The following is a 144,179-nucleotide window of genomic DNA, read 5'->3' as shown; positions in this document are numbered from 1 at the left end:
TGGGGAATGCCTTGTCCGTGATGAGTGTGAGGTCCATTTTCTTAACGTTCAGTCACGGAGCACGGCCCTGCTAGTGTCGTAGACGCACCCCCACACTCCGTAAGGTGCGCTGAAATCCCCGACGACGACCACTAGACGGCTGCCGGCCAGGTCGCCGGACTTCTTGAGTATGGTTTTATAACTGCGGTTGCCAATCCCAAGCATTGATGTAGGTGTGGAGTATAAGCACGTTGTTTCTCCGCTGGTTGCGTTGTCTCGTGTTGAGCAGAACCTCCGCCAGGATGTATTCGACCTTGCAACTCGCCAGCTTCAGGTCGTGAGACAAGTGTGTAAGCCTCCTGTGAACTAACGTGCATACTGCGCGACCTCCAGGCTGCACGAAGTCGGCCCGATAACCACAGAGGAATGCGGCAGAGACGAGGGTTTCCTGTTGTGGGGCTAGCCTGTACTTTGTTAGGTAGCGATCAAAAATATTGCTGCAACAGAGCCCTCTTATTTGAGTACCCCCTGAAGTTCCATTGCCAAATTCCGAACTCCTCTTTGGAACTATCCATGATTAGACAAATTTTCTGTGGTACTCGCTGTTCTCACAGGTGCGTGTAAAAAGTGTCCCCCCTACTCTCACGCGCCGATGTGCTCTTAGCCCTGATTATTGTCCCCAACGCATTAAGAACAACGACCTGCATCGGAGTTACGGACGTATTATTTGCGATGAACAGACGCTCGAGGGCCTCTATGCGATCGGCCAGCGCGCCTAGGCCTCTCTTCGGATCTCTTAAGGTGATTTGCATCTTTTTTAAGCCTTTCGGTAACTGCTGCACACTCTCAGTGAGAGTGGCCCGCATGCCTTTGATTTCATTAGTTTGCGAACCTGAATCTTCCTTACTTGAAACTGACTTACGCTTGGCGGCCCCTGCCGAGTCACAGGCCGGAACTGGTGCTTCTGTGGCGGTCGGCACCGATGTGTTGGCTGAAGCACTCTGATTGATTACCAATTTCTTTATCTCTCATATCGCTAGTCTTCTTTCTGGTCATTTCTTTTAAGTCCGCTTTTTCCTTCTGAAGGCGCGCTACCTCGGCGTCCCTCGCTTGCTCTGGAAGCTGGTCAGGTGGGCCCCGGGAGGGTATCGCTTCGGCGCCGCCAGCAACCACAGCACCTCACCATAGGGTCGACTTTCTCTTCCTCTGCTGGCCGTCCCATACTGGGCCGTGGAGGCAGAGCGGCTCCTGGAGCGGCTTCCGGATCTGCCCCTGGACATGTATCTGGCCCTGGACTCGGGTCTTCCCCTGCACCTGGATCTCCCCCTAGAGCTGGAACGGCGTCCGGAAGGCGGAGATGAGCTCCTGGATCTAGAGCATCGTCCGACTTGGAGTATCTTGCGAAAGTCGGAGCTTCGCCTGAAAGGTGAAATATCGATGCCGATAGCACATTAGCGCACAGCTATACGAAGCATAGATAGTAGTTCTACCGGCTCTATAAACCTGGAAACATAGCCACACTAAATAAATTAATAAGCTTGGTGTCATCCGCGCACAGGCAAACATGAACAAATCTCCCTCAATGACCCCGGAACTCGCTGTGAAATCGCTGGAGCGAGGAAGCGCTTCAACAGCATAGCGAATGTATCTTCGTGCTGCCTCTCACATAAACGCGAACTAAGCCCCGAAAACACAGCACACGGCGCACTGCGTCCTGGACGCAGATGGCTTTCAAGGGGGCGGGTGTGCCTGCCCGGGCAGCTTATTTACATTTGCTAGTAGGTACAGCGGGGCGTGGCACTTGCACAGATTATGAGAACAAAGAAAAACTGCGCAAGAAAGAACAAGACAGAGAAAGAACCACACGACACAGGCGCAGACTAACAACTGGTTAAATGCTCCAACGCCACTTTCCTACCAACAACAGAACGCATGCGCACCAACCGCAAAGACCAATGCCGCTATCATGCAGTCAAGCCTAGAAACGCCAACTCCTTGCGGTACAAATGTATGGAAGCCTCAATAACACGTTTATCCGGCCCTAATCTCGCGAATTCTAAAGCTTCGATTACTTCACGCTCTTTCTTATCACTTGCGCGCCCGACAATCTTAGTCCTACTGAAAAGTGGAGTGCAAATATTGCCGTCATGCCTGCAGGTCTTGCAATGCTTAGGAAGATGCTGTCCTCTAGGATCATCTAGCGAATTGGCATGTTCTAATAATCTAATATTATAGCAGCGGCCTTTGTCCAACGTACACATTGCCACAACTCAGCGGAATCTCATAGATGACATTCGCTCTACAAGGCAGAAACTTGTTCCTGTGGTTAGTGCTGCACTCGATTTTTTTCCTGTCAGGTCTAGCTAAATTGCACAGACTGGACAGCTTACAAGGTGCCGAAAAGAGAACCTGTATGTCGAATTTTCCCGCAACCCTCTTCAGTCCGTGCGAGACCCTGTGGACATAGGGCATAACTTCATACTTCCTCCTCTCCTGTGGATCCGCCCCACGAGGCTTTGAACTTGGTCGGAAGGACTTCAACAGGGACTCGGCAACAGCCCGGAGAAGGGCCAGCGGAAAACCGGCCGACCGAAGGCGATCAGCTTGGGCATCAAAACGCAATTCCCCTCTTGACCAGCTTCGAATGGCTCGAGTTGAAGGGTAGAAGTGCTTTTTTCGACCTAGGCATGTACGCCCAGCAGAGGTGGTGTGGTCAGGATCGTTAAAAAATAATTTTAGGTCTAAGAATTGCAAGCAAGAGTTTTCAAGAAGTTCAATAGTAAAATTAAAACTGGCAAAAGCAGACTTAAAGGATGCTAAATACAGAATTACAGAAAGCAAATACAGAAAGCAGAAAGCAAATAAAGAAGACAAAAAGCAGGTTGGTGCTGTTCCGGTGTTACACCTTGGAGGGGCGGTCGTTCCACAATAAGTTGAGAGTGTCCTCAGCAGGGGACCGCAGTTCAGCCTGGAAGTCCCTCTGTGCAAGCACGGGGCTTTGGCGACGGCGCACAGGATTGCTGACAAAGTTCAAGGCGAAGAGAAAGAACGTTGCCATTTAGAATGCGTTGATGTGATCCGTAATACTTTCAAAGGCACGAAGAAAGGAAATTCCATGGTGAGATTGGTGGCAAGCTTTTTTAGGAACTCTGATCTCGCTTTGATGACGGCCGATAAGGAAGGAGGCTTTGTGGTTTTACCCCAGAAGCTTTTTAGTGATAAGGCCATGTCCGCTGTCTTAAAGATCTTGAGGATTGTAGATCTGAATCCATCTAAAGTGAAGGCAAAGGCAGTTGCACTATTAAGTGATCTGAAACTCGATTGGCTAAAAAGTGAAGTGGTGAAGAACAAGGTCACTGTGCTCTCAGTGTTCTTCAGTGCCAAGTGCCACAAGATGGAGTGCCCTTTCAGAGCCATCGCTACGGAAACTGGTTCCTGGCAAGCCGCGGTCAGTCAGTACCTTCTGGGCAATCTGGGAAGGGTGGCACCTGAAGATCCGTACAAGGTCAGCAGCTCATACCGTGTGGCGAAAGTACTAGGGGATAACCTTTCTGCTGTTAACTCGGGCTTCTCGGTTAACATTGAAGAGCAGTTCTATTCCCTTCCCCACGAAGAAGTATTCTGTGCAGTCCGGAACTTTATTGAACGATCTGGTGCTGTGTCTTTCCAGAATGCGTGTGGTATTTCTGTAGAAGGTTTTCTAGAGTTGCTTAAGGCATATCTTTCTTCAACCAATGTGAGTTTTCAGGATAAATTTTATGTGCAAAAACGCGGCATCTGCATCGGGTCGTGTGTAGCCCCTGTTTTGTCTGAGATCCTTTTAGCCGAATTTGACCGCTCGCTAGCGGTGGTAGTTTCTGACGACCGCATCGTTCGCGTGTTCCGATACGTCGATGACTTTTTAATTCTTTTACATTTAGACTACATCGATAACTTGACACAGGTGGCATCGGAGGTTTTAGCATCCTTTCAGTCTGCTTTTGCCAGTTTTAATTTTACTATTGAACTTCCTGAAAACTCTTGCTTGCAATTCTTAGACCTAAAATTATTTTTTAACGATCCTGACCACATCTGCTGGGCGTACATGCCTAGGTCGAAAAAAGCACTTCTACCCTTCAACTCGAGCCATTCGAAGCTGGTCTAGAGGGGGATTGCGTCAACGTGCCTCAGGGCTTCGTTAATGAAGTCCTGTCCACGCAAGGTTCAGTCTAGTTTTGATGCCCAAGCTGATCGCCATCGGTCGGCCGGTTTTCCGTTGGCCCTTCTTCGGGCTGTTGCCGAGTCCCTGTTGAAGTCCTTCCGACCAAGTTGAAAGCCTGGTGGGGCGGATCCACAGGAGAGGAGGAAGTATGAAGTTATGCCCTATGTCCACAGGGTCTCGCACGGCCTGAAGAGGGTCGCGGGAAAATTCGACATACAGGTTCTGTTTTCGGCACCTTGTAAGCTGTCCAGTCTGTGCAATTTAGCTAGACCTGATAGGAAAAAAAATCGAGTGCAGCACTAACCACAGGAACAAGTTTGTGCCTTGTAGAGCGAATGTCATCTATGAGATTCGGCTGATTTGTGGCAACGTGTACGTTGGACAAACAGGCCGCTGCATTAATATTAGATTATTGGAACATGCCAATTCGCTAGATGATTCTAGAGGACAGCATCTTCCTAAGCATTGCAAGACCTGCAGGCATGACGGCAATGTTTGCACACCACTTTTCGGCAGGACTAAGATTGTCGGACACGCAAGTCATAAGAAAGAGCGCGAAGTAATCGAAGCTTTAGAAATCGCGAGATTAGGCCCGGATAAATGTGTTATAGAGGCTTCCATACATTTGTGTCGCAAGGAGTTGGCGTTTCTAGGCTTGACTACATGATAGCGGCATTGGTCTTTGCGGTTGGTGCGCATGCGTTCTGTTGTTGGTAGGAAAGTGGCGTTGGAGCATTAAACCAGTTGTTAGTCGGCGCCTGTGTCGTGTGGTTCTTTCTCTGTCTTATTCTTTCTTGCGCAGTTTTTCTTTGTTCTCATAATTTCATACCAACTAGCCCCTCACCGTACGCTGCTAGACTTGCACAGATGCCTGCCATTTAGCGCATGCACGGTTAACAGCGGCTGCGAGAGAAGAAATGTGAGCAATTTTGCTCCTTTAACATATGACTCTGCCTAGGCACTATTTGCCGCGAGGAGTTACGGAGTCGCCTTCTATCGGAAGCACCTCGCTGGCGTAGTATGAGGGATCACGCTCCCGCGCTCCTCATAGGTTTTGCTGTCAGCGCTCACCGAAAACACCACGCGCGGGCTCTCCCGGACATTTCTGTAAGTATTTTTGAAACGAGAGAAGTTTTTACTGTCTAAATAATAATCTTAGGCAAACTGAAAGCACAGAATCATTTACAGACGCTATCTCTTTACCGAATACGTAAAGTGAATGCCACTACGCGCGGTCGCCGCGATGGAGTCGCCCGAACCGGCTTCTTGCGTGAAAGGTAGGTAAACGCTGAACGGAAACTATGTGAAATATGTTCTTATAGTGTTTGCATAACTAAATAGAGCGTAATAGAATGAAGCCTCAATGCAGCGATCGCACATATTCGCGGCGACCGACTGCGCTTCAATTCAGGTTTATTTGCATCTATACATGTATAGATGACCGAAGTACAGACAAAAAGCGAAATGAATACGGCTTGACGGGGTCTGTACCCCTTACAGAAATGGCACTGTGCACAATAAAGAGAACACAAGAGAACACGTCTGCATGCTTGTCCGCGCACTGTTTCGCTTTCGCAGTGTGCGCGTTTTCGCACCGTGCCATGAGCTTTAGGCCGCAGAATAATGAGCATTTGACAGTATACAAGCAACCATTGCGGCGTGGGCGCTATCAGAGCTCTTCAAAAATAATTTCATTGTATAGACTTCGACGCCTACGAGGACTGCGATGTGCCGTCGCGACGATTCAATCTTTCTTTTTTCTTCTAAATTCTTGGACATTTCAATACTATTTCTCGAGTTGCGTCGCACTGTATATTTATCGGTGATCTCAGCGTGCGATTTCCCGCTGCTTCTTTTTTGTAATCCAGTGCGTTAATTCATAACACAAACATGACCATATGTCATACTTTTTTATAATGTGCTTCTTACCGCTCCCTTTCCCCTCCAGTGAACTTGCCAGTATATATAGCATCGACAAGTTCATAGACCAAACCGTCATGACATTAGTCGGGCAGCGGACTCGGGCGAGCATCTCAGTGCGCGTTTTCCGAAGATCGCAGAACCGGCGCCGTAGCAGAAATCTTCCTCGCACCTGTGCTTGCTGCACACCCGAGTTGTGGCCGATGACTGTTTGCCGGTTTTATGTTTCGCGAGCCAAGCTTCACGCGGCTTGTCCTGCGGCTACGTGTGAATAGGGCTGAAACCGAGCTCCGTTGCATACGTCCGGCATTGCGACATCGAGCAGTAGCCTACCATGTTGCGCGCCTTCAAAGGCAGCCACTACCTATTGTAGTGTTTTCAAGCGTTGTAAAGGAGACACTCAAAGCGGGAAAATCTCGCCACTAATTGAGGACCACCGCGTACGACGGAATTTAAACTCTCGTTTTCAGCTCGCTTCGGCGCGCCCGAAGCAGCCGACGTGGCCGCTATGTCCACGTGATCCCTAATAGCACGTCACGCCGACGGTGGCGCCAGCTTTTCCAGTGGTAGAGCTCGAGGCCAATAGAGGAGTTTATTAGCGCATGCTTGGATATACGGTTATCCCTAGACGTGCAGGCAGAAGTCGTAGGGCGCAGTAGTGCTGAACTTAGCGTCGCAAGTTGGTGGCTGAACGTAACTGATGATGGATATCGTTTCTTGGCGCAAGGGCCAGAAATGGCCAAAGAGCGCCATGACATTTGGTGATGAATGGCAATGAATATCGATGAATATGGCGGTAATCGAGTGGCTGTATATTGGCCTAAAATATTCGCTTTAAATGGTGTAAAATATGTATCTATTAAAATAATGTCAATGAAAAGTGAGTCCTATGGTTGTAAAAGAACGTTGAGAACAATAAAATAATAAAACATGTTAATTTATAGCAGCACCAGTGCCTCTGCAGAGCCCTTCAGTGCAAGGGCTACGAGGCATGTGCTCTGTAAGTGATTTCATTGCAGCTACAGCCTCTAAGCAGAGGCTGTGCTACAAATAGCCTGGCCAAATGATTGCTATGGTATTAGTTTCTTCTAAGAACTTGAGTACTGATTTAAAATTAAATAGAGGGTCATTGCCTAAAAAGAAGACTGGGTGCAGAGGTATATTATGACTGTATAAGGAAGAGAAGAACTTTTTTCTCTCCATTTCTAATAATGGGCACTGAATGAGAACATGAAGGACTGTAAGTCTACTTCCACACCTAGTGCATGTCGGAGGGTTAGTTCCAGTTAGAATATACGAGTGAGTGCTAAAGGTATTCTTAATCTACAGAGCAGTACTTCGTGGTGTCTTGCTGTTTTCTCAGATATCCAGTTCCCTATCTTTGGTTTGATTAGGTGCCGTTTGCTGGATACCTGAGTGTCCCATTGCCTTTGCCAATATTTCCGTAGTTTATATTGTAAAAATGGCTTAAGGTCTGTGTAGGGTACAGGCATATTCATGTTTGCATCACAAAAAGGTACGGATGTAGCCCTTTCGTCAGCAGCTACGTTGCCCTCTAGGCCTCTATGGCCAGGCACCCAACAAAGAACAATCATTTGGTTAGACATGTATGCTGAACATAGAAGGTTATACAGTTCATTAGGGATGGGGTTTTTGTGTTTTCGTAGACTTGATATGCAACTAACAACGCTTAATGAGTCTGTGAATATGACAGCCTTTATTATACCTGTTTGTTTTATATGTTTCACAGCAGAGAGGATCGCGTATGCCTCCGCTGTGAAAATGCTGGTGTTTGGATTTAATGCACCGGACGTTGAAAATGAAGGTCCGAGCGCTGCATAAGCTACACCATGAGTAGACATTGAAGCGTCTGTATAAAACTCTGCGCAGGAGTACTTCGCCTGGAGTTCGAGGAAGTGTGAATGTATATGCACCTCAGGCGCATGTTTTGTTATTGCGACGAAAGACATATCACATTGGATAGACTGCCATTCCCAAGGTGGTGCAAGGTTAGTGGGAGTCATTAGGACTGTTTCTCGATGTTTAATACCAGTTTCATGAGCCAGTTGTTCTAAGCGCACAGATAGAGGAGCTCGAACAGATGGGCGGTTGTGGTAAAGTCTTGCAGAAGACAAGTCAAGTACGGTTGAGTAACACGGATGTTCGTTATTCGATTTACATTTTAAAAAGTAGGAGAAGCTTAAATACGTTCTGCGCAGATGTAACGACCATTCGTTCGCCTCCACATACAGACTTTCCACAGGACTTGTCCTAAATGCGCCTGTTGCCAGCCGTATGCCTAGATTGTGGACTGGGTCGAGGATTCTGAGAGCACTATCCGATGCGGATTGGTACACCACAGCTCCATAGTCGAGGCGTGATCGTACAAGGCTCCTATATAGGCTAAGCAAACACCTCCTGTCACTGCCCCAGTTTGTTCGAGAAAGTAGCTTCAGCAGGTTCATTGTCTTCAGGCACTTCGCTTTGAGATATTTCAAATGTGGAATGAAATTAAGTTTTGTGTCCAAGATAATACCTAAAAATTTGTGTTCAAGGCTGACCGACATTCATTCTCCGTAAAGGTCAATAGTTGGTCCTGGTGATATGCCTCCCTTGTTTGAGAAGAGAACACATGTGCTTTTTTGAGGGTTAAATTTAAAGCCATTTTCTTCTGACCACTTTGAGAGTTTGTTTAGGCCGAGCTGTAGCTGTCTCTCGCAGATGCTAAGATTGCACGATCTAAAAGCTATCTGCACATCGTCCACATAAACCGAGTAAAAGAGTGTGCGAGGTATGATGGTATGTAAGGAGTTCATTTTCACAATAAAGAGTGTACAGCTCAGCACTCCACCCTGCGGTACACCTGTCTCCTGTACGAATGATCGTGACTGTACATTGCCAACTCTAACGCGAAACGTTCTGTCAGACAGGTAGCTTTCAATAATGGTCAGCAGGTTGCCACGTATACCCATTCCAGAAAGATCCCAAAGGATACCAAAGCGCCACGTAGTGTCATACGCCTTTTCCATATCAAGGAATACAGATACGACAAGCTTTTTGTGGATAAAGCCTTCACGGATGTACATTTCCATGCGGACAAGCTGGTCTGTCGTCGACCTACCTTCCCTGAAACCGCATTGGTATGGGTCTAATATTTTGTTGGTTTCAAGATAGTGGAGCAAGCGTTTATTCACCATCTTTTCAAGGAGTTTGCATAGGCAGCTTGTCAACGCTATCGGTCTATAACTATTTGCCAAAGAAGGGTCCTTACCCTGTTTCAAAATGGGAATTATAATGGCCTCTTTCCAAACAGAGGGAATCTGGCCGGAATACCATATACCATTGTAAAGAAAAAGAAGGGTTTTTTTGTGTTTCAGATGGCAAGTGCTTTAACATTTCATATATTATGCGGTCAGAGCCTGGGGCAGATTTGTTGCAGCCATTTAGTGCTGCTTGAAGCTCTGCTATGCCAAATGGTCTATTATATACCTCACATTTTGCAGTTTTTCGTACTAATGGCTGCCGTTCTATTCGTGCTTTATGTCTTTGAAATGTGTCCGAATAGTGCGATGAACTGGATACGTGTTCAAAGTGTGCGCCTAGAAAGTTCGCCTGGTCTTCCATACTATCTCCCTCTTTATTTACTAAGGGTAGCGAGTAAGGTTGTCGACCTTTTATTCTGTGCACTCTATTCCAGACCTTTATCTCATCCGTGTAAGAGTTAATTCCTGATATATAATTTTGCCAACTCTCTCTTCTAGCTTGTCGGCGCGTTCTCCTTCCCTGAGATTTGACATGCTTGAAATTAACAAGGTTTTCTGCAGTCGGAGAATCGCGGAGCAGCCCCCATGCTTTGTTCTGCTTTTTACGCGCGTTACGACATTCCTCGTTCCACCATGGAACACGGCGCTTGTTAGATGATCCCTTTGTTTCTGGGATACATTTGGTCGCGGCATCAATCAGAAAAAAAGTGAAGTATTCAACCGCGGCTTCCAGGCTTAGAGCAGAAACGTCAGCCCACGATATGACAGTAATTTTTCGGAACTGTTCCCAGTCGGCTGAATCAGTTTTCCACCGAGGAAACTGTGGGGGACATTCATTCGTCTTCGGTGTAGACAGAACTATAGGGAAATGGTCGCTCCCGTATGTATTTCTAATAACGTTCCATTTAAGATCAGGTAAAAGGATGGGAGATGCAATACTGAGGTCTATAGAGGAATAGGTCTTATGTGCAGTATTATAATATGTAGGTGCCTTACTATTCAAAAGGCATGCACCAGATGAAAAGAGAAACTGTTCAATCAGTCGACCTCGCACATCGCAATGAGAGTCACCCCATAGGTTGCTATGTGCATTAAAATCTCCTAGAACCAAATAGGGTTGGGGTAATTGATCTATTAATGCATGGAATTCATGTTTATGGAGATGATAGTGCGGGGGTATATACAGAGAGCAGACGGTAATAAGTTTGTTTAGAAGTATGGCTCGAACGGCCACTGCCTCTAGGGGCGTTTGTAGTTGTAGATGTTGACACGCTATACCTTTATCGAGTATGATGGCTACGCCGCTAGATGATGCGATGGCATCATCACGATCTTTACGAAAAATAACATAATGACAAAGAAAGTTAGTGTGTTTAGATTTAAGATGGGTTTCCTGTACACACAGCACTTTTGGGGTGAGTTGGTAAAGAAGTTCTTGAACATCATCAAGGTTTCTGAGGAGACCTCTGACGTTCCACTGCATAATTAGCGTGTCCATAATGAAGTTAATTTGGTGTTGTGTGTACGAAAATAGAAGTTATGCCTTAGATTACAGTGCTCTTTCGAGGCCCTGTAACCGGGGTTTTGTTCTTTTTGAAGCGTTCGAGGGAACCACGCCGCTCCTTAGGCGCTTGGTGTGCCTTGAGGATAGGTGTAGTGTCCATTGCCTCTGGTGAGGCGCCGGACACGTGCTCTTGCGAGCGAGAAGGTTCCCGGGAAAGTCTCGCCTTGGAGGGCAAGACCCCTGCGCCCACCAGCCCGGAGGTCGATGGGGCTCCCTGAGAGATTTGGCTGCGCCGGCTGTTGCCAGCGCTGGAAGGGGCCGGGGAGGTTGGGACAGCCTCGGCTGCGCCCACCTTCGGGGTTAGTGGCCCCGTCTGCTGGGTTGACGGAGCAGCCCTAGCTGCAACCGCCGCGGGGGCAGATGGCGTAACTGCCGACTCACGACTCGTGGGTCGGACAGCCGCCGGAGGCCGTTGTGACGCTGCCCCCTGATGCGCCACTTCGGCATAGCTGGCCTTAGGAAGGTATGCAACCCGCCTGCGTGCCTCTTTGAATGATATGTTTTCTTTTACTTTGATTGTGACTATTTCTTTTTCTTTCTTCCACGACGGGCATGACCGCGAGTATGCGGCATGCTCGCCATCACAGTTCACGCCGTGTGGAGCGTTTTCGCACGTTTCAGAGGCATGGTCACGGGAACTACATTTTGCACATGCCTGTCGGCCTCGGCAGTTCTGGGAACTGTGGCCGAAACGCTGGCATTTGAAGCAGCGGAGAGGATTTGGAACATACGGCCTGACCCGTAGCATTACATAGCCGGCCTCGAGTGTCTCAGGCAGAATGCTTGAGGAGAAAGTCAATACAAGATGCTTGGTTTTTATCTCCTTGCCGTCGCGCCTTAGCATGATTCTTTTAACATTGATCACGTTTTGCTCACTCCAGCCTTCCAACAGTTCGGCTTCTGTGAGCTCCATCAAATCGTCGTCAGAAACAACACCACGGCTGGTGTTCATAGTTGGGTGTGGGGTTACTGTTACTGGGATTTCCCCAAATGACTGAAGTTTAGGAAGATTTTCATGCTGTTTCGGATTGCGGAGTTCCAGAAGGAGATCGCCGCTAGCCATTTTCGTTGCTTTATAGCCTGTACCAAGAGTTTCAGTTAGGTGCTTAGATACGAGGAAAGGAGAAATCATTCTCATGGTCTTTTCAGGAATGTTTGAATGAATTACATGGAATCGGGGGAAGTTTGGCTGTTTGTTCCCAAGAAATTGGAAAATATCTTCGGTGCGCCCTCGTTTCGGAGGGCGATCAGGTAGTCGGGGAAAAGAAGTGGCCATTAGAAGTATGGTTTTTTCGGCAGGGGTGGCCGCCGCCCACCATGGAGCCCAACCAGGGGACGACACAGGACGGAAATATTCAGTTCTGCGCACACCAGCGGTACAGCCCCGCTATAACCAAATACATATACCCAAGACTGGATATAGTGCACAAGGTTAACCCTCGCCGCCTACGAAGCTGGAAGTAATACGAAAATAAAGAGAGGGCAGGAAAGAATAAAAGTGAGAGAAAGACGAAGATTTGAGGGAGAAAGAGAAAGGAAAAGGCAACTACCGATTTCCCCCGGGTGGGTCAGTCCGGGGGTACCGTCTATGTGAAGCAGAGGCCAAAGGGGTGTGTTGCCTCCGCCGGGGGGCCTTAAAGGTCCAAACACCCAGCATCAGCTCAACCCCCAGGATCCCCCTTTCCCCAGACACGGCTAAGCCGCGCACGGCTACAAGCGGGAGGGTCCAACCCTCGTGTGCTCGGGTCCGTGGTGTCGCAACACACCAAACGCCTGCTGACGCAGACGCCCCTGCGGGGGGCTGAACGTAACTATATTTATTCAATCGTGTTTTTTGTACTAAATGCAACAACGTGCAATTGTTTTGCATTATTCGCGGCGCCTCCAGGACACCAAAGTGGCAACGGGGACACCAAAGCAAGAACCCGGGCTGGCCCGTAGGTTGGGGCTCGCAGAGGCCTCCGTGTGCCGGCGGTCCGCTATCGCGGTCAGCCAATTTTTTATGCGAACACCCCCTGGCATGCTTCCACCTCCACAGTCCCAACGCACGGGCCGCCCTATCTCCAGCTTTGTCCCCACCGCAACCCCTTGTGTGCCCCGGAGATCCTGCGCCGCCTGCTTTATTATAATCTCAGGTGCTCTCCTGAGGTCTCCGTTTGCCGGTTATATGTGCCCTCGTGGAGCAATGCTTGTAAGAATTCCAATCTATCGTCGCATCGAAAAAAGTGACCCACAACCTATGAAACACCAGTCAGAACCTTACTCCTTCCAGGGGTGTACGGTAGCGCGATTAAAAGACGGGACAAAAGAAGGCACACAGAGACACACACAGTACTGTATGTGTCCGTGTGTGTCTTCTTTTGTCTCGTCTTTTAACCGCGCTACCGTACACCCCTTGAAGATGCATTACCAACAAGGCCGCATTGAAACCCCCGTGAACTTACTTCTTCAGACACAGCGATCACCGAATGTGGCGTCGGTGCCCACTGCCTCACCTCGCGGACAGCCAGCGGCGGAGCTTAACCGCACTCCGCAATGCCGGCATGTCTAGGGGGCAGACGCATGCAACACGCACCGAGAAACCTCCTCCGTTATTCCTTGGCAGACTCTCATATTCAAGGAGCAAATGCCGCCAGATGTTCTCTCTCGCAGCCGCCCATATTCGGGCCTGCGCAGAAACGTCGAGCGCCGCGAAAAACACCTCTAACAAAACACCTATTAGCAATTATAAAGATGCGCCGGGGAGCCACCCGGACAAGGAATCTCACCCCTCCCTATCCTCCCCCCGGTGCCTTGCACACAACCACGGCACGCGAATAAAGGCGGCACGCTTCGTCCCCACTTTCCTTCCTTGGGTACGAAAGATTGAGCCGCGGTCGCCTGCTCATCTTCGCATGCTTTCACTCGCACATACCGCATACGGCTCGCGGCGACGGTCTTTTCGGCCTTGGACTCTATACGGAACTCATGCCGACGGCAGAAAATTTACGTATGGCGTATGGCCAATGCATGGGCCATCGCAATTTTGAGAAATTCAAAAAACTTCAGTAGCTTCGGTGCACCACATCGAGGGCCCGGGTATGGATGGTTCGAAAATCCTTTTGCCGACTCGACGTCCCCACCGGATTTTCTGTGGCACGGGGCCCTTAGTGCTATCGCCTTAATATGCACACCAACCAGCAGATGTCCAAGGTGAATGGTGATTAGTGCGAAATCATTATGTGCTCCGCCCCTTTAGACGAAAATCATATTGTGTCGTTGGCGTGACCGAAAGATGGTACGAAAAGTGGCCGACAGCACAAAGAGTAATAACACTTCACAATATCCTCGCATTGAGGTCCAACTTCTCCAAAATCTTGCTGGAAACAATGTAAATGAATGCCTTCAAATGAAAATGTTTGGTCTGGGTGAGAATCGAACCTCGGGTCTGCAAGGTGCGAGGGTAGCACGCCTTCCCCTCGCCCCTCCGGCTCTACGGTTCTCATTGACTAAAGGCATGACGAGGTCGTGCGTTACTGCGCACTTGACGGTGCAGCCAATGTGGAGGAGGTTGTGCCACGTCATGTGTCTCGCAGGCAAGCGAGTGCATTGAGACACTTGGAAGGCATTACTTTTTCCTTACCGAGGCGAAGTTAGAACGTAAACGGGAACCTGCGCGGAGAAGGAACGCTGGGGAAAGGCATTTCACCAATGAGGCTCTGGGCCCTATAACCTAAAACTATTCGAATATGTTTTTATTTCAATCTCCTGACGTCACGTTCGCGTAAGCGCCGACGCAAGTATCGGGCGGTCACCCGCAGGGTTGTCTGGACAGACCAATCAAACGCTCTCATCGTTTATAGGAGGTCCTTTTTATTTGCTTTAAAAACGAATAACATTGTCTACACTGAGCTGCTTGTCTTATCTCATTGGATGATAAGAGGCGGGGAGCATGCTCAAGTGGAGAGGCATTCGATGGGGCCGAGCCAGGGCACTGAAAATCGATAACCCTATTAAGAGGGTGGCGCCAGCGTCTGCTGTTGGTCCGCTTTGCCTTACTTAGCTTGCAGTGGATCGTCGAAAATCGCGGCGGCGTGCAACGGAAGCTTAAGAATGACGCTGAGACATATCCTCAGCAAGGAAGATTTGGCAGAACGAGGTCACAAACGTGCCGAACGCGCTCGGAAATGTTACAGGGCCACGCAAAAAGGTTTATTATACGCAATTAAACCCATGTTCTAAGGCAGGTGCGAGTCGCCAGTGCCTGAGCGATCGGTGGCAGCCATCTTTTATTCCTTCCGGAACGGCGGAGCCTGCGGCTATTCAGAAGAAAATCTGGTTTTGTTCGGCATATTAATGCATCTTTAACGCGTACACGTCACTTTGACACGTGAGTTATTGTGGTTTTGTGACGTCGCGTGACAGGCAGGTGAAGTGGGTGTAGACCACAAACTTTTGACCAATAGCCGAGGGCTAATGGCGAAAACGGGTCGAATCAGAAATTTCAATTTTTCTTTTTTTTTCGACTAAATCATGCACAATCAGTGTGCACACGTCATATCAGATGCAGAGCTACCCCGGGTTTCGTGACGTCGCGTGACAGGCAGGTGAAGTGGGAGTGGTCCAACTAAGTTTTGACCAATTGTGCAGGGCTGATTGCAGAATTGAAATACAAAAGTTTGGAATAGATTTACGTAATAGTGCCCTATGATGCTTTCACATTAGCACACAAGCAGTCTTAAGTGTCTCTGCCGATTTTTTTTTCAGTCGTTCCACCTGTCCCTTTTTGCTGCTTGCAACATGAGAAGCCAATTGGGTGGTTACCTTCTTATATTCTTGTAACGGGTGCACGTTGCTGATGACGTTCCAGCCTGGCCACTGAGATGTGCTTGACTAACCTATTTCCTGCCAGCTGGGCCACTGCGTAGTCAGTATTCTAATACGTAGATAACCGGGCTGCTTTGCCGAGAGAACATGATCGAAATCAACTGTCGCACCAACTCGGTTCTCTGCGTTTGTGCCACTAGCTGCGTACCATTCTCGAATGAGCCTTTTTCACGATTACGTGGGTTACTAAAAACATGGCTCGCTGCGAGTTCTCGCTGCCCTCATGTAAAAAGCTCGCTTCCTAACACAAGGTATGTTCCACTGCATATGTGCCGCTAGTTATGTCTCATAACTAGTGCGTCATTTACATCAAGTACACACTAATCATAATGTATTGCGCTAATGGCATTACCGTCAGCAGCCATCTTATACAGATGGTTAGCCGTCGTGTTGGTGTAGTGGCTTGTCGTTGCGCTGCAATGACCGATCGCAAGTCATCCCATTCCAGCTTTGACGGCCGCATATGGATGGGGGCGAAATACAAAAAGGGTCCATTTATCTGGTGCATGGCAAAGAACCCCAGGCTGTCAAAATAATTGTCAAATAATCATATTGCGCTATTGCCAGGTACATCAACAAATGTTTCCTGCTTTTATAGGATCGACGGCTGCCGTATATTTTCTTTTTCAAAGGAAAAAACGAGTGAATGAAACGCGCTCATTCTCATGTGATGGTGGTTGTAAATCAAGGAGGATCAAAAACGCAGCTCGAGCCACGGGGAAATAAAGCGGCGTAGAACCGGCGCAGAAGTGACAAACTTGCAAGAATCATGCTACTTTTTTTCATTGAAGGTTTTCAGATTAGCTTGCACAGTCGCCCCGCAACCATGCAGTTCCTAGGGATGTTTCAGACCAAGCCAGTCCATAAACAGTTTCAGGCAAGCATTCAAGTCTGCGTGGAAGAACATAATGTCACCCCCCCCCAGCTGACAAGAACACTGCTCCCACCGCTTTCCCTTCGTCGGCATCGCAGCAGCGGAAGCGTCTAGTGTGTCTGTGTTTGTGTGGCATCTTTCGAATGTGTAGCTGAAGATTACAGCGTCCAAATGCCAAACAAGTTTTGCGTGCCGTATGTTCCGCCAGTTATGATAATTGGAAAAAGCGGCACATGTTTCCTTTTTCGAACTTCCACAGCATCGTTCACAAATGGAACCACACAATTCCAATCAAATATTTTTGTCTGATGACGTAGAATGATTAATGGAAGTTTTTACGGCCCTTTATGTTCATCGTTCATTGTCCATGCGAGCCTCCTATATAACTATGAAAAAAAAGTTTAAAGCCCTCTTCTCACGTCACGCGCTCCTTGCGAACGTGTCATGAGTGAACACTAGGCAGATGTTTGTTATCATACTTACCGTCGCACTCAGGTACATCATTCACCTATGCGCAGGTGTGGGCGCAGTATTTTCACTCGTCTTGCCTGGAATTCATCACCGCAATAATGAATTCGGAAAGGCCTCTAAGCGACAATGACACTGCTGGTGCCTGCGCCCGGTTACTGCACCAACACTAAATCCTGGGCTAAAAAATTAGCTCCTGAACAGCCGATACTTCATTTAAATTGCATGCGTATTGTAGATTACGTCATCGCATTTGTTTGAATTTTGTTATAGGTGTCCTCATCTTACATCATGCAAACGTAGTGAGGAACATATTGACACGTGTACTTCTTTATCTTTATCTGGCGACCACTTCTCACTGCCTAACAAATGTTATCGCACAGCGCAGGACGCGCCTGCATGTAAAGGAAGTTTCTGGAATTTTATCGATGGTTCCATCCACAGTCTTTCACCGGAACTTCTGTGATCTAATTTCATCTATGCGCGACGCGAATAGTGTAGAACTTTGTGGAAGACACGCGGGTCCGAGCGGTTACTCTGGCACATTCGTCGTCTGATGTATAAAAGCCGACGCGCTTGACCCGCTCATCAGATTTGCGACGATCGCCGACCGTGTTCGCCGCTATCGTTGGGCTATAAGTGTAGCCTGTTTTTGTGGGCACAGGTTCGCCCAATAAAAGTTAGTTTTGTCTTTCACTGTATTGCTACAGTGTTCTTCAGTGTCACCACCACGTGACATCTTGTGGAGGTGCTTTTCGTTCATGTACCGGACTCCCCCGACAAGCCGTCATCCAAGCCCAGATCGCAAAGGCAGGACCAACGTAGTCCCGGACCATCGAGCAAGCCGCCGTCTTCAACAGCTGCCCTCGGAGCACGGACGTCTACCTGAGAAGATCAAGAAGATTGCGGCCAAGGCAACTACTATTGGCAGCCCCAGCATCCCACATCGTACTGCAGCCGCCCAGGGAGCCTCCGACATTCCGCGGTTCAACATTCGAGGACCCGGAAACCTAGCTCGAGACGTATGAGAGGGTCGCTGTATTTAACAGCTGCAACAGCGACGACAAACTGCAACATGTCTTCGTTGCATTGCAAGACGTTGCCAGGACGTGGTTCGACAATCTAGAAGCCACCTTAATGACGTGGGACCTCTTCCGAAGCGGCTTCTCGTAAACATTTACAATAGTGGTGCGATAACGGCGAGCCCAAGCTGTACTAGAAACCAGAGCGCAGCTCCCAAATGAGACGATCGCGATCTTGACGGAGGAGATGGCCCGTTTTTTCCGGCACGACGACCCGGAAATGTCGGAGGAGAAAAAAGTCTGCTTCCTGATGCGGGGCGTCAAGCAAGAACTTTTCATCCGGACTTATTCGTAACCCACCGAAGACTGTAGCTGAGTTTCCTGCAGAGGCATCGACGATCGAGAAAACTCTGGAGATGCGCACCCGGCAATATAACCGCCAGGGGCTCACGCCGCAGTACGCCATCCAAGGACTGGATTCCGGCGACCTTCAAGAGACCATCAGGGCCATTGTGCGTTAAGAACTGTTCAAGGTCCTGTCTTCGTCGCAGCCTCAAGTGGCTTCAATCGCCGACATCGTGAAAGATTAGGTTCAGCGATCGCTTGGGGTTCCTGAGGAGCAACCTCAATTACCGCAGCCCCAGCCAGAAGCGATGACCTACGCCGCCGTCGCACACCGTCAAGGCCCCCCTCCGCGACGGCGCCAGGGCACTGTAACGCCGCAATTCCGTCGTCCGCCGCCGCTAGCACGACCACCCGTCGCCCAGCGCACCTACGCGAGGAAGGCGAACATTTGGTGAGTCACCGACAACCGCCCGCGCTGCTATCACTGCGGAGAAGCCGGCCATGTGTACCGCCGATGCCCATACCGCGACTTGGGACCGAGAGGGTTCGCCGTCAACGCGCCGCGTCCACAGCTCGGGGAGCACCCACGTGACATCGCCGATTACCTAGCCGCCACTCAGTGCAACTCTCGACGACCGTCCCGTTCACCGTCACCAAGCCGCTACCTGTCGCCGTAGTGCCGTCCAAACACTGGTCCAGCCCGGGGCGGTCAGCGAGCCTATATCCCGAAAACTAAAAGCAGCAACCGATGGAGGCGCGGTTGCTGCTCGTCGAACTGACGAAGATCCTTCGCCGCCGACGAAGACGCCGGCGAAACTACCTCGACGACATAGCGACACGCCGCCGTCCTGACGAAGTGTGAAAGCAAAAAATACGACGACGAAAGACTACCTGACGACGTACCATACCAGCCACAAGTCAACGCGACACAGCCGTGATCCGACGCCAAGACCTAACTGTAATGCAAGACAAAGGGCCACCGACCTCGACATGCTTCTCGACGGCCACGCAGTCACCGCCTTACTCGACACAGGGGCCGATTACTTCGTCATGAGTGGGCACATCGCCGCCAATTTGACAAAGGTTAAGACTGCATGGGAAGGCCCTCAAATTCGGACCGCTGGAGGACACTTGATTACGCCGACTGGTATCTCCACGGCAACAATTAGCGTTCATGACCGTACTTACCCTGCCACCTTCGTTATCCTCCAACAATGTTCACACGACTACATTCTCGGCATGGACTTCCTAAACCAACATGGTGCAGTCATCGACCTGAAGTCGAAGTCGATAACCCTGTCTGAAGACCAAGCGATGCCGCGGGAGAGCTCTCGTAGTCACCATGCCTTAAGCGTGCTCGATAGTCAAGTCAGCATCCCGCCTCCCTCCAGCATTGTCATTTCCGTCGGCACCAAAACACCTGCCGACGTAGAAGGCGTCATCGAGGGTGACCGACGTCTACTGCTTGACCGTGAAATTTGCGTCGCAAGAGGGATCGCTCCACACCACGGAGGGAAAACGGAAGTGATGCTAACCAACTTCAGCCAAGAGTTCAAGCACATCAGCAAGGGCACGACAATCGCGTACATCGAGGAAATTGTGGAAACGAGCAATGCCTTTGTCCTCTCACATTCTGCCGCATCTACCCCACCGACCACAGTCCCCGAACCAGACTCCTACGTAAATCCAAGTTTCCCCATGAGCAAGCAGCAACATCTCAGAAGTCTTCTCCCACGATACAAGGACTGCTTTTCCACTTCATCGAAGATTCGACAAACACCAGTTGCATAGCATCGCATAATAACCAAAGAGTGCGCTCAACCACTCCGCCAGAGCCCTTACCGAGTTTCGACGCGACAACGTAAAGCTATTAGGCAACAAGTCGAGGAAATGCTCCGCGACGACATCATCCAGCCGTCGAAAAGTCCGTGGGCATCTCCTGTTGTCCTTGTGAAAAAAAGGACGAAACCCTATGTTTCTGCGTCGATTATCATCGACTGAACTAGATCACGAAGAAAGACCTATACCCCATTCCACGGATAGACGACGCATTGGATCGGCTCTGCAACGCTAAGTATCTTTCGTAGATGGACCTCAAGTCTGGCTACTGGCAAATAGAAGTCGACGAGAGAAAACGCGAAACGAATGCCTTCATCACGCCAGACGGCCTCTACGAGTTCAAGGTCATGCCATTCGGACTGTCATCGGCGCCTGCAACGTTCCAGCGCATCATGGACACGATATTAGCAGGATTCAAGTGGCAGACCTGTCTTGTTTACTTGGATGACGTCGTCGTCTTCGCCGGAAATTTCGAAGATCACCTTAGGCGGCTTGCGACAGTACTAAAGGCCATCAAATCATCAGGGCTCATTCTGAAGCCAGGAAAGTGCCGCTTCGCCTACTATGAGATTCTTTTCCTAGGCCACGTCATCAGCAAATCCGGAGTACGCCCCGACTCGCAGAAAACAGCTGCCATCGCAAAGTTCCCACAGCCCATCGACAAAAACGCAGTGCGTAGACTCCTTGGCATGTGTGCGTACTACAGGCGCTTTGTCATGGACTTTTCACGCATCGCTGAGCCGCTAACGCATCTAACCAAATCTTATGACAAGTTCAAGTGGCAAACGCCGCCGGCCGATGCATTTCAAGAACTAAAACGACGCACGAAGTCACCGCCGGTACTTGCACATTTCAACAAAGACGCCGATACCGAAATCCAAACTGACGCCAGTAGCCTAGGCCTCGGTGCCGTCCTAGTCCAGAGGAAAGACGGACATGAACGGCTGATATCTTATGCTAGCCGGTCGCTGTCAATAGCGGAAGGGAATTATTCTACGACTGAAAAGGAATGCCTCGCCATCTTTTGGGCTACAGCAAAATTCCACCCTTACCTCTATGCAGGCCATTCAAAGTCGTCAGCAACCATCACGCGTTGTGTTGGCTAGCTAACATAAAGGACCCTTCAGGACGGCTGGCGAGGTGGAGCCTCTGACTGAAAGAATATGACGTCACGTTAATCTACAAATCCAGACGAAAACGCTCAGACGCCGACTGCCTATCACGCGCCCCCATCGATCCCCCGCCGGAAGACGACGAGGATGACGACGGCTTCCCCGGAATAATAGGCGCAGAAGACTTCACAAAACAGCAACGAGCAGGAGCGGAGCTTAAAGGCCTCGTCGAGTGTTTGCAAGGGAACACCGACGTAGTACCTAGAGCCTAAGGTTCACATTACAAAACAATCTGCTCGTAAAGAACTTCTCACCAGTCCGCGCCAGCTACCTTCTTGTTCCTTCAGCGCTGCGTCCAAAAGTACTGCACGCCCTACATGACGACCCAACCACTGGGCACCTCGGATTCTCCAGAACGCTGTCGAAGATACAGGAAAGATATTACTGGCCGAGTCAGACTGCCGACGTCTCCCGTTGCGTCAAGTGATGCCGACCCTGTCAGCGACGTAAGACACCACCGACAAGGCCAGCAGGATTCCTACAGCCGATCAAGCCTCCTTGCCGACCATTTCAGCAAATCGGGATGGATTTGTTGGGACCGTTTCCGGCGTCAACATTGGGAAATGAGCGGATCGTCGTGGCGACGGACTATCTCACCCGCTTCACTGAAACTAAAGGTCTACCGAAAGGCAGCGCAGCCGAAGTGGCGAAATATTTCGTCGAGAACATTCTGCTGCTACATGGTGCCCCAGAAGTCCTCATCACCGACAGAGGAACAGCGTTTACATCAGAACTCACCCAAGCCATTCTACAGTACAGCCATACGAGCCACAGGAGGACAACTGCCTACCACCCGCAGACGAATGTTCTCGCGGAGCGCTTGAACAAGACCCTCGTCGACATGCTAGTAATGTACGTCTACGTCGAGCACAAGACGTGGGACGCGGCCCTGGCTTGCGTAACCTTTGCTTACAACACGGCGGTGCAAAAAACAACACAGATCACGCCGTTTAAGCTGGTTTACGGCAGGAAACCGACGACGACCCTTGACGCCATGCTGCCGCACGTCACCGACGAAGAGAACCTTGACGTCGCGACCTATCTCCAGCGCGCCGAAGCCCGACAGCTCGCCCGCCTACGGATCAAGGACCAGCAGCGCACCGACAGCCGACACTGCAACCTCCGACGAAGCTTCGTCGAGTACCAGCCCGGTGACCGTGTTTGGGTTTGGACCCCTATACGCCGACGAGGGCTGAGCGAGAAACTATTGCGACGCCATTTCGGACCGTACAAGATCATCCGACGTATTGGCGCACTGGATTATGAGGTCGTGCCAGTCGGCATTTCTGTATCACAGCGGCGCCGCTCACGTCCTGAAATAGTCCACGTTGTGCGACTCAAGCCGCACTACCAGCGTTAATGAACTTTGGGACTTCACGTAACTGACCTTAGGACTTTGTTTCTTTTCGTTGTTTTGTTACTTTTGTTTAATAAGGGTCCTTTTGTGTTTCGCTCTCTTGCATTTGTAGCATCGGCACGGTGCTTTTCTTTAAGAGGGGGGTAATGACACGTGTACGTCTTTATCTTTATCGGGCGAGCACTTCTCACCGCCTAACAAATGCTATCGCACAGCACAGGGCGCGCTTGCATGTAAAAGAAGTTTCTGGAATGTTATCGATCTTTCCATCAGCTGTGTTTCCCCGCAACTTGTGTAATCTGATTGCATGTATGCGCGACGCGAATAGTGTAGAACTTTGTGGAAGACACGTGGTCCCAGCGGTTACTCTGGAACCTTCAGCGACTGATCTATAAAAGCCGACGCGCTTGACCCGCTGATCAGATTTTGACGATCGCCGACTGTGTTCGCCGTTCTTTAAGTGTAGCCTGTTTTGTGGGCACAAGTTCGCCCAATAAAAGTCACAGTATTGCTACTGTGGTCCTCATACGTCGCTCCACGTGACAATACCAATAATGTCAAATTTCAAACTACGATGTTCGTTCAAAGTACTTCGATTACCTTTTTAATGTAGCATGCCTATATGCTCACTGTCGTGCGTTAAGGATCGACAAGTATGGTATCTTTTACTTTTATACTAGCGCGAGAAGCGCAGCAACCCAGGGGCGCTGAAACAATCAGCCGGCAAAAAGAGGCACAGATGATGTCAAGTCACATGACGTGCAGGTAGTGCAGGCCTAAAACTTGAGACACTTTTCCTCATAATCACCCCACTGTCGTGCACATGCGCGAGTTTTCTGGTGCGGCCAACAAACTCGGAACCAACGCACATTCGACGCGTTCGCACTACAAAATGAGCTCATCAGGAGGATAGCCGATTCGAACGCCAGGTACAATCAATCGATAATTCGAAGCAGAGGCTCAGTTAAGCTTGCAAATCAGTGCTACGGGCGCCCGCATGGTAGGGGAATGCAAAACATTTGTTATAATTTGGCCGATCTTTGCGATCTACTTGCGCTCTTGCTAGCTCAGGTAACAGTGTGACCGCCGCTAAGAAGGTGTTGGTCATTGAAGCGTTCCACGAATGTTGACAATCCTTCATTCGTCTACCAAGCTTTCTCATTGACAGCTTACAACTCTCATCGAAGAATGACACTTAGTCAGGTGACTATAGCACAATACAGGAAATTGTGCGGAGCTAGGCCTTGGTGTGTGCCTGTGTTCCGCTCAGCATGTCCGGTGTAACGAACGGGTCCCTGGACGATAAGGGCAACGTTGACCCAGGAGTCTGAGGATAGGCCTGCAAAGAAGAAAGGGTCTAGGAAGAGATGCCACAAAACAAAACGTTTAATTTAATTACATCGCTGTGTACGGAGCGGGTAGCTCGGCAAGCTTCTTGTCTGTAACCAACACAAACTCTGAAACCTTGTTTGTAAGCTGGAAGTCGTTGCGAGCACAAGAAATGTCCACGGAGCCACCTCTAGGCCCTGTAATGGTTGGGGTCGGGCATGAAGTAGATGGTAGCTGGCCCATGCCGTCGTCCGACTCTTCCACGCTGAGGACGTCGTGGAAGAGAGAGACTTGTTCTCATCGAGAACCAGGAATATGGGATTGATTTACAGTATCTACATGAGAACGTTACAGTTGATCAGTCTAGCATGACTGAAAGAGTATCCACACGACGCAGCCGCGCCACGGCTGCTTATGAACGCTCTGTCATCCCTAGATCCCTAGGTGAGGGAAAACGGCCGTTCAACAGTGGACGAATTCGGAGCGTCCAACGTCATCGTAGCCGACCCACCTTTGAGGGGAGGGTTCACACTCACATACGCACAGGTTTCACTGACCACACCGAGGTGAGACGGTTTACGCAGACAGAGGTCTTGACCCCCGCAGGCGCCTCTTTGATGCCAGAGCTGACCCTGCAGACAGTGGCCGCCGCCTCTGTCCATTGACTGCCAACTTCTGGGACCCGTGAGACCGCACCGCAAAACACCTTCTTCCAAGAGTTCCACTGCTTCAAACAAACCGTGACGGTGACAGCGACTCAACAAACTTGGTCCACCGAGTGCGTCCAGACATCCCGACGCCGCTCGCTTGGGGACGCGGCGTATTGTCGTCCTTACAAAGCGGGTTGCCGCAGCAGACATGCCGGCGCCAGCGGGTTGTTGACGACGCGCATTCGTGTTTTCGCAATGCGCCGAGCTATCGCAGCAGGCCGGGCAGAGTTCGACGGTCGCTTCTCCTCTAGTTCGCAAGCCCCCGCAGGCCGTTCGTACGAGCCCTCGCTGAGGTGAAAGTGGGAGCTGACGCCCTACCTACGCACTGAAGTGAGAAGGTTAGAAGGCGCACCCCATAGACTTGCATGCAATAATTACTAGCTGGAATTCTGCCGCCAGTGTCTATGGGAACCGCAGCTGGCGTGGTTAGTCAGCATGGAAATAATGGTTACTGCACGAATTTTGCGAAAATTCATCCTTCTGGTTTCCAAAGGACAATGTAAACTCATCAATTGAAACAAAATATTCTGGTAGAAATTTTCGAGTAACCAACATGAAGGCGTCCGGCGGGAGCATTCAATCTCAGGAAGTCTGTACTACGGAAGACCCATATTGAAAGCATTACACCACGGACGCATGCATCGATAAGCGGCACAGAGCAGCCCTAGAATTTATCGCTGTCAAGCAACCGCATTCAACCGCTTGGTACGTTTCTATTGGGCCACCTCGACAGGCCGAACAGCTGCAATGAGTAGTGGTAAGGCATCTTCATAGGGTCTTCTGCATTCATATTTGTGAGTGCATCGGAATTTTTGGCAATGAAGTTCGATAGAACGTAATGTGCAAAGCTACGAAACTGTCTCAGGTCACAAGCACTAACATGAGACAAATTCACGTACTAACCCTCATTCCACCATCATCAAAATTGGCCGCGCAAGCTATGGATTTGGAAAGAACTCATACGACAAATCAACAAAAAAATTAGCTCTATCAACTTTTATTGAGTGCAAGGACATAATAAAATGGAAAGAATATAAACAAGTTAGAGATAAACTGTCGAAAGAAAAATAAAAGGAGAGAAATGATTCCTGTAGTCGTATATTTACCAATGATTGTATTTGCGCAGAATGATATAGCATGGAAAAACGAAGCACGAAATCGCAAGCCAGTCGATACGCGAACAGATTCATTGAACATTGATGGCACTTTTATAGGTGGTACAGAAATCATGAACCACTTTAACAATTACTTTGCAAAAGTAGGTTGCGTAGATCACAACATTGAAGAAACAATGCATGCAGCTTCATTACGAGAGTTTTGTTCCTAAAACCCGCCTAATTCGATGATATATGAATTAGGCGAATTAAGTACGTCATATGCCTACTTCCATCTGGAGTAAAGCAGACATAATTTCTCTGTCAACTGGAGTGTTCCAGTGAAAAATGAAGGTAGTGAGAGTAGTAGTTATTTATAAAGGAAGTGATAGCTATAATAATGGCAATTGTCAACCAGTTTCTATACTTCCTGTGCTATCGAAGGGCCTCGAAAAAGTCGTTAATGTTCGCATTGATACCTTTTCCCGAAAACATGGCTTAGTCACCGAGTGTCAGCACGGGTTCAAGAGAAGTGGCCGACTGAAAGTGCTTTGAGTAAATAAAATGACCTTATTCTAGAGAAAATTGCAAAAAGCTTAGGACTTTACGTTTAATCTTACGTTTCCGCAAAGCTTTTGAAAGGTAAACCATAAATACCTACCTCTAAAACTGAAAAAATACAGCTTCCCGGGAATAACACTTGAACTCATCCGATCTTACTTAGAAAGCCGTCAACAATTTGTTGAAATTAATGACAACAGGTCGCAAATAAAACCTTTAACAGCGGGTGTGCCACAGCGTAGCATCCTTGGTCAGATACTTTTGCAGTATTACATTAACGACATTATGCAAGTTAGTGATATGTGGAAATTTGTCGCGCATGCAGATGACTGATCTATTTTCTTACAGGCAAAGTTTTACTAGAAATAACGCCTATAACAATTTCATTTGTCACAAACTTCGAGCACAGTTTAAGGCAACTGGCCTTGTTCGCAATGAAACTAAAACAAAATGCGTTATTTTCCGCTCTCCGGGAAGTTCTACCCCACTGGCAAATAATACAACTTTGGCTTCGCATAAAATCAACATTTCGTCATCCATAATAACCCTGGGCATAATATTCAGACCGCAGATGTCCTGGAATGAACACGTTTGTTATGTTGGCGCAAAGAAACGATAAGTTGTACCATTCAAATTTAAGTGTCTCATTCATCATGCGTTTTTCCATTCACACTTGAGATACTGTTCACTGATATGAGGTAATACTACTGCGAAAAATATTCAAATGCTCGAAATACCTCTAAAGAAAGCGGTTCAGGCGATAGCAAACGTTTCTTTTCCCTAACACACGCACGATCGATTTCAACAATACAAAATAATCAGAGCGGGGGACATATACAAATTCAAAATGCGACTAAGCTATACAAACTATACGTTTGCAAAACTCGATTTATTTATAAACGTCGCAACTTTACTATAAAATAGAAGTTTATATTCATATCGTCGCCAGGCACCATGGCAGATCCCTTTTTGGCATAATAATTATGGCTGTCAATGCCTTAATCATACACCAGCTTTCCTAACTATTTCAGCCAACAAACCGTTGATGGGTAACGACTCAACAAAACGAAAATGTTGTATTTGTTCTAGTAAACTTTTATTGCAAAAAGGACTAACAGTTTCACGGAGCTTCTGATACACTCTAAGAACAGAATTCCGGCAACTCTCTTACAGGGAGTTCCTCCTTGTCACATATTTCACTCACTTTTCGAGAGTAGCTCAACCCCCTTTGAGAGAGCGTGGAATAGCTCTCCCCGACAGAGTTTTATTACTCCACTGCATGGGAGTGCTAGTACTCATCCGCAGAGAGCTAATACTCTCACTCAAGGGCAATAATACTCCCCTCAAACCGAGTGCTTCCACTCCTAGAAACCGAGTGTTTCTGCTCTGCAAACAGTGCTTAGTACTCCTAACAGACAGATTATGCTCCTTCAGAACAGAGTGCTATCACTTTTCCCAAAAGTGTGAAAGCACTGATCATGTACAGCAATGGTCACGTTAGAAGGGATTCGCCCCACTTATATGCGGGTAATATTTGATTCTTTCATAAGCAGCTCCGGCACTTATGCTTAGTGAATTGGATGTAACTTGTAGTCGCCGAGCTACTAAAAAAGAACCACTTTTTTCTTTTAAAAGGACAAAATCTTTATTAATCAGTAACAAAACAAGCTGAATAATAATATGAGAAACATACTGACACACACATAAAATTATATTGCAATGATGACCATGCACATTATAACGCATATTGTAATAAAACATGAGTATATTATCGATAGTTTTATCAGTATTACAGTGTAGATATATTCATTATTTTGAATTGGCTACATCTTTTCAAAAATGAAGTATACAACGGAATCTTGAACATAAAACAAACGTGCTGAAATTCACAAAGTGTTGACAGAGTAATGGAAGTGAAACACGTGTCATATTGCTGGCCAGCAAAGTCATTTCTAGCACAATACGCATGAACTTATGTGGCAGAGGTTACCAGGTGAGCTGCTAAGCATGGGGCTCGTAACTCAGATTAATCGTACTGTCTAGTCGGTCTAGATTTGGTTACATTTCACAAAGGGTAATTCATGTATGGGCTGCACCCTATTATTTATAAGCGTGTCTTGTCATCGTTCTTGAGAAAAATATACCACCCGGTCTAAAAGCGTTACAGAGGCCTCTCATATTTCCATTTCGTTTGGCGTCCTCACAAAGGTAGTTGGAATTGATCTGTTACTCTTTTTCACCAATAAATAAATTGAACTTACAATATTATCTAGTGTGTAGCAAAGGAATATAGAAGTGCAAGGAACATTCGCATGTATATGTTGCGCACCAAATTTCTTGTAGCCTATGGTAGTTTTTCGTTTCGCTTGGAGCAACTGGCATAATTGCATGATCAGTTAGTGTAACTCGTTGAAAATGCAATCTAACTAAAGTATCGCATGGATTCAGATGTGAACCAGAAATCAGATGTGATGAATGCGGCGCATCAAAGGCCACATAAGCGTAAGTACAGGCACGACCGTGTACGAGAAAGACAAACAAAGAAGCAAATCATAAATTGGGAAAGGCACCATCCTGTTTACGTATCCCTTTCATGCACGTGAATTTTGCATGCGGCTATGCATATACATGCACAATGAACCAACTGCCTGAAACCAAAGCTTTTCCTACGGAAGAATTAAGGTACGCTGAAGAAATTATGGCGCTTCACAAAAATCTTCGTCTCAAAACAAGTATATATGCATCTGGGAAGACTAATACTGTGCCACACTCAATACAGAAATTTTCTATGTGCAAAATGCTTTAATTTTATTCGGCCTCATAAATTTATGTCTTCTGAAGCCACCAAACTAAGGAGCTTTTGCTTGATGAACACTACATGCTCGCATTCGCCAATTGATGAAGAAACGTTCCATGCAGGTTCTCTCAGTTCTTTGCACTGAACAAATCCCTGCCTCCACTAGCATACTTGGTTGGCAAGTAGGCTGAGTCACCCTAATCGATATCTCAAATGCCTGCCAAAAGCACTCATATGACTATTTCAGAGAAGAAACCACTAATTTACGTGCGCAATATTAAATTTTCATTTCCAAGTTGCACTGAGGCCTCTAATTGGGACGTAATGTGCGCACCACTGCACACCGTTAAAGGCCTTGCTCCACGCTCCTGCTTCGGGAGCCACGACCAGTTCTGATGAACTGGTTTCGTGAGCGTGCACGTAAGCGATAATGACTTCATAAACCTAGGGTACTTCCGCTTTAAGATACCTGTGGGAAGCCATACTTCTAAAATTATGTGTAAGAATAGTTAAAATGGAACACGTGAGAATCTGTCTGCTTCATGTCTGCGTTTAAAATACAAATTGAAGGTGTTTGCCCCATTAGACTTATGTGCTGTTAATTATGTCAGCAGCTAACCAAACATGAGCTGTTGCTTTTTATAGTGAACACAGGCACCGCGCTCATTGCAAGCGTTTATTATGTCACCAAGTAAATCTGTAATGTTATTATACGGCTATTTTTTGTTACAATAATATATTCGCTGAGAAGCCAGACTAAAAGCAGTCACTTCTCACGAAACTAATCGGTTTTTGTATAATATACATTTCTAACTTTTCAATTACACTTGCTTCTAAGGTTTGTCTCAAAAGAGCATACTTAATTTTGACTTTCCCTTCAGAGGCATAAAAATATACCATATCATGATTCCCAGAGCACATGACAACTTTTATCTTGGTGTGACATACTGTATTTTGAAAGTTTTACTTACATTTCCTCAAATGGTACGTCCAAAATACCCAGAATCTAGTATTCTCGTCCAAATTCCATGGCAATGTATTTTGATTCCTTGGAGGGCGCTCCACTGCACCACGTCTCTTTACCATCATTTTGTCCTTGTAGCTGATTTCTTGCGTTATATAAAGTGCGTGCATGAAAAATATTTTGTGCCGAAATGAACACGACGAGACGGTGCGAAACATTAAGACAGTCAAGAGGTAAGGTCACTGCACTAAAAGAAAGTCTTAGCTCTTTGTCTTCCGACTGAAATGCATGCAAAGCCTCTAAATGACATCAATAGTCAATTGTTAAACTAAGTTAAATTTACAGATTTAGAAGAAAAAGAAATAACCGACAGCACCAATGTTACAATACTCCTACTAATACATAGAATACTGGTCATCGTCAGATGTCATAAGCCGGTCATTAGTCAGGTGTGTCACAAACATCACTTGTGACACCTCCTAAGCATGTCCCCAGTGCGCGCCCCGCACCATCACTGGTTGTGCTACTACTCAAGCCATAATGTGAGGATCGTAACTGTAAACATGATGCTCAGCACGGATTAAAACCTCGTCCTCCAGTTCAATGAATATAACTGGATGTGTCTATAAGAATGGGCAATAAGGCTTTTTATGGCAAGCTTACCCACATTTCAAGAGTAACAAGAAATACTTCAATGCGGCCTGCACCTAAGCTTAGTAAAAGGCATGAACTTATTTTCAATTATCAGGTACGCAAAGGAGTTCATATTTCACAGACTTGGGCATTGCTGCACTTGGAATCTAGCATATTGCATTCTTGAAAGCATGTGAAAGTAGCACTTAGACCGTAGTTATTAGTTGACTAAACCAACTCTTTGTTTTCTCTATTATTGACGACTAGTAACACAGACTTAAAGCAGTGTTTTATTTTGATACTTTATTTCTCCACTAAAAATATTAAGGCGATAAACACATTTTTGCAGTAGCAAAATGCACAGATTACGCTTGAGCCCCCACAGGGAGCATGATTTAACTGCACATATGACATAATCCTTATCCCCAGCTTATGCTAGGAAATGTATGCGCAGGCATGTCCAAAACATTAAGCATATTCAAAGCGCCCCGGCAACCGTAATTCCACACAATAGCCGTTATATTCGATTTCGATGCATATCTCGCCGCTTGATAATTCATCAAGCTCGCACACATAAGCACCCTTCCACATTCGCACCGTGTTCGAAAACCGCAACACGAGACATAAACTCCGACATATAATCACACCATTTCAATACATGAGCAAAAACAGCTCAGTCTTATTCAGCGTAAAATATGAATTCCTCATGCGTCTTCAGTAAGTGCCGGATAACGCGCCCAGCTGACCTCTCGCGGCATGCAACTGAATTTCTGCGGCAAAGATTCTAACTAGCACTTGCCCTAGCTGCACGTAACTTCAGTGCTCGCAGATTACCCATGGGCGAAAGCCACAGTCAAGCGTGCCACTTATTATAATGAAAGCAAGGCGCCACCAAAATGACGCCGTCTGGTATGTGATTCCTTATTTCAATAGCGTTCCGTACAGAGTAAACCGCTAAACTGAATAAATTCAAACGCACAAAACGCACCCTGAGCCCTCTCATAGGCTCGGAATCATGGGCTGGTAGAAAAATCATTTTACGGGTCCCCTCACCCCAGGTCTTGTTGAACATACCGTGGTTCTGCCAGGTTGTGGCAGCGTTTGCGATTTTCAACGCTCTTACGGATAAAATTTTATGGACAAGTTTCCTATGCCAGTGATAAAATTATATACAGTTATCGCGACGACTGGCTTTTTCGACTGACATCGAGAGACACGGCGTGCTTGCCTAGTCCGTTGTCAATCGCGTCGGCCATAAATACAATGTATATGTCTTTTACTACATACGTAAAACTCGTGTGGGGGCGTGTCCCACATGTCCCTTCTCCATCCGCTAGTTGCGTCCTTGGGTATGATTAATAACACTGCTGTTTCAACATGCCTGCAAGTACGTCGACATCCGCTGAAAGTGTTTTGTGCACACTGCCCGTATGCTTACCTTGTTTCTGTGTCCGGTAACAGCGTTTCTAGAGGTCGTTCGTATATTGCCTACACACAATGTGGTAAAGAGATTTCTCTATCCTAATGGCAATGGAATAAATGCGTGATCATGACTTTACACGCTAGGGAGAAGCGTAATATCATTTTCGTTGAAATAGACCCTGAAAAAAGAAATAGGGAGAAGTCGCTTAAAATGATAGTAAGAAAAGTATTACATTTACAGTAGCAGCAGCGTCTAACTGCTAATATAACCTGAGTACGTTCTATCAATATTTGTCACATTCAGGCTATACACCGTTTTGCAGTCTACGCAGAATTTAGATCATGAAAAGTACATGTAGAGTCATGCTGGCGCTTCCTATTAATAATATGTCTTGTTGTGGTGTGCACCGTGTCACCTGCAGAAATTTCATAACCGACAGAAGCCTAAATTTTTTCTTATGTAGACCTGTCGCAAGGCATCAATACCAAGAAAATATCACATGGCTTCAAATAATGCATTCAGCTTACTTTGATGTAGGCACTGAGGAGAGTAATTAGTACAGGTGTAGTTCATTATCCAACGGATAAAGTGATCTGGGACATTCGGCTCTGGTTCGCTCCCCCCCTCCTAAGCATTTTGTGCCTCATATCCTTAGTAAGAGGACGCGGCCGCGCGACACGACTACCGGCCACCGTAGACGCAGGGGTCGGGAACTCATGGCACATTGTCATTGTTCGCAATTGCACATCGCCAGCCGCAGGGGACAGCAGGTGTCAGAGCCGACCTAGCCGAAAGCCTCCGAAGAAAAATTCGGAGGACGCTTAAGCTTCGCCTTTAAGAATGGAACGCGATAACATTTAAGGATCCCTTACTGCGTCTCACGCTTCCCGGCAACCGCAGCCTATGCAACCGTAATTATTACCGAGAAAAACTCGCGGCGAACGCTATGCACTATGCGCTATGTGGCCTCTTGCATGGGCCGCAATACGGCGGAGGCAAGCACCATCTGGAAGTGTTTCAAAAAAGCTGGTGCACCGCTTCGTGGACTCCGAGATATTTACACACCGGAGTACGCATATAGCGCCCGCCGTCTCCGGTCTATGCATTGCAGAAACGCAGGAAAAGGCGTTTGTTTGAGTTATCGCGTAACATAATTGTTTTCTCGTATACTCAAATTGCAATCCGAAAGCTATCATGTCTGTAGGTTGTGTGTAGGCCTTAGTTTACGATTTTTTTACGTATTTTAGCTTGAGAAATTCAACTAGTTCAGTCGATTCTTTGCGTCACATAGAAAGCCTAGGTACGCATGGTTCGAAAATATTTTCGCCGAACTTATATCTTCACGCTGTAGCGTTCAATATTCCTCCAACTAGGAACGGTTGCTGGCAAGTGATCGCACACACCGCGATATAGGCGCACGTAAATATCGTAGGAGGATAAACTTCAGGGAACATAGGAGAGCCCCGGCGTGAGAAGGAAGGGGCGCTTGCAGATAGTCAAAGATGGTGAGTGAGCCGTTATTTGGGCCACGTTCTTGACCGGACTTACAATGTTGCCCTGAATCTGATGTACAGTATAGCGAAGTGAGTGAGACGACCTGTTAAGCTCACGCCGTTCCTTCTGCCGTAAATTGCAAAGTCATCGAAATCTTTCAGACGGAAAGCTACGAAAGGAATGTTTGAATAAATGAAAGGTGCACTCTTGCAACTTTCTCTGCCCTGATATTAGACAGTTTTATTTTCACGTACGCAAAGGCTTTGCGTACTTAGAGCTCTTACGTGTGAGCAGTGCGCCTGCGCAGAACGCAAAGGGTTTCCGTGACTCTCACGTACGTACGTGAGACTCAAGAGTTTGCGTGCGTTCTTTGCGCACGTAGAGAGCTCCGCGCGGCGGTCTCGCGAGATCTCGAACAAGCGAGAGCATCATTGCAAGGAGGCAGCCAAACACGCCGACGAGGTTCCTCCACACTTTTGTTTTTCTAAAAACGACTTGGATTTGTGGCGAGACGTAAGGGAGTGCAACCTCTTCGAGGACAACATGTGGTATAGCACTTCTAGGCATTGCGAAGCTCCGATCGGTAGAAGAACACAGGTTTACGTGTTTTGCGCGCCAATCCAACTCGACTGGTTTGGCTTTGATTTGTCTTGGATGTCAATGACTACAGCAGTGCTTATACCTGGCGATAGATGGCGATACATGGTCGCTTTTAGCGTGCGTCGCGTACATGTAACTAAAAGCGTTTCAGGTGCAGTGCGCGTATGGTACGTAGAGCTTTCACGTTTGAGTGCGTGAAGTCTCTGCGTACGTGTAACTAAAACCGTCTATTACTGCAGAAACTGAATAAGGAGGGAATGTCGCGTGAAAAAAGGAAAACAAATTTGAAAACTACTAGTGTTGAGAGATTTGTACTCACTGGGATCTTTTGTTCTGTTCGTCTGGTTCTTCTGTTTGTATCGTGAATTGAGATACTCCAGTTGCTCTGCCGTAAGAACGGAACGGCACTTCCCTGCACCGACGGCTTCCCCGTACTGCGAAACTGTTCTCGAATTTGCAGCTTTGGTCGGGCTTGTAGGGGGGGGGGGAGCGGGGGTCTCGGCGGGGGAGACAGGGCTGAGGGAAGTTGGGAGAGCGACGGAGGCAGAACGACTTGGAGGATCTGATGCGCAAGCGCCTGGTTAGGGCCCCTCTGACAAATCTTCAGATGTTAAAGGAAGTGCTCTTATTTGTATAACTGTAACTTGAAGAATAACCAACAATACACGCATCAAACGCCAGTGACTTGCTGAACGTTCGACAACGACAACGAATAAGTATTACAACAACTAGAAATAAACACATAGCCCGTTCAATAGGCACCGTGCGGCAGACCGAGCACCTATGTGAAAGCCGAAAATACATAAATTGCTATTTCAAGTCAACATATTTTTAGTAATATGTTTCATCATACTTTGAGCTATCTCAACATGTCAAATCGTTAGGAACACATTTGCACTCATAAGCAAAGCTACAGTAGCTACAGGCAGAGGAAGACGGATTCACAGATGTCAGACTTCTGAATCAAAACGCGACCCAAGTCAAGTCAAGTCAATTTATTTCAGCATTTCTTTTGTACAAACAGAAGAATGCTAGGACAAACACAAAAAGCTGCTAAGCTGCAGCTTGACTGGGTGCTTGCCCCATTACTTGGCAGAAACAAGAGACAGAAAATACATTTGAGTGAAAAAAAATATTTACAGATTTCAAATGCTCATGTAAAAGTATGGGAAAAAACACAAAGCACATCATATAAAATACTCAAAAATCTGTAGCGACTGCTCTGTTATAGTATGTCACTGAAAAATATACAATGAACAGTAGCCCACAGAACAGCAGTCTACAGAAAACGCTGAACACATGACGTAAAATAATTAGAAACCTCTCTACAAGAAAATTGAACAGAAGTGCAACATAAATATTTCAATTCGATGTAGTAGTCGAATCATACAGCCAACGAACAGTCTGTATGTATTCAAGAGCACCAGCGATTTAGTAGAAACGTTTTCCATTTTTTGCGGGTTATCTATGTCGATATTGTCTTTTCGCAGGTCACCTAAAAGTGTAGCTATGCGCGATTTTAACCTGTTTCTTCCGTGACATGTTTTTGAAAAGGGAGTCAGTCAAGTGCTTATATTTCTGAGCGTATAGTGTATGTCGGATGGTTTTGTTAAGGTGCATAAGGCAAGAAAGCTGGTTTCCTTTTGTTTGAGACTATTCTTGTATTTTAATAGTAGAGTAAAGTCATACAATAGTTGAAATGGAAGCATGCCATATTTTAGAAACAGATCCTCTGTATGCGCATAGTGTACTACATTCCCTATATGACGCAGTGCCCTTTTCTGTAGAGTACACATTTTCTGAATGTTCCTACATGAACTAGTTCCCCATATAAGAGTACAGTAGTTAATGTGAGTTGCAAAGAGAGCGTTATAAAGCAATAATTTAATCTTGTCCGTCAGTACATGACGAAGCCTAGAAAGCACACCGCACGCTCGTGACAGACTTGCACATACACGCTGTACATGAGCATCCCAGCTTAAGTGTTCGGTGTAGATAACTCCTAGTGTTTTAACCTCACTCACAACAGCTATTTTTTCACTCCCTAGGTACAGATCAAGTGAATGGTTAACTGTTCTTGACAAGGTGTGAATAAAACTGATTTTTTTTTGTATTAATTTTCAGTGAATTTGCTATACTCCAGGCGTGCATTTTTTGAAGTGTTGAGTTTGCTAAGCAAGAGAGCTCCTGAACATCGTATTCTTGGACGAATATGCTTGAGCCATCTGCAAAAATCACGAACTGCGCATTGTTACTTACTTTTACGATATCAGTTATATATAGGTTAAATAAGATGGGCCCTAATATGCTCCCCCGGGGTACCCCTGCAACAACATCTTCTAAAGAGGAAAGGCGATTCGTGATTGCTACTGCTTGTTTCCTATGCTTCAAGCATGATTGTAAAAGAGAAAGAGGCAGGCCACGAAACCCATAGTATTCTAATTTAGCAAACAAGGTTCGATGACTCATTCTATCGAAAGCCTTGGAGAAGTCCACAAAGATGCCTAGCTTTATTTCTTTTCTTCAAAACCCTGTGATGTTACTTCTTTCTGCGTTAGCAAAGCGACTTCTGTGGACATGCGCTGGAGGAAGCCGAACTGTTGCGGTGATATAAGAGAGTGTTTTTCGCAGAACGAGGCAATTCTTTTACCAATTACTTTTCCCAAACCATTAGAAAAAAATTTGGAAAACAGAAACGGGTCGTTAATTTGAAAAATCGTTTTTGTCCCCGCCCTTGTATAAAACTGTTACTTTCGCGTGCTGCATTTCTTTTTAATTTAAGAAAAAATTAAGAAAGGGTGACCGAGCCAAAGCGGCCTAGCGAGAGGTAGTTACTGCGTAAAGGAACTGATGCAGGGGCAACATAATTATTAATGGCAGTGTCTCTATTTTAATTTGTTCCACGTGCTCGTGTTTGTATTAATAGCAGGGCTCACAAGCAAATGTTACGCGCGCGGTATCAAAGATTAGAGTGCGTTTAGTAACAGAGATTGGTGCATATCGGGGAACGTCACACCACCCTCACAGTTGCTGACACGCTTTGCAGGAGATCTAGCGGAAACGCTATTAAAGCAACTGACAGATACAACCGGCTCAGCAAGGACCCGCGAGACCATAGCACGTGGTAATGCCCATTTTTTTTTCGCGAAACCTAAAGCAGCCTACCGGAATATGAATATGTTAGTCAGACACAATGTTTTAGTGCACACGCAAGTATCATAGGATAAAGAAAGTATAAATAATGCAAAAAGCGTGTGGGACAGTCATTCAGCCGCAAATAGCAGCTGGCGTTTTAAAAGCACTTCACACCAGTACATACAGCTTTCCGCCAAGCGTTTGCATCGAGCCCTGCGGGTAAATACAGATATATATGAAGGTTGTAACCGTGTTCGTACAACACAGAACGTATTTTGGAGTTGCCGTCGCAGATGTTCTGGGAAAATTCTGGCAGGCTAGTACGATGAACTTCATGAGCCTACCTAATGCGAAGATATGTTCGTAAAGAGCATTGTACGAAGCGCAACCTCTCACTCGTCGTGAAACTCTTGGCGCAAGCCGTGCGCAATGGTGCTACTGCTGGAATACGTGGTGTTTGGAGTCTTGGTCGCAGCAAACTTATCGCTGGGTCTCTACTTCTCCTTCCGGAAGAGTGGACATACCATTGGAGGGGGCACAATGAAGGATGAAATCTTCCTCGGAAATCGAGCCCTCGGTATTCTTCCTCTTGCGGTTTCGTCGGTGGCCTCCATCTACTCATCGCCAGCGCTGGTAGCCTTCCCGGCGCACTTCTACGCCTACGGCTGGCACACCACGTTATGCGCCGTGGCGCCGCTGCTATGTTTGCCTCTGGCTACACAAGTCATCGTACCAATGCTCCATGGGCTACGAATTACGTCAGTGTTTGAGGTGAGAACAACTCTAGAGAATAGCAACGAGCGTCTCCTGTAGTCACGATAGGGAACAACCTCAAAACAAAAGCTAAATCTTGAAATGCTCGACAAGCTCCTGGATAAAAAAAATGGGATCGTGAAAGCTGGGTTCTGGTCCCCGATGTCCCACTGCGATTCCTCTAGCTAACCGTCCAAGGGAAAAGTAAATTGCCAGATAATGGAATTTCCTCCACAGAGCATAAATAATATTGCTGCGGTATCCCAAGGAACTTCAGTTTCGCTTTTCGGGATGAAACCAGAAATGTCGCGGATCATTGGCCTCGGAACATTCTACTTACCAGACTAATACCAATTGTAAAATGCAAAATGCCTAGCTAAACTAGGCGCTGCGTATTCGAAAAAAAGTTTGAGGGTATTGAAAAGGGGTGTGCGAATATTTGAAGTTGCGAATGCGAATGAAATGCTACAGACTAGTTATTATTATTCGAAAAGGAGCTATTCGTTATTTTCGTAGGTTTGAAGGTAAGCAAATAATTTGCAAGAACCGAATGGTAAAGTTTGGTAACCATTGCCCGCACGCCAAAGAAAGTATTCTAATCATCAGATGCGTGACAACTGCGCAAGTTTCCGTAGCAGTGCAGCAACCAAATTGGTAACAGAAGTATTTTTTGTGGTTTCGCGGCGGTAGCCTGCATGACAACTTTTCATTGACTATTGCTTGCAACGTGGAAATTAGTGGTTTTGGCAGTCTAGTCCTGTAGTACTTTTATCTTTTACTCTACAACCTGCCATGTTTCTTTCTTTCTTTTTTTGCATATTAACGGCCTACAAGTTGTGGAAATGTGCAAACATGTCTGTTTTAAACGTGTCTACGACATACGCTTCTTTCGACACACAATTTTCTTTCCTAAGTTTTGATCGTTCTTCGGCAACTTTTTCTTATCGGTTTTGGAAAGCTAGTCATACAGCGCCATTCTTTCTAGGAAAGCCAGTTTCCAAGCTAGCTCAAAAGTTGTTGAAAAACTATTTGTGCAGTTTTTATAACATTCAATGATCTTGTTTTTAGAACGGTTCATTTGTTCATGATAGTTCATTGTTTTTTTTGCACTATGTCAGTAAAGGTATGGTACCTAATAATATCAAAATAAGTATATCTGCTTCGAAATTAGGCGGTTCCTTTAGTATACCACATTGTTTTGATAATGCATACTTAGCATTCGTATTCCATCAGTATTCGTAAATGTTGAAATTCGCCAACCTCAATTATTGAAAGCTGTGTGTTGCGCTCTTACGCTCAGTAATGTCAACATGATAAAAGACAGCGACAAAATGCGACACAAACACAGAGCAGACGTCTGTTAAGTTGGCGAGTTTGCCCCATAGTGAGAATGAACCCTGGAGTAGTGCAGTTGTCAGCTGCAGTATCTGAAGAGGTTATGTAAATTATCACCTTATGTAGCACTTTGTCACGCCTTCTGCTTTTTCCGTTCTCACTTATAAAATTAGTAAGTTTCCACATGCATTAAGAATCTTTAAAGATGTATTTCTTCTTTTCGAACTGGCTGCTGAAATTGCCACGTAACAAGTGTAACTGACGAGAACAAATATACAACGGTGATGTCGGTAATAAACAAAGACATACAGGTTATTAAGATAGAATGCGTGTAACAATATACATTTAGGCTGGATGTTAATATCGAATGTCCTCTTCCCAGGAAGCGTCGCATATTACGTGAAAAAATCTGCCCTGTATGTAGTGGCATTTTCTAGACGTAAGAAAGCCTGCGATGCAGCAGCACATCTGTGCAACTGAGAGTATGGAAAGCAATGTCATTTGTTAATAAAGAAAATGAAAGCGCTGCACATATGGCAAGCCTTTGTCAACAAAAATAGAGGTACTGAAATTAGGTGTACTGCGACGGGAAATGGAAGAAGGGGGTGGCGGGTGAAGGCGGCCAACGAGTAGCGGTCGCACAGGTTAGATGTCTACCTAAGAGTAGCTACCACGAGCCTGTACCGATAACAATACCGTTTAGGCACAGACCTCTCTGCTTCGCTACAGTCACGCTCATCGCACAAAGAAGTGCAAATGTTATCGCTTTACACAAGGCACAAGAAGATAATCATAGTACATCTTCATGCGTAGCACATTCACAACTTCGCGGTTGCTATGGCAGCATGCACGTATGCGACGTGAGTGGCTCCATGAGGTAATGAACGGAGGATGTCTTGTGCAGATGACGATAGCGGCCATAGTATTTATCAGCAAGTATAGTATATCGTGGAGAGTATCGTAAGCTAAAGGAAACAGTCAGGGGTAGAAGTGAGAAAACAAATGTCCGGTGCACGGGGTTGCTGTTCTCGAGCAGTTTCTGAAAGCGCATACTTCTAGATTCTTTGAAAGGATTGTGTCCAAGGTATTAAGAGGTTTTTGCGCGTATAGAAGAAATTATTGGAGAAATGCAGCAGTGATTTCCGGTGCACTATTGCTGGCATAGGTGGCGAAAGAAGGGCCTGCTCCCCATTCGAATGGTCAGACGGGGACGTGCGTTTGCAGCGTTATGCGATGCCGTTGGCTTGGGGGTGGTATTTTGTAGTAATAATGTGTATGATTGGGCATTCGTCGATTAGAGCCTTCACACCATCGCAATCGAAGCTGCAGTATTTATCGCGCAGGAGTTCGTGAGGGGCACTATGGTGGATAACGAAATACCGTAACATGAACGATACAAGGTCAGGAGCAGTAGCTCGTTGAAGCTCTGACAGAGCTCGGTAACTTCGACGATTTTGCGAGCACTCTTTGATATGAGCATTTGTACTGCGTCGTGTTCAACTCTTTTTCGTATGTTGTGGATCTTCTCTTCGCGGCACAAATACCGGGCGGCACCCACTCATGCTCCTCGGGTACGACGTCCACAAAATGCCCATTTGCCTAACAACACGCCGCCGTGGGAAATCACAGCTCTCACCGATGGCAGGCCACTTCCTCTCAATATAGACCCTACTCCTCGAATGCGGTGCCTTGCATATCCCAAGAGGCATGCTAAAGCTACCAGTTCACTTCCCTTGACTGAACGCATCGTATACACGGACGCTGCACTGCCTGCAGACGACGCTGGTAACACCTGTTATGCCACTGCATGGTACGACCAGACAAATGAAAATCAGAAGCGCCACCATCATATATCAGCAGAAGCAATGTCCAGCATGCGCGCTGAGCTAATGACCATCCTAGATTATTTGGCGTGGGCCCTCGCAACTTCGTCTCAAACTGACCCTGTTCACCATCATGTGTACACAGACTCCCAGGCTGCCCATCGGGCATGTGCTAATGTTATAACACAGATCCCGTACTGCAGAACATCCCGCACCAGGCACGCCTGCTCCGCGGATGCGGTCACGATGTTACCATCCACTGGGTCCGTGCGCACTGCGGCATCCTCGGAAACGAGAAGGCTCATAGACTGGCACGCGCTCATCTCTCTACCGCGTTAGCCAGAACCTCCGATACTCTTTATCCTCTCCGAGCTACCACACCTGAGGTAGCAGACCCGATGGCAGACAAGCATGCGACCAAACAACGACGTGCCGCCTACCTCACAGCAGTGGGCTATCCACTATACCGTCGCTTCCACCGAAGGTATTCACACGGCGGGAGTCAGTCTTGCTTCGTAGAATTCAGACAGGCACCCTCCTTACTCCTCAGTTGAACCGTTTCCACAGGTGTGGCACACCACCACCCGTAAGTGGCTTCTGTTCCATGTGCACATGTCATGCTTATCTCAACCACCTTTGTTGGGAGTGCCCCCTCTACATCCCACCAAGGCTTCGTGCCCTGGCCACCATACAGTGGGGACCCTGGCCTTCTCTCCGGACTTGCGCTTGCCCGGATACCACGTCTCCGGAACATGCCATCGAACTCTGGCGAACACTGCTGTTGTTCTTCCAGGAACCGGCGGCACCACCCGTCCGCGATCGGCTCCGTGACAGCCACAAGCGTCATGCGGCCCCCACTTAGCTGCCTCCAGGACGTTCTTTAACAAAACGGAGGCAGCCTTACCCTTCCCCTTTTGCAATAATACCCCTTTCCTTTCCACTGCACCGTCTTCGGCGCATTTTAATGTGGAATAAACGTGGTTTCATTCATTCATTTATTCATTCATTCTCTTTAACGGGCCTTGAAGTGTTCACACGTCTGTGAGGATTGGCGATATCTTAAATACAATCATTAAAATTCACGCCAACCAGCTGGGATGGAGTACGCAAGCGTCGCTACTTGCGAAGCGTTCTACTACTGGGCGACCGAAAACTTCGGTTAAGCTGGGCTGAAAGACGGGCAATGAAATAAAGCATGCTTCATGGTTAAATGTACCACACCTTGGCATCACCCGACAGATAAAAAAGTGTGCTCTTCAACTCGGTATAGTCTTCCACTTGTACGGGCACTCAAAGGAGGAAATTCAATCTTCGATTTCTTTGACAAGGGTGCCAGTGAAAACGAAGATGTATAGCTGACGCAAAGAATCCGCACATACAAGATGCTGTCGGAGGAGTGGTACTTGTGTCGTCAGTAATGGCGAGAGGCGGCGTGCGGCTGCGGAGCTCTGGGGTGCACGAGACGTTGATCACAATAAGAATAAGGTTTACTGCCATGGGACGCGTGCATAGGAGTAGCGGTCGCAGATGTTCAGCCGAGAGGAGCAACCACAGGCTTATGTGGATGCTGATGGCTCGTATGTGCAGGATACTCTTTGTCGTTACAACGCTGTTTTATCAAACTTGCACGGAAATTTATGAAAATAAGGTTTCAAAATAATGGCACATTCATTGCTAGACCTCATTATTGTGACCCGTGTGTGGGAATGACGCTGATAGTGCCCCAGGGCAAGTGTATTTAATGAAGACTACTGCTGCTTCAAATTACACTGCGGGACCTTTAGGCTAAGCTGCCATGGTAGCTCAGGGGATATGATTATCTATGGCGAAGCCCGAAATCTCGGCTTCCGGGCCCCAGCGGTCCGTTCTCCATGAGGCTGCAATGCAATAGCAGTTGCCGCAGAGTCCATCTCACGATGAATGTCGACGCTAACAAAACAAGCGTTTACGAAGTGTCGCGATACACGCGCAGTGCCGCCGCTTAAACGCGTCTTGTGTGGGACGTGCGCATAACAGGGCTCCTTCTCGCGCTGCTCTCTGGACACGCTGCCCCACCTGGCGGCCCCTCCGGCCCTCCGCGCGTGATGCGTGTGAGAATACATAAGCGCGAAATTTTGTCATAATATATCTGACTCAAGGTTGACTCCTCCCAGAACCGGAAATATGTTATTTTTGAGCAGCGCTGACACGTTTTCAGGTACCTATTGACCCAGGTGGGCCTCAAAGAGTATCATTGACAAGCGGCACATACCAACACACCCAAGTTCGCATCCAAGAGGTTCATTGAGGAGCGAACATAAACAGTGAGGCAAGTTTGTCACGCGGTTGGTTTCGAGCCTATTTCCCTCAGCGTAGCAACTCGAAGGCCTGCGCATTAGACAACCCCGTTACCCAACTTAGCGTGAAAACGATGAGAGATATACATAGACAGCTGGATGCGTACCAGAGAGTGTGTGAAGTATACTAAGCGTGGTAATCTCTTAAACATAGTCGTGTGATCTGATTTGTTTGCTTATCAAGTAACCCTAGATGGTCGCAGTGTGCTCTGTGGCCTCCTGCAACGGTCCTAGCCTGTATCTTCCTTTGGCCCGTTAAACGGCAACATACTAAAATAAATGATTAAGGTTCACCATTATAGATATTTAAAGCGGGAAGTTCTGCACCCTGCGTTAAACGGCGTTCGCGTTAACAAACTATTTATCTGGAACGTGCTTCTCGTGGACCTGCGCAAATAATAATGTTGATATTATAAGTGACGACTAATGACCTCAACTCGAAATGCACATGTAAGTTTACGAACTCTAATACTGTAACCGCTTGCTCGTACCTAAGGCTGCAGACGTTAATGATACCGAAGGCCGCAATGTCCGCTTTATGTACAGTGGAGAGCTTTTCTCCGGCGAACAATGAGCCGCAAACATTCGATCTATCTGTTAGTCCACCTGCAACAAGATGTGTTATTCCACATCAGAACCAAATCAACACTGACCTTCTCGCCTTAAGATTGGCATTTCTTTCTGAGTATCCGGTAGCTGCAGGGCCGGCATTCTCTCGCACCCATATTCCGAGATTCTCTAACCTCTCCTAGATTTCATGAGGCCCAAGCCGGACGTGTCGGGCGTCTAGCACACTTGGCACAGGGCCAGAACGATGTTGCCCGTAGACACCGCACACGTCCAGTGCTAGTCTCAAAATTAGAAAAATGAAGAGAGATGCTGACTCTCCCGAAATTGAGAGTAGGTGTAAGCATGGAAGGACTACCGGAAAATCAAACTGGATGGAGATGATACAAGTCACAATCTTAAAATGGGTATAGGGCATGTTCACAAGGGCCCACCCTACCACACCAAACCGCAACGCTTCACATCGCACCACGCCATGCTGTGCATTGGTCCATATGGGCGCAGTAGTCTGCCGCCATACAAAGAGGCTTATCGCAAGTCTCGTCTCGGTCATACAAACATTCGCGGTCCGTCGGACGTTGCGGACTTGGACGCTGGCGGACGCGGCGCAGAATTCACAGACTGCTGGCGTTGAAAAATAGCGCCAAAAATGACAATCTAGTGTGTAGCACCCTGTATCTGCTTTTTAAATGTCGCTATTGGAAAGGACAGATAAACTTCAGCTTACTAGAAGTTACAGCTTGAGTGATATTGTGAACAAACATTAGGAAGCACTCGGAAGCAGTATTTCTTGTAACTTGTTTGAAAAGTAACTAGCGTATGAAATACGCTCTTAAATGGTTGCCCGAATACTATCGCTGGTTTTAGAAACTTGCCCGGGTCTTCGCGTTTGAGTGCCCGAGTAATGACTCTGGCGTTTTGCTCAAGCTCAGTTGTAGGTCACCGACAACAGGAGCTAAAACCATTTCATGTTTAAGAAATTCTGGGGTTTTCACGTGTCAACACCATGTTGTGATTATGAGCCACGCCGTAATGGGGGACTCCAGATCAATCTCTACCGCCTTGTAGTTCTTTAAAATGTAACACGCAAAATGGTACATGGGTGTTTCTGAAGTTTGCCGCCCCCGAAACGCGGCTGTCGGGGCTTGCATTTGATCTCCGGACCTTGTGCTTAGAAGCACAACATCATAGCCACTAAGCAACCACGGCGGATTCCAGCGCTTGTCTCGTGAAATCACGTGAAACTGAAAGTAAACCCAACAATCATCGCCCGAGGATACTGTCCCCGATGACCGCCGAGCAATTGCGGTTAATCTATCGAATTTTGTCATTGTGCTTACTGAGCACTCGACTTATGAATATTTATCTTATAAGCAAATGGTCAATAGAAATGTTGCTCCCACAATACTACAAGCCTTTTGTGTGAGATTAGAATATATTGCTGCCGCGGTTGGTTTCTCATCCCGCAGAACAGCAACAGACTTGAGCAGCTGGAACTGTGCATAGTTCACGAACGAAGTCGACATTGACATTACTCAAGTTTAAATTATAGGGCCTAAGTAGGATGGTAATGTACAATATCAGATGTATTCTATAAAGCTGTGACGATAAAATTCAGTTGATAGACAATGTAGATCAACATGAATAAGACCACCATTCATGAGGTGATGCCAAAAACGCTTCGTGGCGACAATAAATTTGATGCATGTCTAATGCTTGATAATTTATTTTACATAATTATGCAATATCTACTCTGCCGTTCGCAGCCGCATATTTTCCCGTCAAGTACCACAAGATTTACAAGTACGATGGCAACTGTTGTTCTATATAACATTTCGCAGCGCTGCCGGTAATATCGGTCCAGTTTCATTGCCTAGAATCCAGCGTGAAATGAACGAATCACTTTGACAGTCTCGCGTGCTTTTAGACAACGCTGCAGGTAATGCCTTCTAGAAGTTAGTTTTCATGTGGCTCTAACATATGCAAGTGTGCCTTAATTTGTTTTAATTCTACATGCTTGAAAACAATACCCTTTTTATGCAGTACATTCGTTGGCGCTTCAACAGAGCCATTTCTCTGACGGCGTGCGTCATCTACATTTTTCTGACGGTAAGTAGATAAAATTATTTTGTTTGGGCAAAAAGTACATTTAGAGGTAAGAAAAAGCGAAAATAAGTTTTCTCGTCAGTTTTTTACGCGGTTATACTCCAGATTACACGTGATTTAACCCTAGGCCGTATGCAACGGCTATATTGTGTGCATATTTTTTACCTACTATTCTCTCTTATTCTTCAATTTGTGTTATACAGGCGTTTCGTAGGGCGGAAGAATCCGCGCCACCACGTTCTCATTTAGCAAGGAATTTATGTTGCCTTTAATAGAATGATAAGTCCGCACGTCACTTTACCAACTTTTATTTCAATGATGAGCTCTCGTCGCCCCCCAGTTCCAAACACCACATGCATATAGGCGAGTAGCATAAAAATTCAAGTTGGATGCCAGCTTGAAAAACGTTCGCTGGAAGAAGGTCGCTCACGCTCGCAAAGCCTAATGCCATGTACATCAAGTACTGATTCGAATGCTCAGCCAAATCTCTAGTGCAAAATGAAATCAAATATTACCTGCACACTGTATTTGTTTGCTAATTTTTCGCCATTCTTTTTCCAGCAAAGCATTGGCGCTATTTCTATTTTAGCAGCATCAGTGATGCTCGTCACAGGTACGTATCAATTATTGTCACAAATGAATTGGAGTTTTGGAGGTCCATGATTGGAGGATATAGCGCAAGAGAAAATACAAACCGAAATATTGTACGTTCAGTATCAGCGTCGTTACACTAAACAGATATCGTGATGCTGGAAAACTACATGCTACAATAACAACTACAATACAACTACAATAAGGGTAGAAGGAATGGCTGGATGGCTGCAAAACTTTAATAAGGTCCTGAGGTACGCGACCCAGTGCGCTGCGGGCCGCTCCCAAGGAAGAAATAAGATATAATGAGGTGGAACTGCAAAGAATAATAGTACCGAAACGTTCACAGATTTTATGGAACATATCTCAAAGGTCATAGACAGGCATGTGAACATAATGGTATTCTAGTACAAATGGAAAATGTAGTGGAGAGGCCACGTCGCATAGTACAGCTGCACGCCCTTGCGAGAAATAAAAGAAAAACAATTCCAAAATTCCACTGCAGCTGTGCCAATATCCGACATCCTGGCGAATACCGAGTATGTCTGAAACTTATATACAGTCATTTCCGCTCAAGTGAAACGTGCCGGTTGCATTTACGCATTTCAGTCAAGTCGACATTCGTGTAATTTTCGTGAATACCGAGAAAATTTAAAGGTAATAAACAGACGCGTGAAAAACTTTCGCGTTGGCCAAACCTCAGCTCAAACATAAGTTATGCACGTGATGCTTTACGTTTGAATATAAAAATCGTAAATTAAGCGCTAGTTTATTGTCATACGCGTAGATACATTGCGGGAAGAATGACTCTCATAGCGGAATTCAGTTCTATATCTTGCGCCATGCGACTGACTTTAGCCCTTGCACTCCGCACATCTTCAGTCCCCTAGCCTGTAACTGATTCGAATAGCTGCAGTTTACTCAATGTGCTTGCAGCCTCGACACCGAGACGCCATTTGTTAGGTTCAAGGATTCGTTGTTACATGGTAGTTGGAAGGCACGCAGTAGTGGAGAGGTAGATTAGTATTTGAACCCTGTAGGATTCCTCACAGGAATCGAAGCCATGAACGAATGCAATCCCACTTCCCCTTTTGGATTTTGCGGTTTACCTCGTGAAAGACACGGCGCGTTCTCCGCATCAAAAAGCCGTGATTAAACAAGCCATAACCGCTGAGCCGCCGCAATGAGTCATTGCCTCTTTTACAGGCACACGTGATATGGAAGAAATCCTTAAAACGAAGTGTAATACTGACGAAGCCGTGCGCTTAAGCACATGCTAGTCTGAACAACGAGAGCGAGAAGAGAGGTAAAAAAGCTGCGAATTTTTATTTTGCAAAGTAGTAACCAAGCTTTTATTTTAGTTGCGATAGCCATTCCATCACTACTCTAGGGAAGTTTTCGCTGTCACCGTGATCTTCTGGTTATAGACATGCAAAATTGAATTGAAATGAATACCAGAAATGTGGTTTATGGCAACGGGACGTGGGCGAGCGGTTAGCAGTCGGAGATGCCCAGCCAAGCACAGCAGCCACGAGCTCATGCAGGCGGCGATGCTGCTTAGGCACCAGCCACTCGTTTTTTTTCTACAATCCCTCTTCCCCCCTTCTGCACTAAAAGAGGCCGTCCTGGCGGCTTAGGGCGAAGGCAGAACAAGTGGTTCATAGAATGGCCAAATGCGATGAGCATTGACACGTTCGTACGCACGATAGCACTTGTCTGTTGAGGGCGTGTGTGGGTCCATGATGTAATTAACTGAGCACGTTTGCTCCAGCTCACGGTAGGGCCAATGATATTTAGCGACAACTTCAGTGGAGAGGCCGGGCGTGCTCGCGAATTGGCTAAGCCAGACCAAAGAGTAAGGTGAAAAAGTGCATGGAGAACGGTCCTCAGGTAGGCAGGCGGGATTCCTGCTGCCACTGGCTCTTCGGTAGAAAAGGAGAGGCAAGCTGGCGGCACTCCTCGACCCGTCGAGGAGCTTCGGAGTGCGCGGTACTTTCCCATGCATCAGGCTTGTAAGAAATCATCGTATCAAACGTCTCAGAAGGTTCTCGTTCATATAGAAGAAAGCAGCTGGAAAATCCAGTAGTATTTGATGGCACGCTATTGTAAGCATATGTTACGAAAGAAAGAAGGTGGTCTGAATTAGAATATTCAGACGCGAGGCACCTTGACCGCATATATCCGAAGGCGCAGTTCAAGCACTCTGTCATTTGGTTGGTTTGCGGATGGTGCGCTATGCATGTACGGTGGACGATTGGGCTTTCATGGAGTAGGGCGTTAAAAGCATCGCAAAGGAATGACTCAGGATTTTGCGAGGGGCACCGTGGTGGAGAACTAAGTGCCGTAATATCAAAATTGTATAGTCACATGCGGTGGCAGACGGTAGAGGGGCTGTTTCGGCATAGCGGGGCAAGCGATCCACAGCGAGGATAATCCACCGGTTACTAGCTGGAGATGATGGAAGTGGACCGCATGTGTTGATGTCAAAACAATCAAAGGGTCGACTTGGGCACGGAAGGGGCTTTGGCGGATTGCGTTGTCTGGGAGCTGGTTTCCGGAGTTGGAGCTGAGCACGAGTGTGAATGAACTTTCGCACATAGTTATACATTCCTAGCCAATAAAATTGCAGGCGCAGTCGAGCGTAGGTCTTGGAGAGGCCGGAATGTGCGTATTGGGAGTCTGCGTGAAAAGCGATGCATATATAGACACGAAGGCGGCGGGATACGACAAGCAGCCTCTTACGACCATCAGAGAAATGCTTCAGACGGTAAGGACTATGACGAATGACGAAGTGGTCAGCCTGGTGGCGAAGAGCGCAGAACAGTGAAGGGGTGGAAGGGTGAGAAAGGAAGCTGATTAAAGCACTAACCCAAAAATTTTTGTGCCAGTCCGAAGCCATGTTCCGTAGTGCAGATGGGTAAAGTGTGGGCTCAAGGATGGAGATGCAACCACTGTCAGCCGATACCGGTGAGAGTAAAAGGGTCTCGACATCTGCGTATTTACTGCCGGACCACTAAAAAACGCGAATATCGTACTCCAGTAGCTTCAGGGTCCAGCGGGCTAATCGGCCAGAAAGATCTTTGAGGGTGGGCTACCAACAAAGGGCATGATGGTCAGTTGAAAGGGAGGCCGTACAGATAAGGCCTGAATTTAGCTTGAGCCAAGATGACGGCAAGTCATTTCCTCTGTAAGCAAGTTATTCGACTCTGATTTAGTGAGAGGGTGGCTCACGTAGGCCACGACATATTTCTGGAACCGTGATTTCCGTTGCGCAAGCGCAGTATCCTCTCTGACGCCGCTGGCATCGGTGTGGACCTCGATGGGGCCTGCTCCTAGTGCAGCTCTCTGAATTGGCTCTGTAACTACATCCACACGACAACTGCCTCCTAAGTACTACGCATGTCCTACATGGCTTTAAGAGGCAACATTAGGGAAATTATTGTGCCACCTCAGCGGCTCTGACTTTTTGCGGCTGAGCACCTGGTCGTGGGTTCAATTCCCAGCTACCCCAATCTAGGCTCAATTGCAGCAAACGCTCTCGCACTTAGTTTAGGTTCAAGTTGAAAATAAATGCGAGATGGTCCAAACTAATCCGTTGGCCTCTACAAAAACGTTGCACGCAATGAACTAGGCACTTTCGCGACATTAAATATCATAATTGCAGATTACTCTACTAAAACTCACCGGCTGCACGTTGCTCGCCGTAAATGGACCGCTGCCCTGACAAGTGCAATATATTCGCCCAACGGACTTCGTCTAAGCAACAGGTGGTGTTAGACTTCTGTTCAGGAAAATGGAAAATCAAAACAGAACCCCCTGGCAACAATGTACTTGTGCGAAGAGAGATTCTGTACTTTCAAGAATCCAGTTTCTTTCTGCGTCAACAATTACTGGTATCGGTAAAAATAGTGTCTCCCAAAACTGTTCCACCTCTAGCTAAGAGTGCGTGCTGAACATACAACCATGCACTGTTTGCATGGTAGTCTGCGTTCTTCGAGAACGCCGCACACCGACATTTATGTTTTGTTTGTATTTATTTTCGCCAAAACTACCTTTTGCAGTGTTCAACGCTCCCTTGCTATGGTGCAACATTGCCATTGGACTTTCCGGAACAATCTACACGGCACTGGTATGAAAATCGTATTGTCCTTCTTGGTCTGTTTGGATGGTCACGTACGGATCGGTTGTACTGCACAAGAAATATAATCATTTAGGATTCTTAAAGTTAGCCAACAGCGTGCTATGCCAATGCTTACTGTGAATAGTTTTTGAGCTTCTGCATTCAAATAATACATTGAGGTATCGTTTTATAACACTAACGCAAGTTGTCAAACATTTAGACCCCGACAATTCGCACTTACGCAAACTACTTAGCCCCACTCTTGATTACGATCACTGTTTCATATAATGCTAAAGCACATCGAGTTATATAATAAATAAACAGTACCTCAGCTTACTAGCCCATCGCCTTCTCAGAGCATTTGAATGTCTATCGCTGTCCCTATCATGCACATACATATACATCAATACGCTCTTTCTCTAGCGTTGACAATCGCGGCAACCTGCGACTTTCTTATTTACTTGTTTTTATGGTGTTGCGATTATAGCAATATTTTGACTGAGTTGCTATTCCAAGCACGGTATTTTCTTTTCTTTTCGAGCATAATCCGACATTCCACTATGGCAGACCTCCTTGCCTTTTTCTCTTCGAATGTGGTATAGTGTAGCAAGTCTACCTAGTGATGCATCCATGCTCAGTAACCTGCCCCCACCAAACAACCACAGTTGCCTACTGGGCATGGCATCGCACTACTGAGCTTTAGGTTTGATCGCGGCTGGGGCAGCCGCACTTAAGGTTCATTCCAACCGGCGACCGACAGCAGTCACGCGACCAAGTTGGTCGCAGATGGTCGCTATTCTGAAAAGCGACTGTTTTGGGCCAGTCTCTCGCTGCTCGAATTTTCAGTCGCACGACCATGGTCGCAAAACTGCTACACCAATCATCGGCGCGCCGAAAGTTCTATTAGCGTGCGGTTTCATCCTGTGTCCTCCTGCGTCGCACCAAAGTGTACTTCTTGCGTATGGCAGGCTACAGGCATGTAATTGGTCTCGTTACTAAGGATGCTGGGGCGCAGTCACTCCTTCAACATGTCGAATGTAGGACGTCAAATGTAGCGAAAATTATGCACTGGTTTCCGCGCAACGCAAACTTTAAATTACAGCTTACTCTCAATATCACTCCTCATCGTGCGCGCGGAGTTCCGGCAGGGGGCGGCTTGCACCATGGGCGCACCCACTAGCGTCACTTTTCCTTCGGTGGCTTTCGCGCTGCCACAGCTGACACCACGCACGGCACGACACATCAATACAGCGACGACGTCTTCCTCTTCTCTCAAGTCGAAATCCATGGGTCTTGCCGGAGTTGGAATTTTTTCGTCATCATTGATCGGCTTCCCGACTTCACTCCAATATTCCTCGCGGAATTCCTAGTTTCTGACCCAGCGTTGCGTAAGCTGCAATCTTCCAGGACAACCGCGGTAATATTCGCAGACTCTTTCTATCTGTGCACCTCTCTTACTGGTCCCGGCGAGTCGCATATACTAAAAACTTTGTGCTCACTGGCTACAAGTCGTTTGCAGAGTTTACGATTAATATGGGTACCTGGGCACACAGGCATATTTATGAATGAAGCTGCAGACAGCTTGGCCAAGGCTTCTATCAGCGGCCCGGTGCTTACCTTTCTTCCAACGACGGGTTCTATCACGTCTGCTAGGTTTAGAATAATACATCCTTTAACATCAAAATCAAATCTTAAATCATCCTTGGAACTACACCACTTGCAATTCCCTTGGAGCCGGAAATTTTGCAAAACAAGACAAACGGAAGTGACAATAACGAGACTGCGTTGCCGAGTCCCTTTCCTAAATTTACACATGCACCGATCTGGTGTGGCAATACCCCCCTTTGGGCCATTTTTGCAATTCAATACAGACGATCGAACATTATTTACTGGAATGCTGGCCTTACTCTCCCCTTATAAAAAGGAGATTGAAAATTAAAGTACGATAGCTCGGCCTGCCATTGAACACTCCGGTACTGCTGTCTTTCGGAACGTCTGCGCTTGGGCGCTCACGTAGAATGTATGCATCGCGTTAGAAAAATTCATTTTCGAATCAAAGTGATTTCACTGTTGACCATATTATTCACTTCATTCCTCCTTTATTGCCTCATTCATATTTCCTCTGTTTGCTCTTCATTGAATGACAGTGCTAAGAAGTCGTTCTGAACTTTCCTCGCTTCAATTTATGCAACATAATCATGGATTTATAAATTTATTGCCTGACCACTTATGTAAAGTGTGCCCTACTGTTGGCCAATGCCCGTGAGTGGGCATGCACCAAAATCAGCAAGGTCATCATCATCATCATCATCTCTTGCCGGAACGCGAAACCAGCGAAATGTGCTTGAACTGCGTAGATCCCTCGAGTTCTCGCTGAGAACGATAACCACGGGCAATGCGACTTGCAGGTCGCACTCGGCCGGGCTTGCCGCTGGAGCCGTCGCCTTCAGTTACTTTTTGGTCGCCAGTTGCAAATGGTCGCGCGACCTCCTTAGGTTGGCCGTGTAATTGAGCCTTCTGATGGGAACAGGACGGGAAACCACTCGTCTACTTAACATACAGGGTGTTTCGAGTAACTTGAACCAAGCACTTAAAAAAAGCCGTTAACCGCAGCTGAATGGCAACAACAACATGTGGTTTGCCTTGGTGTGGCGTTCTTTAGATAATCTTTTTTGTATTTCGCTTACTTATGTAATTAACATAGTGAAATATCTAAAACGTTTAATACTCTCTCTAGATCCAAGTGCGTTTCATTGTTTTGTAGAGCAGGTTCCAATTTTTTCGTCGCAAGGTACATCCCGCATCACGATTTTTTTCAGCTTTAAGGAAAGCCCGCAAAAAATAAAATAAAACGACGCAAAAAAAATTAAATATGGCGTTTTGCGTGCCAAAACCACTTTCTGAATATGAGGCACGCCGTAGTGGAGGGCTTCGGAAGCTTCGACCACCTGTTGTTCTTTAACGTGTGCCTAAATCTAAGTACACGGGTGTTTTCGTATTGCTCCCCCACCGAAATGCGGCCAGCGTGGTCGGGATTCGATGTCGCGACCTCGTGCTCAGCAGCCCAACACCATAGCGACTGAGCAACCATAAAACCACGCGACTGTGCGATCTCTTTTTTCATGTATATATATATATATATATATATATATATATATATATATATATATATATTATATATGCGTGTGTGTGTGTGTGTGTGTGTCTGTGTGTGTGTGTGTGTGTGTGTGTGTGTGTGTGTAATCATACCATAAGAAGCCAACAAACAAAGAGACCAAGGTCACCATAAGGGAAATCTTTTGTACTTCTGCCAATTGAATTACAGAACTGATAGAATAATGGCAATTAAAGTTGATGAAAAAAAAACCAACTTGCCTCAGCTTGGCAACGACCCCAGGTCTTCACTTTACCCATGCGGTGCTACCAATTGAGCAACCGCGGTGTCGTACTCCGGTCCACTTTTCAGGGTATATATGTTTTACTACCAAAACTAAGCCTGGGCGTATTAGCCAGCGCCACCGCTCATAAATTTTGTCGGCGGATGGGGAACGTCCTTACTGCCGCAGGCATCACGGGTACGGAATCTGTGTGGGCGAAGGCAGCTGCTCCATAAACCAGCAGGCGTTACTTGAAGGCATCAATGTCGCCGCATTCTAGACCCGGATATATATATATATAATTTTCATTCTTTTCCCGTCAACTCTTTCTATCGATTATTGCGCGTTGTTTTTTACGCTGTTTGGCAAACACGTGATCATTATAAACATTTCTTGTTCTCACATCTTTTAGCATATATATATATATATATATATATATATATATATATATATATATATATATATATATAGGGGTTTTCTTCAAAGTTCAGCACGCTGGACCCGACGTAAAATACGCAGGAAAGAGACGACGAACTTTTTGGGAGATTTCTTTTTCTTACTTAACGTTTTCGGCTGGTGGACCAGCCTTCGTCAGAGTACTCTGTACTCTGACGAAGGCTGGTCCACCAGCCGAAAACGTTAAGTAAGAAAAAGAAATCTCCCAAAAAGTTCGTCGTCTCTTTCCTGCGTATATATATATATATATATATATCTGTTTTCTCTTGTCATTTGTTCAATGACGCCTCCCTTACTCAATGCTCCCCTTGGGTACTTTCAAATAAATATAGAGATAGCGAGAGAGAGAGAGAGACAGAAACGGGGCAGAGATATAATGTTGAATGAGATTGTGTTTACTCTGCATAAGATATGGCCGGTGCATCCAGTATCTAGCTAGGTGTGAGACTGCGCCAGTTGGTATTCCATGATGATAAAACTAGCGCAAGAAGGGACACAGAACGCGCTTGTTCTTGTCGCCTTTCTTGTCTTCTGTGTCCCCTTTTGCGCGGGTTACATAAGCATCTTGTATGGCTGAACATTAGGCTCGCCCCACTGTGTCATCTCTTTCGTTTTGTTGGTGATCGTCTTTGTCGCTCTCGTGGAACCGCGAAATAACTCTCGGTGGCGAAAGCACCCACCTGGCGCCAGCTAGGTGACGGGTTATGGCTTCAGATGGTATGGCTTCAGACAACTGACGTGGTCGGCATGAGATGGCGCGGACGACGAGGAACCATCGGCTGGAGCTATTTCATAGGGGACATCACTCAGTTTTCGACGACGTGGTAAGGGCCAGAATACCGGGAGAGCAGTTTTTCCGGTACGCCCACACACTGTGAAGGAGTCCAAAGGAGGAAGAGGTCGCCGGCAAAGAACTAGACATCACGATCACGGTTATCATAAAGAAACTTGTCTCGCCTTCAACTCAAAAAGGTGACGGTGGACAATCTGGCGTGCCTGGGCGGCTATATCTGTGGCGCTGTGAGGGTACTCAGGCATGGGCTCGAGACCTTTTGACAGGAGCGTGTCAGAAAACCGTTGTCGGACCTCGTCCAAAGAGGCGATAGAAGGGGAAATAGAGAGCGGTGTCGTGACGTGACAAGTTGTACACGAGCGTATCAAATGGGGGGGGGGGGGGCGGCGTCCCCGTCGCGATGTTCTCAGGAGACATATATCGAGAGTCCTTCTGTAAGTGTTCGGTTCAGGCGTTCAGTGAGGCCGTTCGTTTGAGGGTGGTATGCTGTCGTTAAGAGGAAGCTTTAGCTCAAGTGCTCCTATCTAAATACATGTAAAAGGAGAATTCGTTTTTCTCGGCAACCACTGCACCAAATTTGACGAGGTTTGTTGCATTTAAAAGACAAACTTAAAATCTAGCGACTGGTGGTTTCGAAGTTTTAAATTAGATCATCAATCTTTTATTAAAAATTGGCAAAAATCGAAAATTTTCAAAAAACGAGACTATCAAGTTCACAACTCTGTAACATAACCACTAAATATGATAATACAATTCTCTGAATTGCATCTAATAGTACATCTAAAGCAGACAAAATTGATATGTTACACATGAATATAAAAAAAAATTAATCATAGAGAAATACAACTTTTGCAAAACCGTTGTAACCAACGTAACAAATTCACGTAAGATGTAAAATGACATATTGAACTTGTCCGCTTTGAATGATCTAATGGATGCCGTTTACAGAACCGCGATATCGGTTCTTGATGCAGAGCTATGAATTTATAAACTTCGTGCTTCTAATTTTTTCAAACGGTCAAATATTTGAAAATCGTTTCAAGAAACTTCAAGCCCTAAATCGAAACTCCGCTTCCAACAGTCACTAGAATTTAACTTTCTCTTTCAAATGCGATAAATTTCATCAAAATCGGTCAAGGGGTTACCTCATAAAAACGTTTTTGCGTTTTGCATGTATTTGAATAGGCCGCGTCGGAGTTGGGCCCGAGCTAAAGCTTCCTCTTAACTTGTGTTTCGTGGCGCCAGAGCGAAGTAGATCCTCGATAACGCTAGACATAATGACCTCTGTCTGTAAGAAACTGGCGAGGAGCTTCATGGTGTAAGACAACGTGTTGGAGCTGGAAATCTATGAAGTCAGTAGCGAAACTGCGCTGGATGGCTCTTGTGACGGCGTAGCCGGTTGCGTCGACGGAGTGCCTCGACAAGCAATCTGCATCTTGGTGTAGCCAGCGGACTTGTAAATCACTGTGTAGGTGAATTCTTGAAGACGTAGTGCCCAGCGACCAAGACGACTCGTTGAATCTTTAGGTGTCGCGAGCCAACAGTGAGGGTGATGATGGTCCGTGGTAGCAATCAAAGGGCGACCTTACAAGTACGGCGGGAATATTCTCACTGCCCATACCAGTGCGAGGCACTCGCGCTCTGTAATGGAGTGATTGCGTTCAGCGGATGAAAGCAGGCAACTGGCGTACGCTTAACTCTGCATGCCCACGTTGACACTGGCATAAAACAGCGCCAATTCCATAACCACTAGCATCAGTACAGACCTCTGTTGGGGCAGATGGGTCGAACTGAGCAAGAATTGGCGCGGTAGTGAGCAGGGTGATAAGGAATTTGAAAGCGGCAGCTTGGTCAGGACTCGGTAAAAACGGGCGCCTATATTCAGAAGTTTAGTCAGTGGCCGAGCAACGTACGTAATATTTCTCATACATCGACGGAAATACGAGCATGAGCCTACAAAGCTGCGGAGGTCCTTGGCACAGGTCGGCACAGTAAAATCGAGAACAGCATGAACTTTTGCGGGATCGGGGCGGAGACCAGATGAGTCGACGAGATGACCGAGGATAGTAATTTGGCGGCAACCAAAGTGGCACTTCGAATAATTTAACTGTAGACCCGCTGAACGGAAGACGAAAAGCATAGACGAAAGGCATAAGAGGTGTGTCGCGAAGGTAGGCGAGAACACGATGTCATCGTCGAGGTAACAAAGGCATATAGACCACTTAAAGCTCTGCAAGAGCGTGTCCGCCATGCGCTCGAAGGTGGCTGGGACATTGAACAAGCTGAACGGCATCACTCGCAACTGATAAATACCATCTCGCGTAACAGATGCAGTCATGTCGTGGTCCATGTCGTCGACAGCAATATGTCACTAACTGATCGCAGGTCTATCGATGAAAAATACGTCGCACCGTTTAGGCAACCCAACGCGTCGTCTATGCGTGGTTGTGAATAGACGTCCTTCTTTGTTGTCTTGCTTGGTTGTCGGTAATTTATACAGAATCTCCAGGTGTTGTCCTTCTTTTTCACCAAGACTACAGGAGAAGCCCATAAGCTCGATAATATATTAATGAATGCCCTTGGTAAGCATCTTATCAATTTCCCGTTGTATCATTCATCGCTCGGCATCTAACGTGCGATAGGGCCGTCTTAGAATATGCGGCGCATCGCCGATTTATATACGAGGCTGCACAAAGTAGTTTTTTCCCAAATACCGAGCGTCAATTTCAAAAATGTCGGACTAAGGTTTGAGCAGCTGACGAAGATCGCCTGTTAGTGGGGGAGTAAGGTCCAAGGTTATCATCATGGTAATGTTAGTGTGAGCTGGAGGCGACGTTGCGGGATGAGCATTGAAGGCAGCGGGAGATTTACTGGAAGAGCGATGAGGCGAGAGGGGAGAAGGTTGGCATTCGTGCGACGGTGACACTATGGCGAGAGCAGGGCCTTTGGAAAGTACCTGAGCGCATAAACTGAAGTTCAGGAGTGGGAGATAAGTACTGTGAGGCAAAATGGTCAAAACGGTGGGAGGAAACGATACGCCGTGCGAAAGTAAGGCATTAACAACGCGAGTGACGACATAGTCACCATGCGGTATACAGGGGTCGGGCACAGCAGTAATGCACGCCTGTGCCTGGGGTGGTAGCCAAACGAAGTCGGTACAACAGAGCTGGATTGGCACTGCGTCGGGAAGGTCGGTAACATCAGGGAAATTAAGCTGGACTACACTACCAAAGCAGTAATCTATAGCTGTGTGAGCAGATAAGAAATTCAAGCCAACGATCACGTCCTGATGGCAATGGTCAGGTACATGAAACAAAACAGATGTGTGGCATCCGCCGACGCTGGTGCGAGCGGCACACATTCCCGGCAAAGTGGCAGTTTACCCAACAGCGCTGGATTCGACAGCTGTGAGCAGTTTCTTGAGCCGCTTCCTGGAGATCAGCGCTCATGACTGAGATGTGTGCACTGGTGTCGATCGGTAAAGTTACAAGTACGGCACCAACTTCCACGGCGATAAGGTTCTGATCTGCCTGCAAGGCGAGGCGAGGATTTGCATGTCGGTGGTCCAATGCAGAGTCACATCCGGGAGCTGCATCCATCAGTTTTTCGGGAATGAGCGTACAGAAGGGTGCAGCTATCTAAAATGACGGGGCACGGGCGAGCTGGACTGACTATCGTGCGGTGACAGCGAACCACTCGACCGTCTGGAGGACGTAGATGGGCCGCCATTGCGGTATGTTGGGTCATTCGGGGCATCAAATGACGGGCGCTGGTTGTCATTGTGGCGGTAGCAAAACTTGGAGCGTGAAAAGGAGGGCTGGCGATAAGGGAAATAAGGGGAAATGCGTCTCAAGCCCCTGCAATGGAAGTATATGTGTTTGTCGTCAGGTGTTCCCCTTCGGTCGAATCTCGATAGCGCCGAAACATCAATGGAAGGCGTTGAAGGGGGATAGTAGGCTAGCCGAAGGGCGTGTGATTGAGCACACGGGTTTAATTCCTACGTCTTCCTGTTCTTCGCGGACAACTGCGTGGATGAGGGAGATCGTCGAACTGAGTATCCTCCGAAGGAGGTACGAAAGAAAATGGAGACGCAGCCCCGATTTGGGCCGCACAATTCGGACAACGCTATCCGTAGCGGACGACTGAAGGGCGTCTCCACACGACCACTGTGAAGCGGTTGTGTGAAGACGCCCTGTGTCTTTGGAAGCCGCACGAACTGTCGGGCAATGCGATGGCTCTTTACGTCTCCGAAACGCCTGCACTAATGTTTAATTTCGTCAACTGTCGATCAGTCTTTAAAAACGAGCAAGAGCGAAGCATCATCGACGATGCCTTACAGAATATGCTTCCCTTTGTGAGTATCGGTTGAACTGGAATCGGCGCGGCAATGAGCTGAGGCATCAAAAATGTACGCAGCGTACGACTCCGCAGCTGTCTGAGCCCGACAGGATAGGTCTTTCGTAGCGGCGAAGCTCTTCCCCTTGTGTGCGATTCCAGGTGCATCCTGGTCTCTGGAGGGAGAAGGCAAGATTTGTGAGCCCTGTCGCTTGTGTGCAGCGACGCGTTTGTATATGTGGCATTCTTCGACGTCGGTGGTGCCAGTTCCATTACCAGAGAAGGTACCAGGGTCATGCGGATGAGACACGACGACTGACAGTTCCGCCATCGCTGATGCTGACGGCCCGGGTGTGCCGGGTGCCAACGCCGCGCTTGACCCAGGTGCCTAGTATTGCAGGATGGCCGAGGGCAAGCCTATTGCATAGTTATGTCTTTTGCAGTACCCAGCATCTCCATCAAAATTGAAACGGGCCGAGGTATAAGGGTAAATGGTACTGTGTTTACTCTGCCGAAGATATGGCCCGTGCAGCCAGTGTGGCGAAACCTTAGGCTAGCCCCATTACCGGCTCTTTTTTGTCTTGTTGGCGCTCCTCTTCTTTGTCGCAATCGTGGCACCATGGCAATATAATAGATATTATAATACCGAGACCGATCAAGTTGTCCAGCGCTGTTTATTCCAAAAAAGGCAACGCCCCAGCTCACGCGCGAAGAAGTAGAAAAACAGGGAAGATGATGATGGCTATGTACAAATGAAAACGATGAAGTACGTTATTAGTGCTTACACTAACTTCCCCCCGTCATGGAAGCGGCCAGCCTGGCCGCAGATTAGAGATTATCTTAACGGGGGTGAAGGGCTTCATTCGCAAGGCGTGAACAATTTCGGCATTCCGGCGGCGCCGGTCAGTGACGGAGTGCACTGGGCGGACGATATAGTTCACTGCAGATGTTTCCGGCGCAACGGTGTATGGGCCAATGTAGCGTGGAAGGAACTTGTCACAGAGGCCTGGGGTGCGGACTGGAGTCCAAAGCAGGACTTGGTCTCCAGGGTGAAAACGTAGGTCACGGCGTATGTTGTCGCAGTAACGCTTGCGCTCAGCTTGGGTAGCTTCTGTACTTTGCCGGGCGAGTTGACGGCAATGTGCAACTCGGGCAGCAAAATCTTCTGGAAGCGACGCATTAGGCGAAGAAGGTGCGAAAAAGAGTTCTATGTCGAATATGGTGGAAGGAGATCGTCCATACACAAGGAAGAAAGGGCAGTAGCCAGTAGTCCGTTGAATAGCAGTATCATATGCGAATGTCACAAAAGGAAGAATTTTATCCCAGTCAGTGTGGTCTGGACGGATGTACATGGAAATCATGTCAGACAGCGTACGGTGGAAGCGCTCGGTATGGCCATTGGTTTGCGGATGATAAGTAGAAGTAGATTTGTGGATGGTATTAGTGGCCCGAAGAACTTCCTCGAGAACTTGTGAAATGAAAGCCTTGCCACGGTCACTGAGAAGAACGCGAGGAGCCCCGTGGCGCAAGATGATGGCGCGCAAGAAAAAGTCGGCGACCTCAGAAGCGGTGCCGCACCGCAGAGGGGCAGACTCAGCATATCTTGCTAAATGGTTGACCGAAGTGACAATCCAAAGGTCACCGGAGGGTGTCAACAGCAAGGGACCATATAAATCAATGCCAACAAATTCAAAAGGTGCATCCGGGCAAGGGAGAGGTTGTAGTAAACCGGCAGGCGGGGATGTCGAGCGTTTGCGGTGCTGACATCACGCACAAGAGGCAATGTATTTGGCCACCATTGTGGATAGGCCAGGCCAGAAGCAGCGGGTCTTTATGTGGTCGTAAGTGTTGTGGAAGCCTAAGTGGCCAGCCGATACGTCGTCGTGAAGTGCCTCTAATACCCGCAAACGAAGGCAGCGAGGTAGAACTAGCACTCACCGGTGACCTGTTGGGTGGTAAACGTAGCGGTGTAGCACGCCACCTTGAAGGCGGAATTGTCGAAGTTGGCGTCGCAAGCGGCTGTTGGGTGGTTCGGCGAACCCACTAAGGCGAACCATGAGAGCTCGACAGTAGGAGTCGGCCCGCTGAAGCGAGACAAAATCAGAGCGTGATGAAAGCGTATCATGGTCCAGGGGCGTTATCGAGAGCTGGTGTGAGGCAGGCGCAGCATCGGAGTGACTTGCTGGGCAAGACGACAGCGCGTTGCCGGGAGAGAGCGAGAGTGGACAGTGAGACAATGCGTCTGCATCGTGATGAATTTTTCCAGACTTGTACGTTATAGTGAAGTCATATTCCTGCAAGTGGAGTATCCAGCGTCCTAAGCGCCCTGACATGTTTTTCATTGATGACAGCCAACACAGAGCGTGATGGTCGGTAACGATGGTGAAAGTGGCGGCCGTAAAGGTATGGGCGAAATTTCTGAATCGACCAAACGGTAGCCAGACACTCTTTCTCTGTAATGGTGTAGTTCCACTCAGCTGGAGAAAGTGTTCGGCTGGCATATGCTGATTGTGTTGTTCATATAGGAGGTTGTGGCCAAGTACTGCACCAGGGTTGCCAATACTGCTCTGGTGAGGGAGTGCGTTACCGGTTATGGTCACTGGGATCAGGCCACACTCCAGGCCTGTTTATGCAATTTTATCAACACGTGGATTTTTTTTAATCCGGTGGAAAATTGCCGGCACCGGGATTCGAACCACGGACCTCTTGCACGCGAGGCGGGTGTTCTACCTCTACGCCACCGCTGATGATGATGATGATTATTATTACGTTGCAGAAGTACTGCGCCAATACCTTGTGCGCTTGCGTCAGTATGGAGTATGGTGGGAGCTCGATTATCGAAGTGGCGAAGCACTGGTCCGGAAGTAAGATGCCGCTTAAGAGCTTCAAAAGCCGACTCGCAGTCGCTAGTCCACGTGAAAGAGGCACCGGTAACCGGTAGCTTGTGTAGAGGCACTGCTATTGCTGCGAAGTTGCGTATAAATCTACGAAAATATGACGCTAAGACGAGGAAACTACCTACATCTTTCTGTTGCTGGGGGCGAGGAAACTTAAGAACAGCACTTATCTTTTCGGGGTCAGGCTGGATGCCATCTTTTGAGACGACGTGACCCAATACTTTTATCGTCTTGCTTGCAAATTTCCAAGCACTACGTCCTGCGTCCTGGTCACGAAGACGTTGTAGCTGTAACATCCAGTCAGATCGCCGACGGAGACGCCCTAGTCGCCCCTTCTTCCCGCTGTACTTCTCGCGGAATTCTCATTGCCACCTGTCTCGTCCGATTTTCACGAGGCCGCGCACTTCTGTCTGCTTGCACGACGACCCCAGATCCTGTGATGCTGCCAAAAGGGATGACAGTGGCAACCCACGCCTACACTCAACCTATCTCTATAGTCACACTTTGTCCTTCTTCATCGCCAGCACCAACCTCAGGTTTGGGTGATTCTTTCCCTCCTCCAGCCGTTCTTGGTTTTGACCGAACAGCCGCGCAGTCCGAAGCCTTAATGGCGGTCTTGGCAAAGCACAAAGCCTGTTTCGATAGCTGTTCCCCTGTGTTGAGCCAAACTCCTGCGGCTACACACCGCATCGAAACCGATGGTTCCGCCATAATACTACGACGCCCCTATCGTGTATCGCCGTCCGAACGAAAGGCCATTGAACAACAGGTTGCTGACATGCTTGCGCGGAAGATAATAAGACTTTCATCTAGCCCACGGGCTTCTCCCGTGGTCCTGGTAAACAAAATAGATGGCTCCGTTCGCTTTTGCGTCGATTATCGAGCGCTCAATAAGATCACATGCAAGGACGTATATCCAATACCTCGAATTGACGACGCTTTGGACACACTACAAGGGGCAGAGTATTTCTCCAGCCTTGATCTTCGGTCATGATATTGGCAAATTCCGATGAACGAGACTAACAAAGAAAAGACCGCATTCGCTACACCGGATGGCCTTTATGAATTTAACGTGATGCCTTTTGGCCTTTGTAATGCTCCTGCCACATTTGAGCGCATGATAAACAACGTACTTCGTGGTCTAAAATGGAAGACATGCCTCTGTTATCTGGGCGGTATTGTAATCTTTTCGTCTTACTTCAGCCAACATCTTCATCGATAAGACGAAGTACGTTAATAGTACTTACAATATATATATATATATATATATATATATATATATAACATAAATGCATTGCCGCGACCATAACGAGAACGAAGATACACCTGCCGCATCCTAGCTCATAACCACAAGCGTCAAACAAGGCACCGCCAGGCAACGCTGCACCCGACGTGCCCACTCCACGTGTTGACTTACCGCCAGCTCATGCTCGAGAATCGTATGGAGGGCACGTGACAGGAGGTGAAAAATAAGAGGGCGACGTTCAAAGAATCGAATCTCGAGGGCCAATTTCTTGTTTTATTGAGGATTGAGTCCATTGAGTGGACGGGCACAAGTTCGTCCAGAAAAAATCTATTTTTCTTAGAAACGGCTGGCGTAACTGTTGGTTACAATATATTATTATTACAGGTGAAGCATGCAGGAGCGGATTCTCTCCAGGACCATCTTGTGTCCGCCTTTTCTGCATCTTGAAGAAGTATGTATGCAGCTTGCAGTAGCGATGAAAGGCTGGAGTCAACAGCGAAGCTTCTGATCACCTAGCTTTCACGGGGCTTGCCTTGGTTATTTGTAGGTTTTGCTTAGCTATGCTAATTTTGGCTAAGTTGTTGGCAGGTTTGGCTAAGTAGTTTCTAGGTTTCGCGAGGTTATCGTACGCTTGGCTAAGTTCATGGTAGACAAGTTGATGTCGAACCAGTCATTCACAGACAGCTGTGCCCAAGCTCTCTGCCCAGAAATTTGCGCTGGAATCGGTCGTTCGCACCACCTTATGTCGCGGCGCGCTTCGTCCTGGTCCCGGACCAGGACGAATTTTTGTTCAACTATGAGGCTTTTCTTTCGAGGAACCCGTATGGGTTTCCTTTGTAGCAATTGCTACGAACGGGTGGATGTCTGATTTGCCCTTTATTCATTCACTGCTGGTTGTTGTAAGATTTTACGCATGATTACAAAATGTGACGTTTTATGAGTCAATTGCACAAAGATACCTTAGAGAAAAATATTTTCCCAGTAAGAAACCCGTGATAACTAGAGGTATATGGTGCCGCTTCTCACTTCTATAGTGAGGGATCTAGCTAAAATACTCTGACGTAAATGCTTAGAGCTGCTTGAGCACATCCTACGTTCTAGAGTATAACATAATATTAAGTCTATTTGATCGTACCAATCCTATTTGAACAACTTTATGCGCATGAGTACATTTCGTGCACATTAAATCTTTTACATATAAATCACACAAGTATGTTCTGATCATTACACTTATAAATTCAGTGCTCATGGACCGAATTCGTTCAGTGGACCGACTGAATTCGTTCAGTGGACCGTAATGCAGCCTTTTGTACGCCTCTGGCGGAGGATCAGTATGCGATGCGTAAACTTGTTTTCACAGCGAACACATAAATTGAGAAGCTGGAATTTAGGCATCCTTCCTGTTTGGTATCAAGTTGTGATCAAGCAGCGGGGTTTAACCCCCATGTGCCGGAAATCATCCTAAACGTTTTTCTTTTTCAAGAATGTTTCTTTTTCAAATAAAATAAACTGTGCGTCACCTCCGTCGACCATATGGCGCAAACATGAAATTTGTGACCCCATAAAACTGTAGCAAGATGAACACTTCAAAAGACATCGCGCCTAATAGTAAGCGTCAACAACTTGCTTCTCGATGATTTGGAAACAGCCTGTCACACCTAAGAAATATTGACGCTTCACCACGTCACAGCTGGCACGTCACCTTTTGTCGTTGTCAAGTGCGTACGGCCAAGTGAACTTTGTTTAGCCTTCCTGTAGGTATTCCCTTCACAGGTATCTGCCACTACTCTGGGAAAACGGGCGCTTTAACCGAGCCCTGTCTGTCGAAGAAATCCCAAGGTTTCGGAGAACACTTGGCTCTTGTTAAAACTCGACCGGAATGGGAAAATCGAAAAACAGCACCGATTATATCTTTCGTCTGTGTTCTCGCCGAACCTTTTGTAATCAGATTATATGCGACACGCGAATAGTGTTGCACATTCTAGAATGTGTAAGAACACCAGCGAATATGAATAATGGAAATTAAAGTGGATGAATAAACAACTTGCCGCAGGTGGTAACCGTACCCACAAACTTCGCATTTCGCGTGCGATACTCTACCAATTGAGCTACCGCTGCACCGTGTTCCCATCCACTTTCTTGGGTACTTGTGTCCTAGTAGAACCCTGGGAGTGTTAGCCAGCGCCACCACTCACAGACCTTGGCGGCGAACGTGGAACGTCCTTTTTGCAGCAGGCGTCACGAGAAAGCGATCTGCTTGGGTGAAGGCAACTGGTCAATAAGCCCACATATGCTACCTGAAGGCATCAATGTTGCCGGATTCGAGACCCTCGTTAAGTACTCAACGAGAAGAAAGGGGGTTAACCGAAGGGCCCGATTTTCATTAGTCATAGCATAAGAAGCCAACAAACACTAACACCAAGGACAACTATATATATATATATATATATATATATATATATATATATAAGAAGATGTTCTCCCGGTTCGATAAGTATGTAGTTCAGAAAGAAGGCGCACATTTACAAAACGACGCATACTAACGTGCTCACTTTTCGGCCATGGCACAGTCTGCATGACGAAGGACGGCCCTACTCTGATAAAGTGCCTACTCTTCACCAGCGAAGTTATCCTGACGAAGGCGACGCCACTACCGAATTGTTAGCAAGCAAATATGCCTTTTTCGTGAATGTGCTACTTTTTTCTTATCAACAATATATATATATATATATATATATATATATATATATATATATATATATATAATTGAGCACAAGACAGATATATCATTACAGTTCTCAGCGAACAGCACAGTTCTTCGGTAATTCCATAAATGACGGCTCCTCTAACCACTAAGCCAATGAAACAATTCCGTCTACGGATACTTCGGTAATGTTTGTCGGAGAGGAGTGACGCCTTGTGCTGTACAAGAGAGAGACGCAGACGCAGTTCCTGTTCAGTAGGTGGGGGACCATTATGCATTGGATAAAGCGACTGGCGTCGTGGATATGGCGAGCCCTTATCATGGGCAGAAGCATTGGCGGTGAATGAAGTCCGATATGATTCAGGACGTGACGATAAGAAAGGAACTGAAGTGACGTCCAGGTTGGTAAGCTCAGGGAAGGCGTATGCGACGTGGACTGAAGTGCGCCACGTGACTAGGGATTTCACAATTGGATGTCACCAGGGATGTCACGGTTGATTGTCGGATGCGTGCCATGGCCCACTTTTGGCTCGTGACTTGGCGGGAAACGCGAGAGGAACTGGATAGCTGACAGTGATGACGAGAACGTCGACGGCATGGTCTGTGCTAGACCTTCAGTGTAGCCGCGAGGTGCCAGCACCGGTGGCGGTGCGCGCTGGGACTGAATAGCCTCAGACATTCGCTCCTGTAATATCTGTCGCAGATGAGGAGTCAAAGATGCGCCAAGTGTTTGGAACGGCGTTCAGTAACACAACGGCCAAGCAAGTTCGGAACGAATGAACTCACTTGATCTCGCAAAGCGGGAGCCTTGGTCAGGAGACGCTGTCTGCGGTGCTCATCGTAACAGATAAAATGGTCAGCGACTTCAACTAGGGTTTGTGGGGTTTTCTTTAGAGTAGTATGTGATAGATGTCGTCTTTGATGCCCTTACGATTTGGCGGATCTGATAGGATTCGTTCACTGGCGCATTAAACGCTAGCTAATATTGACGACGTCATTTTCGTTGTTTAAGTTCTCACTGGGCTGTTGGCAACAGTTGCGCAAGCCCTCTTCTGTGCGAAGCTTTCGCACCCGAAAGCAACAGAACATTTGCGTGAAGCTCACCTTGAAGTCGAACTAGGCGGCCATAGCCAGAGTCGTCCTTGCAGAACCACACGTTTGCGGCGCCCGAGATGTAGAAGATCGCGTTGTTCCTCTTATGAGCATCGTCCCATATTTTTTAGCTCACTTACGCCTTCGTAGGATGAGAGCCATTCTTGAACGTCGTTTTCGTCGGAGCCTTTCAAGATTGCTGGATCCTGTTGACGTAGCAAGTCGGGACATAGATGGGAGAGTGAGCCTTGCGGTGGTTGACTCAAATTGTGATGTGCTTCAACTTCTAACAACGGAGTTCCAGACTTTCAAGTGCGCCACTTTCACGCACGTATGTGCGCACGAAGCCTGTGCTTCCGGGCTTCGCGTCATCTGAACTTAAGAGAACTGAAAAAAAAAAGACCGGAATTAGAGAAACAGCAAAACATACGGGCTGTTCTTCCAAAGACGACGCCTAAGCTCTTGCGGTACACATTCAGGCATATTATTGAGGATACTCGCGAAGTGCAACCCTAATAGGCGGCGCATGTGGCACACACTTCACGGTTCATATTAAAGGGATCTTTCTCTGAATGCACGGCCAGGTTAACTGCGGCTCCTGCTGGCACAATTGGTATCGCGACTGATGTATATATATATATATATATATATATATATATATATATATATATATATATATATATATATGTATATATATATATATGTGTGTGTGTGTGTGTGTGTGTGTGTGTGTGTGTGTGTGTGTGTGTGTGTGTGTGTGTGTAGGAGGGTATATGTTTGCGTAATGCAACAACTAGTTCAGAGTTTGTACAATTTCGCTAAGGTTCACCGCCAAATTACTGCCACAAGGGCGCGCCTCTCTGCTACGTAAGACAAAGAATAATTCCAACATGAAGTTGAACATATACCTTATAATATATTACAAGATATCATGTAATAGATATAATCTTGCGAAAGATTACAGGTTGGATGAGATGACCATAAATGAATACTGACTCTAATAAAGCATTCGATAACGTTTCTCATTCTCACATAATGATGAAACTTAGCTGACTTAACATACATGGTAAAATTGTTAATTGGGTCTCAAGTTTTTTAACCAATCGTTAGCAAATTGTTTCCGTAAATGATCTGCTTTCCGCTTTAGCACAATTTAAATCTGGCGTTCCTCAGGGATCCGTACTTGGCCCAATCTTATTCTTAATTTACATTAATGACATCAGTAACAACCTAACCTCTACAGTTCGGTTGCTCGCAGATGACTGCGTTCTTTACAGACAAATTATCACCTCTGACGATACTAATATTTTACAGGCCGACCTAAACAAAATTTCACTTTGGTACGAGGAATGGGAAACGGAAATTAATGTTTCTAAAACAAGAACAATGACAATTGCCAGAGCCAGTAACCTTCTCTTAAATTCATTTTCATGAACAACATATGCATAGAGAATGTGCCTACATTAAAATACTTGGGCGTCCATTTAACTTGCAACCTTGCATGGAATGATCACATTGATGGAATAATTTCGAAAGCAAATGAAAGACTTGGATTCATCAGACGAAATTTATATTTGGCAAATCAGTCAACTAAATTATTAGCTTATACAGCTTTAGTTCGCTCAAATATTGATTACGCTTCCATAATATGGAATCCAAGTAAGACTTGCCTAATAAACAAGCTTGAATCTTTACAAAAGAAAGCAGCAGTTTTCATCACTAAAACCTACTCTAGAACATCCAGCATCACGGCTATCAAAGAGTCCCTCCAATTACCCTTTCTAGAAACACGACGACTGTTAGCACTGCTTTCCCACTTCCACAAGTTCTATCATACCCCGTCATTCTTTACAGCATCCTATATCATACCCCCACAAAAAATTTTCCCCCGCCTCGACCATCCCTTCAATGTGCGTCCCATGTTTGCGCGTAAGAATCCCTTTCGAAAATCACTGCTCTTTCTTGCTATTTATCACTGGAACAAGCTGGCAAAGGAAATTGCTTCTATACATCATCATGACTCATTTGGAAGTAATTTGAAGCACAGTTTTGCGCACGTTGAGTAAAAACAGAATTGTGTGCCTTTGACGCATTGTAAGTGTATCTACATGGTTTGTACTGAGTGCTTTTTTATCATATATGCATTTCTTTCTTTCCCTATTTTTTTCTTTTTTATATTTAATTGTTGTTGCATGCGGTGATCTTTTACCAGGGTGTTCTATATTGGCTTTCCCCCTAATTATGTTTGAAATATCCTGTTGTTACCCCACCCCCTATGTAATGCCCGTAAGGGCCTTTAGGGTATCTGAATAAAAAAAAGAATGATACGCCTCACCATTAGATGTAAAGGCTTTAGTCAATCACTTCACAAAAGCACCACTTCACATATGTTGGTACATATGGACTAGATCGGCCTAATTAATGTGATTAAGATTACCTGCCTACTTCCGGCACGTTGAGCAGTGAACCTGCCGTATGTGTCGTAATGGTCTTCATATTATTGCCGTGACCGTTCTAACGTGCCATTCGCCACTCAGAACGAGTGGCGATATCTTGTCGACCCTAAAAGAGAACAAGAGGAAACATGTAATGAATGAGAATGCGTTCTAATTTGCCTTGTAACTGCGTTGTATGTAACCTAATGGACGTATCGTGAGCGCGCAGGTTTTCGCCTTCATCGTCCCTAGCCTATGCTTAAGTTAGAGTAAATTATTTTTTTGTGTGCATAAAGCAGCTTTGTATATGTATATGCGTCGGCCGCCGGGCATCAACACGCTGTCACATGCTTTCTTTTTCGATCGCGCCATGTAAGTTCAAAGTTAGTCTAATGACGGGTCACTGCGAAAGGGGACCGATGTGCGCCTACGAACTGCGTTCCCAACGAGGAGCGCCGTACGGTATTTGACAATTATCGAGGCCGTGAACACGCCAGGGTCATCCCGTCCATTGGCAAGGCGATTCGTCCGCTCTCTGCGGATTGTGCCACCGCTATGAATAGGTCTGCGTAGATACAGTAGCCCTAACCTTAGTCGTCGACTGCCGACGCTGCTCCGATTAGGCCTAACAGGCTAGGAGCGCTGCCAATGCTCTAACCGCGACAAACTTTCGCCGTTGGTTTATGTGATAACGGGCCGCAACGGTCGCGGTAAGCGTCTCGCTAATATTTCCTTACGGGTGGCTCATAACTGATCGGTCGCGAGATCGCGCGTACTGGTTAGATTGACGGCCCTTGAAGCGGTGTTCGGGTGTGCGGTCAACCAACCGGCAAATACCCCCATCACGCGTGAGACACTCCTCTGTGTGCTCGCGTCCGGGTAGAAAGCTTCGAACTGCGCGAATATGCATCTGTGGACACTGAACTCGCGTTAAAATCAGCGTGTCTTCCGGTGGCTAATCGACCTAGTAGTCGCACCTGCTTCCGTGCTTTCCACACACGCTGCTTTTACAGTGATGGCGTATATGCCTAGCCGATCCGTCCGTATATCTGTCGCCTGTACGTCTAATACTCCTCCGGCGTGACCCCTTGTGCATGAGCAAAAAGAAGAAGAAAGAGGTAAGCGCGCGATTCGCTGCGCTAGTAGGGAGGTCATTGCTCTCCGCCGCAGACGTACCTGCGCAGCAGTTTCTCTCCGGCCCTGAAATTGGTCGTGCGTATTGGTCGTGCGTATTGCTGAAGAGCAGGCAGCTTTCGATCAGTTACGCCGCGAGCAGAACCGGAAGCGAGTTCGTCCACGCCGTGCTGCTGCTGCAGACTGCGCTCAAGAACAGGCTCGTGCAGCAACTGCGTGTCTCAGCTGAAACTGCGTGCAGAAACAGCGGCGCAAGCAGAAACTGCGTACCGAGGATCCGGCAGTCTACCAAGGCGTCGTTTATTGAACCGTAGCGAATAACGCATGATAAACACCGGAGCCAACCATTTCAGTTTCGCTGGTCAACCATCTGTACGGAGTGCTTGGGTGGCGATTTTCCTTTTCCGTCCGTTCGTGTATCACTGCTATCGTTCCGGTTGACGTGGTCATACCTTGTACCGATAAAGTGCGCACGCCATGGGCGCGCGCAAAGGCGCCGACCACGGCCAGGCCATTCACAGAAGGTGCCAGTATTCGAAAAAAATCTAACATCCGAAACACTGAATATTGGACATACGATGTGCCAATCGAATTATTCGAACGTTCACTAATCGATTCGCAATAGAATATTCGAGTGATTACAAGCCCTAGTTTTAATGTCACGGCTTTGTAGCATTCGTACTTCCAGTGAAATCGCGCTGCATATTCTCCATCCTCTTTCAAATAAACGTCTGTGTAAAGTCGGCGCTTGTATGCCTTGCCTTTTCCATTCGTGTCTCGTTTTTGGCGCTGTTACTCAGTCATCGCGAGTGCCTTAATATGCATAGAAGGAAATATCGGCTACTAGCGTGCTCTTCAGTGATGCGTCCCGTACTACGTGAAGCCTGCAGTGTACATCCGTTGCAGTGATCATGAACGGTTCTAGCTAGCAATTGTTTAAAGAGGCCTTCAAGCCAGTATCCGACAAGATAGTAACAAAATGCGACAGTATTCACCCTAGACGAATTGGAAGGGCGCCACAGCCATCAGTTGTGGTCGTAGGTTCTCTTCTATGCAGCGACGAGATGTCTTCCATTCTTATATTTATTCTTTCTTTATTGAGAACGGAGTTATAATCGTAGCTATTACCGTCATCGGGAAGTATATTAGCTCAATAAGAACAAAGTGGTGCTCTGCGCTTTCCTGGCTTCCTTGTCAGATGCTTTAGCATGTACGCTGTGGGCTTTCTGAATTTCGGTTATTGTAGGTTTGCTAGAACTTGTGCAGGTATTTGTACCTGAAGAATTACAATGAGAGTGCGTTCTTATTAATCGTTCCTTGTCCTTGCGCGGATTTTACGCTTTAGTTTAACAACAGTTTTATACCCTGTTTCTCTAAAATGTGAGGATATTGATTGCATAGTCTTTGTGTGAGTGTATTGTATGTTAGATATGGAAAACGTGGCAATATTCAACGAAAAACGGGATCTTTATTATCAGATAAAATATATAATATACTTCACATTTGAAATTGTACCTGCTAACGTGCTATGTGATTTCTTTAGGGAGGCCTTCGTGGAGTGGTTTGGACGGATTGCATGCAGTTTATTATTATCTTGGTCGCCCCTACTGCACTGTTTGTGAAGATCATGGTGGACTCGCTGTCCGCGAACTCAACGGTGCAGCCACTGAGTGATATGGACATCGGGATGTACATGGGAGAGTAAGTAGGGATTTTCAAATCAAAAGGAAATAGTCTTTCCTTTTTTTTACTACATATAAGAATTTCAGTAAATCCATGAACACAAACATTGCAATTAGCATTGTTTGTTTTATTTACTAATATTTGATGCCTAATAGTTATACAAGACCTTTCAATTTATGTTTAGCCTACGTTTAGGCTATCATTGAACAACTAAATTTCCATGGATTTTCGAGAGTGCAAGAACACGATTTGTAAAACGTAAGTAATGACTCCGAGTATACTAGTAGAAGCAGGAGGCAGGTTCACCCTTTAAGATAGGATGAAAGAAAGCAAACACAGCAGCATCACTTGTTAAACCGACAAGCATAAACCAACTTGTCCAGGAGCATGTTCTTGTAATATACATACAAAATTATTCACCGCACATTCCGAACTTTGTATAGAATGACTGCTTGGTAATACGTTACGTGGCGTGGCATAAAGTACAGAAAACGCAAATGTGTGTTCCAGCAAATTTCATTGTCCATGTGCCTCTACTTTACTCCCCGTTATCGCACAAGGACGGTGTCTATCGTCCGATGTTTCTGCTCCTGAAGGTAGAGAGGGTACTAACGTACAGCTGTCACTCACGTGGCATAAAGTATAACATAAGGAAGGAAAACTGAACGCTGACCAAAATTGAGTTTTCTAAAACTTGTAAAACTAGTCTGTGAACAAGGCTTCCGTGTGAAAGCTGACACCTTAAAGAACTTTCAGACAACCCCCTTTTGGTCGGCGTTCTTTTTTTTCTTTCTATTATGCCGCTACTTCCCGACCAGATGAGATTTCGTCAAACTCTTGATTTAAATAGATCAGGAAAATCGAATTGAGGTGCTATAATGACGCAGCTGTTAATAATGCGCTTTCGACTGCTTTTCAGGCATGCATGCTACGAAAAGTGTAAATGGCGTACGCTCAAGCATTTTTTTAAATTTTCCCACATGTTGGCACGTATGCAATTAGTGGTATAAAAATGAACTACACCGCATAACCAACGTTCTTCATTCGAGGCGATACGGATTTACCAAAAGATTTTCCAGATGCGTCTTGGCCTCATCCACACAATTTCTTTTAACTTGCGGATATATTTGCAGAATATCAACTCTCCCGCCTGCAATGTTTAAATTTATTCAGACTTTTTCAACAAACGGCATTGTACTCACAGTACCTTTACTTTTCCATGCAACTTTGCTTCTATGTACCTGGTTCGCTTTTGCGGGTGCCACCTCATAGTGACGCTAAGTAACAATGTAGCGAAACTACGAAAAAGAAGCGTGCAATTTTTGTGCGAACCTGTGCCCACAAAAACAGGCTACACTCGCAGCAAAGCGATAGTGACTAACACAGTCGGGGCTCGTCGAAATCTGATCAGCGGGACAAGCGCATCGGCTTTATACACGAGTCATCGAAGGCTCCAGACTAAACGCTGGTACCTGCGTGTCTTCTGAAAGGTACTACCAATTAAAGTCGCGCAAACGTGCGATTCGATTACACAAGGTTTGGTGACAATAGACAGCGGATAGGACCATCGATAACATATGAGAAACTTCCGATAAGCACAAGGGCGTCTTACGCTAAGCGATAACATGTGTTAAACAGTGAAACGCAGTCTCGCGCTAAACAAGTACACGTGTCAATACTCCCTTTGAAAAAGCATTGTCCTGATCCTACAAACACGAAAGCGAAAACAATAACTTGAAAAAAAATAAAACATTATTACTCAAATAACAAAGAAACTAAGTTACTAAGTTCGTCATCGGGCGTACAAACGCCTTAAGATGCTCCACGTGATCGCTTCAGGTGGTGCGTGGCGCCGCTGTGATTGCAAAATGCTATCTGGCACGGCCTCATTTTTCACTATGCCAAGGCGTCGGATGATCTCTTAAGGTCCCCAAGTAGCGGCGTAACAGCTTCTCCCTAAGTCTTTGTCGGTGTATCGAAGTCAAGACCCACACACAGTCACGGGCCGTCGCGTCGAGTCGTCAAAGCTTGTGGTGTCGGCTGTCGGTCCTCTGCTGGTTCTTGATGCGCAGGCGGGTGAGTTGTCGGGCTTCTTCGACGCGCTGGGGCTAGGCGGCGACATCGATACTCTCTTCATCAGTGCCGTGCGACACCATGTCGTCGAGTGTCATCGTCGGATTCCTTCCATCAACCACTTTGAACCACGTGATCTGTGTTGTTTCTTGCACGGCCGTCTTATGGGCGAAGGTTACGAAGGAAAGGACGGCATCCCGCATATTGTGTTCGACGTCGGCATACATTGCAAGCATGTCGGCGATGTTGTTGTCCAGCCGCTCCACAAGACCATTCATCTGCGGATGGTAGGCAGTTGTCCTCCTGTGGCTTGTCTGGCTGTATTGCAATATGGTTTGGTTCAACTCTGCGGAGAAGGCTGTTCATCTGTCGGGGATCAGGACTTCTAGGGTACCATGTCGCTGCAGTATGTTCTGGACACAGAGTTGAGCGACTTTGGCCGCACTACTTTTAGGCGGAGCTTTCATTTCCGCGTAGCGGGTAACGGAGACGGTAGCCACGACGATCCACTTCTTTCAGATGTAGATGTTGGATAGGCCCTAACAAATTCATCTCGAACTGAGGAAGCGGTCGGTAAGGAAGTTAAATCAGTTGTAGTAATCCCGTAACCTTTGTCGGTGGTGTCTTGGGTCTGGCAGTCTCGACATGTCTTGACTTAACGAGTGATGACGGCGGTCAAGCACGGCCAATAGTACTTCTCTTGTATTCTTGCGAGCATACCGGGAAACCTGAGGAGTCCGGCTGTCTTCTCATCGTACAAGGCGTGCAGGACTTCTGACTGGATGGCTGCGGGCACAACAACGCGCAGGCTGGCGAAAGGTCTTCACCAGGAGGTCCTTTCGAAAGAAAAATGAAGCCAATCCGCCCGTAAATACCCTTGAGAGAGCGTCGGTTTTGCCTTGAGACTATTCAGCAAGGCTTGTGAGCTTCGGGGCTGCTCGCTGCTGCTCGGTAAAGTGGTTTGCACTTATTGTACCTTAACAGGCGTCCTCGTTTTAGTCATCACGGGGCGGCGGGTCCACAGAAGTAAGAGACAGGCAGTCTACATCAGTGTGTTTTCGTCGAGAGTTGTAGATTACAGCGATGTCTTATCCTTGCAGTGAGGCTGCACCGCGCAAGGCCTTCAAAAGGGTCCTTCAAATTCGCTAGCCAACACAAAGCGTAATGGTCGCTTACGACTTTCAACGGCCTGCCACATGCATAACGGCTCAATTTGGGTGAAGCCTAAATTGTGTCGCGGCACTGCCTTTTCGTCACAGAATAATTGTTTACCGCATTTGACCGCGACCGGCTAGCGCAAGCTATCACCCGTTCAAGCGTTCTACTGGATTAGGACGGTACTGCGGCTTAGGCTGCTGGCGTCAGTGGGGGTTTCTATATCAGCGTGCTCCGCTAAGCGCTCAAGTTCAGGAGGTGACTGCATGCGTTGTTTTTGTTCTTCAAATACATCGGCCAGCGGCGTTTTCCCCTTGAACTCGACATCGGATATAGTTAGGAGTGTCAGCATCTAGGCGATGCGTGAAAAGATCTTGACAAAGCACCTGTAGTAGGCATACATGCCCAGGAACCTTCTTGTCGATAGGATGCTGGAAGTTTGAGGTGGCAGCTGTCTTCTGCGGGTTGTGGTTGACTCCAGATTTGCTGATGACGTAGCCCAGGAACAGAAACTCATCGTATGCGAAGCGGCTCTTTTCCGACATCATAGTGAGCACGGATGATTTGATGGAGTCAAGCACTGTTGCAAGCCGCCTAAGGTGTTGTCGAAATTTCTGGCGTAGACGACGACGTCATCTAAGTAAAGAAGACATGTCTTGTATTTCATTCCAGCAAACACCGTGTCCATCGCGCGCTGGAACGTTGCAGGCGCTGAGCACAGTCCGAATTGTATGGCCTTCAACTCCCAGCGGCCGTCTGGCGCGACGAACGCGGAGTTTTTACGATCCCTGTCATCGACTTGTATTTGCCAGCAGCCAGTCTTGAGATCCATCGACGAGTATTCGTCATTGCAGAGCTGATACAATGCGCAGCCTATCTGTGGGAGAGGGTTACGTCCTTTTTCCTGATATTGTTCAGTCGACAATAATCGACGCAGAAACGTATGGTTCTGTCTCTTTCTTCACCTAGACTACAGGAGATGCGCACGGACGTTTCGACGGCTGGCCGAGGTCGTCGCGTAGCATTTCGTCGACGTTGTCTCATAGGTGACTCAAACTCGGTAAGGCCTCTTGTGGTTGAACGCACGGTTCGGTTACTATGTGATGCTTTGCAACTGGAGTTTGTCCAATCCTCGATGACACCGAAAGGCAGTCTTTTTCTTCTCGGAGAAGACCTTTAGCTACTGCTGTTTACTTAAAAGGAGACTTGAATTTATGTGGAAGCCTTGTTCGGGAACTGTGGTCGGCGGGGTAGGTGCGGTAGAATCCGAGAGGAGAAACGTATTGCTAGTTTCGACAGTTGCTTTGATGTATGCGATCTTCGTGGCCTTGTTAATGTGCTTGAACTCCTGACTGAAGTTTGTCAACATCACTCTCGATTTCCCTCCGCTCAGTCGAGTGACCACTCTTGCGATGCAAATTTCACGCTCAAGCAGTAGACTTTGGTTGCCCTCGATGGCGCCTTCTAGGTCTGCGGGTGTTCCGCTGCCGAGGAAAACGATAATGCTGGAGCGAAGCGGGAATGTGACTTGGTCCTCAAGTACACTTAAGGGATGTTTACTGGAAGGCCTCTCCGTCGGTATGGCATGGCCTTTGGACAGCGTTGTTGACTTCAACCTCAGGTCAACGATTGCGCCATGCAGGTTCAGGAAGTCCATGCTGAAACTACGTCTCGCGAGCACAGTTGGAGGACAACGAAGTCGCAGAGTAGGCCCAGCCGTGAACTGCAATGCTTGCCGTGCAGATTGCCGTCGGCGTTATGAGGTGTCCATAAGGTCTCTAAATTTGAGGGCCGTCCCATGCAGTCTTAAACTTGGCGGCAAATAATCTACTGATGACGGGGTAGTCGGCTGCAGTGCCTACAAGCGTGGTGACCTTGTGGCCATCGAGAAGCACGGCGGTTCTTTGTCTTCCATTGCAGTTATGTCTTGGCGTCGGATCACGGTCGCGTTGAAATCTGTCTGATACGTGTCGTCATGACGTTGCCTTTCGTAGGCGCATTCTTGGCGTCCACGCTTCGTTGGGATGGCGGCATGTCGAGCCTGCGTCGTTGAGAAAGATCGTGAAGCGTGGTCGTCGGTGGCGGAGGATCTCCGTCATTTCGACATACAGCAACATCACCTCCGTCGGTCGTTGCTTTAACTTTTTCGGATAGAGGCTCACGTACCGGCCCCGGGCTGCGCCAGTGTATGGTCGGCGCAGCGGTGACAGATAGCATCCTGGTGACAGTGAACGCGAAAGTCGCTGGGCTCTCCGCTGCGTTGCGGCGATTTAGTCGGCGATGTCACGAGGCAGCTGACCAAGCTGCCGACGTGGTGCATTGAAGGCGAACCCTGGTGCACCCATCTTGATAGGCATCGGTGGTAAGCACGGCCCGATATTCCGCATCGATAGTAGAGCAAACGGGGGTTAGGCGCGGTGTCTGTCTTCCTTAGGAATGCTGCCCGTAGCAACAGGTTGGCGTGCTGGCAGCGGTCGACGACGGAACTGCGGCGTTACCGGGCACTGGCACGGGCACAGTGGGACAACGTGATGACTGGCTACTGGCTACGAAAAATTTTTTTAAGGGCGTAGAACCTTTTCGTTTGAGCAAGGGCCCATGTGAAAGAAAACGTGCTTAAGCAATTCGGTGAGTGGGCGAGCGGTTTCAGCGACATTCTTCAAAAACAGACGTAAATACGAGGATAAGCTAACAAAGCTTCTTACGTCTGTGGCGGAACACTGAACAGAAAAGTTCTGAGCAGCGCGAACGTTGTCAGGGCCGGGTTGAACGCCAGCGGCACTAACGAAATGGCCAAGAACTGTAAGTTGGTGACTTCCAAAGGGACACTTCGACGAGTTCAATTGCAGGCTGGGGCGTCGGAAAGCAGCAAGAACAGTCTATAGGCGCATTAGATGACTCGCAAAAGTTGGTGAAAGGACTATGTGATCGTCTAGGGGCCGTATTCTGATACGTTCGCCTTTCGCGATAGGCACGTTCAATAAATCAAGCGACTCCTTATCTGTGACATCAGCGTGCACTACCAACACGAGCATTCGAATGCGTCACGTCGCATGAGAGAGCGCACCGTGTGAGTGCGCAGCGACTCGGGTGTGTTGTTTTTGAGTGTAGTGGCCACAGTACGGGTTCTGCGCACTGACTACGGTTGGTTACTGCCGCTTTAGGTAAAATAAAGAGCATAAAGAAGCGTGATATGTTTTATTTTAAATGAATCTACAAATATCGCCGTGGAACAACGCGTGTAAGACGCCAGCAAATTGGGTACTATAAGCTACTTCCTATCTTATATCTAGTACACTCCACCACCAACCGAGCTGCAAAAGACGCTAAAGGATGTGTTCCGTTATTCCATATATGTCGAGAGCACCCATCTACACCACGAGGTTAAAATGGCGAAGGCAGGGACTACTAGATGGCATTGCTTATTTTCTGGTTTTGCTAGGACCGCCAATCAGGGCGCCTCGTTGGCGGACGCGTGGCCAAGGCTATAGTTTTGCGGAAGGCGAACGTTGCAGAATATGGGCCCAGATAACAAAGACATGTGGACCATTTCTAGCCGTGAAGTAAGGAGTCCATAATTCTTTTGAAAGTAGCCGGAGGATTACAAAGGCAAAACGGCATAACCTTCAATTGCTAGAGGTCGTCAGGTGTTACGAAGGCAATTTTCTCACAACCCATGCCATGTACCGAGATTTGACAATAGCCTGATTGGAGGTCTATCGATGAAAATTACTTGGCTCCGTGGAGCAGTCCAAGGCGTCATCTATACACGGCAAGGTGTAGACATCCCTGCGTGACATTGCTGAGGTGTCTGTAATCTACGCAAAACGCGAACTGCCGTCATCCTGACAGTGACCCACGGACATCAGGATAGCTCGATGACGCCTTTAGTAAATGTCTTATCGACTTCTCGCTGTATCACGTGTCATTCAGTATGTGAAACACGGTATAGCCGATGGGGTATCGGATTGGCGTCTGCGGTGTAAATATAATGGGTGCCCACCGATGTCTGGGCTAAAAGGCGGCCGTCAAGGTCAAAAATTTCGCGGTAAGTCCCCAAGAGACGGCGAGGTCAGCAGCTTGGGCCGAAAGACGATCACATGCAGTCATCTTGTTAAGTTCGTCTGTGAGATTCAGTGAATCGGAGGTTCCTGTAGACAGCGACGAAATCCCGACGTCAAGAGGTGATATCTCGAAATTGATCACCGGCGAGATGTCGCCCAAGGACATTCATCTGGGAAGAATTTCAGTCGAGCAGTTAAAATTAAGGAGATGGAGTGAAATTTGATTACCTGTAACAGTGAGCACCGGTATGGGGAACGGCCAAATTTCTTTCAAGCAATATGTCAGTGATGGGACGTAGTATATAGACGCCGTGAGGAACAGTTGGGACATGCGGATGTCTTCCGGAGAGGCAAACCGTGGTTGTGTGATTGGTGGGCTATAGAAGCCATGGGGCAGTTCAAGCTGAATGACACTAGACGAGCGATCAAAGAGGTCTGACTTGGACGATAAAAAGTCTAAGCCGAGTGTAAAGTAATAATGGCATTGTTCGAAAACGGTAAACAAAGCAATCGTTAGGCGCCCCGCCCTGCCAGTCTGAGCGGTGCATATACCAAGCATGGAAGGTGTTCCTCCGTCGGCGACGCGGAGATTGCGTGGTGCACCGGCTGTGAGAATTTTGTTCAGATGTCGGTGCACTTGGGCACTCATCACGGATATGTGCGCGCCAGCGTCAATGAGTGCTGGGACGCTGACACCATTGACTAAAATGCCCATCAAGTTCTGCTTGGACGTCCAAGTGATCAGATGATTTTGCGGCCGAGTCGTCAATACTGAGTCACCTCCGGGAGGATCATCGCTCAGTTTTCCGGACACGAGCGTCGGGGCTGCCTCAGGGAGTGACGAGCCTGTGGTGACTGGAACGATGGCCGACGAGCTGGTGGCGAAGGGGACTGGTGACGAGGGATAGACGACGAGGTACTCTTCCAAGAAGCATGAGCATCATTGCTTGGCTGTTGTGGGGCCAATGGATATTCGTGACGACGTTCGATCTGTTCGGGGCGATAATAACTGGTGAATGGTGGTCGCAGACAGGAGTAGACAGTACGGTTGTTGCAATAGTGAGCGATGTGGCCAATATGGCGGCATACAAAACAGATTGGCCGATCATCTGTGGTTCACCACTCGAGTAGAATAAGGTAGCGTGTAGGATACCGCTGACCAGGCGATTGAGCTGGAGCCTGCGACAGCTGTGAAGCAGCAACCGCACATACCGAATGAACTACGAGATTCGCCACGTCTTCGCGGACGATTGCTGGCGCAACTGGAGCTGTACGCCACTTCTTCGGCTTGCTGGGGCAAGAAAAAGGGGCTGCAGGTGCGATAGGTTCAAGTTCTCGCCACACTATGCGCATCAGGTCATCCGATAATGATGGTCGCTGGACTCTTAGCTTATCGTCACTAGAATATGTCCCGGCTGTGTTCAGCAGAGGCGCAAACCGCGTTGGAATGTGGTGGTTCTTGGCCTGATCAAAGCGTGGACACTCTTTGATGATGTCCTGTACCGTTTGACAATTTTTGCACATGAGCAGGTTGAAAGCATCGTCAGCCATCCCCTTCAGTACACGCCCAGCCTTCACTGGCCTAGGCATATCGCTGTCGGCCTTACGGCACACAGCAAGCACAGCTGGATGTAAGAGACGTGTGGTTCTATAGAGATCTAGGCGCGAGTCGCTATATCTATCTTAGGGATCCTTTTCCGCCCGGTGGGACGGCTAAACAAGTTCCTCAGCTTCTGTTTGCAATTGTCCCAGTCGTTAAGCTCTTCCTCGTGGTTGTCATATCATACCTTTGCCGTGCCTTATAGGTAGAAAACCAAGTTAACCAACATAATCGTCGGATCCCATTTGTTGTGGCCACTTCCACGTTTGTAAGTGGCGCTCCGGTCTTCAATGTCATTGCCGGTGCCGGTACCGCAGAACGAACCCGGATGCCGCGGAGGAGCCAGCACAACCGATGGACAGGTAGGCGTTGATCTGGGCGGCGCCATCTCGGGTCCTGCTTTGTCCATCATGTTGTCCAGCTTTTTTTTCTCGCGGTTACGCCGCACCTATCACCAATTTGTTACGTTGCAGAAATCACATATAAAATGTATTTACAATATTTACAAGACAGACAAAGACGCATAGAAAGATGGCTGTTGAGAGCGATTCCATCCCTACACGTCTAATCGTCTTCTGACAGGCACCACTCTTGGTTGCTCCGTAACATTATGTCTTCTACCTGCGTGGCTTGCGGCTGAAAAACTCAGGCATTTCGGTCGGGAAGCGCACTTATATGTAAATTACAAAAGTCGTCGGGGATCGCACTGCGGGAATACACTATGGGTGCACTAAAAGCGGACAATTTGAATTGGGAAAAAGGAGCCCCTCTCAAGGCACGATCCACTCCCCTTCCCTTTCGACGTAACCATACGAAACCTGCACCTATTACTGGAAATGATCCCGCATATCAAGCATTCCATCTATACTGATGTTATCACCATCTCGACCAACGCCGGTTGGGATGGTGAAATAACGGATGCACTACATGTGGCAGCGGGCACCGTACAAACTTTTGAGCAAAAATGTGGTCTGGGCCGCTCACCTAAAAATTCAATTTTCTTGTCGTCCGAAACAAATCTACTAAGCCCGCGAAAGAAAGGGAAGTCACATACCTTATCTTAGTCAATATGGAAGACGGCCCAGTGCCACGCATAATGACAATAAGAGTCATGGGTCGGCTTATTCAGCATAATAGTCATAGCTCACAGGCTATTGCCCGGCTACAGACGAGAGCACGCCAAATCTGTGGCCTGTTCAGGCGAGTAAGGACACGTCATAGAGGTATGAAATAGACCAAATATTTCTCGCTCAAAACATGATTTTCTAGTCAGTGTCATCGTGTACTCATTCTGATATTACCACCTGCGCCGTTCCGACAATGAAAATGTCAACAGTGTGATCGGCAAGGCCACTAAAGCAGTCCTCGGGCTCCCTAGGTATCCGAACACTGAAACATTACTTCACCTAAGACGTGCAATACCCTAAACAAACTCACGTAGACCCATAAAATGGCCCAACGTCATCGACTCTCCCGCATCGCAATTTGCAGGGTAATCCTGGCCAAGCTCGGGCGTAATCGCATTATGAATTCGGAAATATGAACCAGATTACCCGGTACGGTCACACGCCAGTTCGCGATAAAAGCGCTACTCAGGAATAAGCTTCCTGAGAGAGATGATAAGAGGCGGTCTGCCAGAGCCAATGCCTTTCGAGAAAGGTACCAAAAGAACCAGCACGCAGCGTATGTCCATGCGACAAAGCAAAATATCCAAAGTTACATACTGAGTGTGATGAGCAGAAAGTGGCGTATCCTTAATGTCGCGAGCATACACTGCATAACGCCGTCCACCGTGGAAGCGGAAAAGACTGTCATTGCTTTGGCCATCACAATTCCTTCCATGTAAACTGTCATATGCAACTCCAAAAAGGCGGTTGCTAACTTCTCATGAGGCAGCATAGGCATCTGTGCGGCGCGAGATTCCAACAGAATTTCACAAACGAAAAGACTATAGAACTCGTATAGGCCTTTGCCCATTCGAGGAATGAAGGGAATGAGGAGGCGCACTGGGTAACCCGTAGTGTAATGAACCATGTGTGCCCATTAGACTCATATCTCATGGATGAAGCACCGACGACATACCACAAAATAAGCTATTCCAGTGCAAATGGCGGATCTATCTGCCTCCACTGGCAAGCCTCACACGAGCATCACGCGAACACAAGCCTTGATCTTACATCGAATCCCAACTTTTCTTTCCCCGGCCTCCGTAGGCTGGCCTTAATTACCAACGGCCAATGAAACGCAATGTGTCAGAACTTAAGATATCCAACCTTGGCTACCCAAAATCACACTCTTTGGGGATGCGGAGGTTCATTTCCTCCTCGGTCGCTCCCGCCAGCTCCCTCGCAACAAACGTGGGAAGAGCTGCCGAGAAAGCCAGATCAAAGACGACAGCAAGCCCTCGTTACCTGTAACGAAATGGTCGCTCCTTGTGAGGGGCCATCCTATAGTACTCTGGCCGGCCAGACCTTGCCTGAGCAAAGTTTTAATGATGTTGTTACCGCCACCTTTGTGGATCACAAGAAAGAAACGGCGGTACGGAAGACCCAATTAAAAACCCCTTTCTGAATGTAAATAGTGCCATTCCTTACCAGGAAAGTGGACCTGAGGTAGAAAGATAAGAGGTCAAGCAGCCCGCATGGGCATATACCTGCCGTCTTTTGAAAATGTAAAACTCAAAAATTATGAATTCTTTTTTCCATACCCTTCACTCTATCTTTGTGAGGTAGGTAATAATACTGGTATTTTATTGCAACCGAGAAAGCGTTTATGCTGCTGTACGACTGCCTAAGAAATTCTATGACCAGTCCTGAATTCCGAATTATGAACGGTTTGTCTACGGTGAAAGGTTTGACTTTTCCTGTAAGAACTGTCTTAGATGATTTTGCAAGGATCCCATTCCTGAGGCAAGTAAGCTGAACGGTATCTCGTCTTTGTGGGTTTTGGGAAAGTGCTTGTCCCGTCTTCTTGCATTTCGTCGCCGTGTTTTTTCGCGCTGTTTAGTGCTGGTGTACATAACTAATTAGCCCAGGTGGCCACCTTGCTTCGTTTTCTTATGTCCCTCACTGATGGGGGTGCCAACAGAGGCGCATGGACGCCCCTTTGTTCGCCGAGCCTTAATATTAGCCACAGCTTGGGGTGGTGTGGGCAATTGAGGCAGGGGGTTATGTTTGCGCCGCGGTGTTCTTTTCTTATTCGTAGCGGTGCGCAGGTCATAGATGTAAACAGCGGTGGGGTAGCTTTTGGAATTGTTTATATTGCTTGTCAAGTTCTTTATGTATCTTCCCTCCAATAAGAGCTTTTTCCGGAGGTTTGTTTCTGTCTGTATAGTGTGACCTACGAGGAATAAAGCAGTAAATGACCCAAGAAAACAAGTTACCATGGCTAGAGAAACTGCCCTATAATCAATGAGCTTGAAGATCTGCTAACCGCCACAATCCGGCATCAATTCCTTACGGAGTTGTTCCCGAATCGTCGAAATTTAATGCAGCCGCTGCTTATTTAGAGGAGCTATTAATTTTTTACTTATATAACCTAAAATAGACATCATTTTGTCAGATTTTCTGGTTTCTAAAACAGAGCTTTAGGTTTTATGCTCACAATAAATCAATTTTCTTAACACTGCATTGCGCAGCTTTACTATTGCAGTACTTTTAGACCGTAATTTGTTGGTTGTTCTATAAACATAAGGATTGTTCTTAGAAAACAAATAGAAGCTAACAACAAAACGTGCCTCTCTTTTCTGTAATGCCATTGACGCTTTCTCATGCGTGCTTGCGTTGCGCGATTCGTTAGAATTACGAGGGAATTTTCATGTCTATGCAACCTGCCCAATGAAGCTTAAGCCACAACATGACATTACTGCCATTATGTACTAGCCAGAAAAATTCCGACGTCGCTCCTTTCTACAGTTTCAGGTTTGACTTGACCAGCGACGAAAACGTTTGGTCCTGCATAGTGGGATCCTCAGCATTGGGAATATATCGACTATGTCTTGACCAAATGGTTGTACAGCGGATGATGGCATCTCCATCAGTGACACAAGCTCGAAGGTATGCAATTCTTTTGATGGAATGACAAGGTGTTTTCTTTCTTCAATTTTTTTCAACTGAACTCTCGGCTTTAGCTCGTTCTGCCTCTGAATTACACTTGACACTGTGGTGTTCATCCCTTATTTCTTCATATGAATTCCATGTTCTCATTGCAAACAGCAAATCGTCCATTTCTGTTTGGAGAATGTTTAAATATTTTGCTTAAGATGAACTAACGTCGATTTAGCACTCTATAGTGTGTTCGCATGCATTCCAAGCACAAGATGCTGACACGTATACAGAAACAACCGTTCTGATCTGATTCTCTACTACGTCCTTGCTCACGCGAAAGTTAGGTGAAATATTGTTATGTGGGTTACACATATTCCCTCTTAAATGCTGCTAAGAATTCAGGGCTGGAAAAATAAAGACTTTTCTATTACCTTCTGCCCCTTCTGAGTTTAGCGCAAAATACTTTATCACTGCATCGCCTGTCCATTCGGTGCGACATAACCAACCAATCAAAACATCAAATGAACGAGAGCGAGGTTTTGCCAAAATTCCACAACTGCCGTTTCCGATACCACGAGGGATATTTAAATCAGTAAGATCTAAACTGCAGAACTACCTAAATAGAACTCTATGTTATAAAAGATCTCTAACCCCCACAAGGCCCGCCGGATGATGCACGCGACAGCAGAATAGACAATCTCCGGGGTGACTCAACAGTTCACCCCGATATCACCGGGACCAGCACAGCTAACAATTTCCCTGTCTTCATCACTGCCCTGATTTACTTAATAGGAAGCCAAGGAAGCAGACGACGCCAATAACGCTAAAGAATTCACAGATTTATCCGCTTTGTTAAACTATTTCTGCTATGGGGAGCGCATATGCCTTGCCCTAAGGATATATAAATAATGCTTGTTGTTTCACCACATAAAACCATAAACAACAGAGCTGGCAGCCGGTACATGTACAGGTGTAGCACGGATGATACATACGACCCTGTTGCTGTCATGAGTGCTACACGTTATATTAGTGGTCTCTGTGTATGAGATTGTCGGCAAGGCCGCATCATTAACATCATCATCATCAGCAGCAGCAGCAGAAGATGTTGCTTTCAGCTAAATATAAGAGGGTTCCTCAAGAAATCTATTGAAAAAGAAATATCATCAGCTGCATAGTATTTTTGATAGCTCGTTGGAGCTAGAAACTTGCAACAAATGCTCCGTTAACTGCTGCGGATACAAACCAAACCAGGCGCAATATTTTGGCTAGATTTCTACGTGGCTGCCAATGTTGAAGAAAGAAAGTGCTTTTTCGGCGTAATAAAAAAAAATGTGCTTACTCGGCTCGCTTTTTTTCAATCACAAGGTTTTTTTTTTTGCTCAGAAAGTATGTATATAGCGGAGAATCCATTAAAAAGGTGTGCCTTCCTGGCTCAGTAACTCGTTCTAGAAGTGCTAGCTTTACTTCCTGCAATTGATGTTGAGTTTCAGTCACCGTCATTTGTTGTTTCGAACATCATGACTGCCGAAACTTAAGATCAGCAAACATAGATGAAAATGTTGTTACAAGAAAAGATGTATAGTTGCACAAGTCAAAAGTTTGAACTACCACTACGCCGTAACTTACACTTTACCAAGCAATATATTTGTATAGCGCAGTGATATGTACCACTGAAGACTAATTTGTTGCCGTGCAAACCAAAAGCAAGGCCATGGTTCTTGAACCTCGCTGTAGAATCGTCCGACAAAGGAAATGCTGAACTTCTTGTTTTTTTATTCACTTTGTGAATGTGCAGAACCGTCATGTCTGGTGCTCTGTTACTTCTTCTACCATACGCTTCGTGCACTTTATTGGGTATCGCGATGACAATATGGTACAGAGGATGTGATCCAATGCTGTCAGGTGCCATAAAGAGGATTGACCAGGTAAGCGTTTTATTGCAGCAGTTTATCTTGAAGCACTTATATGCTATACGGCTATAGATATATCATTTCAAATGGCAACGCTAGCAAATTCTTGAGGACAAATAATCTCAACAAAGTGTGTTTTACATGTTTTTTTCGGCACTGTGGTCATTTCTACCAAACGATACCGCTGAAATCGTTCAATTTCACTTATGATAAACTTTACTGCGACAGCACGTAATTGATCCGAATGGGGTTTGCCTTGTGCGTCCGTTCATTTATTTACACGGTCTATAGCTGCCGTCATCATTGACTTTTGTTTTTTTTCTGATCAGCCCGCTTCCTCATCCCCAGCTTCCACACCGCAATAGCACGAATAAACAAATTCTATGACGGCCTCCGCTTGAATTGATACCTATGTCACTGCAGGCACGTACATTTCAGTGTCGACACACTGCGCACTTTGCTTGGATCGAAGTTCCTCATTTATTCCTTAGAAAAAAGAACAGTAGCTCATCTACAAGAAATAAAGTTTAGGTACGCACACAGTTATCCCTCAAGCAGGCAAACACATGTGCCTGACAAAAACATTCGCTCTGGCTGAGGCTCTTGAGTCGCTTACGCACTAGCTACATATGCCACACTTTCCAAAGGTATCTTGTTGGTCGTGGAGTTTCTTAAGGCCCATCGTACATCCTGCTTTTCCTGAGAATATGAGACCAACTATTATTAACATAACACATGGCAAATTTTCGGGATTTTCGAAAGCCGGAAAACGAATCAACATGGGTGTTACATCAATACCTTTCTTCTGGGTTCTTAAAAGGACATGCTATGAAGCAAAGGAGAAGAATGCGGGTTAACTGAGGGTGCCCGATTTTTGTTTGTCATGTCACAAGAAGCCAACATTCGTAACAAGGACAACATAGGGAAAATCAGGGAAAATTACTTGTGCCTAATAAATTATATAAAGAAACGATAAATTAGTGGAAATGAATGTGTATGAAAAAACAACTTGCGGCAGGTGGGGAACGATCCCACAACCTTCGTGTTTCGTGCATGATGCTCTACCAATTGAAATAAAGCGTTGCCGTTTCCCCATCCATTTTCTTGGGTATTTATGTTTTTAGTAGAACCCTGGGAGTGTTAGCCAGCGCAACCACTCGCAGTCCTTCGCGGCGGATGTGGAACAGAATTTCTGCTGCAGGCTTCACGAGAATGGGATCTCGTTGGGTGAAGGCAACCGGTCAGTGAACCCACACATGCTACCTGAAGGCATCAATGTTGCCGAATTCGGGACCTTCGTCTGTGTCATAAACGAGAAGAAAAGGGATTAACCGAGGGGCCCGATTTTAGTAGTCATATCATAAGAAGCCAACAAACACTGACACCAAGGACAACACAGAACAAAACCTGTGCTTGAGAAATAAAATAAAGAAACGATAAATTAGTTGAATCGAAAGTGGATGAAAAAACAACTTGCCGCAAGTGGGGAACGATCCCACAGCCTTCGCATGCAAAGCACAAGTAATTTCCCCTAGGTTGTCCTTGGTGTCAGTGTTAGTTGGCTTCTTATGATATGCTATGAAGCAATGTTTTATAGTATCTTCACATGAACTAAGCGGAAATTTGTTCAACATCGCACCTAACAGCCTCTTGCCTAGTACGATGTCTTAAATGGGAGCGTTGCTGTGTGCACTATTAAAGAGCGATTGAGTGCCCGGCATCAAGTAAAATCGGCGTACGCGTTTTAATATACCCATATCGAGAACAGAAAGCGATCTATTGCTGAAGGCGGCACTTCAATATATATCTACTCCACACTGAAACAAACTTTTAGAAAACGGAATGTGTCAACAAGCTCTCTAAGAAAACCCGCAATACACGTCTGACGCTATACAGACGTCGATGTTACAACCAGGTAGGGAACATATTGGACAAAACGAAGCTGCAAGATCTCACGCAGAAATAATAGGCGGCAGACAAGCTGTCTGATAAGAATGTGGATCCGGCATAGACAACACAGTTCAAGAGCGAGAAAGAGATTGTATCATTGTTTCACAACGGGAGTTCCCAATGAAGGTGGGAGAACACGAAGTAGTGCCTGTAACTTCAGCATCAAGCCATACAACACTCGTAACATGTAGGCAATACAGGGTACTAGAAACGTATAGCAGACTCCAGCGTTCGACGAAAAACGGAGAGTTGTCTTTCTAGTGTGCTACAAGGACTTCTGCCATAGAATGAGGCCTATCTATTCTAAAATTACGAACGAGGCACTCTAGGTATCGCAGTTCGTCTTTCCACTGAACTCCAGCATGAAAGGAAGGCGTGGTGTAACATACGGTAACTCCGAAATCCGAATCATTTGTCATAATTGCCATTGCGTGCTAGGATTACAATTTTCCACTACTTCTTATGTGGTCGCACGAGGGCAGCGCTGAGCAATTACTGCAATGTGCTGTGCTCCACAGGCACTCTCGGAGCAGCGGCTGCTGTGCGTGTATATTGGAGGCTAGAATGACCAATACCTTAGCGAAAGGGGGCGACAGGGCATCGAATAAAATTCTTCTCGACAGCTTCGCGTGGAAGCGGCGTAAAAATGCCCATTGTAATACTCGCTAAAACAGCGTCAGTGGCATGGATGATTTGTGCCGGTCAATGATGACGATCAACCTAAAACATGGTACATACCCATAAGAGATCCTGAGATCATGTGGCTCATGTAAAACACATGTAAAACACCGACGGCCTCAATTCCAGCATCGAAGCAATAGCGCTATCTGGCTCAGAGGACTCACAGCCGCCGAGTACCCGATATACCCGCAGCAAGTTTTGGCCTCAGAGTCCCCAAACCGGACATTCAAAACCACTCACTTAGACGGAAAAGCAAGAAGCCTTTATCACGGCAACTGCTTCGTTACCGGTGGCCTAAGTAATGGTTTAGACAAAAATTACCTTTAAGAAATAGCGTAAAGAAACTCTGGTATTTAAAAATAATCTCAACGCCCACGGTGCCGACACGTTAGTCAGTTAGGTGATGGAACGCCACCTGTTTATTGAAAACAGGAAGTATGACTGTTTTACATTAATTTTCAAAACATAGTACACTGACCCCAAAGATATGTCAGCATAATAGCACACAAAAAAAAACGAATATAAGCATTATGTACCCATATTGTTGGAAGCAAATATATATTATATAGTAAAACGTGGATCTGGGGCCCTATAATACAAAACAATTCTTATGTGTTTTTATTCCAGTCTCCTGACGTCACATTTACGTAACCACCGACGCAAGTATCGGGCGGTAGCACACACTGTTCTTTCAAAAGTCCAACCAAATGAGTTCCTGGTTAAAAGGAGGACACTTATTCTGCTTTGACAGCGAATATCATTGTACACATTGAGCAGTTATTTTTTATGTAATTGGCTGACGCGAGACGATGAGCATGTTCGAGTGGAGAAGGTTTCGATGCGGCCAAGCCAGCGGAGTGAAAGCAGATAACCGATTGAGATGGGCGGTGCCAGCGTCGGCGACTGGTCCGTTTTCCCTTGCATAGCTTGCGGTGGCTGGCCGAAAGTCGCGGAGGCGTGCTACGGAAAGTAAAGAATGCCACTAAAACGGATCCTCAGCAAAGAAAAGTTGGCAGATCGATGCCTTATATGTGCCCAAAGGGCTCGATAATGTTACACTGACACGCAAAAATGTTTATTATATGCAAATAAATCCATGTTCCCCAGCACCTCCGACTTCCCAGTGCCAGAGCGATCGGCGGGCAGTCATCTTCTATAACTTTTGGAATGGCGCACTTCGCGGTTATTCAGAAAAAGAAAATCAGTTCTGTTCTGCATATTATTGCGCTTTTAACGCGTACACGTCACTTTGACGCGGCAAGTTTACGCGGTTGTATTAGGTCGCGTGACAGACAGGTGAAATGAACTCAGCCGAAAAAACGCTTGAATAATAGCAGAAGGCGAATGGCGATAAAGGCGTGGAATGAGACATAGTTATTTCTTTCGTATTGGTATAATCACGTATTATCAGTGTGCACATATATCAAATGCGGCGTTTTCGCCGTTTTCGTTACGTCGAGTGACAGGCAGGTGAAGTGATGCTGGTCCGAAATATTTTTGAGCAATCGTGTAGGACTGATTGCAGAATTGGAATGGAAAGTTGGGAATAGCTTTACGTTAGGGCACCCCTATTTTCAAGAAGATCTAGCATCAGCCTTTGGCCAAGCAGCTGCTTTCATGTGGTTCCACAAAACTGTATATTTGAAATAAACAATTTTAACTTACTTAGACATTGAGGCCAAAAGAGCGATAAAGTCTTTTTGTGTGTTGAGTGCTGCCCTCTGTTAAAGTTTGTAGAGGAATTAGGAGCGCTTGCAGATTTTTCTCTCTGGAAAGTGTACAACTCTCTGGCTTTGCAGGAGATTACTTGTCGTTGGTGGCGCTTGCAGTTTTGTAAACAATCGTTGAGTGCCCTGAGCTACCTGCAGAAGTCACTACAAGGTACAGCGTCAGTGCAGTGAAAGTCGTGCGCTAGACTATTTGTTTGGGGATCGAACTGCACTAAAGATATTTCGTATTGATGTAGTTCTGCGCAAAACCGCAAGGTGGAGAGAAGTAATTATTAAAGGGAAAACCAGACATCCACCCGTTACTAGCAATTGCTACAAGGGGAACCCATACGGGTTCCTCGAACGAAAAGCCTCACAGTTGAAGAAAAATTCGTCATGGTCCGGGACTCAAACCCGGGACCACCGCCCTTCCGTGGCAGCCGCTCTACCACGTGAGCTAACCAGGCGGCTAGCAGATGGCAGGGCGAAGTCGAATTTGTCGACAACATGGAGCAATAACTACGTCAAACACTTGCCTTTATTTCGTCTGGTCGACAAATTCGACTTCGCCTTGCCATCTGCTAGCCGCCCCATGGATTCCCATGAAATGAATCCCTATGGATTTCAATCGCCGGGCTCCGAGGTTGCAAAAACGTGCCGCTGTGCCGGAACGTCCATGAGAGGCGCGGCTCATTCAGAATCACTGAGTGTTGTGAAGCGCAAGCACTTTGAAAATTAGAAATGTGAGGGACGCGAGCCGAGTCAAATTTCAGGCCAGTTTCATGCGCTGCAATCGGTGGTCGCTGGATACAGTGCTTATTTGGATGGGCTATACTAACTGAACACTGCATAAACAATATCTATCACAAAATTTCTGGCATAAACTACAGGCGGATAACGGTCGACCTAAATGCAATTACCATTCAAGGAATGTAGCAAGACAGCGCATCGCCATCGCAGAAGCGCCTCACGTATGAGGCGTGTAGTGCGTCCGAACTCCTCTCTCGCTCATCCCTCTGTAAACGCAGCGACATTTAGCGGCGGTGCCTCGGCGCAGTCCACACGTGGCGCATGTCTGAACATACAGCCTGATCACACTTTCTGAATATGTAAGACGTGAGTTCAATCCCGTTTATCCCTGAATTAATTTTCTATTATTTCTTGTTTTGTCATTCAAGAGCGGCAGATACCAAGCGGTACATAGCCAATCACTCAAAATGCCGTCAGAGGTTACATGGAGACAGACAACATGCCGCGAAATGATCAAGGTCGCAAGTTCTCCTGATTACTTTAACACATGTCCGACGGTTGCTTTCAAATTCGGTTTCGTCATCAAAGCAGCCCTATGCTGTACTCATAAAACCACAAGATGCGCAGGAACACAAGTTGGTGTGAAATAGGTTCAACACGGAAAGACAGACAAACATGTCGCTAACATGGTCATGTTGCCAAAAAAGGTTAATCCCATTTAAATACACAGATAAATCCCATCAATGAGAGAAAGAGGTGGCATAGAAGAAAGAGGCGTCATTCCTGATTTTCTGCAAAGAGAATGGTTTAGCACCCAGAAGTGTTTTCCGACGCCATAAGAGAACACCATATTTTGCTTTCGTATCTCTCGCGCAAACGTACTATTAGCACCCCACAACTCCATGGCAATCAGCTACATTTAGAACGTTACAAGATACTTAAGCGTCTGTGCGGAGTCTTCATTGATGGTTAATAATTAAGTTAACATGCTGAGATGGTTATAGAGCTTTTGTATACGAAATGATTTTTCACAAATATATCGCATTGTCTATAGCATTATAGCACAGTTATCGTAAATGAGTGTCGTTTTAGATCACATTATTCGTGTTGGCATTCCTATTTAACGCTATTGACGATGATGTGATGCCGCCATTTAGCGAATTTCATATTTATATTTGTTGAAATTTCGCGACATATCTAAGCAGAAAACTCACCGCACTTGCCGTGTTTTCAGTAGGAGTTGTAATACGGATAGCCAGCATGCAGGCTTCTATAACACTTCCTAATACTTGGACTTGAAACTTCATTCCTAGAGCTATAGCCGCAATATAATGTGTTGGAACTACGAATCATCTTAAACGCTAAGATCGCCGTTTCAAACTAAATATTATTTTTTTTATTTTCAGATTATACCGCACTACATTACTACTGAACTTGTTAATATACCCGGATTTGCAGGACTGTACTTGGCTGGTGTCGTAAGTGCTGGAACAAGGTGAGGAAATAAAACAGAGGATTGTGCTATCCGATTATTGCAGCGGTGAAGGACAATGAACTTATCTAGGAGGGACAGTGAGTACATCTGCGGTTGAGGGGCAAGATAACCTGCCAAGAACATCATATTATTTGAGGGCTCGCGTAGGACGCCCCATAGTGGGAAAATATTTTATGTCTACCCTTTTAGGGCGAATACGGTGGAACCAATGCACCTGTCCAACTGATTATTGAGCAGGAGAGGAACCGTGAATTTTTCATGTAGCTTTTGTTCTTTGGTCTGTAATGCTGTGTTGTGCACTGTCCGTAACGATGTTTTATTCTCTCCGGCTTGATGCAATTTACCATGAAAGTGAGATATAAAAAAATTATGCGAATGTTATCTACAATGATTGCCAATTTAGGAGACCAGCCAAACGCTGCTAGAAAGCTATGCGCTTTATTAAATGAATAATGAACCTGAAGGCGTATATTTTTGCAATGAGGGCATTTAAGTAAAGGTGGTTGTTTCATCGCATAATTTCATAGAGCCCAGAATGGTTAGCAGGTCCATTTCTATTGGTGCCAGAGCACTCCCCAACAGCCAGCACAGATTGAGAGGGCTGGCAGACAAAAGAAACCCATTATTTAACAAAGCAACTTATAAAGACACCATAGAGAATGAAAATATCTAACTCAAGGTAGACAGAATTCGGCGAACTGTGAAGGAAGTAAGGAGCAATAATAATTATTATAACAGCGGTAAAAACGGTAAAAATTGATCGCGGCATGAAATCAGGGACAAGAACACATGCCATAAGATAAGGCAAGATGTATGAAATCAAAGATCATAAATGTAATGTCATTAGCAACTGCAATTATATTGCCACGTGTACTTATTTATCTTTCTCAGGAGACTGCTTTTCACCGAATAACAAATGTTAAACGTTATCGCTCAGCGCAGGAAGCGCCTGCATGTATCGCAAGTTTCTTGAATGATATCGATGGTTATATACGTCCTCTCCTGTCAGCGCACCTTCTGTAATCCGATTGTATGGGCAACGCGATTTCTGTAGTACTTCCTGGAAGACACGCAGACACGAGTGATTACTCTGGAATCTTCGATCACTCATGTATAGGAAACGACACGCTAAAGCCGCAGATGAAATTTCGACAATCCCCAACTGTGTTCACTGCTATCGTTCTGTTTTGAGTGTGGCCTGCTTTTGAGGGTACATGTTCCCCCAGTAAACACTCAGTTTCGTCATCCACAGTTTTGGCCCTGCGTTATTTACTGTCACTATTACGAGACATCTAATGGGGGTGTTTTGCGTGCATATACCGGTTGTCCCCGCAAAGCCCTGTTCCAAGGCCGCACCCGGAAGACAGCAGCAACGCTTCCAAAGGCCAGCGAGGTAGCCGCAGGGCTGCAACAATCGCTCCCTGAGACCGCAAATTACTCTAGAAAGACTAATGGAACCACGATATTCCTGAGACAACCAGAAAGATCCTGCCTAAGTAAACTATCAAACTGACAGCCCAATCGCCCTCCATCGTGCTTAATAACCCAGTCGACCGCCTTCTTTTCGTAGAGTTTCCTCAGTGGATCCGGAAACCTGGTTGGAGACTTTCGAAAGGATCTGAGCCTTCAACAATTGGACCTCTGAGGATAAGCTACGCCATGTGTATTTCTCAGAAGATGCTGCGAGGACATAGCTCGATAACCTGGGGAACCTGTTCCGCAGTAACTTCATGAGGATCTTCACGACGGTGGTCAGAAGGGAAACGGCCGAAGTTCTACTGGAAGACCGCATGCAGCTACCTAACGAGAAATTGCCATAATTACGGAAGAAATTAACCGTCTATCCATCCACGCTGACCCGGATATGTAGATGGAGAAGGAAGTCCAGGAGTGCAGAGTGTGGGCTAGTTGGTTTGTTGCATCAATCGAAGTCATAGCGCTGGATTGACACGGACAAGATAGAAGACAGGACACACGAAAAGCATTTAGCATTACAGAGCTCGTCCAGTGCGTCCTCTGTCCATTAAAGAGGGTCACCGTCCTTCTTCGTGACTTCTGTGAAGCGGCACTAAACGACGCAGGAACGCAGAGTCCTATTGTTCCTTTTTACCAAGGCAACAGGAGATGCCCACGGGCTCTTCAATGGCTGGATGACTTTGTCACGCTACATTTTGTCGACTTCTTGCTTTATGGCATCTCGCTCTTTTCAACACTCTGTAGAGGGCCTTGACAGAGTGGTCGGGTGGATTTCTCGGCTATTATGCGATGCTCACCAACGAGTGTTTCTCTATCCTTGATGACGATGAAAAACAGTCCCCGAATTTCTGCAGGATACCCTTGAGCTCCGCTTGCTTATCCCTGGGCAGGCTCGAATTAATATAAAAAATTGGCTCAGGAAGACTCACCTTTGTTGAAGCTTCGATGGAATAGGAGAGGAAAATGCATCGCCAACAGCTGCAACTTCCTGAATGTACGTGATCTCCGTGTCCTTCTTGCCTTGTTTTTACTCCGGGATGAAGTTCGTCGCCATGATCTGCGCTTTTCCACCGCCTAAGTCAACGATACCCCTCGCGACCTCGATTTCCTGGTCGAATTCGCTAAGATAGCTTTGACGTCATCAAATATTTCGGCCCCGGTGGAAATCATGATGCTGGGGCGAGGCGAAATGCTGACTTGGTGCTCAAGTACACTCAGGCACTCCTGTCACACCTCGCGTCGTCCCGTGGTCATAGCGCAAGTCCTGTCGTCTTTCTTGTCCGTATCAATCCAGTGCTGACTTCAATTGAGAAAAAGAAGTTCATCAACTTATGCGCGCTGTGAAGCAAGAACTTTTCGTCGGAATGATACGAAGCTCACTGAAGACCGTCAAGTAGTTTTCTCGCGAGGCCTCCAGCATCGAGAAAATATTTAAAACGGCGAAGGGCAATTGAACCACCGCAAGATCTCAACAAACTACGCCGATGTTCAATACCTGGCGCCGACAACGTGCGCGAGGCCATCGGAGTGGTCGTGTGGCAGGAGCTTGACAAGTTGTTCCCTTCATGACTGTCTCAAGTGGCTTCGATCGACGACGTCGTACGCGACGAGATCGTCGGACAGTCGCTCAGAGTCGCTGAATCCGTGCTGCCTCAGGCGGAAGCGATGACGTACGTCACCGTAGACCACCATCACGTCCCCCTCTGCACCCGGGCTCGGTACGCCGCCCTTCCGTCTCCCACCGCCGTTGCCGACAGCACGCCAACCCGACGCCCCGCGCAGCATTCCGATGAAAACTGATGTTTGGCGTGACCCCGACCCCCGACCATTCCACTATCGCTGCTGCATAGCGGGCCCCGTTTATCGTCAGTGCTTATGCAGCAAGGTGGCCTAGGAGTATTCACCGACAAAGCGCGTCGTCCACAGCTTGGCGAGCAGCCACATGACTTCACCGACTGCACCGCTGCCAAGAAGTGGGAACCCCGACGTCTTTCGTGTTCGCCATCGTCAGGACGCTACCTATCTCCGCCGAGCAAACCATGCACTGGTCCAACCCGTGGCCAGGCCATGCGCACGCGTCCGGAAAACTAAAAGCAGCAACCGATGAAGGTGCGGTTGTTGTACGTCGAAATGCCGAAGATTCACCGACGATGACACCTCAAGATCTATTTCGGCGACGCAGGAACGACACTCCAGTATCTCGACCAGGCTTCAACATTCCGACAAAGCCTAGTAGCCAAGAATATGCCGACGAAAGAAGACCTGGCGGTGTGACGTATCAGCCACAGTTCAACGCGACGCAGCCGTGATCCAACGCCAGGGCCCAACTGCAACGCAAGACAAAGAGCCACCTACCTCGACGTGCTTATCGACGGCCACAAACCTCTTGTAGGCACTGGAGCTGACAAGATCAGTGGTTTATTCATCGCCAAGCTGAAGAGATCAACACTGCATGAGACGGCCCTGAAATTCGGACAGCTGGAGGACATCTGTATACGACAAATAGAATCAGCACAACAAATAATGTTCACGACTGAACCTACCTTGTGACGTTCGTTGTCCTCCATTACTGCTCACAGGGCGTAATTCTCGGCATAGACTTCCTGCACCAAAAAGGCGCAGTTGTCCACACCACTGTCCACAGACTAAGCGATACCTCCAGAAAAGAGTTCCGGTCCGAGTGCCTGAGTGTACTTGAGCACCAAGTCAGCTTTCCGCCTCGCCCCGGCATCATAATTTCCCTCGAGGCAGAAAGAGCCGACGACTTAAAAGCCATCGTAGCGAAATCGACCATAATTACGATAAGCATTGACGATAATTAGCGGCTACGTTGACGGCTAAAGCTTAACTTCTTCAACATTCAGGCTAACACGAGAGTGGTGAGTTGATGTTAAACGTTACCTTCCGTGCATCACTGCTGTTGTCTGCGTCGTACACAGAGCACACAGTGAGAGGTGTTTGCTTTAGTCGTTGTCGTGCGCCTTATTTTATATTATTCTGAGAAGGTTGATTGTTGTTATTTCCTCACATGGCACATCGCATTGTGGCAGAAGTATTAAACTTGAATTAGATTATGAGCCTGTAGGTTCAAAAAGGAAAGTTGGATTATTAGGCAAGCTGTAGGACTCCGGATTAATTTTGACACCGTGATGTTCTTTCACGTGTCCAAAAGTGCACGTGCGATTTCCATTTCGCCACCGTCGAAATGCGGCTGCCTTGATTGGGATCAAACCTACGACTTCTAGCAAAGCCATAGCAGCACAGCTATGGCGTCGGCCACAGAAGTGTTGATTTGACGGTTGAGCGCTTCCGCAGTGTCTCCTGGACCCCACGGTGCACTTTAATTATTGCGGCTCTGCTTCTGTACGCCCTGCGTAAGCTGCCCGCTTGACATATTTGCCTGGCCTTAAATTTTTTAAATAGCGTCACCATACTGCACCACACTTTGAACTTAAGCTTAGCGTGTTTCCCCACAACCACTGTCACATAGTAGTGGGGTTTCCTCGCCTTCTCTCGTCGCCGCCCCGCGCCCCGCTCTAGTAGGGGAACTGTTTCTTCTCCTCTATCTCCTTCTTCTCCTCTCTACAGCTCCATCTATGTCCACTCTTGCCTTGCACGTTAGTAGAAAGGAAAGCGCTGCAGTTTCTGCAATGCTTCTGAGGGGAGTCACGGATAATTACAGCTGTCAAGCGGCTAATATGGCGACGGCCAGGGAGCTCCAGAGGGTATTCTGCACATTCGACGCGATGGGTTGAAAACGAGTTTCTCCCGTCGCCTTTCCTCTCTTACTCGCGCCTGTGATCTACATACACGCTCTGAAGCACCCACCCCCACCCCCCGACCCGGTGGGCGCGACAGCAGCCCACAGCAGTAGCAGCAGTGGGAAAGTCGAAGGAAGAGGCAAAGATAGCTGCGCTTTAAAAGCAACTCACCAAGAGAACGAAGATCGCATACGTTGAGGAAGTTGCAGCCGTCAGCGATGCATTTTCCTCTCTGATTCTATCGAAGCTTCAATAAGGGTTCGTCTTCCTGAACCTATTTTTGATATAAATCCGAGTCTGCCCAGGGATAAGCAAGAAGAGCTCCAGGGTCTCCTGCAGAAATTCGGGGACTGTGTTTCGTCCTCTTCAAGGATAGGGCGAACACTCGTTGCTGAGCATCGCATAATAACCGAACAATCCATCCGACCACTCCGTCAAAGCCCCCACCGAGTTTCGAAAACAAAGCAATATGCCTTAAAGCAAGACGTCGGCGAAATGCAGTGCAATGAAGTCATTCAGCCATTGAACAGCCCGTGTGCATCTCTGTGTTTTTACTTCGTTTACTGCCGCTTCACAGAAGTTGGACCGGAAGACAGGCTACTGGTGAATTGAAGTCAACAAGAGGGATCGAGAGAAAAAAAGCCTTTGTCACTCCGGATGGCCTTTATCAATTAAAGGTCATGCCATTTGGTCTTTATTCCGGCAACGTTCCAGCGCGTAATAGACATTTGTATTGGCTGGCTTGAAGTGGTAGGCCTGGCCCGTCTACTGGGACGACGTCGTCGTTTTTTTTTTGCAATTTTCCAGGTGCACTTGGGACGCCTTCAAACAGTACGAGACAATGAAGCTTTCGGGCTCTCTTTGAAACCGGGAAATTGTCACTTTGCGTACAAAGAGCTACTGGTCACATCATCAGCAAGTATTGAGTACGCCCCAGCCAGCGCAAGACAGCTGCAATCGTAAAGTTCCAGCAGCTCATTGATAAGAAGGCAATGGGTAAATTCCTCGGCATGTGTGCCTACAACAGCGCTTTGTCAAATACTTTTCACGCATCGTTGAGCCGCCAGCACATCTAGATATGAAGTCCAGTTCAAGTTGAAAACGCCGCAGGCCAACGAAGTTCAAGATCCCAAGCGATGCACGCAGTCGTTAGCGGTACTTGAGCACTTCGACGGTGATGTCACTACAGAAATTGGCACTGATGCCAGTAGGCTAGGCATCGGCGCCGTCGTAGTCCAGAGGAGAGACCGACTTGTATGGATGGTAGCTTGGCAATTATCATAAGACTGAAAAGTAATGTCTCGCCATCATATGGGCCACAGCGAATTCCGCCCTTACCTATTGTCAGGTTGTTCAAAGCCGTAGGTGACCATCACGCGTTCTTAAGGCTAGCGAATTACAAAAGCCATTCAGGACGCCAAGGATGTGATATCACGATGATATACAAATTCGGACGCAAACACTGCCTATCTGCCTATCTTACGTGTCCTTGGACCCGCCTTCCCTAGAGAATCAAGACGAGGACGCCTTTTAGGGAACAATAAGTGCACACCACTTTGCCGAGCAGCAACGAGCGGATTCGGAACTAAGAAGCCTCGTGCAGCATTTGCAGGGCGACCCCGACGTTGTCCCTAGGACATGTTGGAGAATATTGTGTTCGTTTTCCCTGCAAGGAGCCTATTCGTAAAGAAAAACTTCTCACGAATCCGACCCAACTACCTTTTCCTTGTTCCCCCATCATTGTAATCAGAGGTACGGGAAGTACCTCTGAAAACATGACGATCTGACCGCAGCGCATCTGAGGTTCTTCCGAACGCTATCAAGGATAAAGAAAAGGTATTACTGGCTGTGCGTAACCGCCGACTTTACACGTTACGTCCAGACACACCGTGATTCCCAGCGACGCAATACAACGCTGACAAGGCCAGTGGCACTACTACAGCCGATGGAGGCTCCTTGCCGCCTATTTCACCAGATCTGAATAGATCTTTTGGGACATTTTCTGACGTCAACATCCGAAAATAAGCGGCTTGTCATGGCGATGAACTAACTCAGTCACTTCCCTGAAACGAAAGCACTACAAAAAATTGTGCTGCCGAAGTGATGAAATTCCTTGTAGAGAATATCCTGTTGCGATATGGTGCCCCAGAAGGCCTCATCACAGACAGAGGAAGGGCCTTTAGAGCAGAGCTCACTGAAGCTATTCTGCAATACAGCCAGACAAGCCACTGGAGAACAACTGCCTACCACCCGCAGAAGAATGTTATTACGAAGCAGCTGAACAAGTCCCTCACCGATATGCTAGCAATATTCGTCGAGCCGAGCACAAGGCGTGCCGATACTGTGCTTCCGTACGTAAATTTCAATTACAACGCGACAGTGCAAGAAAGCACTAATTTCACGTGGTTTATGTTGGTTTGCAGAAGAAACCCGACGAGAACTCTCGACGCCATGCTGTTACACGTCACCGAGGAAGACAACCTCGATGACGCAGCCTATCTCCAGTGTGCCGAAGAAGCCCGACAGCTTGCCCTCCTCCACGTCAAAAACCAGCAAAGGACTGACAGCCGGCGCTGCAATCTTCGACGACGCTACGGGGAATAGCAGCCTGGCGACCGTGTTGCGCTTTGCACCCCGACACGCCAACGAGGACTTAGTGACAGGCTTTTACGCCGCTGTTTCGGGCTCTACAAGATAATCCGGCGTATTCTGCGCACTGCACTATGTGGTCGTGCCAGACCGCATTTAGAAATCACAGCGGCACTACTCGTCACCTGGAATATTTCATGTGGTGCGCGTTACGCCGTTCTACTCGATCTAATGACCGACGGGACTTTGTCTCTTTGTTGCTTTGTTACTTTTTCTCTACTAAGTGCGCTTTGGTTTTTCGCTCCTGTGTTTGCAGCATCGGGACGATGCTTTATAAGAGAGGATATGGAAACATGTACTTGTTCATCGTTAGCGGGAGACCACATTTCACCGGCTAACAAAATTTAAATGTTAACGCTCAGCGCAGGAAGCGCCTGCATGTTTCGAAAGTTTCTCGAATGTCATTGATGATTCTATTTGTTGTCTGCGGTCCCCAAATCTTCTGTAATATGATTGTGTGCGCGACGGGAATTGTGTAGAACTTCCTGGAGGACACAACGGCAGCGGCGATTACTCTAGAGCGTTCGATGACTCAGGTAAAAAAAACGACGCACTTAAGAGGACGCTCAGGAAGTAAGATCAGTGTTGTATACAACCAACGTGTGGCCTATTCTGCAATAAGCTGCAAATTATGTGGAATACCTATTCTGTAAATGTCATGGTCCTCCGTTTATCTATGGCCTACCCGTCGCATGGTGTGCCCATTTTTTTGCCTAATATCAACTACACTATCATTCATCCCCCATTGCTCCCTGGTCCACGCCGCTCTCTTCCTATCACTTGACATTACGCCTAGCCTTTTTCTTTCCATGAGTCTTTGCGCGATCCTTATTTGCGAGCTTCATTGTTAACCTCCAAGTTTCTGGCACATATGTTAGCCCCGGTAGAATACAATGTTGCTACATTTTTCCGTTAAACCATAGGGGTAAGCTCCTAGTCAGATTTTGGTAATCTCTACCCCTTATCAATCCGCCACATTTTTGGTCTTTTCTAAATTTGCTTCTCACGATAAGGGCCGCCTGTGAGTAATTGACCTAGAAAAACATACTCCTATAAAGACTCTAGAGGCTGACTGGCGATCCTGAATACTTATCTTACCAGGCTATTGAACATTACCTTTGTTTTTTGCATAATAATCTTCAACGCCCCTCTTACACTTTCCCGGTTACGGTCCTCAATTATTTTGCTGAACTTGTCCTTAGTGTTGCCAAGGGAGGGCAAGGGAAAAGAATCCCAGTCGAAGACCGCAAAAAAATAGGTGGGGTGGTCAAATTAGGAAATTTGCTGCCGCAAGCTGAAATTAGCTGGCACAAAAAAAAGGATAATTGATGATCGGATGGAGAGGACTTCATTACACAGTGGACCTAGAAATAGACGGTGACGATGATGATGTGTATGATGATGACATGGAGTGCCTTCACTACCGTATTTACTAAAAAGATAGAAGCGCTTCATAGTTGTATCACAAGTGTTGCAACTAATTCATGCCGTCGTTACTTTATTAATGTGTGAGACTGGGTTCATTTGCAATCCATTACGAAAACAAAGCAACAGCAGCCGTACGCTAGAAAGACGGAATGAACGAATGTGAGACAGCTTCCCTCTTTCAGCGCTTTTTGCTCATTCAGTCATTCTTTCTGTCCTCCATACACTGATGCAGTGTTTTTAAAATGTAACATGAGTGTTGCCATCCTGAAAACCTGTTTACCTTGGGATCCATTACGAGCATCGAAGTAAACACAATTAAAGCACCGAATCGAGCGAAGTACTACACACTTCCCACATGCTATTGACAACGAAAGAATAAGACTAAGAAGATCACAGAGATTTAGTGCCGCACCGACGTGTTCGAGTGATTTCTTTTCCCGCGAAATCTGAATGATACATAGTCAATATGCCATACTGTTCACTCACTACACTATGCCCAGGGCACCTATTCTCACTACGCCTTTCGAGATTCCTATGGCATTTACCTAATAACGCATACCATCTTGAATTAAGTGCGTAAGCATTTCTGTCCTTACCAAACGAAAAAGCTCTCCGTCCGTCTCGTACGACGATCCCTTTCAAGATAGCGTCCACAGCACGAATAATTCACATTTGGGCTGCTTCTCGCTTAAACGCGAACAGAGCGCCGAGAACATAGAGCACATGAAGCTGTCAGCACTCACCGCACTGAGTCCCCATCACAGATCGCTTTCAAGGTTGGTGCCCCTGCGTCTCTCTTCAACGCGAATTCCGTATCTAGAATACAGAGTACATGACGCGTTCAGCCGTCGCCACTGTCTTTCGCCATCGCAGATCGCTTGAAAGATGCAGCACTCGCGGCCGCAACATATGCAGCCACCACCGGAGTGAAGTTGATCACGGTTCACAATGGTTCGACAGCCATGGATAAAGGGCTAAACAGCCATTATTACCTATGATTGTGGGAACGTCATCAGCGCACCTGGCTCCGCCACCTGCAGTAGTTAACTTACGTCATCAATTCACCTTGCAGTGCCGTCGGCAGCAGATAATGCACCGGGCTGCGTAGAGATGAGCAAGTGGCACAATGCTTATGCATACTTGGACACCTCCCAGAGCAGTTACTGCCTCAATTGTTCTCATTTGCACTTAATATTGCCGCCTGGGCGCATGTAATCATCATAGTAATGTAAATAAATAAATATCGCGAAGGAACAGATAACCGGCCGGCCGCCAAAACGCGTCCATTACACCGATTTCATTCTGGTCTGCCTCCCTCTTCCAGATCTGTCATACATGGGCACACTGAGTTCGTTCAGCTGAATCGGAAGTACAGCGCTGCCAGCTCTAACAGGAACCCGCTTTCTTTTTGTGTAGTACACGTATAAGGCAAATTTGTATTTGCTGCGTCTTTCTCATTCACGTTCACGCGCTATACGGATGACGCGCCAAGTATTCAGGCCCAGCCTTTCCATGACCACTCAGATCAACGCCAGAGGAAGTGGTTCTACCCACCGTGGTTGCTCAGTGGATATGGTGTTGTGCTGCTGAGCACGAGGTCGCGGGCTCAAATCCCGGCCACGGCGGCAGCGTTTCGGTGGTGGCGAATGGGAAAACACCCATGTGCTTAGATTTAGGCGCAGGTTAAAGAACCCCAGCTGTTAGATTTTTCCAGGGCCCTCCACTCCGGCGTGCCTCATCATCAGAAAGTGGTGTTGGCACGTAAAACCCCATAATTTAGGAAGTGGTGGTGCTTATCATAGTGTCACGCATGCGTTAATGCCTGGTCCGCTTGCTTGAGCAGGCAGAATGAACACGTGAACGCAAGGTGCAGCACACACAACATTCATTCGATATGGAATTTCAACTGCAGTAGCCCTCGGTAACATTCAACACTTATTCACACGGACTGCGTCCTCCCTTGCCATGTTTTACGCTCACACTACCGCGTTAACCAACGTCTGTGCGGCGCTCGTTTAGGCGCTATCGTAGGGGCGCTTAGAGTACTGGTTCTGTTCGGATGGATATCGGCATCCCCGGCCTGTAATCGCTCGTTGCTGTCCGATCGACTTCAGTCGTCGCTGGTGTCCGGCGTCACCGATGCCCCGGTCGACGTGACGAAGGCACAGTCGCTGAGGAGCTGTCCCGCTACGGCAGAGCGAGACTCGTGCCGCTTGGCTCTCGTTGTGCGCGCCGGCCCAGCTTAGTTCCCTTGACGGGACGGTGACTGGCTGCAACCGGCCTCCGCGCGTCTACTTTCAGCGGCGTAAACGCTGACTTGTCCTGGCAGGTAGGTCCGGGCCAGTGGTAGTTCCGGGGACGTTGGTCATCTGCTCTCAGAGCCTGGTACTCGGGCGGGACGTCGATGCACCGCCTAAGTACTGGGGCGGGACCCAGAGTGGCGATCTCCGGCCGTCTTCTCCTGGAACGCTGCGCCCCAGCCACCACGTCCTTCTCTGCGTGCGCCCCTTCTCCAACATGGCCGCCCCACGCGCTCGCTTCACTCCCTCTTCCTCGTCTTTCTTTGTTTGCGCTTGTCAGTCCTGACACATAGACTCCAATTCGTCCCGTACGATGTCACGCAAGCCAGAATTCAAAGGAGAGCACGTATAGCTGACTGGCAAGTCGAAGCATGCCATGACAGTCCATCGCGAATTATAGCCCTCGTAACAACGCGGAAAAAATCGAAGCAGCGCGCCACGTGACCGAAGCTACGGCTTCCCTTGTTTTAAATAACAAATGGCTAGCGGTAGCAATAACCGAGGAGAACACACGAGTGTACATTTACAACTTGTTGGTAAATTGTTACGCTTGTGGGAGGCTGCTCTTGCTGCAGAATTTCCAGCGGCAAGCGTTTGAGTTTACTCATTTTCGCTTCAGCATTATCACTGGCCCCACAAAGAATTCAGTATTTTTCAATGTTGTGTATTGCGTTCAACTGCTCGTAACGCCAAGCTTTTGTTAGCTGCGAAGCAAGCGTCAAACTGTTGAGTTTAACTGTGTCTATGTTTACGTACCTACCTGCATAATATGCTTCTGGTAGTCCGATGCTCACTTGGGCCTACTGGTGCACTAGTGAAGTGCTGAAAAGGCCTGCCTCAGAACTGATAAGTCATGATTTCGGGCCATAGTGGTTCAAATGATTTTCTTTGTTATACAAAGCCCTTCTTGATGATGGAAAGTAGGATGACATTACCGGAAGACCCGCATGTGATTCGTGTAAAAAAACAGAACCAGTAAAACCGCCTTAAGCTTTCTGCTTGTCTATTTCTCGCTCTATTTGTTTATCATAACTTGACGTCATAATTTTTGCAGTGAAGCTGTTAAGGGCTACATTCCCCAGGATCGTTCCCGTGTGTCGACACAAAATTCGAGCCGTCTCCTCCGCGGTCCGCGTCAGACGCCGCCTGCGTTTCTGTCTCCTGTTTCTCGTGAATGCTGTGTAGCTCTCAATCTAAAGTAGGTATTTTGGAACAAAACAGTATACTGAAGTTGGCCGCTAAGATGACTCTATTATTACTCCGAGTTTCATTTCTCTGTCCTAATGAGTTACTTCACAGTGACGTTGAAAACGTAATAGAAATACCATCTGCTGTCAATACATGGCCGTATACGGAAGGAGTATGGTTACAGAAAACGGCTGTAACTCATGTTTTACCAAACTATCCCGAAACAAATTAGATAAACATTGGCGACATAGACAACTCTAACTTTACACCGCGTTTCATATGCTCTTCATACATATGTAATTCACAGTTAAGTTTTAAATACTGTGGAATTCCCGTCTGCCATGCGGAGGTACATGCACATGTTACTAGTTCATAAAAGAATAATAATTCGCTCCACAGTCCAACGATGTATTCGCAGTCCGTGTCCTTCAATAATAATAATAATAATAATAATAATAATAATAATAATAATAATAATAATAATAATAATAATAATAATAATAATAATAATAATAATAATAATAATAATAATAATAATAATAATAATAATAATGTTTATTGTCACAAAATATACAAAACAACACAATCAGGCCGGCCTAAGCCTCAGTTGCTTGTACGACCGTGCCAATGAATATGATAGGCAAGGCAAAGAAATATACATAAATTGATCAGAAATGAATAAAAAGAAAATAAATAAAAATGAAACGAAAGGCAAAAAATTGAAAACAAGAAGATAACATTTGGTTATCTACATATAACAAAAGTTGGAGAGGTAAATATTGCGACGCAAAGAAATATGTAAAAGACGTTAATTTTACTGTAGCCGCTTTAAGAAGTGTTTGAGCGTGCTTTTTGATATCGCGTTAAAAATTTCTTCTGGTAATTTGTTAAATATGTCAGGCACATAAGCACAGCGTCTGGCCGCGCCATACCTTGTGGCTGAACGAGGAACTACATAACGGGCATGTTTTCTAAGCTTTCTTGCGGCGGCACTTTGTTGTTTGAAAGCGGAATTCCAGAAATGATTAACGACAACTGTTTCTATAAGTAATGAATGGAAGTTCGGTAGACCAAGTTCACGGAAGATATATTTTTTTAACTTTATTTTGTATCTATACAACGTACAGATAGCAGGGGCACAGACAAAAAGCCATAAAATCGGCTTGACTAGGTCTGTGTCCCTTATTGGTTTCTTTGGCATCACGTAGCAATGCGTGCACAAGTACAAGATGAACAATAAAAATTATAAACAATATGTGGATAAATGGGACTATTTATACAAAGTTACTTCGCACTGCGGCGAAAAAAATTGACATGAATGCAGAAATAGTATTGTCATACAAGTTACGAAAAACACGAACAGGAAAACAACAAAATGCAGACATTATGAATCACTTTTCATTTACGGGTGACATTCACAGAAATGCAAAACATGTATTATTCTGCATGTTATTATTGGGGAATTGTATGCAACATATTTAAGAATGTTTTTTTTTATAACCCGGTCAACCCTGCATCTCCAACGATCAGAACAAAAGCCAAAGACTGTAATGCCGTACCTCAACACACTGTAACCTAGTGCCTGTGCTATAATATTTTTTACAGACAAGGGTGCAGTACTTTGGATATTAAACAATAGCCACGCTACTGACCTCAGTTTTGAACAAATAAGTGATAAGGGATGTTGCCACGATAAATTACTATCGAAATAGATTCCGAGATATTTCACACAATCCGCGTATGGAATAAGCGCACATTTTCAATGAACACAGTCTGACTCATGCAAGTAGAGAGGCATGTTAATATCCGTAGTCTTAAGTGGGGAGCGAAAACAAACAAGTTTTGTTTTTTGGGCATTTACAACAATTTCATTATTAGAGAACCAAACCATTCCCTTGTACACGTCATTTTGCAACATTTCAGTGGACGTTTTATAAGAAAGGTGTTTCAATAATAATACAGTGTCGTCAGCATACTGGAATACTACACATTTCGAGAATGCCAAAGGGAAGTTGTTAACAAAGATATTAAACAACAATGGTGACAAAATGGACCCCTGAGGAATTTTCCATTTGTTGGGCGTGTTGGTAAACTGAAAGTGTAATTAGCGCCAGCAAACAAGGACGGAAGGCAGACTACAACACAATGCGCTACCCTGAGGTAGCGCATTGAGGAACCCCAGCTTTTACCGACAGCTTAGAACTAAATACGCCCTTATCATCAGTAGACCACCTGAAATCTGTTGCTCAAGCAAGTTTCGAGAACTTTTTAAAAAGGCCCACAAAATCCCCAAAAATGCAGTTTACTTAACAAGATTTGATGATTCAGGGTTTCAAACGCTTTCGCTACATCTAAAGATAGCACACATGGGAAAAGATTCTGATCAAATGCCGAGAACAGTTCATCTGAAAATTCCTGAGGCAGTGCCACAGTACCACGCCCTGAAATAAACTCAAACTGTCGATCGGTCAGGATAGAAAATTTGTTAAGAAAAGAAGACATAGTGTGGAAAAGAAATTTTTCTAAGACCTGAGCAATAATCGGCAATATCGAAATAGGCAGATAGTTTTTAATGCTATCTTTCTTCCCTGACTTGTGCAGTGGTACAACTGCAGTTTTTAAACATTCTGGAATTTCGTCGCCTTCCAAAAAACCATTCAGTATATGCAGGATAATATCTGACAGCGCATTGAAATTCCTTTTGATGTTGTGTAAAGAAATACCATCTTATGCAGTGGCCATGTTAGGACGAAAACTTAAAATAATTTCTTCCAGATTATTATTATTATTATTATTATTATTATTATTATTATTATTATTATTATTATTATTATTATTATTATTATTACCACTGTATACATAGATGCATCGATTAAGCTGAAACACACTATCACTGCTCGATCTTCAGAGAGTGGAACGGCTGATGATTTTTTCAGCAATAATGCTTTGGTGAAAATTGATATAGCATGGTTCCAATATTTTGAACACATTTTACTCCTTGCATTGTTCATGAGTGGTTCCAACAAACTAAATAAAATATAGCAGGTTTATGTCAATAACATTTATTAAATGTAAGTATTGACAAAAAATACTTTCTTCACATCTAGCACAATATCATCAGCGATAAATTCACAAGCAGCAATCCTCTACGTCGACGTCATCGCTCAAGGATACAAAAAAGCAGACGAGCACGTTTCGATGATCACACGCAGTACAGGTGAAGTATAGCCCAATTTTCGTTTTTGTGTCAAATTGAGATATGCCCCATAGTAATTTATTTCGTTAAGAAAAACTTAAATGGACCTTGTTAGTGGTAGCGAATCCCAGAGCTACTCTTCTGTTATTTCATAAAGAGGCCTTTAAGCACATTTTGTGCACAGTGTAATGGCGTTTAGTGAAAGCTGAGAAGCACCAGATCAACAGCAGCCTAACAGCAACGAACCGCCCGAGCTCTCTTGCAAATCACAGCACGGGTCGTCGTCGTCGTCTCCGAGCTACTATCGGAAACAGGAGGCGCGTCCGCTTCATTACAATATTGAGAAAACCTTGCCGATCTATCGCAAAGGCTGCTGTGAACATGAGAGCAAAACAAATGTAGCTGCACTGCGTGTAGCATGGAATTTGAAATCTCGTGTAGGAACAACGAAAAATCACTTGCTCTCAATTGATTGATTGATTGATTGATTGATTTAATTATTTATTTCTTGAAAACTTGATTATTCCACCGAGCTGGAGTGCCCGCCTCTTGATCTACACGTAGGTAAGGGAGGGGGGAGGACGAAGCAGTCCCCGCGCGTCGAGGACGGTGAGTCTCCACAGCCTCAACGACCAGGCGGATTGCTCGACGCTGGTCGTCTTCAGCCTCGCTCTGGAGCAAGGCCTCCCAGGCTTCTTTACTGTCAATGTTTTCCTTGGCCCCTGGGGAGCTAGCACACTCCCATATTATACGGTCTAGCTAGTTTTGCTTACAAATTTTGCAGAGGGCGTCGTTATAGTCCCTCGTCTGTGTTAAGTAAATCCAATGTGGTGATGTATAATTGTTTGCCTGGAGGCGTCGCCAAGTGCTAGCGTCCTTCAGAGAGAGAGGCCGATGCGGAGGCGGAAAGATTCTCCTTTCAGCTTTGTAATGATCGACAATTTCCCTGTACGTGATCATGCCATCTTTTGTCGCTGGAACTGGCTGCTCTAGAGTTTCCCGGTGGTAGAGTGCTCGGGCGAGCTCGTGAGCGGCTTCGCCGCCTGGGACTTCTTCATGGGCCGGTACCCAAATAAAGGTTATGTCCCTCCTGGGGGATTTTTGAGTAGAATGTGGAGGGCTTCTTCCGAGATTCTCCCATTGTTAAAATTTTGGATAGCTAATTTGTTATCGCACAATATTACTCCTGCTTTTGTACCCGCACAAGCGAGCGCTACAGCAAGATCCTCGGTTGTACAGGCGTCCCTCGTGCACGTGGAGCACGCTACTTAACACACCCGTCGCCACCAACCACCATCGATACCGCAGCCCCGTCTCTGCCGCAAGAGGCGTCCATGTGCGCTACGTTATGCGCCGGTGTGTTTTAAAGTTTATTTACTAGAGCCTTAGCCTTGTGAGCTCTCCTCTCTTTGTTGTAGACAGGATGCATATATTTAGGTAGGGGGCGATTCGGAAGCGTTTACGCACGTCCAACGGAATGTCTTTCTTGTCAGTCGGGGCACCCCTGTCGCATTGAATTCCTACCCCTTCCACGATTTTTCTCCCTGTTTTAGACTGGCCTAATCTTTCCAACTGAGACACTCGTACTCCCTCAGTGAGTTCAACTAGCGTGTTGTGAACCCCCATATTGAGGAGGAGGTCTGTCGAGGTCGAGTCTAGGAGCCCTAGGGTTCTCTTAACGCTCTTCCTAATGATCACATCTATTTTCTCCTTTTCGTCTCGTTTAAACACAAGATACGGTGTGGCATACGTTATACGGCTGGTAATAAAGCCTTGCATGAGTCTGAGGAGGCTCTTCTCCTTGAGGACCCTGACTTTGAGTGAAATTCTCCTAAAGATCCCCGTGACCTGCGCCGCGTATCCTTCTAGCTTTATTGATTGTCGTGAGGTTGCATCCATTTCTCTGGATATGCATGCCCAGAATTCTTATTTCCTCCACCTTGGGAACCTCATTTCCGTTTACGAAAACAGTGATTGGTCTGCTGCTTCCAGCATGTCCCCTTTGATGTTTTGGCTCAATGATTAACAGCTCCGATTGCTGTGGCGAGCACGCCAAGCCTCTGCTGGCCGCATACTCTTCCACCATATTAAGACTTGCCGGAGGGGGTTAGGAGAAGACAGTGCCATAAGATTGGTACATGCATTCGCCTTTTGCCACTTCTCGTACGTGGCTGGCATGCTACAATGGACACAGGCTGATAAGAACAAGCTAAACGCTTTAATCAGATGACTTATAAAGAATGCACTAGGACTTCCCATCAGCACGGCCAATGATAGCTTATTGCGTCTAGGGCTGCATAACACACTAGAGGAGATAGCTGAGGCTCAACAGGTGGCCCACCAGGAGAGACTAATGGGGACACGACCTGGGAGGGCGCTACTTCAAGAAATTGGCGTAGAAATTACCAACCACACCAACGAAGGAGGATTATTAAAACAATTACAAGAGGGATTACGAGAATCAATAAAGACGACCCCGTTCCCTAGGAACATGCACCCGACACATAACCTCCAGAGACGGAAGGCAAGGGCGAAGGCACTCCTTCAAGACATAGATCAACATAAGCAGCAGGCGGTGTTCGTTGACGCTGCCTGGATTAAAAATAAGGATGCGCATACCTCCGTTGTTGTAGACACTCAAGGTAACATACGGGATGCCATCACCCTCTATACCAAGGACCCAACAGTAGCAGAACAAGTAGCAATCGCCTTAGCCATCCGGGCTAATCGGTGGACACGCATTTACGGCGACTCTAGAACAGCCATACGCAACTTTACCAACGGATATGTAACACGGATAGCAACAAAATTACTACAGAAGGTCAACAATGAGAGGATTGAAATCCGCTGGTTTCCTGCACATCTGGGGCTGTTGGACGGAGCTCGGAGAAACCTCAATGAGGTGGCAAATGAAGCAGCACGAGGACTTTCTAGGCATGCTCTTCAAGACCGAGCAACTTACATTTCACCTGGAGAACACAGGGATCGATTATTAACATATAATGAAATCACGAAGCATTATTATTTAAGCAGAAGGGAATACCCATTGCCATACGGTAAGCTTTGCAGAGCCCAAGCGGTCACATTACGTTTGCTATAGACAAGAACATACCCAAGTCCAGATTTTATTAACAGCATCTATCCGGAGAGGGAAACTCAAATCAACTGTAATAAGTGCAATGTCATCATTACTCTTGACCACATGATTTGGCAGTGCCCGGCGGCCTTCACAGACTGTGACAAGGAACAAGAATGGTGGCGGCAAATGCTACACAGCGAATGACTCTCTGACCAATTACGGGCAGTGCAGAAGGCCCGCGATGTGGCTGAACGGCTCGGCCTGACAGTCCCAACGTGGGAGCGGCCCGCGTCAACCTAGGGTTGACCTTCAGGACCCAATAAAGTTCTTCTTACCTTACCTTACCAGGCCGCATATGGTTAAGCACTCCTGAACCGGCTACGCTCCCGGCCAGTATCACACATGGGTGAGCTGTCTGGCCTCTATAAGGAAGTCATAGGGGACACGCCTGCAAACGCTGTACAGCCTCACCCAACACAGCGACAACCAGTCCCTATCTCGACGGAGCTGCCAGGTGTCTCGACGAACCGTTCCCCAACATGTCGCCTACAGCAGACTGCAGGCTCTCTCCTCCAAGAGAGACTTGGAGACCACATTCACATCTCCGTCGATGCATGTCATTCCGGAGATGGGATCATCCTCAGCAGCCTGCGTTGCACCGGCCCTACAAAAGAGCAAGATGCGCCGTCTCCCGGGATATGCAAGCTCTACCGCAGCAGAGCTAGCAGTACTCCACCTTGCTGTGAATCTACTAGCAGAGGAGCTACCAGCAACTCCGGCAGCCATCTTCTGCGACTCCAAGGCAGCGATGCTCTGCCTGCAAAGCCCTGACAGGGCTAGCCTTGGAGTTGCGCTGCTCTATTCAAGATTGATGGCCCTTCAGGATGCTCACTATCCCTGCATTGGCTACTCACACACGTGGGGATTGCGGGCAGTGAAGAGGCGGACACTCTTGCAAAGAGCACCCACAACTCAAGCGTCACCCTCAGCCCTGCGGTAACGGCCGCAGACTTCTCGAGACACAGGTTGTGCCGGCAAATCATCGCCTGCCACCTGGACAAACGGGTATCCCTGGGCCGGCTTCCACGGCCTCTTCCACAGCACGGCCTCCCAAGAAGGGATGCCTCGCGGCTGCTCCGACTGTGAGTTGCCACCTGTCGCCGGCACCGCCCTGGGAAAGTCCCCTCGCCAGCCTGTGCCTCCTACGATGAACCAGAGACTCTGGAGCACCTCCTGCTGGCCTGCCCTGCTCACCTGCAGCACCGCGGCCGACTTCTGCCGGTTCCACCGCCCGGGGCTCCCACGTTCACGGCAGGAAGATATCCTCTTCCCCTCTCGTAATCAGCTACCAACCTTCCTAAGTGACGTCGAGTAACGAGGCTCCTTAGGGCTCTCGGCGAGGCTATAGGAAATTTATACAAAGACGAATAGAAAGCCCGAAGTGGTGGGATTGCCGTCAGGCAATCCCACCGCCTCGGGCTTTGTGATCCGCCACAACTTCGCTTCTGCTGGGCCACCCCCTATACGGTATATCGCCAGCCTACTCCTCCAGTCGAAACCATTGGGCCCTCCCGGCCGGGCTGCTCTGATGCTGCTAGGACGACCCTCTACCTTTCTCCCTCCTACGCTCTCTCTCCTTTACTCCCATCTCCCCCACCCTGCTGGCGCTGATCCGTGCTCCCGCATGAGTTGCAGAAGATAGAGCTAGCCTTTCCTCCTTTCCCCACAAGAACGACTTCTCTCTCTCATAGTTGAAGCATTTGAAGCATTTCGGTCGCATGATATTCGCCAGGCGACGCTCTTTATTGGTGAGACCTGTCTATGAATTGTTAGAAAATTCTTACAGGTTCATAAGGACTATAAATTGTGTCATATGTCTCTTCACTGGGCACGAGCTTATGCATTGTTTAAAGTGCGTGTATTTTAATCGTAGTCCCATGATTGCTCCTTACGGGGTCTTGAAAATACTATGTTACGATATTTGCAAAAAAAGCGAACACCTCCCCATTCAGATACAGATACAATGTGTGATATTCACGAGAACAGCTTTTTTTCTTTTTTCTCTCTTTGAAATCGACATGTACAGTCCAAGCTTTAACCTCAAAATGATTGGAACCTCTGAAGTGTAAAAGTATGTGTTATTAATGGTAGCCAGATGCTTGCTACAACAGCCAGTGTCGCGCCTATAATTCTTCAAAATATCGCAATAGGAAACCTACGTCCAGCGAACACATTGCACACAGTGTTCATAGGATGCTCAAACGTAAAGTCGTTCTCATTTGAGAAAACGTTCGATTGAGTGGTGTGAACTGCAATTGCATTTCCATAGAAGGGCTTCAGAAAAGGACGGGCGAAAGTCATTCAAGTCACTGTTGAATTTGTGACCGCGCTTCGGCAGGGACCACGTCGTTGTTCGCTGCTGTCCATTTGGTATTGAGCTTCAGCGAATAAGTAGTTGACGGGGCAGTTGCCCTACATTTTTGCTGATGTAGCCTCTCGCACATACCGGATATATCAATACTGATGAAAAAAATTGATGTCATGGACAACAAGGATAGCTTATAGGTGCGTGCATATGATATATAGCTCGTATATGTCATACATGCTGACCTCTTATATTTGCCCACCTTGCGTAAATGCAAATAACATGCGCGAAGGCTTAACGGCAATATAAATTTTCGTTACCTCTAAACGCCACATTTCAGCTTTACGTAAAAAGTGGCACGACCGAAGTGCTCTCTTCTGTTGCACGACATTTCTGACTCAAGTGTTTTGATAAACTTGATTGAGTAGGAGCGGGCAATCGACGGCTTCAAAGAACCTGCATGAACTGACCACGCGCGCAATGGGGCTGTGGAGCCCGTCAGATGACGTCACACACGAGAGGGAACATGGATGCCTCCATGCCACTGCAGACTATCTGTACGAGCCCTTGGCTACGTGAAATAGCCATTTCTATGCAGCACACCAAGCGTCCGCCAAGGGCCACTGTGCGTAGATCACACTAACGCTAACATGTGGATTATGTATAGCTCGGACGCCTCATCTGCATTCGGTGCCACAATTAGCGGTAGCGTCCGAGGTGTTGGCGCAAGTCCACCAATAAGAACGCCAAAATGTTAGTTCTTATAGTCAAATACGCTGAACAATCGTGCTCATACCGCAGTGCTTGATTCAACTGCATTCATCCTCCTCCTCCGTATGTATTCGCATGACATTGAACTCTAGTGAAAGTTGCTTCATTATGTCTTCGCATGCATTAAAAAGTGGTCTCAATACCGAACCGGTTAAGCACATCTCAAACAAATTCAACACATCTCCAATCAGATGCAACCGTACAACCCCATGGCTAATGCTAGTTAAATACACGGATATTACTTTTCATAAATGAAATCTTCACTCCCGCTCTTTGATTTTATGATACTTTTTTATGCAGGGACCTTGTTAGGTTTGAGGCATATGTACTGTAATGATTGAAATAATGAACTGACAATAATTTTGGTTGCGCGTAGTCATTTATGTTGGCTCACTTGATCACGTTGCTGTTGCTTTCTTACAGAAGCCGCCAACCGACCGCACATTTATTCTCGTCTTAATGAATTACAAGGAAATCATTACTTCTCGGAATAATTATCCCAGTTGTGGGGTCTGCATCTATTCATAAATTTAAGTAAATCCGCGATGGTATTACTAATCAGTCTCGGTGGTTGAATAGACGATTCTAGTGCCTGTGATAATTTGTAGATTGCATTGGAATTTGTGAAGCTGTATTTTCAGTGTACGAGTCACAGCTGCTTGTCTTATGCCAATTTATTGCAAATTTTACAGCTGTTATTCTAGGCTTGGTAATGACCGCGTACAGCACACTGGTCATACACATGGGATCCTTAACTAGGGTAAGTAAATACTTCATTTTCCAAATGTCGGAGCAACACAATCGCTATGGGATGCAGTAAAACACGTTGTGGGGCTAGTTGGTGCATATCTTTCAATAGAATAAGCGCCAAAATTGACGGTACACAAGAAGAAATACAGACAGGACAAGGCGCTTGTCCTGTCTGTATTTCTTCTTGTGTGCCGTCAATTTTGGCGCTTATTCTAATGGAACGCTATGGGATGTAGAATGCCGTTAAAAAAATAAAGAGAACAAAGCAATTTTACAACTGAATCCAAAGCAACAGAAAGGAAGCCATTAAAACATCGCTGTATATGATCCGGCATTTCAAAATTGTGGCCACCCTTAAAACTGGTGCCATAATTATTGCTGGATTGAACAATATACTTCACTCGTGCTCTGGCCACACTCCTTCTAGCTGTTAACAAAAATACCTCGCGGCTCGTTTCACATTTCACAATGACGCACCCACGTCAGAACGTCGAGTACGGAGAGCGCATTATCCGGGAATATATTACGACAATAGAGAAAGCGTGTACAGATGAAAATTATTCAAATTAGGAAGAAGCACATTAACAGCCCACCAGAGCTCTAAACTCTGTCTCTAAATTATGCGGGTAATTTGGGTGCCTACAAAGAAACAGCTACGCGACCGCTGCACTGAATACAGCGCTAAAGCTGCCACTGATTCGCATACGTGGAGGCATCCACCCGGGCGTGCGGCTTTATTGGTAGCCACATAAAATTATACAGCACATATTCAGTCAGCTGAATTTGCTTAGCTCCGAAACAGCACGCTGGTCAGTTGTGTGTGCGTTCCGTCTGCTTGCAGCCAGATAGGAAATGGTGGATTGGTTGGCTTATTTAAACCATTCAGTGACTTTAGCAGTTCATCGAAAAATCGGCGTCCGTCTATGGCAGGCTAGCTGTTCACTAGTATAGGTTTGGCAATTCTTGCGACGGGATGCTCATGCTTCTGGGTGATGCTGAAATGAGGAAATGTGCGGAAACAGAAGAGCTACCGAAGAAAGTAATATTGCTGACCTGTAGGATGCATTGATCGACAAATGTACTGCAACTTAATTTGTCTTTCAGGCCTTCGCAATCATATACGATGTGATATATATTTAGCGATCTCTGTGGAACCACAGTACTTTTTCAATGCTTAATGATGTTTATAGAAACCATGCGAGAAGTCGCTCTTTCTTTTCTTTTTTTTTTGCCCATGCTCACGCACAACCTAGTCAATACGTAAGTTTAAATACGTGATAAATATTTATAAACAGAAACACCAGATACAGACACAAGAGAAGGCAAAATTGTGTGCTAAGTTTCAGTCTGGATATTCCATTGATTGAATGCACCGTGTATTTAGGGTTGATAAATATGGGGGACATGTGTAATCTATTCATTTTTGCTGAAATGTGACATGATTTCATCAGAAGTAAGACCTGAATTTAGGGAAACACAATTTAATTTGTAAGAAATCGGCAGTGGTTACCAAGAAATAATACTGGTCCAAAACGTCACATAGCGCTTCCTATTTCAGCTCCAAAATCCCTCTCTAAAGTCCCTATCCGCCGCGGCCCGTCGAAAATAATTGAAATCTTCTTTTCTGTCCAGTATTCAATACTTTGCCTAGTCTACATCACTGTTTTATTATATTCATTTTTATATTTTCATCTGCGATTACATGGCATTTTTTTAGTATTGCGGGTCATTTGAAACGGCTACCGTTTCTCCTGCTCTGTACGACTGGCTGCTGTGGTGTAATTCTCAATGGCCTTTGGACCTTTAACATGGAATGAGAGGAAGCTGAGTGATATTAAGATTCGCAAATTGAGAGGTTAGGCATTGAACTAACGAACCACATATACATCGGCATTTCACTCTTGTGTCCATGATTTATAACTCAACCTTTATACCATATCAATCATTGCTGTTGCTTCTTTATTCGAGACATTCTATCAGTGGAACTATCTCTTAGGAGTATGCGGTTCACGTTCATGACACGGAGGCATATACCAGGCACTCCTGTTTTTTAGAGCTTATGAAACTTCAGTAATCGCCTTTGGGATATACGATGGGATTGTGCTCGCCTAGAAATTTCTCCCTATTAAACGCACCAGACCAACTGAACCACTTATTCTATGGCTTGACGCGCGCTTGAATGTCCTCGTCTGTTGGACGCTTGAGAAACTCTATGGTTTCCATTTTAATTGTCATATCCACAAAATAATGCTGCTGGAGCCCCAGTTACATTTGGAGGAACATAAAAAGTCGCAGAACAGTGAACCCAATGAGCATATACACAGTTGTGACATATTGTTGGACGTGTGTGGCAAAAATACTCGCAATATCAATCCACATAGCGTAAGGGCACAATTGTTTGTGGAGAACCTAGTGCCACCCTTTCGACAAAGTTGATCGCACCCGCTGCACACGCTCTCTTAGACGCTTGGAGACTTGTCAATGAAGAAAGCTGAATCGACCAACTTGGCCCTACCTTAAACACTCGCGGCGCACAACTCCATGGCACTTAAGCGACACCATAAACACGAAGTTGACTTTTCCGTTGTTCTTCCGCGCTTTTCTCGCCTGGCCTCATCTTTCTTTTTCAGTTGATGCCGTCAAACTGAATTCCCCTCTTGCCACTGGTGACAACCCCTCGAAAGAATTGTTCATTGTAGTCATAAGATTTCCATTCAATGCAACATCCTTTTCGTCGCGGCTGTTGCTTAGGAGCCAGCAGTTTTGGCCCCATCGTGGCACAAATAATTTAGTTTTCAAGTTTTCCAGTAAGATCCTGTGAACGCACAACTGTCAAGCAAAGCAAATGCTTGTACTATCATTCCAACAATCGCTGAGCACAAGAGAACGCACACGATCGACCTTTTTATCTGTGTAACAGGCCGAGTCTAGAAGAATAGAAAAGCAAGTGATTTGGAACGTATTCCTTTTTGCAAAGCGCAGCAACGAATAAACACTCTGTTGCCTTTGTTAGTTTGTGCGCTTTGTAAAAATAAACGATGTGGATGGTCATTCTCATTTGCATCGTTCTTGGGCTTTTTACAACCTTTCCGCGAGCGCTTTACTTGATCGGACACAGTTCTTTCTTTAAGGACATCATTTCCATAAGCTCTTCGCTACACTTAGTGAATATCTGCAGCATTTTAGCCAATTTCACAAGAAATTAGGTATTGATTCTTTGTTCTGTCGGTTCGTCTATCTACATATCGACAAAGATTTAAAAGGAGTTGCCCAAAAAGTGCCCACGAGAAATTCTGCCTTGTCATGCAACAGTTCCGCTACAATAAAAGATCAACCTGGTCCGTTCGACTGGAGAGATAGAAAGAGAGTTGCATGGATTCTATCATCTCCACTTTTACTTTCTAACTCACCGAATAATTGTTTGGGATAGACCTCGCAAAAAATCTGCTTTTTAGCTGGATTACTCGAAGAAGCATACACGATTTACAAATAAAAAACAGAAGCAGAACCAGAAAAAAAGATTGACTTGTCACATTTCTAACTGATTTTTTGGACTGATGTTGCAATGTAGGCACTGTGGCCACTAAGTTATCAAGGTACAACAACTTGTAACAAATTTTGGAACTAGCAATATCTTCCAGAAAAGCGCCAATAAATCCAGTGGCGCTAACGGAATGTTGCACCAACTTCTAAACCAACGTCTTTTTAGGAACTGCAATACACAAACTAAGTCAACGCCAACGTATATTGATAGATATTTTGGGACCACATACTTCGATTCGGGTGTCAGCCTCAGAATTTGTTCCAGGTGGATATGCCGTACGAACTAGGACACTGTGGGGCATACCAACTTCCAAGGTCGATATGCTTTACAAAACATGCACCGTTGTGCAATTAATGTAAAGCTGCGCATCAAATTGTTCATATTTATTCGATTATTCGCTTTGGTTTTACACGCAAACGATGTCCGCCTGTTAGAGCAATGCGGTCCAGGAGCAGAGTCCGGCTACATGGTACAGTGGTTCCTCTTTAAATTTTGTTAGCGTGAAAACCAGACTGGATTAACCGTTGTTTTCTCTTGTGCCCTGATATATACTTCATGACCTGCAAGCAAGCTAAGCAATATAACATAATAATGAAAAATGGAGTGCTGTTAGTAGCGGCCTTTCTCTTAACTCGTTCCATTGGCCCGTGATACGATGTGCTAACTCTGCAATGACACAATGTCCTGTGATGATCCACTAGCTATCCTGCCGTGGATCTAGCGGTGTAAAAGCGTCGGCGTCTGGTAATTTTCTCAGTACGTCTTATGCGCGATATTCCTCAATAACATGTGCTGCCTTTTCAAACCGCTTATAACACTCTTTGCAGATACTTTTAATGGTGAACACAGCAATCACGGCGCCTTTTGTAGGATTGTGCATCTTGGCTGTGCTATTTCCTTTTGTCCATTGCAAGGTACGTAAGCAACTCGAAATACAAGTTGTTCGATCTTGCTTTAAATTTTGGACGCTACGTCATACTACTTCCATTGTGCAATGTCTTTACGGAGGTTACATTATGAAGGTCAACTGGTGCCTATGTTACAAAAGTTCAACTTAGTTCAAGTTCAAGTTACAAAGTTGCAAGTAAATTCAAGCTGAAAAAGCGATCGTTGCATAGTTACAAAGTGTACGTCGTTCTGTTTTTCTGCTCGACAGTACCAGCAATGTATCGTATTGTTCATTGTTACAGTACTTACAGCGCTTTGGACAGCGGTTGCTGAAGTTCTAGAGAACGGCGCACATTTTTACAAGGGGGCACAAAACGCTACATGTAACTTTTTTCTATATTTATTACTGAAAACATAAAATCACGACTGCAGAACCGGTAAAACGGTGTTTCTGCACCATCAACGCATTTTTAGTTTTGTTTCCTTATTATGGCAGAGTTATTCTCCCGGCCCGGGTTAATAAATCTTCCCCTGGTACGACGCGCAACTGCCATTCGAAGGAGCGTAAAGGTCTTACTCTTCGTAGGATATTGCTTGCCTCGGACGAAGCTGCCGTGCACAATGTTCTAGCTAGGGCATAAAAAGCTGCAGAAACATTTGTGTTACATAATCTGATCAGGGTTCCAATTTTTGGTCATCAGCCCTTTACCGCCACAAGGACAGTCTTTTGTGCACAAATTGCTTGGCCCATTAGAGAAGTGTATGTGAAGGCATTTTTTTTTCTTTTCGCATTAAGAGCGTGGCTTGTGATGACACAGCTGGTAATGCTTCCTGAAACATCTCATTTAGCACATTTCAGCTCTCAAAGTCTCGCCCGATTATTTTGTGCGTTGCTGTACTCGATGGACGTGAAACACAAGAAATGTTTTATGCGACCGCGTGACACAAGAGTGATATCAAAAAGAAACAAGGCTCACTGTCTCACTCGCAAACTACGTACTCCTTTGCATGTACATCACTTATGACGATGTTTCCTGCAGCCAAAATCACACGACGATTTGAATCTCGAGACCCCGCTGCGTCCACGTGCTTGAACTGGTACTTGCATTTCGACAAAGCTTATAGGTAAAGCAAAACAAGAACAATATTAATTATATAAGAATAAAGTTTGACCTGTCTGGTGGATAAACATTAACATTCCATGACGAATATGCATTGCAGCGTAATAATATAAACGCAACTGTACGCATTGCACTTGTGCAACATTGATTTACCCACTTAAATAGAGGGAAAACAGGGGGAAGGCGGGAGATTGAAATTCAAGACTATGATAAAAATGAGAACAAGGTGAGAGCGGGAGCCAACATTTCGACAAGTCCACTTGTTTAAACGTTGGCTTCCACTTTCACCTTGTTCTTATTTTGCTCATCCACTTAAATAGAGCTTGCTTTCTCATAGGTTCGAGGATGCGCCTTCGATCGGCACTTTCCTTTTCTGTAAAATTCGCCATTTTTAGTAGTCTTTCTTTCCTAAGTGCGTTTGGGCATTCTTGAAATCATAATTATTTCCATTGAACTTCCACTAAGGAACAGCCTGTGCATTATGTAAATTACCTGCCTAATGTGCACTTGCATATAACGCTTTACCCGAAGTGCCGTTAGGATATATGCTGCACTATATACTGTACTCAATTCATAAGCATATACCCAAACTTCCTGTCGGCGTTCTTTCTCTTCTCATCCAATATTCAAAAACCATATTGGAAGAGCAGCCTGGTGGGCTTCGAGCGCGTATTCATTGTAATTTAAGGATATGTCCGATGCTTGCTTAAGCATAAACTCCTATACAAGCTCTTTCGTTACATGAATGCTGCTCCGCACTTCCACAAACCATTCGCATGCAGAATGATCTTCCGGATGATATTGTCTCTGATATTAACCTTAATACATTTCGTCACAATCTTGAGGTACACTTTTCCGATAGCGCTGCAGCCTGGATTAGTCGTTTAAATTCTTAATTTGTTTATACTTTAATGTGTCTCATTTTCTTCTTTGCTTGCACTCAAACGCTCTTTGAGTGCTTATTTCTCAAACGTTTGTTGTTGTATTATGTTTCATTTTTCTTTCTTTCTTTTTGTTCACTTGCGTTGGAACCTTGTTTTGTATTTCGCAATTTACTTTGTTGCGTTGCCTTTCAATGTTCACTTGCTTCGTAGTGCTGCTCCTTAATAGCTTCCAGGGTGATTTCATTGTAATATATAAACGTGCCATACCGAATGCCCTTTGGACCTCTCAGGCATCTTTAAATAAATAAATAAAGAAGTCTTGGATATGCTGAACAATGACCGACGTTACTTTCGCGTCGCACAGAGCTTGTATAAACAACGACGTGCTGAACGCGAACGGCTACAAAGATCTTCGGTTCAAGCCAGACTTGCTAAGCGAGCGCCAGCACATTAGAATAAACGCACGGAGGCTGCGAAGGCTATTCAGCCGTGTATCGCAGGCAGGTGCGTGTATACGGGCAACAGTTGCGATGAGGCTAGCACCTTCAACACGGCCATTAATATTGGAATTGAGGCCGCGCCAGCCTCGAAATCCAGACTCTGCACACCCGAGCATGACACACCGTCCTTGTTACTTTATATTTTGCTTTTGCAAGAACAGTGCTGCGTGGGCAGGCATGATCCGCAGATGCGACAAACTGGTAGACCGAATGTATATGAGTCGAATGTATATGAGTGCTGTGCAAAGTATCTTTTTTTATGTTCACGAAAATTTCAAGGACCTCTAATTCATGAAGTGTCAACCTTGCGCTCAATTCGTTCACATTCGCTCCAAACAGTTATTCTGTTGCCCCTCCTTCACATCTCTACAGTGGACTTCTTCGTGTTTTGCCTCTTTTTCTGCTTGTATATTCGGGAACATACACGGAGATTGACCAGCAATGAGCACATACCAACTGACACATACTGAGTAGACCATGTTGTTGTCTACTCGCTAATGCAGCACTCAGGCAGCCAACCAGCAGCACCCACACAGTGGAGGAACAGGCAAAAATATTTCTATAAAACTACAATCATGTTGCGCTTGGACCTGGCCTCAAGTTCTACCATTTTTTCTTCCTTGCATCTGATCGAGCATTTCAGCCCCCGAAGGCTGCCCTCAAGCACCAGTTCTTTAGCACAGCATTCGGCAAACGACACCTCCTTCCCATCAGTAGTAGTTAGTCTTGCTTCAATCTGAGCTTGTTCACATTTTGATCTATCTATCTATCTATCTATCTATCTATCTATCTATCTATCTATCTATCTATCTATCTATCTATCTATCTATCTATCTATCTATCTATCTATCTATCTATCTATCTATCTATCTATCTATCTATCCTTTTGGCCTTGAATTTTTTTATTCAAATCAACATATTTAGTCTCATTTTTAGGTTCCATTAAAGCACAAAAAAAATGGCTGTGGCTTAGCTAAGGTTAAGCCCAGGATGCGAAGCATACTAGCCTTTATTTTAGTTGTTGAACCACTGTTTAGCCTGGTGAACTGCTGTTGCTTGGCTATATTTGGTTCGGCTAGACGAAGAAACAACTCATGCGTTACTCTGCTTCGCCTTCAAGAGTGGAACGCGACAGCGTTCCCGTCGACGCGCCAAGGGGTGTAAGACAATGGGCTACGGCGCAGCGACTACGCGCTCCTCATTGGACGCGGTGAGCGTCGAGCAACGCAGCGTTCTGCGCGGCAACGAAATGTGCGCCTGAGCAAGCGACGCACGCCTGAGCCTTAGAAACAGCTCGTTTCTAAGGCAACACCGCATTCACTAGAGGCGCTTTTGTACCGCTTTGAAGCATCGTACTCGTGGCTCAGTGGTAGCGTCTCCGTCTCGCACTCCGGAGACCCTGGTTCGATTCCCACCCAGCCCATCTTGCAAGAGTTGAGCCAAAGCCACCTAGAAACAAGCGCAGCTGCTTATATACCGCCGCGACGCCGCGAGCGACGGCGCGAGTTGGAGCCCCATTTCTCCTCTGTCGTGACGTCACGGTGTCACGTGGTCAGCCTTGAAGGCGACACCGCCGCGCCTGAGGAGCTGGGTTGAGCTCTAGTAATATGCTTCGCATAAAATGTCTGACAATTACAAACTCCGTATTGCAAAATTTGAGGGCACTTTATACGCTTTTTCATTTCGCGATAAACTGAGGCAAAGAAGTTGAGACCGAAATCACCGCGCGGAATGGCAGTGGGCCAGTGCCGTCAGCGCCTCTGCAGAGGGAGGGGCAGTATGGGAACGCTGGCATCAGGAACGCCATAGGGGCTAGCTGTGGACGACGAACGCGTGAGCAGTGGCACGCGCGCCTTAGCGCTCTTAGGCCGACTCTCAACGTTGGAACGAACACCTAAGAGCTACGCTCTAAAAAATATTATTAATAGCCGTGCAAAAGAGTAAGCTGCACAGATGTTTAAACTGAGTACCCGCAATATTTGCTGACCAATTTAAGGCATGAAAGAGGAAGGGTTCTTATAGAAGGCAGGTAAAATTCCGCACAATTTGCACACTAGAATTAACCCTAAGGCTCTTGTACAAAACAGTGCGCAAAGCAATACTTACAGACACGCCAACTGCAGTAGCTTTTATTTTAAATCCCCGCATTCCTTGAGTACTTAACAAACTTTGCGGAAGTCATCTATCGATGTTTGTAGCTAACTGTTTTCCCGTCAGCCTGAGTCATGTGTAGCCCAAGCTCTTATGGTTAGAGCATTGCTGAGTGAACAGAGTTGGGAATCGATCGTCTGATCAACTTGAGTGGCACAGTATGGGGCAATGTGTGCGCATCTGCTGCCCTTCAACGGAGCTATTTTTTGCCGACATGGGTCAATGTAGATGAAGGAGTGATTATGTACCGCTCTTCAATGAAACTGTATGACGCCGACTAGGAGCACTGAGTATATGTTAATCGGTGGCACTAGTCTTCAATGAACACCTCTTCGACGCCAGCTTCAGTCATTGGCTATATTCCAGTTTGTATGTTCCGCTCTACCATGGCCAAAGAGACCCTTGAAATTTGCCTGCCGCTGCGCGCAATTGAACATACGTCATAAGGTTCCTCAAACCCAACAACACGACATCCTAACAACCTGCGCCACAAACGCACTCTGTTTTGTGCCGCTTTTTTGAACGACTTTCACGCCAACGCTTCAGAGCTAAGACCACCAATGCACTGGGTACGTTTTCAATGAAACGCTCACCTAATTGGGTCACTCTGTATGTGCCACTGGTTGTGCGATACCGAGGGAACGATTCTCAGCATTCGCAAGTGCCGGCACGTGACGCTTCTCATCTCGGAGATCACGCGCGGACTTCAAGCCGGGCCACTACATGGTGCAGCACGTTTAGAAACAAGCACGAGAGACTAGCTCAGCTGCCGCATGGCACGTTTCTCAGCGTTCGCAACGCCCGTGCGCTGCATGCATTTCAGAGGCCTTACAGGCTTCACGGTGGCGCCGCACGATGGCGCCGAGTGCTCTTATAGAAGCGCGAAAGGCAAGTGCCCGTGGCAGCACACGCCTCATACATAATTCCTTTCGATTGTGGCAATACGTTGTGGCGCAATAATTAATTATAAAAGTATTACGGTCAACAGACATTGCTAGATGGCTGCTGCAGGATTTCTTTTCTTTCGCGTTTTTAGTTTGTTATATTGCTTTGGCATATTGACATTCAGGTGCGAACAAAAACATAGACCTTTATTTTGGGGGTCCCAAGAATCTGATAAAACGCCTGATTTACCGACAATCTGCTGTGCAACATTCGAAATGCTTTCAGGGCTAGCAAACAGGAATATTTCTTTTCTGGATTAATGAGTAGTAACAATTTCAACGCCCCGGTACTATTGGACAATTGTGTTTATTTGTGATGATTAAACTGCAGGGCGCTGGTGTGGGGACACTGTTCATGGTTGCCTATCAACTGTGGCACATGGCTGAAACTATGAAAAGAGGAACGAGAGCTGCAAGGCTTCCAGTTTCTGTCAACTACTGCCCTGGAAACCAAACTGGCACATTTTCGCCATCTAACATTACCTCAGCCATGCCAGTCCTTGAGTAAGTAAACTAGAACGACTACCCTCGGCTGGTACTTAATGAAATATCTGTAGAAGCTGTTCTAAAGAAACGAAACGTTTATTTTTTGCAGGCTAAATACACTATTTGGTAGGAAGTGATAACTGTGACTAGGCGGGGTAAAAGTCTGGCAGAATGTGGCTCCGTCTGCTTGAATACCTTTACAAAATAATTGAGCACTCATAATGTTGAAACCCTGCGACAGGCAGTGCTGTTTCAGAACAGCTGCACTAAAAATTTACTCATTCATTATAAATTTTAGGATATCTCATACTGCTCTCTATATATACATAAGTTTTCACAGGCTGTGCAGGTATAGAAATGTCGGTGATGTACAAAAAGTATGCACTCTAGGCATACTATTCCTTTTTCTGAAGCAGCAAGCCCACCGCAGGACTCAACCTAGACATTTGTGCCGCAAATATTCGACTAATTGTTTGCTGAGCCTTATAAAGACACTTTAGCTGAGAAACTTCCATAAAAGTACACGCGGATGGAGAAAATGTACATGTCGGCCACCATTTATTTAATAATTGATGTTAAAATCAACTTTATATTACAACAGCGCATAGAGTTTTCTATCTTTGTGCTTGGGTCATGATTTATTTTACAGCAATAGCTGAAAATATATTTCAAGAAAGATAGATCAAGTTTAAAACAATAAATCTAGCATAAAAATCGAGATAACGTGTTTGCGACCTGAATCTATACCAGCATCTGGAACGGACATAATTTAATTATCTGGCGTCGCTATGAATCATAGAATAGTTTATGAGTGTGCAAGGGTGAGTGGCAAATGAGCCTATATTGTGTAACATATAGTAACGCTGCATCCTTCCTAATAAGGCATCGTCATTTATTAATTTGCCACCAGGTTAAGGAACTCAGGCAACTGTACTGCATTAAGTTTGTGCGTTTCGAAATTAGTTTTTTTTACATATTTCTAGAAATTCTTGTAAATTGACCGGCCTAAATCATGCTTTTTCTGTCCAGGCAACCATATATCTTAACAAAACACTATAGTCGTCATTAAATAAATTGATCAACACTACAACATACCTTGATATGAATATGCCGCTCACCGCGAGCTTAAGTACCGTCCTAATTCTGTCAATGACGGGTTTGCAAAGCAACAGCTATGACAAAAATGAAACAAAATTGAGAGCGTTAAGGAAAGAAAAGAAAACGTTCTTACGCATTTTATTGCTGTTTTCCCGCAGATCAGAAGAAACGTTCTTCATATTTCGTCTGTCATACTTCTGGAGCAGCTTCTTCGCTCTCATCGGAACTATCGTGATTGCAGTATTTATAAGTGCGGTTACAGGTGAAAGAAATTGTTAACTTTTCTTTTCTTTCTTTGCTTTTTTTTTTCATTGTGGTGGGGTGCGTCGCTGAAGTGCAACGTTTTGGTTGCCGCAATATTAGACGACCCGCAATACAATTGTTCAGTGCCTTATGTAGCAGAAATTCTTCATGATAGTGCTGGAGGGAAAGTCGGATGTCCATAACGGAACAGCTGCGTAAGAATTATGATGTTCGCTTGAACAAGAATACTATTTTGCTGTCCATTGCTTGAAATTGTAGAAAGAATATTAAGCCATGGAGGTATATATTGTTTTTCCTGCCCTCATTAGTTATATGTAAATGAGTGTCACTTTAGTTGCTAAACAACTCGGCACGGGGTGTCGACAACGTCAATTTCTTGATGATGAAAACGTCAATTTTTTCCCCGATAACCGTATGAAGCCAGCAGACAATGAAGCCATTAAATAACTATGATCACATAGTTGTTTTAAATGACGTGCTTACTTAGCGTGAATGAAGGGTAAAATTACCACAATGTTCATAACTGTGCCCGTGCCAGCGAGGGTGTAACCCAACTCCGTATCATATTTTCGATGCTTTCAATAATTCAACTGCATCGGTAGCTCTCCCTCCGTCCGCTTTCTTCGGTATGTACATATGTTATAAGCCTGGCAATTTAGGACAGTTGAGGAAGTTAGGAGACAGACAGAATTATGGTGGCATTCATAACAAGGCAAAGTAGAGTAACCGATATAGTAGTTCGCTTTAGGAGGCAGAAATTGAGCTGGAAAGTCTCCGTAATGCATAGTGCGGATAACCGGTGGCCTGGTAGCGTTGCATATTGGGTGTGCAGAGAAGAGAAGCGTAGTAAGGGAAGTCAGAGAACCCGGTGGTGTCTTTCAGTCAATAATGTGGGTTCCAGGGTACTGATACGCAGGACCCTATGCAAGAGGAGCCTCGACGGTCACCAGTGACAGGCGGGACCTTCTATTGTAATACAGTAAACAACGTATTATAGCACTAACGAGCATGGAAATTTCAAGTTTATTAGAAAGTCACCATGAAACACGCATAGTTAACCAAATTACAGGAACACAGCAGTTAAATAGGGATAAAAAACATTTATTTCGCCGCTGAGTCATGTGCCTATTTTTACCTTACCGCCAGGAAGGTATAAAGCCAGCGACAATGCAGCTCGATACAAACGCTCGCTTCAAGTGAGGCGCAGTCCGTGACGTCACTGGAGGGCATATACTTAGGGCGTGACAGTTGCGCTATTCGGTCATTCTGTTTGTTTTTCTGCGCGGAAGTGGCCTAAAATTATTATGCTGTAAATATTATCAGCGTCGAGTGTATTGGAATTCTTCAAATCGTTATGAGCTCCTTGGACGGTATGCTTCAAGTCTCCCATTGGAACCTATCGTGAGGCTTTTTCCGTTTAAATGATTGCCGTGATTTGCGTAATTATTTGGATTATTGCTACATAAACTATAATAAATTTTAAATTTCTGCGGTAAAAGCAATCAAGAGGTAATCATTTGTTTATCTGACTTTATCCTTTTTAGGCCATTACGAAAGCGTTTCATTAATCAACTGGTTGAGGCTGGATGCACCGGACGAATGTGAAGGCGTGAAAATTTCGCTGAGTTCAGAATTCATAGAGTGAGCTCGGGTTGCCTTCAATTCTCTTCCTGAGAAATGTTCAGTAAGCACGAATACATTCGCATGGTATTCGGAAGGTATTCCAAACATGAGCCATATGGAACTGAAAAGCATATTGAAGATGGTTTGTCAAGGTAAATAACTTCCAATAGTAGTTTCTGAAACGGTTATCTTGGACATACAGAAAGCATATATGGAGCAGGCTTATGTGTGCACTTGCTGAGGGAGCTCACTTACGGCGTACATAGAGTAGCTGTAGCGCTGGACGCCACAAAGGTACTGCGGTGCTGCTGTCACACTCAATGCAGGCAAAAGAAGTGTTTGTGCCCGCAAGTGTGGTTATTGTTCTGAGAAGGCAACGGTGTCAAAAAACTGCTTCGTAAAGAACCATGCTTAAGCAGCTGAGCAGTGAAGAAAAACAGAATAAGCCGAATCTCTGGCGATTTTTGCTTGCTTTGCGCCAATTTCTTTGGAGGCCATATATATTTATATACACTGGTGCTTATTGTTCATTTATGGCACAGGTGAGTTTAAGCACGAAAAGGAGAAAAAACTATGCAATGATGCCTTAGTGCGACTTTGGCGAAAGATCAGGAGTTGCACTTCGAAAGAGGAACTTCATGTGAGTAACAAACATCTATGTCCGTATTCTTCCAATCAGCGCCACTAACCTCAGTGCTTTCTTTATTTCAGATTTCACAATTTAGCCACGAAGCAGACTCTGTATCCAAACCAGAAGGCGAAAGCCTCATGTTGCATGAACTGCATGCCTCTACTGAGAAGAAATTGCCGGCAAACTCACAGAATTCTAGATTACTTGCTGTATAGAAAGGGAAATAAAGGTTGCTCTCCCGCAAACGAAGTTAACAATTTCAATGGTCGGATAGAAAGTATGGCTTTTTTTTTACACGCCGTAATGTCACTTCTTCCAAATACCAAATATGTAGGCAGAAATTATTGCCCTTAAGCCTCTAACATGAAACTAGAAACTTGTTTGTCACGACAAAGAACATGTATACGGACGCGCTCAACACAGGAAGGGGTACATCTCAGATGAAATAGTCATTTTATCACAAAATATTTAAGGTGCAATATTAGGTTAATAAGCTGCTTTCCACCTGACTCAAAACACATGGCACGCGGCAGAGTTCTTTGTGACTGCTGTGCTGGTTAACATCAGCAATATTGCAGAAGTCGTCGGGCATTACTAAGGCGGTCTGCTGCTAATCAAAAAGTAGACTTTAGTTTTCTAATTTCTACACACTTCTGTACAAATCTTCTCATGGCTTCCTTACGGCATCAGGACAAAGAAAATGCTTTAAACTTCCCTGTCTCTTTTTTTTTTGCGGCCGTAAGTTCAGCTGTTTCATTTTCTTTACACATGCCGTAACAATTCTTTGACTGACGTTTTATCATCTCCCATACTGCATATAACTTGGAAGCGATCCCTGGTACAACGTAGGTTTACCGTCTTGTCCTACCGATGTCTAACGTTTCTTCAGTACTGGTGAGAACCGTCACATAGAGCCACCTTTCCGCCACTCATGTCACCGTAAGTGATTGAGCCATTTACGATCGCCTTGCAAAATCTAGCGTGATGTTGACCAAATCCATGCAGACACAAAGGTTCTGTCCACACCCGTGTGAGGAGAAATTTTAAGAGAAGAACAGCACGGGAACACGGCCAACACGGAGTAGAAAACGATTTTAACGCAGGTCCAGCACACCTTTTAGAACATATTATGGAAGAAGATTGGTCAAATCATATGCAATAAGACCAACACAACTAACGGAAATGCGTACAATTATGCTTACTTTCACCCTATGCTGTGTGCAAGCTTATGCAACGTTTCTTTATCCACCGGAAAGGGGGATGAAGGAACATTAACATTGGAGAATTTTTATGATTGTGCTGTGCCCCACTCACAGTCTGTGCCGACATTCTAGTCGCAAATCAGGCGGATGGACTGTGTAAGACATCTACGCAGCCGTGCCAAGAGGATGACAACCATGCATCATGCTTACCGAGGTACAAACGGTGATTACCGTTGTACGCAGAGAAACCCGGTACATATCTAGCTACATATGAGCAATATGCACCTCCTCTATCACATTGAAACATACAAAGGCTCGATTCATGTTTAAATTACTCGAGCGAAGCTTTATTCGTTGATATTTTCTTTCATTGTGAACCATCGGCGTTGTTTATAGAGGCAATATCATGAAACCGCCTGCGTGGCCGTCCTTCCTCTGCTCGCTGAGCCGCGATGTTCATGGGTCGTGTACAGGCTTTTCAGCGGGAAAGCCACGCACACCCACATCACTTGGAGGTCGCAGAGAAAAAAGATCGAGACTGCGCCATAGGGAGCTGATGGTGCATAGGCGCTGAACAAAAGTCCTGTCACGCGCTAAGGGCCGCCCCTTCGTGACGTGTCAATGGTGGATAGCATTGCACCCTTCAAACTATTTTCTCTAATGGAAGTCCAAAGCTAGTGCGCCAAACCCCGTGTAGTGCGCAAGGGAACCGGTATGTATCCTTGAACAAGAGAAAACGGATGAGTGGATGCGCCCATTTGCTAAAACTTTCCGTCCGGTAGTCCAGCGGAAGTGCAACTGTTGTCTCTTGCAGCAGCGCCGCCTAAACACGTTATTCTCGGTGGTGCAATACTACTTTATCTACCTCCACTACTGATGTTTCACCGAGTGTATGACAGGATGCAAGCATGGATAGGTATAAAAACATGAAGGGTAAGCTAACTGGAAAGTGACGATTTATATTAAGATCCAGTGGTCTTAGCAGCCTTAAGAGACCCCGTTAGAAACACGACGTCCGTACTGGACAATATTTACAAGACCCTGCGTAATCTAAATGAAGGGACAACTGAGAGCTTAATAAATTATGTGAAGAAAAGCTGGGAGACGAGCAATCTACCAGCCTCCTAAAAACACGCAGACATAACGATGATTTGGAAACCTGGCAAGACCATAATGCCACAGAACCTGGACTCGATCTCCCTCATGTCGTTCGCGCGGTGGCTCTTCGATAACTTGGTCCACAATCAGTTTTCTACCTACCTTGAAGAACAATGAGCTCAATTTCCGGCTTCACGTCTCCCTTCAGGGCATTCTACTTAAGCGGCAAGAGGGAATCGGTGATGTCAGCACCCACTACAATAATTCCATCCTGGCGGTATACGTGAACGGGCATTCGGCAACATCTCCCACGGAGTGGCCATAATAACCTACAACTAACCAACCTCGGACAAAGGACATACAACTACGCACGGGACTTCCTGATCGGTCGATCAGCAACCATAGGCCTTGCGAACCTCAGGGCACGAAGGATTCAAATAGCGCGGAAAGGAATAATACAGGGTGGCCGATCTCCCCCATGATGTTCAATGTAGCGATTAGGGGACTAGCTAAGGGATATTGACAATGTCAGCTCTCCATGCCTTTCTCGCTGTGTGTTGAGCCCTTGGCCCACGAACCCCCCTGTGTATCACATTTGGCGAGCCTGCTAGGATTGGCTTATACCATCCACAGCCAACGCTCAACACACAGCGAGAAAGGCATGGATAACTGACATTGACTATATCGCTTTTATGCCAGGATGCGCAGAGTATTTTGATGCACAAAAAACACAAGAATACATACAACACTTAAACAGGTTTAGAGCACGCTTCACGGTTCTATTCTAGTCGTCCATGTCTACGTGGCAAAGTTCTCTGTCTTAAAGTGTCCGCTCTCACCCGACGGGCGACTAACTCATGCGCAGAACCACGGCTGCCCTCACGGTACTCCGAATGCCCGCATCCGTGTCTTCTCGTGGAGCTGCCACGCCCCGGCACCGGGAAAGAGGGTGATCAAGACGCTCACCGCACAGGGCTCGGGGAGCGTGACAGGCCTGTTGGCGGCGAGCTCTGCTGGTCCTTGCCAGCGTAACAGGACCGGAAACAGTGCTAGCGGCCACGCGAACTACAGCACGGTTTGGTTTCGGCGGCGGCTCTCAGGAGGGACTGCAGGCACGGCCACCAGTGTGGACCGTTAGCCACCGGACTAGTTCCCTGCTCACCAGGAGCCTCGTACTGTTGCCCGAGCGGTCCGTTAGTCTCTCATGCTTGGACTTCCCGGCTGTGCGATCGAGACGGACCGGTAGACGACTCGATGCGCTCCTGGAACAGTTCCCACCAGGCTGTCGTCATACCGTGACCGTCCTGCCGAGCTGTGCAATACCGAAGCACATCTCGAGCTCTCCTCCCGTGCCGCGCACCACCACGCACCCACTTCGTTTACTTCGTCGCACTGCTACCGGCTATTGTAATTCTTCCCGTCCACTCGTCATACTTTCTCCTTCACTCCTGAGGCGTAAGCTTACATTCTCATATGAAATATCTGCAACCTCTAACGGGCTTCCGACAACGACATAGACGGTGAAGCTACTCAGGCTGGGAACCCACAGTACTTGGTAGCAAGTAGCAGAGGTCCGAAGAATGAGCCAGATCGAGCGACTCAAGTTGACTAACATGAGCTGGAGCACACTAAAGCGACTGGGCTACCTACATAAAGACAAATTTCGCGGCAAACAGCAGGTCACTTTACCCCTGAGAGAGAAGATCACGGTGACCACAGCTTCCTCAGCAACATGCATCCGGGACACAAGAAAAATAGTTACGCGAGAGGGCAAGCTCTACGCAACACCTATGAAGCAATGAAAATAAAAGGAGAAATTAGATAGGGTGACCACACAAAATAGAAGAACTGGGCTGCACACACTGTGAGTGTGATCAACGGCCAGGGAGAAAAGGTACCAGCAGCCTTAGAGAACTATGGAAACATTTACTGTGCGAAAGAAATGGCGATAATATTCGCCGCTGCAATTGAAAAGCCAGAACAACATGTCGCCGTCATCACGGACTCGTAAACAGCATGCAGAAACTTTCAAGCAGGCCAAATGTACAAGCAAACTCTGCATATCCTGAAGTAGCATGCACATCAAAAAATTGTCAGCTGTCCTTAGCTGTTGCCAAAAACACGTGAAGTCGAATGCCTTGTAACGCCTACTGTAATTCACCAAATCCACCTTTATCACACCAATCCACCTTAATCTTCTTGAATCCACTTTAATCCACCCTAATCCAGCGCAGTTATCCGTAATACCCCTATTGCAAAACCCAGTGCCACTGGGACCCAGTGCGCCGGATTATGGGCCCAATGGAGCGCGCTGGAGGCTGGGGCGCTGGGAAGGCGCAGCGTGCTGGGAGGCACTGGCCACTCGAGCGAAAAGCAGCTCTAGCGCGTTAAATATGCGGTGCCTGCGCGCCGCATATATATTTTTTTAATACAGAAAGCAACACTGAGCGTTGTAGTGCAATCAAAAAAAGAAAACAACGTAAAAATAAAACTGCTCCGACCAGCATTCGACCGTCTGACCTACAGATCCCAAGCCCGGCACTCAACCGCTACGCCAAGCCAGCAAACTTAATAAACGAATAATTTTCCATGTCAAAGCCGAGAAGCAGTTTGTTTCTCAATCAGGGGATCGCCCCATAATTCGTTTTAAGTTTGACATTTTAGCCTCCATAGGAGGTGATTTTCCAATAGGTAGTTTGCATAGCCCATATCTTTAATGCGAAAGCTTTTTTTTTTCCTCTCCATTCGACTTTTCGACTGTTGCTGCTACTATTATCGCTCTCTTTGAGCGCGCATGTGCATTGTAGGAACGTGACAGATTGGAAAAGGGACACGAAAAACTCATTTGGACCTTGCCATCGAAAGTCACCACTATGCCCTCTTGAGATCCCTGGTCAACGCCACCTTCTCCACGGTTCTATTTATCAGTGACTCCCCGCTAGAGTATTGCGGGAACTGCAGCGTTTACCTTTGTTTTCACGTTCAACGATACATGGGGGAGGTATAGAGAATGGTAGAGACGAAGTAGGGAGAAGACGAAAAGAATGGATAGAACTGATGCATTCACGAAACGAGTGACACTCTTCGTTCGCACCTCACATACATAGGAGGAGGCCGGGGAGGGAAAAGGTGACGTAAGAAGGTAAGGAAACGCTACTGCTGCTCGTAGCATAGAACAGCGGTAAAGGAGAAGCGGGACAAATTTATGTTCACAGTGCGTTACGGTAAGTTTCTGCGATTTCTGAAAAATAAACACCGTGCAAACAAACCTGACGCAGGGCGTGCAGGCGCAAAGCCTCACTAAAGCACCGTAGCATCTACGCGACGCTAAAATATTGGCCACCCTTCAAATCAACAGAATGCACCACCACGAATGCCTTGAGGCTGTTGCATTGCTTCAGCTCCCGAGTTCCATCCCTTCTGTGACAGCCGCATTTCCATTCAGTCGAAATACAAACACAATCGTGTACTTATATTTAGGTGCACCTTCAAGAACCCCGGGGGGTCAAAATTTATCCGCAGTCCGCGCAGTACATTGTGCCTTATGATCTGTTTGCGGTTAAAGCCAGGTGCAGCACCATAAGTGAAATAATGTTTAACACTTCTCTCATGATGCGATGGGCCATATTAGGCAGTGACAATGCTAAATTTCCCTGAGGGTATGAAAAATGCAGTGCGACAATGCCTTAGGCAAGCCCATCTCGTTGTGTGTTCTGTGTACAGCGCACACAAACAGCATTGGTGCACGCAAGGTAGGGTTTAGCAGCGACTCTCGACTCCCGTATTACACTAAACGCCAATGAAATTAAACATTCGCCGTCCACATCACAACAAAATATTGTAACTTGAATCGAACTCCAGGTAAAGCTTCCCTTACTACGTTTTTCTTTTATCCTCTGCTTGTTCGCTTGTCTCGGGTAACTGTTTCCAATAACATTTATTTTGCTTTAGTTTGCCGAACTTTTGCTACCTTACTTTTATCCTTTCCCACTTCTGCTATAGCTGTATAAGAGGGCCAAAATATGTATAAATAAACAGAGAAAATAATTACTGCAAAGGGGTTTAGGTATCCTAACAATGCTAATTGCATCATGTTGACCCGCGTACTTGGTTATCTTCAGCGGGTGACGGCGTTTCGCCACCTAACAATTGTTATCGCTCATCGGAGGACGCGCCTGCATGTATCTGAAGTTTTTCGAATGTTATCGATAGCTCTACCCATTGTGCGTCGACATCGAACCTTGTGCAATCTTATTGTAAGCGCGACGCGAATTGTGCAGCTCTTTCTGGAAGACACACACGGATACACATGGATGCACGGGCACCAGCGATTATTCCGGGAACCTTCGATGATTAATCTATAAAAGCCGAGGCGCTGGCCTCGCAGATCCGGTTTTCGACGATCGCAAACTGTGTGCGCTGCTATCGTTGTCCTTTCGGTGAAACTTGCTTTTGTGGACACAAGTTCGCCCCATAAGAAGTTAAGCTATTGACAGTTTTTCTGTTGCGCTTTCTTTTTTCACCGTCAGTACTACGTGACAATATTCTGCCAAAGAAATTATAGAACAGATTTTACCCTCAACTTTGTGGTCACATTGGCGCGCAAGAAATTAGTACGAAGGAACAAGACAATCTTTCGTAGCAGCATTACTTTTTCGTTAAGCGGATTCCTTGTAAAGTTTATTGTTCTGAGTTTTAAAAAATTACTACGTGTAGAACTATACATTATTCGTTTCTCATTACTTTACCTTATTACTTCATTCCTTCATTACTTTCACCTTAAAGCATCGAGGCAAATTTTGAGAGGTAATGTTCTTATACCAAACGCAGGTTACTTGTAAGGGACTGAGTTATTGATAAATTGCAAAATTATTCTCGAGTACATACGAAGACACTCGCAGTTTCCCGCGGAGAGCAAAATACGTAAACTCAGGTTCTCATTGTTGGGTCCTAACAATCGTTAGGTTGGATACAGCGCAAGCCTTGCTTTGAACAATGGTCCCTCTGGGTCGGGAAGCTCTCCTGCTGGTAGGAGAGTATTCTAATATACACGTTGCCACATGTTGGCAACGAAAAAGGAAAAGATTTGATTGCTTTGGGACCACGAAACGGTGCGCCTAAAAGAAATACTTTCTGCAAGGTAAGTAAGGCATGCCTTTTTCCAGGCACTTTAGCTCAAACAATTAAGGAAGGTCCAATAGCGGCAATCTGAAATTGTGCACATAAATCATGCTTAAGTAAACTATTCCTGTAACAATTAGGTACTCTTGTCTCATTGAATGATGCTTGCTTTGATGGCACCATAAGTTTATTTCATGTTTACTGTGAATACTGCACCTAGTGAAATACAAGTGCACTGCGCAAATTTACACTTCGACGGCTGCGAAAGGCTCTCAAGTTGAGGATTAATGCATGAAAAATAACGTAAATGGTAAATCGCTAAATGCCCTTATTGCACATTCATCATCGGCCTAGTGTTAAACTCTTTGATGCAGCGCCAGACCCATACGCGAGAATGGGCGGCTTTTATGAAATACCTACCTGTATTACAAAACGCCGCACCTAGAGGTTGATACTGGCAACAGAGTGGGCTCAGTGGTGCATGAGGATTAATAGCAATGGTGAAAGCGATCACAACTGAAATAAATGACGAACAAACACTGAAAGTAGCTGTTTACCAAAACAAGGCTTCGATGCGTCACTTCATTATTTTGATTCATTCGCTTATTTAAATAAATGCGCCCTTGATCTCGTCGACCGTAATTTGTCCTTGCTTGCTTTGTCTGCGCGTTTGCTACCCGCTGGTTCTCTGCAATCTCGAGTACAATATATGGTTCCCTTCCGATCAAACCTCCTTTTACGGCATGTTGAAGCTTTCTGTGTACTGAAATTTTTGAATGGTGATTACAACAACCTCTTCTTTAGGGCGCTGTACCTTAAACAGGTTACCAATTGCAACTGCATTGGCATTTTATCCAGCTTAAGAAAGACCAAGTCTTTTGCATTCTGCAAGCCATAAGCAGCGTTATCAGTCGTTTACACCATATCCGTACCAGTAACGTGAACGAATGTCACTACGTAGCCACACTCTGAATTGTGCTTCAGGCGCTAGTAAATCCTGAAGTGACTTCGAATAAAAGCAAGGTGATTATTCTATTCTCAATATCATTGGCTGTACCGCTACAGAATACAACGTAATTATAGTGGTTGAAGTCATTTTCAAAATGTAGAAGCCAAACCAAACGCGAAATATAGGTGCTGTGCAGTCTGTTAATAATGATGCGCAATGCCAAATGTGTATCTTTTTTATCAATTCGAAGCCCCGCAACAATTGATATTCAAGTTGTCAAAGAACTATGAATTACGGATCTGCACAGCACCAAACATAGAACAAATGGAAGGTGGATAGTAGATGAAATAAATACAAATGTTAGTCGCACCTTCCTCTTTGAAATCCAGGATAACCGAATACAATCGTCGCAGTACAGGCGTCTTCTTTCGCCTTTTCATGAGTAATCTTCCGGAAGCGACGAAATCGCACTTTTTTTTAAAGCCGCCTTAGGTAAATGTTATTCTGAGAAAAAAATGTTACACACATTAATAAAGTTCTTGACTGACTGACTGACACGAATAAACAAAGTAGCGTTTGCCACAATTTCTGCATGCGATGATTTAAACTTGAGTGATTACGTGGGTCGCCAACTTCCTATGAGTTGCGAACATTACAGCATTAGTGTCTAATTGAACGCTACTGAGCGGTCTTTCGGGTTTTGTGCTGCGAATAATGTACCATAGAGGTACGTGCTGCCCGAGCCGGCAAGCAGCCGCCGCCTGCGGTGCCAACACCGCATGCCACCGACGGCCTGCACGACGAGAAACCGAGGAAGCAGCTGCGGCCACCGAGGTTGGCAGGTGCGCCCACCAGCTAAACCCAGTGGGAGTGAGCGAAAGGGGGATACGGATGTGATATTATTGTGGCCGGATCACTCCAGAAAAAGGGAGAAGTAGCACGCGAAAGCACAAACACACATCAGACTTGTATTGACGTACACGACACAGATAACGGCACACACGTGACAATGCCTCATAGGCGACATGCACTATCTCTATGGATCGGTGGATTATGATTGGCCTACAGTTCCGGCGGAAGCGTGTGTCGCCTTGTCTGAGACCTCGCGGAACTGATGCTGGCCAGCGGGGTCGGACAGCAGTGTCGGCGGGCGGGTCAGACAGCCGTGTAGGTCGTCCGGGTCGGACGGCTGGGTCGGACGGCCGGGACGGACGGCTGGGTCAGACAGCCGGGTTGGACGGCCGGGTCGGACAGCCGGGTTGGACGGCCGGGTCGGACCGCGTCGCGGGGCTCAGGTGGCCGGCCGCAGTCACCGGGTCGCGTCCACAGCTGGCGGGGGAGCCCTGTCGCCGCTCACCCGAACGCTCGACCGCCCCGGTTCAGGACCGCCAGCCTCCTGGACCAGTGCCCAGCGGAAGAGCGGGGCGAGGTAACCTCCCAGCAGGCGACAGTGTTGCTTCGGGTGTGGCGTATTGGCGCGGGCGGCGATAGCTCCTCTGGGCCAGACGCCCAGCGAGGAAGCTGTTTTCCGTCGACCGCCGAACCTCGCGCACTGCTCACGCCACGGGCCACACACTCTCGCGCCACGCTTTTCGAAGCGCCACTGCCGACGCTCCCAAATTGGTGTCAATGATGATGAGGATGTTGATGATGATGGCTCTCTTGCGGGTATTCGCACAGAGTCGCTGTCATCTTCGCCACCGCACGGCGCACTGTCTTCGTATGTTTATACTTTCCACTCCCGCGTACCATATATTATGACAACGGACAACGAACCACGTGCCGGCTTCCGAGAGCGAGAGTAAGAGTGACGTGGTGTCGCGGCGATGCCCTCTCTCCTCACGAAACACCTGGCAGGCCAAAGAAAGAGCTGGTGTACCCATTCGACTGCTTTACTTCGTCGAGGCGCGCTGGTGACGTGACGTCGCAGCCAATTGGAAATTAGGTACATTTTCGTTGCTACAGACGACAGACGCAGGCTTTTTCCCTGATAGGGTCCATTTGATGTTTTCCCATCAGGATTACCTTTCCGATGGTTCGTTTCGACCCGGTTCCCCCGGCACGGAAGCCGAATACGCAAGACATTAGACCACAGGCATATGCCTAAAGAGACGTAATAGCATAGGATACATGGTAATTGCGATAGGGATGGTTTCCTAGCCTGTCTTCAAGAAGAGGTTTAGGGGAACAGCTTTACGAAGAGCCGTTGTAGAAGCCAGTGCTCCGAGACGCTTTGCGCCTTGGGCGCGTCTCATAACAATGATTCACTGCTATGCGTGTGCAACTTCTAGTTAACAACGAAGATAGAGGTTACGAAATACCTTTGTGGCCGAAATTCGCAGTGTGTATTTCATCCTACTTCGGCATTGTAGCCCATTTCTAGGAAGCTTTTCTTGTCATTCTGTGTAATTCTGAATCAAAGGTTGCCTTCCTCCGAGAGATGCACAATTCTGGCCGAGTCACCCGTTCGTCACTGAAAGCCGCAGCACGTCTCTTGTAATGCGCCATTCTGTGCTGCAGGCTCACTAAACTTCGCGTATATCGATTAATTTACCACGACATGCGATTAGGGAAATTTTTTTTACCGCCTCTACTGTATTGTGTGTCCCAGCTAGCGTTAGCCAAGCTCTTCAAATAAAATATTTAGGAAGACCATGCAATCTTCCATCGTAAAACCTGCGTGGCTCGGTCGGCAGAGGCCTGGTGACCGAGCGGCTTATGCGCTATATTTGGATCTTGTAGTGTGTTTTTAATGAAATATTTTTTGCTGACCCTATGTAAGTACGTGTGTCATGAAGCCTAACACATGCTCAGGAAGTCTCCGCTGAACACCGCTCACCACTGTTTCATACTAATGAAACAGCTTCTTATAACCCTTGTCACTGTTGAACAAAGCAATGCCTGGCATTGTGGCCTCATTTGCGTTTTGTATTACATTATCTTCCCTTGAACCAATCCTGGCAGGTTGCGAGTGTCGTGCGTCTCTTTGATTGTTGAAATACATTGTGGAAAATTGTCGCCCATCTTGATACAAATCGTAAAACGGGGCGTCAGGAGGACATTTGTAGCCGCTTGTCGAGACAGCCTTGCAAACTCAGCGGAACATAAGCGGTGTTAAGCGCAAGTTCTTGCGTCGGCAGGAAGCGGCAGATCCAACTGTACAACACCTGCGGAGCAGTCAATTTGGGCAGAGTGTTTGGAAAGGAAGTCGAGGCCGAGAATTAGGTCGTGCGGACAGTGTGCAAGGACGATAAATAGAACAACGGTATAATGGCCCCCAATGGTCACACGTGCTGTGCACATTCCAAGGACAGGTGAGGTACTCCCATCGGCGACTCGCACAGTGCCCAGTACGGCGGGTGAAAGAACCTTCTTGAGCCTTCGGCGGAGAGCAGCGCTCATAACTGAAAGCTGCGCTCCTGTATGGATGAGAGATCTATCAGGAACGCCGTCAACTTCAATGTCCAGTAGGTTTCCACATGTAGGCAGGGTAAACAGAGGATTTGTGGGCCGGGTCGGAATTGCAGCTTCACCTCCGGGAGCTGCACCGCCCAGTTTCCCGAAGCGAAGCGACCGGTTGCAGCAGGGGACGAAGAGCGGTGAACGAGGGGCGAAGGGGACCTACGACCTTGAGGAGACGGGGAGCGGCTGGATCTTGGTGGAACACTGTTGGCATTGATGTTCCTAGTCGGCGTATAGGGCGACAAAGTACGATTGTCTGGTACTTGGCGGTAGTGACTCGGAGACGACCACCGAGGAGACGACGACCAGTGGTTGCGGCAATGACGGGCGATGTGTCCAATACCGGAACAATTAAAACAGATGGGTTTATCATCCGCTGTGCGCCAGTCAGCTGGGTTGCGACGGCGTGGCGGAAAGCTTTGCG

At 46.5% G+C, this 144,179-nt stretch overlaps 1 protein-coding gene across 1 annotated transcript; it reads left to right on the top strand.

Moving 5' to 3' along the window:
• The first annotated feature begins 37,899 nt into the window (after nucleotides 1–37,899).
• Nucleotides 37,900–132,159, top strand: LOC142591258 (sodium-coupled monocarboxylate transporter 1-like). The gene is made up of 15 exons (XM_075703597.1): nucleotides 37,900–38,381; nucleotides 46,468–46,533; nucleotides 47,092–47,143; nucleotides 51,183–51,250; nucleotides 73,254–73,411; nucleotides 86,200–86,340; nucleotides 88,127–88,256; nucleotides 94,738–94,826; nucleotides 110,736–110,845; nucleotides 117,732–117,799; nucleotides 122,161–122,247; nucleotides 128,153–128,325; nucleotides 129,564–129,667; nucleotides 131,835–131,932; nucleotides 132,004–132,159. The coding sequence occupies exons 1-15, from the start codon at nucleotides 38,040–38,042 to the stop codon at nucleotides 132,136–132,138; spliced, it is 1,821 nt and encodes a 606-aa protein (XP_075559712.1). The 5' UTR covers nucleotides 37,900–38,039; the 3' UTR covers nucleotides 132,139–132,159.
• Nucleotides 132,160–144,179: the final 12,020 nt, after the last annotated feature.

The sequence above is a fragment of the Dermacentor variabilis genome, chromosome 8 (assembly GCF_050947875.1).
Source record: "Dermacentor variabilis isolate Ectoservices chromosome 8, ASM5094787v1, whole genome shotgun sequence".
NCBI classification, from domain to species: Eukaryota; Metazoa; Arthropoda; class Arachnida; order Ixodida; family Ixodidae; genus Dermacentor; species Dermacentor variabilis.
The sequence above is the reverse complement of the archived record's forward strand: the minus strand, read 5'-3'. Positions and strand labels throughout refer to the sequence as shown.

What these genes read in the sequence shown, in the direction of transcription:
- LOC142591258 (XM_075703597.1), top strand. Translation starts at nt 38,040, where the DNA reads ATGGTGCTACTGCTGGAATACGTGGTGTTTGGAGTCTTGGTCGCAGCA. An exon ending in GATGATCACACGCAGTACAG is followed by an intron (nt 110,846 to 117,731) that starts GTGAAGTATAGC and finishes CAAATTTTACAG; the next exon opens with CTGTTATTCTAGGCTTGGTA. An exon ending in ACATGGGATCCTTAACTAGG is followed by an intron (nt 117,800 to 122,160) that starts GTAAGTAAATAC and finishes CACTCTTTGCAG; the next exon opens with ATACTTTTAATGGTGAACAC.